General features: G+C 38.2%; 1 protein-coding gene across 1 annotated transcript; it reads right to left on the bottom strand.

Annotated features, from left to right (window-relative positions):
* Positions 1–23,454: 23,454 nt before the first annotated feature.
* On the bottom strand, positions 23,455–134,670 carry LOC133768088 (zinc finger protein 12-like). Its single transcript, XM_062202497.1, has 7 exons — positions 134,538–134,670; positions 89,625–89,732; positions 89,277–89,369; positions 85,550–85,610; positions 84,577–85,389; positions 82,227–82,296; positions 23,455–23,619 (listed from the first exon to the last, which is right to left on the bottom strand). The coding sequence occupies exons 1-7, from the start codon at positions 134,668–134,670 to the stop codon at positions 23,455–23,457; spliced, it is 1,443 nt and encodes a 480-aa protein (XP_062058481.1).
* Between the last annotated feature and the right edge of the window lie 9,509 nt (positions 134,671–144,179).

Raw genomic sequence — 144,179 nt, 5'->3', positions numbered from 1 at the left:
CAGGAGGCAGAAGCTTTATCCAGGTCTCCCATTTGGGTGACAGGGGCTCCAAGTATTGGGCCATCTTCCACTGCATTCCCAGGTGCATTATCATGGAGCTGGATTGGTAGTGGAAGAGCTGGACCCAAAGCAGAGCCCATATTGCACCCTGGTATCCCAGACAACAGCCTTCTCTGATATACATCACAATGTCCTCCAATAGTAGAAGAATCTAGTGATTTATTTTGAATACAGTGCTTCAAGGACCTGAATTTAATTGTCCTACACTTTTATTTCCATTAACAGTCTAACAGAAATAATTCTATTTTCCAAAGGCCTCTTTAAAATATAAGGGACCAAGCAACAGAGAAAAGCAATGCAACAAAACTTAATTATTTTCAATGACCAATAAGATGAGCAACTTTTGCTACACTGATGAAGACAAAGCAAAATAAATACACATCAAAAATTAAGAAATATCCCGGTTGCCCCTCTTCCAGGCCAGCTCTCTGCTGTGGCCCGGGAGTGCAGTGGAGGATGGCCCAAGTCCTTGGGCCCTGCACCCCATGAGAGACCAGGAGAAGCACCTGGCTCCTGCCATCAGATCAGCGCGGTGCGCCGGCCACAGCGTGCTACCGCAGCGGCCATTGGAGGGTGAACCAACGGCAAAAGGAAGACCTTTCTCTCTGTCTCTCTCTCACTGTCCACTCTGCCTGTCAAAAAAAAAATTAAGAAATGAGAAATTGCCTATTACACTAATCTTTACAGAAGTTTTAGGATTATATACAGCTCTATGAATCATCCTATGACAACAATTTTGATTAAATAGATACATTGCTAGAAAAATATAAACTATCACAATATTTCAAGAAACTAAAAATATTAGTTTCCTAAGACCATAAAAAAAGAATAGGTTGTATCAGTAATTTATAACATTACCCTGCAAAGTACAGACACAGTTTTCTTATTGAATTCTACCAAATATTTAAAGAAGTAATGCCATATATTGTAAATTCTTTCTAAAAACATATTTACCAACTTCTTCAAGACAAATATTACAGATACAAAAATTATGCATAAGTATAGAATATTATAATTAAATAATATATGTAATGTAGTATAATATATTATCACATACAATACATATAAAATATATAATATATAATACAATATATTATGTAACATATGTAATAAAGATATATAATAAATATGTTCTATGTTATAAAATATAATACTGTATAAAACCTGGAGCAGGTGTTGTGGTGCAGCAAGTTAAGCTCCCACTTGGAGTGTGTGGTTCAAGTCCAGACTACTCTATGCTTCTGATCCAGTTTCATTCTAATGCATCTAAGAGACATCAGATGATAGCCCAAATGCTTGGAATCCTGCCTCCCATATGGGAAATCCAGATGGGTTTTTGTCTCCTGGTTTGGCCTGGCCCAGCACCACCTGTTGCAGGCATTCGAGGAGTGAACGAAAGAGGTCTTTCCTACTTTCCTCAAACATTCTTTTTAAATAAATCTTGGAAAAAACTAGAGGACAATATTGCTCATGAATATAAAAAATGATCCTCAATAATATTGGCAAACTAAATTAAATCTCATGAATAGTATGCTTACAAAGGACTCCAAAAACACTGGGTCTTGATCTCTGCCATCTGTAACTGTTACATTACAGAAGAAAATAGATGTCTGCATGTGTGATTAAATGAAGGATTTTGAACTGGAGAGAGCATCTTGGATGAATCAGGGGCACTCTAAATGCCACCGCAGTTTCCTTATGGAAATAACCCAGAGACAGATTCAGTGAAGATGGAAGAGAAGGAGTTGTGAAGACAGAGCAGGAAGATTTATGGAGATTTTGGCCTGGAAGTTTGTAGTGATTTGACCAAGAACCCAGTAATGCAAACCACACCAGAAACCCAAGGAAAAGCTTGCTCCACTAGCATGCCTGGAGGAAGTGGGGCCCAGTTAGCACCTCGATTTTCACCTAGTGGTAGAGGCTTTGGACTTCTGGCCTCTAGAGATGGAAGAATACACATTATATTTTTATCCACCAAATTCTCTGTTCAAGCAGCAACAGGAAACAAATACAAGATATAAAAATAAATCATGGAGAATGGCTAAATAAGTTATCACAGGTACGCAAGGTTGTCTTAATTAAATCAATGAGTGCAACTAATTGTTTTACAAAGTCAAAATACAATCATATGAATAACTATAGAAAATGAATTTGACGTAATCTGATGTTCACCGCAAGACATGGGACTAAAGGAAACTCTCAAAATGATAAAGAGCACACATTAATACCTTGTTGGCAACATCATGCTTGGTGGCAGAAACAAGGTAATGATGTTTCCTCTTGCTGTCTCCTAAAATCGCACTGGAAGCTCCATGTAGTTTAATCAGGTAGAGATCATTGGATACAAAGTTACTGATGCCACCAGGGCTAGGCTGAAATGGCTGTGCATGGAGAAGGGAGAGGTAACCAGGGGTCTTTTGGCTGACTTAGTCCTCACCCAGTAGGTGCAGGGGACACAGAAAAGCTGCCCTAGTGGCAGACTAAAGTCCCCAAATTCCAAAGCTGACCATATAGAAGTCCAGATTCCCCTACAGCCAGTTCCAGTCGGTCTGTCCACTCCACCTACCCCTTTGTAGGACAACTGGCCCCACATAACTTATCAGGTCCGGTTTCCAGCGTTTTGGCTTCTTGCTCACACGGTGGCAGAGCCTGAAGCACCACAGGTCCCCCTCATCAGGTAGCGTGGATATGTTTGTGATGTCAAGATCTTGGGCCATTATGATTTGTAGTTATCCGGGCACCTGATTGGACAGTTTGAGAAGCCCTTCAGCACGGGTGCTGACACAAAGCCATAACCAATCAGCATCATTGTTGGCAGGGGATGCGATCACTTGTGATTATACCAAGTTAGCAGATTGGAAGGCATGGCTGGGACTCGGGTCTGGAGCCTCATAGTCCAGGGCCCTTACTCTCCTGGCAGCCACGTTTGCTGCTGCTTCCATGTTCCTGCAGGAGTTTACAGATCTGGAGCTTGTAATAACCTACCTCAGATGAGTTACAATTTATTGTCTTTGGGTTGATTCCTGGGCACTTGTGGGTTTTTTGTTTTGTTTTGTTTTTTTAATATATTCAGAACATTTTTCTGTTGGATCATTTCAAAAAATATATTGAATTGTGGAATGTTTAAAAATATTGAGTAATTTTATGATGCTTAAATCTTATGCATATAAAATTAATTGATAATAGATTGGATAATGGGGGAAATGTCACTATGTTCCTAAATCTGTATATGAAGTACATGGATCTTGTATAACTTTAATAAAATTTTAAAAATTAATTAAAAATATATTTTAGTAAAAAAAATATGAGAATAGGAGAGGGAAGAGACAGAAGGATGGGATTTCATGTGGAAGGAAGGATAGGGTGGGGAGCATCATTATGTGCCAAAATTTTTATTTATGGAATGCATAAGATTCGTGTAATTTAAATAAAATATTTCAAGGGAAAGAAAAAAAGAATGCAAAATCATAGTACTCTGAATAGCATGATGCTAGCGTGTAAAGAAACACATATATCATTGAAACATAATAAGTGATCCTAGTATATGATGCAATCTTTTATGTACAATTTCTATTGTTTCTATAAGGATATAACATACCTTTTGTTTTCTTTGTGCTTCATTATTTTTGTTGCAAATGGACAACTATGTTATTTTTTTGTACTTTGTTAGTTACCACACATCAGAGAAAACATGAGTGAAACTGACATTTTGAGATTTGATTATGTTTACATTCCTTATTTCCATTGTTGAGCAACAGTGATTTACTCATCATACTATTTGTTGAATTCTTTATTTAGTGGGGAGCTAAGCCTTTGATTATAAAATAAGCTGAAAGAATCTCACTGTAAGAGAAAAACTAAGAATGGAAGGGGCAGGTAGGAGCATGGGTGTGAGGGAAAGTCGGTGAGAAGTGTCAGTATTCTCCTAAATCTGAAATACATGGAATTGTTCACTTTATATAAATAAAAAAAAAACTGGGAGAGCTTTAAAAATATATTACATAATCGAATCATTTTTCATTAAACTCCCTTGTAAATATGTATTTCCTAGTCTTTTTTTTATTGTTTCTATTTGTTTCTTGAACTTAACAACCCAATGTAATTGATATCTTCTACCCAGTAATCTTGTTAATTCACTTTTTGGTTTGTATTTGTTTTTGGAATATATTGAATAATCTCTGTATACATAATTGTGTCACCCACATATACTGAGAGTTCTACTGCTTAAAAGTTGATTCTTATACCTTATATTTCTTTTTTGTTATTTAACTTCCCTGACTATAACTCCAGTACAATCTCAGAGATGATAGGAGGAGGCAGCCTTGTCTGGGATTGGAAGGAGATAGTGCTCTCTGATCCTGTGTTAAGAAGTTTGTTGTAGGTTTTTTAAGACAATCTTGATGTGAATAAGAAAATCTTGTTTGGATTATTTTTCCGACAGTTTATTATGGCGGGATGCTGAATTTTATTAAATAACTGTTTACACTTTATGTTAATTATGTTTGCAAAGCTGAATTTTATTAAATACCTGTTTACACTTTATGTTAATTATGTTTGCAAAGCCAGTGATCACACACACCAACACAAAGCCATAGCCAATCAGCATCATCTATAGCAGAGAAGGCGATCACTTGTCATTGTACCAAGTTAGCAGATTGAGAGGCATGACTAGGATTTAGGTCTGGAGCCTAGAAGTGCAGGGCCTTGTGTCTCTTGTCAGCCACGGTTGCTGCTGCTTTCGTGTTCCTGCAGGTGCCCCTTACTCTGGAGCTTAAAATAACCTACTTCAGATGAGTTACAATTTACCGACTATTGTTTGATTCCTGGGAATTTGTGGCCTTTTTTGTTTTTGTTATTGTTTTTGTTTTTCATTATACTCAGAACATTTTTCTGTTGGATCTTTTCAAAAATGTGTTGATTTTAAAAATGATTAAAATTATTACATAATTTTGCAACTCTTAATTATTATGTGTATAAAGTTAATTGACATTAGATAAGATAATAGAGGAAGTGTCACTATGTTTCTAAATCTGTATATGAAGGACATAAAACTTGAATAATTTAAACAAGATTTTGACAATTAATAAAAATGAAAGTAGATCTTGGTAGAAAATAAGAATGTGAACAGGAATGGGAGAAAAAAGAAGGGTGGCATTGCATATGGGAGTGAGTGTAGGGTGGGGAGAATCACCATGTTCCTATATTAGCCTTTATGAAATTCATAAAGTTTGTATACCTTAAATATATTTCTCTGGAAAAAAAACTATGTAAAACCATAGTACTCAAGATAGTATTATGCTAGCTTTAAAACAGACACATATGCCAATGAAGCGTAATAAGTGATCCCAGTATAATATCTGCAATGCTTCATGTACAATGTCTATTATTTTGTATGAATATAACATAAGTTCTGTTTTCTTTTTGTTCCTCTCATTATTATTGTGGAAAACAATGGCAACTATATTACTTTTTTGTACTCTGTTAGTTACCACAGATTAGGGAAAATGCATGAGTCAAATTGACCTTTTGAGATTTATTTATGTTTATATTCCTTGTCTCCAATGTTGAGGATCAGTGGATTTTTCTCCGTATGATTTGTTGAATTCTTTATTCAGTGGAGTTTAAGCTTATGATTATGAAATAATCTGAAAGTGGGTCATTTGTAAAATAAACAATAAGAAATAAAGGAGGTGGGACAGTAGTAGCATGGGCATGAGATTTGGTTCTGTTTGAAATATCAGTATTCTTAATTACTGAGTTCAACCAATAGCACACAATTATTCTTAGGTGTTTAAATTTTAACTGAAAAGTGATCCCTGTTAAATTTCAGAGTGGAAAAAGAGAGGGAGGAGATGAACAATTTGGAACATGCTCAATCGGACTGGCCGCAAATGGTGGAGTTAGAAATGTGCCAGGGGATTCCAACACAATCCCATCAAGATGGCATGTACCAATGCCATCGCACTAGTCCAAGTGATCAATTTCAGCTCACAATTGATAGCTCTGATAGGTCTAAGAGTCAAAGAGATCACACAAACAAGACAAGTATCTGCTAATACTAACTGATAGAATCAAAAAGGGAGAGAAAGATCCAACATGGGAAGCGGGATACACAGCAGACTCATAGAATGGCAGATGTCCTAAACAACACTCTGGCCTCAGAATCAGCCCTCAAGGCATTCGGATCTGGCGGAAGAACCCATGAGAGTATAGCAGGCATGGAAAGCCAAGATATCATGGGAAAAAAAAAGACCTAAATGAATGATCTCTGTGAGTGTGATCCCAGTGGAAAGAAGGAGGTACCCTTCTCCGAAGGAAGGAGAGAACTTCCACTTTGACTATGACCCTATCGGAATAAGATCAAAGTCAGCGAACTCTAAAGGCTTCCATAGCCCTGGCAACTCATGACTAGAGCCTAGGGAGATTACTGACGCCATGAACAGGAGTGTCAAATTGTTAAATCAGCAACAGGAGTCACTGTGTACTTACACCCCATGTGGGATCTGTCCCTAATGTGTCATCTAAAGCCAAGTGATGCTATAACTAGTACTGAAACAGTATTTTTATACTTTGCGTTTCTGTGTGGGCACAAACTGATGAGGTCTTTACTAATTATATACTGAAGTGATCTTCTGTATATAAAGAGAATTGGAAATGAAAAAAAAAAAAACAACCTGGTGTTAAAATGGAAATGGCATAGAAAATTAATTAATTTGAAAAAAAATTATGTAGGATCTCTGTCTTTAATGTGCTGTACATTGCTATTTAATGCTATAATTAGTAATCCAATGGTAGTTTTTTCACTTTATGTTGCTATATGGGTAAAATGTTGAAATCTTTACCTAATATATACTAAACTGATCTTCTGTATACAAAGAGAATTGAAAATGAATCTTTACATGAATGGAAGGGGAAAGGGAGCGGGAAAGGGGAGGGTTGCGGGCGGGAGGGAAGTTATGGGAGAGGGGAAGCCATTGTAACCCATAAGCTATACTTTGGAAATTTATATTCATTAAATAAAAGTTTAATAAAAAAAAGAAAAAATAATGTAAAAATTCATTTTTATAAATGTGTTAGAATTAAAAAAAGAAATATCAGTATTCTAAATCTGAATATACAAATACATGAAATTTATTCACTTTATATAAATACAAAGTAATAAAATTGGAAGGTCTTTTAAAACTATATTATATAATTGAACGATTTTCATTAATTGTTCTTGTAACTATGTGTTTCATATTCTATATTCTGCCCATCAGTATCTTCTATTTGTCCCTTTCTTGTACTTAGCAACCAAATCCAGTTGATTATCTTCTACCCAGCAATCTTTGTAAATTAATTTATCAGTTTGTATTTGTTTATAGATTATACCGAATAATCTCGGTATGTATAATTGTGTCATCCACATGCATTGAGAGTTCTACTGCTTAAAAATTGATTTCTTTCTTGTTATTTCACTTTGCTGACTACAGCTCCAGGACAATCTTGGAGATGATGAGAGGAGGCAGCCTTGTCTGGGCTTGGAAGGAGATAGGTTTCAATGATCCTGTGTTAAATATTTTGCTGTAGGTTTTTAAAGACAATCTTGATGAGTATATGGAAATCATTTTGATTATCTTTTCTGACAGTTGAATTTTTATGGCTGAATGCTGAGATTTATTAAATCCTTGTTTAAATTTATGCAAATTATTATGTAGTTCCTCTTTTTTTATCAATCTGGGTTATTTACATGATTTATGATAATGTTAAAAACCTCTGGACTTTTAGTGTATCTTCTTTTTTTTTTATTTGACAGAGTTACACAGTGAGAGTGACGGAGATTAAAGTCTTCCTTCCTTTGGTTCGCCCCCGAAATGGCCGCTAGGGCTGGAGTTATGCCAATCCAAAGCCAGGAGCCAGGTGCTACGCTGATCCAAAGCCAGGATCCAGGTGCTTCTTCTTGTTCTCCCATGCAAGTGCAGGGGCCCAAGCAATTGGTCCATCCTCCACTGCCTTCCTGGGCCACAGCAGAAAGCTAGATTGGATGAGGAGCAGTGGGGACTAGAACCCGGTGCCCATATGGGATGCCGGCGCCTCAGGAGGAGTATTAAACAAGTGAGCTATGCCATTGGCCCGAGTGTATCTTCTTTTTATTTGATCTATTAGTTATTCATATATGTTTTATCTCATATAAAATTATTTTGTTTATAATATCCTTATCTATATCTATATATATGTTTATGGAATATGCTCTTTAATTTCATTTTCTGGCTCTAATTTGTGTTATACTGATCTCCAAAAAGAAATTAAAAACATATTCACTGGTTATTTCTACTTAGAGTAAGCTTGAGGAGCTAAAAGTTTCAACTTGAGAGAATCCCAAAAGTCTGGATATGAAATGGTATTTGTGGCACTTCTTCTTTGGTTTGTTTAGCTTTACAAAAATTGGCTCAGCTTATTTAGTTTACATAGGAGTTTTCTAATTTTATGATGTATTTGTGGTTTTTGGAACTAATTTTCTAAATAAGATGGACTTTGATCTATGTAGTCAACTTTCTATTTCTAAGAATCCTATAAAATCCTCCTAGTAACTGGGAGAGTTCTATAAGCTCTGTAAAGGATGGTCTGTTTTGATTTCCAGAAATTGGTTTTTGTGTTTCTTTCTTTTGTCTATAATCACTTTTAATAAAGTCATACTAATGTTCTTAGAGTGTTTTTAAAACAAATTTTATCCTTGTTTGTTACTGTGGTATTTTTATACCACCAGAATTTCATTAATTTCTGCTATTATGTCTACCCTGCCTTTATTATATTATTCTAGCATTTACTTTTTTTACAGAAAGAATTTAAAATGACTATTTTCAATATCATTTTCCCTTTAAGAAGTAAATTCTATAGATACTATTTGTCTTCATTCTCTTTATTTCCTTATGCATTTCTAGCCTTGTATGTACACATCCTATCTGCCCCAGTATCACCTCACTCATATGCCTGCAGCCATTCCAATCTTCGTGTGTGTTCATTCCTGTTTTTGGAACCCATACATTCTCTCACATAACTATGACTCATGTTTTCCCTTATGTGTTATAATTTGTAAAATCGCTGTCATCTGTGATAACTTGCATAGTCTACTCCTTGTGCTTGCATCATGTGCCATCTTCATGAGCCTCCACCACCATGTCTACACCACATTTTTTCTTGAGTGTCTTCTTTTACTTGCACCCTTTATCAATGTTTATGTTGTCCTGCCCCTATGAATGTACTCATGAAATGCCCATATGTGTCTACATACCCTGGACTTAGTGATGTTGATGCTACCCTGGAGTGGCATATTATCAATCAATCATATTTCAAGTTTGTAGGTAACCCCAAGAGGTTGGACAGTTTTCCCCATGAAATAGGTCCAGGAGCACAAGACTGCTCTATATTCTTGTGGAAATCGGGATAAGGCCTGGACAAAGGTGAACTTATCACCAACAGGATGGAATACCAACCTCAGGAAGGAGGAAGAGGAAGCCAAGAACTGCCAACTGTGAGCATGACGCAGGGACTGTACCCCACTTTCTCTCATATCCCACTGGTCAGAATTTAATAATAGGGTTTTTAAACTTTTTCCAAAAAGTCTATTAAACAATGACCCTTGAAGATCTCCCAGGTGTGCATGCCTGTCTCCTCAGGAAAGCAGCTAAGACAACTCAGTGGTTTCAAAAAGTATACTCCCCAATACCTACTCCTGGCAGGAATGTGAAGAAATGAGTGAGGAGCAAGCTGTAAGAGTGAGGCAAGATGGACAGGAGCACAAAAAGTTTCATTATTATGAAGGCACATTCCCCAAATTTTGCTATCAGAACTTATCTTGAATCCATTCTCAAAATTTCACTTTGTGTCCATGGCTAGTTAAAATAGATTGGGAAATAGTCTCCTACAGGTAGCTCTGGTTCCAGCTCAAACATAAAATGTTTAATTACTGCATAAAATGGAAGAAAACGTACCTGGGGATAAGTATAAATGTCTCCTACAAGTGCTAAACTTGTTATATTGTCAATGAAAAACATTAAAATAATTGTAAAATGATTTAAGCATAAATAATTATATGGCCATAGTAAGACTTACGAATACCTACCCAGTACAGTGGAAGTAGTAATGATGAAAAGACTCAGTGTGAATAATGTGATGGAGGCCTCTTTCATCTTTGTTCGTGATTTGGATAGCTTACCCAAACTAGTCTCTGTATCACAGCCACCAAATTGTTGACTGGCTAAATCAATAATCAGTACCATTACACTGGTTTTTCCTGTACAAAATTGTATTCCTAGCAGTACTAAATTCTTCTGGAGCTCATTAATTCTTAAAAAAATGAGCATGGTACTTCCACAGCTCCATATAATCTTCTGTGATCTGACCCTAGTCTTTGCTATTAATTTTATCTACCACTATTTTCATTAACTTCAGCAGATATGACTGAGGAAACCAGCTCCAATTGTTGTGTTTTTTTATCTTATGTTAGTATCTTTGCTTGAATGCTTTTCTCTCTACCTAGCTACCTATGCACTCTCATTTTGTCAATAAGTACCAAATACATACTGATTGCTGACCATGTGCAAAGAGCTACTTTAAATGCTAGCAATCTAGCAGTTGACAAGAGACCTAGTGCATGTTGAGAGGTTCAGCATTGTGATGAGCAAAATGCCAACAGCCTTAAGTGAGCATCCATAATTCTCCCTGTCACCCAAGACAGAAAGTTATTCTATGTCCCTTGTTTTCTACTTTGTGATGTAATTATTTCTGCTCATTATTTACCTCCTAATGTAAATTCACTGTGAAGGCAGAAATCCAAAACTAAATCATTTTTTAAAATGCCAAACATATCTTTACAATGTACTCAATAGATTTTTGACCAAAGAAGGGAAGTGATTCTACTCTGTATTCTTGTCTCATTTTCTTTCTCCTCCATGTTGCCATCATTGCTATTATTCTGCAGTGTGAAATTTTAAGAAGCACCCTTCTGAATTCTAGAATCCAGACAAGATCTCTTTAAAACTCAGATAATGGTGTTCCTCAACACATCCCCTCAGGTAACTCCCATCTCTCTCAGGGTAAAAGGTCAAGTCCTTCCATTCCTGTAAAGCACTATGTGACTTGGCCACCTGAGATTCCCTATGCACATGCACTGGACCCTCCTCCCTCACTCCTTCAGTGTCTTGAAGAATGACACCCTTGGTGTTCCTTGTATGTAGCCATTGCAGGGCTGCTTCCGTGTTTCTAGTCTTCCAGTCCCCTCGGCCTGAAAAGCATCTCCTGCATATCAGGAACTCTGATGCTTCAAATTTTTGTTCATAAATTAACTTATTAGTGAATACTTTCCTAAATCCTATGTTGAAAATTTTAAACTTCTAATAAACCCTCTATCCCTGATCCAAATCCCCATCTCCCTTTCTTGTTTTATATTCTGATATTAATTTCACTAATCCTATGTTTTCTTCCACTAGAGAGTAAGCTTCGTGAAGGCAAGGAATTGTATTGTTTCACTCACTGCTGCCTCCACAACACAGGAAATATCCCTGACAGATAGTCTAGTTATTATCCTTTATATGAAAATAATTGATAAATATTTTATACTACAGGTAGACAATCACCTTTAAGTCACCAGTTGCAAAGAAAGTTCCATTGATATAGATATTTAATATAGGAGTGTGATTAATTTACAAATACTACATGATACAATTTTATGAGCTTAACATAAGATATACGTACTCATTCTGAAAAAGTAAAGGGATTTTGATTAGGAAAGCTTTCTCTTACCTATAATAATGAGAAAAAGTTAGTGTATTTTTCTCTGTGCATTATGATTTATGTTTTTAATTTTGTAATTTTATTTGTTTTCATTTATTAAACTTTTATTTAATGAATATAAATTTCCAAAGTACAGCTTATGGGTTACAATGACTTCGCCCCTCACATAACTTCCCTCCCGCCCACAACCCTCCCCTTTCCCGCTCCCTCTCCCCTTCCATTCACATCAAGATTCATTTTCAATTCTCTTTATATACAGAAGATCAGTTTAGTATATATTAGGTAACGATTTCAACAGTTTGCCCCATATAGCAACACAAAGTGAAAAAAACTACCATTGGAATACTAGTTATAGCATTAAATAAGAGTGTACAGCACATTAAAGACAGAGATCCTACATAATATTTTTTTTAATTAATTTTCCATGCCATTTCCAATTTAACACCAGGTTGTTTTTCTTCATTTCCAATTATCTTTATATACAGAAGATCGATTCAGTATATAATTAGTAAAGACCTCAACAGTTTGTACCCACACAGAAACACAAAGTATAAAAATACTGTTTCAGTACTAGTTATAGCATCACTTCACATTAGACAACACATTAAGGACAGATCCCACATGGGGTGCAAGTACACAGTGACTCCTGTTGCTAACTTAACAATTTGACACTCCTGTTCATGGTGTCAGTAATCTCTCTAGGCTCTAGTCATGAGTTGCCAGGGCTATGGAAGCCTTTAGAGTTCGCTGACTTTGATCTTATTCCGATAGGGTCATAGTCAAAGTGGAAGTTCTCTCCTCCCTTCAGAAAAAGGTACCTCCTTCTTTGATGGCCCCATTCTTTCCACTGGGATCACACTCACAGAGATCTTTCATTTAGGTCTTCTTCTTTTTTTTTTTCTTTTCCATGGTATCTTGGCTTTCCATGCCTACAATACTCTCATGGGCTCTTCAGCCAGATCCAAATGCCTTAAGGGCTGATTCTGAGGCCAGAGTGCTGTTTAGGACATCTGCCATTCTATGAGTCTGCTGTGTATCCCGCTTCCCATGTTTGATCTTTCTCTCCCTTTTTGATTCTATCAGTTAGTATTAGCAGACACTTGTCTTGTTTGTGTGATCCCTATGATTCTTTGACCTATCAGAGCCATCAATTGTGAGCTGGAATTGATCACTTGGACTGGTGAGATGGCATTGGTAGATGCCACCTTGATGGGATTGTGTTGGAATCCCCTGGCACATTTCTAACTCCACCATTTGGGGCAAGTCTGATTGAGCATGTCCCAAATTGTACATCTCCTCCCTCTCTTTTTCCACTCTGAAATTTAACAGGGATCACTTTTCAGTTAAAATTTAAACACCTAAGAATAATTGTGTGTTAATTACAGAGTTCAACCACTACTACTAGAACAACAACAACAACAACAACAAATACTAAAAAGGATAAAGTATTACATTGTACATCTAAAGTCAGGACAAGAGCTGATCAGGTCATTGTTTCTTATAGTGTCCATTTCACTTAACAGGTTTCCCCTTTGGTGCTCAGTTGTCACCGATCAGGGAAAACAAATGATATTTGTCTCTTTGGGACTGGCTTAATTCACTCAGCATGATGTTTTCCAGATTCCTCCATATTGTTGCAAATGACCAGGTTTCATTGTTTCTTACTGCTGTATAGTATTCTATGGAGTACATGTCCCATAATTTCTTTATCCAGTCTACTGTTGATGGGCATTTGGGTTGGTTCCAGGTCTTAGCTATTGTGAATTGAGCTGCAATAAACATTCATGTGCAGATGGATTTTTTACTAGCCAAATTAATTTCCTTTGGGTAAATTCCAAGGAGTGGGATGGCTGGGTTGTATGGTAGGGTTATGTTCAGGTTTCTGAGGAATCTCCAGACAGACTTACATAGTGGCTTAACCAATTTGCATTCCCACCAACAGTGGGTTAGTGTCCCTTTTTCCCCACATCCTCTCCAGCATCTATTGTTGGTAGATTTCTGAATGTGAGCCATTCTCACCGGGGTGAGATGGAACCTCATTGTGGTTTTGATTTGCATTTCTCTGATTGCTAGTGAGCTTGAACATTTTTTCATGTGTCTGTTGGCCATTTGGATTTCCTCTTTCGAAAAATGTCTATTGAGGTCCTTGGCCCATCTCTTCAGTGGGTTGTTTGTTTTGTTGTTGTGGATTTTCTTGATTTCTTTGTAGATTCTGGTTATCAACCCTTTATCTGTAGTATAGTTTGCAAATATTTTTTTCCCATTCTGTTGGTTGCCTCTTCACTTTCCTGACTGTTTCTTTTGAAGTACAGAAACTTCTCAATTTGATGCAATCCCAAATGTTAATTTTGGTTTTGACTGCCTGTGCTGCTGGAGTATTTTCCAAGAAGTCTTTGCCTGTGCCTATATCTTGCAGGGTTTCTCCAATGCTCTCTAATAATTTGATGGATATGATTCTTTATTTAGGGGACCCAAAGAACTCTACTAAGTGATGGCTGGAACTCATCGAAGAGTTTGGCAAAGTAGCAGGATATAAAATCATGCACAAAAATCAACAGCCTTTGTATACACAGGCAATGCCATGGCTGAGGAAGAACTGCTAAGATCAATCCCATTCACAATAGCTACAAAAACAATCAAATACCTTGGAATAAACTTAACCAAAGACGTTAAAGATCTCTACGATGAAAACTACAAAACCTTAAAGAAAGAAATAGAAGAGGATACCAAAAAATGGAGGAATCTTCCATGCTCATGGATTGGAAGAATCAATATCATCAAAATGTCTATTCTCCCAAAAGCAATTTATACATTCAATGCAATACCAATCAAGATACAAAAGACCTTCTTCTCAGATCTGGAAAAAATGATGCTGAAATTCATATGGAGACACAGAAGACCTCGAATAGCCAAAGCAATCTTGTACAACAAAAACAAAGCCGGAGGCATCACAATACCAGATTTCAGGACATACTACAGGGCAGTTGTTATCAAAACAGCATGGTACTGGTACAGAAACAGATGGATAGACCAATCGAACAGAATAGAAACACCAGAAATCAATCCAAACATCTACAGTCAAGTTATATTTGACCAAAGATCCAAATCTAATCCCTGGAATAAGGACAGCCTATTCAATAATGGTGCTGCGAAAATGGGATTTCCACGTGCAGAGACTTGAAGCAAGACCCATACCTTTCACCTTACACAAAAATTCACTGAACATGGATTAAAGACTTAAATCTACGACCTTTTATGTTGTAATTTTTTAAATTAAACTTTTATTTAATGAATATAAATTTCCAAAGTACAGCTTATGGGTTACAATGGCTTCCCCCTCCCAAAACTTCCCTCCCACCCACAACCCTCCCCTTTCCCACTCCCTCTCCCAATCACATCATGATTCATTTTCAATTCTCTTTTTATACAAAAGATCAGTTTAGTATATATTAGGTAACGATTTCAACAGTTTGCCCCCATATAGCAACACAAAGTGAAAGAAAAATACTGTTGGAGTACTAGTTATAGCATTAAATAAGAGTGTACAGCACATTAAAGACAGAGATCCTACATAATATTTTTTTAAAAATTAATTAATTTTCTATGCCATTTCCAATTTAACACCAGGTTTTTTTTTCATTTCCAATTATCTTTTATACAGATCGATTCAGAATATAATTAATAAAGATCTCATCAGTTTGTACCCACGCAGAAACAAAAAGTGTAAAAATACGGTTTCAGTACTAGTTATAGCATCACTGCACATTAGACGACACATTAAGGACAGTTCCCACATGGGATGTAAGTACACAGTGACTCCTGTTGCTGACTTAACAATTTGACACTCCTGTTCATGGCGTCAGTAATCTCCCTAGGCTCTAGTCATGAGTTGCCAGGGCTATGGAAGCCTTTAGAGTTCGCTGACTTTGATCTTATTCCGATAGGGTCATAGTCAAAGTGGAAGTTCTCTCCTCCCTTCAGAAAAAGGTACCTCCTTCTTTGATGGCCCCATTCTTTCCACTGGGATCTCACTCACAGAGATCTTTCATTTAGGTCTTCTTTTTTTTTTCTTTTCCATGGTATCTTGGCTTTCCATGCCTACAATACTCTCATGGGCTCTTCAGCCAGATCCGAATGCCTTAAGGGCTGATTCTGAGGCCAGAGTGTTGTTTAGGACATCTGCCATTCTATGAGTCTGCTGTGTATCCCACTTCCCATTTTGGATCTTTCTCTCCCTTACAACCCAGCCATCCCACTCCTTGGAATTTACCCAAAGGAAATTAATTTGGCTAATAAAAAAGCCATCTGCACATAATGTTTATTGCAGCTCAATTCACAATAGCTAAGACCTGGAACCAACCCAAATGCCCATCAACAGTAGACTGGATAAAGAAATTATGGGACATGTACTCCATAGAGCAGTCCACATGTACTCCACAGCAGTAAGGAAAAATGAAACCCGGTCATTTGCAACAAGATGGAGGAATCCTGAAAACATTTGCTGAGTGAATTAAGCCAGTCCCAAAGAGACAAATATCATTTGTTTTCCCTGATCGGTGACAACTGAGCACCAAAGGGGAAACCTGTTAAGTGAAATGGACACTATAAGAAACAATGACCTGATCAGCTCTTGTCCTGACTTTAGATGTACAATGTAATACTTTATCCTTTTTAGTATTTGTTGTTGTTGTTGTTGTTGTTCTAGTAGTAGTGGTTGAACTCTGTAATTAACACACAATTATTCTTAGGTGTTTAAATTTTAACTGAAAAGTGATCCCTGTTAAATTTCAGAGTGGAAAAAGAGAGGGAGGAGATGTACAATTTGGGACATGCTCAATCAGACTTGCCCCAAATGGTGGAGTTAGAAATGTGCCAGGGGATTCCAATACAATCCCATCAAGGTGGCATCTACCAATGCCATCTCACTAGTCCAAGTGATCAATTTCAGTTCACATTCGATGGCTCGGATAGGTCTAAGAATCAAAGGGATCACACAAACAAGACAAGTGTCTGCTAATATTTTGTAATTTTAAATCAACTTGATTTGAAAGTGAAGTGGCAATTATTTTTTTTCAAATACCCACAATGTTACATGACTGTTTGTAATTTAAATATTATGTAAAATATTTTCCTTTTTTGTTTAGGACTTCTTATTTAACTCAAATGACATATCAGTACTAAATACGTGTTAGTTAAATAATTTAATTGATAACTAATATCACATACTAATGTGGTACTATATGATAGGGAGAGTTGTGTCTATTACTTTTGACTTTTCCAACCAAGTCTATGAGAAGGCAGGGGGGCTATTTTTTGTTCATTTAGCATACAATCTCAATGTACTTTTGTTGTTGTTTAGAGACAGACACTTATTGAATTTCAAGGCAACACTAGAAAAATAGATCTTTAGATTTTTCTATCTCAGATATGTCCTATTTAAAATATTTTTTATTACCAGGATGCAGGTCAAAAAATTAGCAATACCATAAAACTCCCATCAGCCCCTTTCTAGTTACTATCCAAACATATCCTCAGGTTAACTTTGCTCTGTTTTGCCTGTGTTATAATTACATACACAGACTCATAACATATGTAATTATTTTGCCTCTATTTTATTTCATCAGAAAAATATTTGTGAAATTCACCCACACTGTTTCATAAAATTGTAGTTGGCCATTAATCTTTCATACTTATTCTTGTATGGTATTTTTCTGGGTGAATACACACTTCATTTCCTCATTTATTTCTTTATCGCTTCATAGGTACTGTAAGGCATGAAATTCTGCGACCAGGATAAGCACCTGGCTCCTGCCATCGGATCAGCGCGGTGCGCCGGCCGCAGTGCGCCTACCGCGGCGGCCATTGGAGGGTGAACCAACAGCAAAAGGAAGACCTTTCTCTCTGTCTCTCTCTCACTGTCCACTCTGCCTGTCAAAAAAAATAAAAAAAAATAAAATACTGCTCCTCTATCACATTGTTTTGGAAAATATATCTATGAATGACCGAGGATATGTAGCTTGAGGAGGAACTGCTGGGCACTAACTATGGATATATTTGCTCTTAGTAAGCATTCTGAAATTATTTTTTTCAGTTTTTTTAAAATTTAAATTCTTACTGGATCTAAATGAGAAGGATCTTAGCTCTATAATCTTACAATAAATAGTATTTTTTACATTGCATTTTGTATTTTCTAGTTTATATATAACATTATCTCGAGAATTTAACATTAATATTATTGTGATTAATGAATTTAGAACTTTTTATACATTTTCTGTTTATTTGTAGATGCTCTTTAGTGAAATGTCTTTTCCAGACTTTTAGATATTATTCTATTTTCAATGTAGGAGTCATTAGTTAAACACACACACACACACACACAAACCACACACAAATAGCACCCTAAGTTTTCTTTTCTTTCTCAATGGTGATTCCCACCCCTCTCTTTTCTTAGATTAACTTTGTGTGGAAATTATTATTTCAAAGATTTTATATGTATCTTTATAAATTATTGCTCCACCAGTTTCAATTGCTTTACAATGAAATAAGTAAACATTGGTACACAAGCCATTGAAAATAAATCAGAATGATCAGAGACAACACAGAACATGTTATGGTGAAATTAAGTGGTGGTTGAAGTAGAAAACCTGGACTAAAGAAAAAGAGACTCAATCTTATCATTCATAAAGGTCAGTATATTTATTGATTGATGTTCATATTTGTGAGCGCCTTGGCACCTATCAGTGAAAAGGGAGCATTATCTACTTCTTATTATCACAAAATAAAATGCTCATCAGTCCTTATAACAAACTAAAGCTTTCTATACATTTTATACCCTGTATTCTTGTAGTAAGTGTTCAAGTGGCCTTTAAACTATATATAAGGATGCTGCTACATTTTTATTTGTTACAAGAAATACAATTTCAAATTTCATTCTGAAAAGAATTCATGAGGAAAAAGTAAACAGTGTTGACATGTATCTTGGCAAATCAGATTTGCATGAGATTAAAGTGATAAAGTGCATGTATGTATGCTTTTGGTAGTCCAATTTGATTCAAGAATACAGTGCACAATAGCCACAGGAGTGTTAACTCTCAATCTTGGTTCATTGTGTCTTGAGAGAAAGCTGCTGTTCTTCTAAGTTAGCAGAGAGGAAGCATGTGATGATGTGAAAGCACAGGGCGAATGAACTGAGTCTAGTCAAGGGAAGACTTCCCTGAGGGAGTTATGATTGGCAAAATATAAAAGAGAGTCTGGGTGAGGAGGTAAGAGCATGCACAATAGCTGAGGTGAAACCCATCAGTCTTCCTAGGCAGTTAGTTTATTTTTGCCTTTTTTTCCCAAAACTTATCATGTAAATAATCCCATCTATTTTATTCATGATTAAATTATTTAAATTATATGTAGTTTAGACTACATATTTATACTCATATGTAGAAAATATATATCTAGTTTATGAAGAAAATGTGTGTGCGCATTTGTATAGGTTGACTTTTGTAGAATTATCATAGTAGGAAAATGTGTGGATTCCTTATAGTATGTTAAAATTTTACAAGTAATTGTAAATTCATTAGGCATTTCAAAAACTTCCTGTATTTCTGTCCCCTAAATATACCACAGTATACTTAGTCTTTTACCCACATTGTTTTCAGTTTTTAGCTGTTACACATAAATGTATAATGAATATCTGCATTAAGGTGTTATACTGGCCGGCGCCGTGGCTCAACAGGCTAATCCTCAGCCTTGCGGCGCCAGCACACCGGGTTCTAGTCCCAGTTGGGGCGCCAGATTCTATCCCGGTTGCCCCTCTTCCAGGCCAGCTCTCTGCTATGGCCCGGGAAGGCAGTGGAGGATGGTCCAAGTCCTTGGGCCCTGCACCTGCATGGGAGACCAGGAGAAGCACCTGGCTCCTGGCTTCGGATCAGCGCGATGCCGCTGGCCACAGCGCGCCGGCCGCAGCGGCCATTGGAGGGTGAACCAACGGCAAAAACGAAGACCTTTCTCTCTGTCTCTCTCTCTCTCTCACTATCCACTCTGCCTGTCAAAAAAAGTGTTATACTATCTTTAAATTATTTCCTTATAATGTAGATTTCAAGTAGAATTAATAAGTAAGTGATATCAAGATTCTTGACTCCAGTAAATGTTTGGTATATATGGCCATCTTCAGTGTTTCAATGTTCCTATTGGGGTTTTGACTACAGGGCCTGCTTCCTTTCTGCCTCCCTACCTATCCGGTATCAAGGCTGGAATCTCAGCACCTCTAAATCCCATTCAAACCACTTGTCAGAAATAACTAGAGACAACTATGGATGTGGGTCTCAAGATGCTAATTAGAATCATTTGGAAAGCTTAAAAATGTTGCTTCCTGGTCCCACCTGAACAATTTCTACTTAAATTTTCTAATTGTTCTTAGGTTTATTTATATAGACATAAATTCAAAATTGGTAATATTTGGGTAAATAGTATGATAGAACTATCTCCAAATACCATTTACAGATAGCTGTTCAGGTTTTTTTAAAAACATGTATTGAACAATGTTTCATACTCACTGCTTTGAAGATAATTTTAATATCATAGTTAATCAAGATAGAATATTTGAGGAGAATTTTTAACAAATATCAGTTCTAATTTTTATAGCTTGGTGATATGGTTTAGAATTAGAGATATTATAGCATTAAATCACAATGTACAGCACATTAAGGACAGAGATCCTCCATGATAATTTTTAAAAATTGATTAATTTTCTAGTACTCCAATAGTATTTTTCACTTTGTGTTATTATGTGGGGGCAAACTATTGAAATCTTTACCTAATATATACTAAACTGATCTTCTGTATATAAAGAGAATTGAAAATGAATCTTGATGTGAATGGAAGGGGAGAGGGAGCGGGAAAGGGGAGGGTTGCGGGTGGGAGGGAAGTTTGGGGGGGGGAGAGCCATTGTAATCCATAAGCTGTACTTTGGAAATTTATACTCATTAAATAAAAGTTTAAATTTTTTTTAAATTTAAAAAGAATTAGAAATATTATTTCCCTGTTAACTCATATGCAGAATATCCATTCTAAACTTTAACATCTTAGCTTAATCTTCCAAACTACCTTTTTAAAATTTTGTTAAAGATTTATTTATTTTATTTGAAAAGCAGCATTTCAGAGAGGCAGGGAGAGAGAGAGAGTGAGAGAGAGAGAGAGAGAGATCCTCCATCCATTGGTTCACTCCACAAATGGTCACAATATGTTCTATGTGTTATGAAAGACTGATTTATAAGCTGACGATTCAGAAATCATCAGTACTACTTCTAAAAGAAAGCAGGAGTGACATGGCTTAATGAGGATGTGACATATTTTGAGGGGCCATAGTCCTTTTGTAGACATGGAAAGGGGGTTAATGGACTGTGATCATCTGGGTATATAAGTGTATAGAATGGTTAATGCATAAATTTATCAATCAGACAGGTGGTGTCAGGAACCAAAATGGAGACATGTATAGCCCATGAAGTATGACAAGTAAAGCAGGATCCAATGATTTTTTTTTACAAAAATGTTAACAAATTTAATAAATGATTAGTAAAGGAAATTAAGGAAACAAAGGGAAAATAACACAAATGACTAGTTTCAGTAAGTAAAACAGAATCATTGTTTTATAGAGATACTAGGAGAAATGTTTGAAATTCTTAAAAGTAAAAATTTGACTACAAAGATCAAAATCCACCATATTTTGAAAATTAAATTTACAAAACACAAGCATAACATAAAACAGGAAAACCCCTATATAAACCCAGAAAGTTGAGTCACATTTTGAGAATTCCAAAGAACCAAGCAAGAAAAAAAAAACAGAATCAAAATTTCATGTCCAGGCTCACAGAATACTCTAAACTTTTAAGGAAGAAAAATAAATCTACATTTCCCAGACCTACACAAAGTAAAAAAGGAAGAGAACATTTTAAAATTTCTTTTGGGAAACCGGTATTACATGGATGTTGATGTAAGTATACCACAACAGGAAACAAAAATCAAGTTATTTAAAAGCATCCATTTAATAAGCCAAGCTATAGGTATCTTAAGCAAAATATTAATGTCATAAATCAAATTACATAAGAAAACATATCAATAGCAAGAAAGAGATAATTTAAAAATGTACTGATGGTTAAGGTTCTCAGACAAGTCATCCAGGTAGGTAAAAATTACAAGAAGAATATCTCATAATCATTTAGATTACACATTGTAAAACATTTAATATGATTCAGCATCTAGTAAAAAAATAACCTGCTAGCAGAACAAAAAATAAATAAATCCAGTGAATTTCTTACTCTGATCAAGTTTGAAATGAATGTATAAAAAACAATACAACAAATACATGACCATTGTATGCCCCCTAACCATACTAGGAGTAAGCCTAGACCTCAATACCGGCACTATCGTGCTTCAAATTTCCAGTACATGAGTAAGAGAGAGAAAACAGAAAGAGAAACTCTAAGGCACAGAGACTAATTTCTAAGTAACAAAATGTGAATATATTGGATGATGTTTATATGGAGAGATAATCCATGAAATCTAAAAATAAATACAGTTGATGATGAGAGTACTGGAAAGATCAATATATAAATAATACACAAAATACATAAAATAAACTAGATTACCAAGTGCAATGAGGAACTATTAGAAAACAATATTAAAGGGCAATAGGCATACTAGCAAGAAAACCTGCAAGAGAAATGGAAAAAAGGACTAAAATATGTGACAACTTTCTATATTCTTCAAATCAAAACAGAAACAGATGACTCAAAAGAAAAACGTGTCAATATATCATGAAAAAGAAAGGCTCAGAAGTTGAGAAACAGCCACTAAATTGTAACTGACCAGAAGTAGGCTGGTGCAACTGCCAGGAAGGATCCTCTCAGGAGCACAGACCCAGGAGGGAGAAGGGAGCCCAGAAGGAGGCAGGACCAGCAGGTGAAAATCCCTCCCGCAGCTGGGAGGTGGGAGCCCTGGAGGACACAGCTTGGAAACTGAACCTAGGATTCAACTCTGCTTTCCCACCTGTCTGCCCTGAAGGTACGGGTCTGCCCTACGGAGGATGCTGATTGGCTGCACTCTTTATGACATTGTATGTGCTCACAGCTATCCAAACTGTCCAATCACGGATGAGTGCGTGAACAATACACAATCATGCAGAATGTTGGCGCCAGAGTAGTCTTCCAGTTTCCACTGAGAGGTCCAGGGAGGAGGTTTTGTGGCTGGGAAACTCCAGAGGTAACCAGTGTCCACTGTTTTCTGCTCTTCCTTCACCGCAGGACACCTGGCAATGGTGAGTCTGGGGCACAGGGAGTGCGGGGAGGGGGAAGGCGAAGTTGGCAGAAGTTGATGGAAAAGCCTGGCAGGACTCAAAGAGCTCCCAGATGTTAGGCCTGGGCCCTGTCTCACTGCTGGTTCCTCATTTCCTTCACCCACTCTGGGCCTGGAATGGCACCTGAGAATCCAGGCTTCCTGTACGTCCTCATAGAGACTTGTCAGCCTGAGAGCCATCCTTAGGGAGCTGTGTGCAGAGGTCTCTGCTTCCCTGATTGTGCGGTTGGGAGAATCTGGCTGCTGGTGGGAGCATTCACCCAGGTGAGGAGCTGTTGTTTATTGGGTCGTTGGACCCTTTTTTCTTCCTAGGGTTGTTCTTAATCCCCCAGAGTTTTCTGATTCTGTCGCAAGCAGGGTCTCAGTGTGCAGACCTTGACTTCTCAGCATAGTTCTTTCTGGGGGTCTGACTCCATTTTCTGTTTCCAACAACAGTGTTAGCAACTAGGCAAGCAAACAACAAACCATTTTATTATGATCAAGGTTTTTGGTCCAGGTCTTAGGGGTCAGGAGGACTCTATAATTTGGTACTGGGATGTCATCTTTGTCCTTACACATTACCTTGTCCGGCTGTCATCTGTCTTTTAACTTTCAAAATAGAAAGCTTAGCTAGTCACAATTATGAGTGTTTTTTTTTTCATTTATTAAATTTCTATTTAATGAGTATAAATTTCCAAAGTACAGCTTATGGATTACAATGGCTCCCCCCCCCAAACTTCCCTCCCACCCGCAACCCTCCCCTTTCCCGCTCCCTCTCCCCTTCCATTCACATCAAGATTCATTTTCAATTCTCTTTATATACAGAAGATCAGTTTAGTATATATTAGGTAAAGATTTCAACAGTTTGCCCCCATATAGCAACACAAAGTGAAAAAAATACTGTTGGAGTACTAGTTATAGCATTAAATAAGAGTGTACAGCACATTAAAGACAGAGATCCTACATAATATTTTTTATTATTAAACTTTTATTTAATGAATATAAATTTCCAAAGTACAGCTTATGGGTTACAATGGCTTCCCCCCTCCTAAAACTTCCCTCCCACCCACAACCCTCCCCTTTCCCGCTCCCTCTTCCCTTCCAATCACATCAAGATTCATTTTCAATTCTCTTGATATACAGAAGATCAGTTTAGTATATATTAGGTAACGATTTCAACAGTTTGCCCCCATATAGCAACACAAAGTGAAAAAAAAAATACTGTTGGAGTACTAGTTATAGCATTAAATAAGAGTGTACAACACATTAAAGACAGAGATCCTACATAATATTTTTTTTAAAAATTAATTAATTTTCTATGCCGTTTCCAATTTAACACCAGGTTTTTTTTTTTCATTTCCAATTCTCTTTATATACAGAAGATCAATTCAGTATATAATTAGTAAAGATCTCATCAGTTTGTACCCACGCAGAAACACAAAGTATAAAAATACTGTTTCAGTACTAGTTATAGCATCACTACACATTAGACAACACATTAAGGACAGATCCCACATGGGATGTAAGTACACAGTGACTCCTGTTGCTGACTTAACAATTTGACACTCCTGTTCATGTCGTCAGTAATCTCCCTAGGCTCTAGTCATGAGTTGCCAGGGCTATGGAAGCCTTTAGAGTTCGCTGACTTTGATCTTATTCCGATAGGGTCATAGTCAAAGTGGAAGTTCTCTCCTCCCTTCAGAGAAAGGTACCTCCTTCTTTGATGGCCCCATTCTTTCCACTGGGATCTCACTCACAGAGATCTTTCATTTAGGTCTTCTTTTTTTTTTCTTTTCCATGGTATCTTGGCTTTCCATGCCTACAATGCTCTCATGGGCTCTTCAGCCAGATCCGAATGCCTTAAGGGCTGATTCTGAGGCCAGAGTGTTGTTTAGGACGTCTGCCATTCTATGAGTCTGCTGTGTATCCCGCTTCCCATGTTGGATCATTCTTTCCCTTTTTGATTCTATCAGTTAGTATTAGCAGACACTTGTCTTGTTTGTGTGATCCCTTTGACTCTTAGACCTATCAGAGCCATCAATTTACATAATATTTTTTTAAATTAATTTTCTATGCCATTTCCAATTTAACACCAGGTTTTTTTTTCATTTCCAATTATCTTTATATACAGAAGATCGATTCAGTATATAATTAGTAAAGATTTCATCAGTTTGTATCCACACAGAAACACAAAGTGTAAAAATACTGTGTCAGTACTAGTTATAGCATCACTTCACATTAGACAACACATTAAGGACAGATCCCACATGGGATAGTACACAATGACTCCTCTGTTCTATAACTTTCCCAATCCCAAAGATATAAAGTAAAACTTAGATTCCTAACTTATTTTTAATTTATATTTTATCATAGGCTAATTTTTCAAGATTATTGGAATATAACTGACAACATTTGTTCATATTCAAGACATGCAACCTGATATTTTGATACACGAGTGGACTTTCAAAAGTTTATGGAAAATTCATTTTATCTTTCAATCCAGTTTTTCATAAACCTTTTGGAGTCCTCATGTATAGATAGAGGTTGGCAACTCCAGGATGAATTCTGAATTCTTTTCCACAGGGTTTTTTCCCAACAATGGTAATTATTCTTGCACAATGTTGTGTGGAGGTCAGACTACATTGTTAGAAAGGATTTGGGCAGGTGATGGACTATTATACAAGCACCTTCCTAATATCTCAGGGTTTAGAGATCATGCCAAAATTACTCTTAAGCTGTGAGAAAAAAAAAAACTACCATTCCATGTTAGTTCCACAACTACCCCACTGAGCAAAAGACGTAATAGAAAAAAAGTTCTCTAATACTAACTGATAGAACCAAAAAGGGAGAGAACGATCCAACATGGGAAGTGGGAGACACAGCAGACTCATAGAATGGCAGATGTCCTAAATAACACTCTGGCCTCAGAATCAGCCCTCAAGGCATTTGGATCTGGCTCAAGAGCCCATGACAGTATTTTAGGCATGGAAAACCAAGACACTCTGTCAAAAAAAAAAAAGAAGACCTAAATGAAAGATCTCTGTGAGTGAGATCCCAGTGGAAAGAATGGGGCCATCAAAGAAGGAGGTACCTTTCTCTGAAGGGAGGAGAGAACTTCCATTTTGACTATGATCCTGTCGGAATAAGATCAAAGTCAGCAAACCCTAAAGGCTTCCATAGCCTTGGCAACTCTTAACCAGAGCCTAGGGAGATTACTGATGCCATAAACAAGAGTGTCAAATTGTTAAATCAACAACAGGAGTCATTGTGTACTTATGTCTCATGTGGGACCTGTCCTTAATGTGTTATCCAATGTGAAGTGATGCTATAACTAGTACTGAAACAGTATTTTTACACTTTGTGCTTCTGTGTGGGTGAAAACTGATGAAATCTTTACTTAGTATATACTGAATCGATCTTCTGTATATAAAGAGAATTGAAAATGAAAAAAAAAAACGGTGTTAAATTGGAAATTACATAGAAAATTAATCAATTCTTTAAAAAATCATGTAGGATCTCTGTCCTTAATGTGCTGTACATTGTGATTTAATGATATAACTAGTACTCCAACAGTATTGTTCACTTGGTGTTGCTATGTGAGAGCAAACTGTTGAAACCTTTACTTAATATATACTAAATTGATCTTCTGTATATAAAGACAATTGAAAATGAATCTTGATGTGAATGGAAGGGAGAGGAAGTGGGAGATGGGAGGGGTGCAGGTGGGAGGGATGTTATGGGGGGGGGAGACATTGTAATCCATAAACTGTATTTTGGAAATTATATTTACTAAATAAAAGTTTAAAAATAAAAAAAAGAAAACAAGTTCTTAGCTTTGATGAACTTGCAAAGTTAGCATGAGCTAATCATCTACAGTAAGAAATTTCATCTATTTAGCCTAGGATTTTTTAGGGAATCCTAGCGCTTATTGTACCAACATTCTTAAACAATAGTAACAGCCTGTGAAAGTACTGAAAGCCAACTCAGTATGAAACCTGTCTCCTGATGGGCTTTTAAACAACCCAGTGTTTATTGCAGGTATCTTTGCCTTTTATTACAATTCATATTTCTTTCTTTGTTGTTGTGGTAATAAAAATTACTCTCAGTACTGTTAAGAAAAGTTATATCCAATATACACCTGCTTTAGCTGAATGTATATCAGATTATATTATGCTATATTACACTTAAAACCATTTCTAGGCCGGCACCGCGGCTCACTAGGCTAATCCTCCGCCTTGCGGCACCGGCACACCGGATTCTAGTCCCGGTCGGGGCACCGATCCTGTCCCGGTTGCCCCTCTTCCAGGCCAGCTCTCTGCTGTGGCCAGGGAGTGCAGTGGAGGATGGCCCAAGTCCTTGGGCCCTGCACCCCATGGGAGACCAGGAGAAGCACCTGGCTCCTGCCATCGGATCAGCGCGGTGCGCCGGCTGCAGCGCGCTACTGCGGTGGCCATAGAGGGTGAACCAACGGCAAAAGGAAGACCTTTCTCTCTGTCTCTCTCTCTCACTGTCCACTCTGCCTGTCAAAAAAAATTTTATTATTTATGTATTTTTAAATCTGGTATACTGAGTACACACCTGAGTGAGAATAGGACACTAAATAAAAAATACAATTGTCAAATCTATATTATTTTCACTCTGGGAGGATCTGATGCATTTTATGCCAACCCATCTGTTAAATGATGACTTGTTGTTTCCCAATGTCACACAGTTGGTTTTAATTCTGTGTTGCAAAAAACTTGTCCCTAAGCCGTAACCTTAAATATCTGAGTGAATTGCTGCAACACGATTGATATTCTCACTTTTAAAATGTGTGTCAGTTGATATTCATTAATATTTGTCAAAATTATTGGTGGTTCTATTTTTTTTTTTTTTTTTGCCAAGCAGAGTTAGACAGTGAGAGAGAGAGAAACAGAGAGAAAGGTCTTCCTTCCGTTGGTTCACCCCGCAATGGCCACTATGGCCAGAGCTATGCTGATCCGAAGTCAGGAGCCAAGTGCTTCCTCCTTGTCTCCTATGCGGGTTTAGGGCCCAAACACTTGGACCATCCTCCACTGCCTCCCCGGGCCACAGCAGATAGCTGGACTGGAAGAGGAACTACCGGAACAGGATCTGGTGCCCCGACCAAGACTAGAACCCAGAGTGCTGACGCTGCAGGTGGAGGATTAGCCTAGTGAGCCGTGGCGTCAGCTGGTGGCTCTATTTTTAATGTTTTTGAGTCTCACATACTATTTCCCACAACAGGCTTCTTCATCTACTTTTTTACTTTACTTTTTTACTTTACCTTTTTCTCCATATCTTAACCAGCATTTTCTTTTTTCTTTTGAAAATAGCCATTTTATCAGGTTTGAGATATCTGCTTGTGATTTTAGTTCCATTTCCCTTTTGATGCTAAGCATGTTTGCATATGCCTGTTGAGCATTTCTATGTCTTCTTGTGAGAATTGTCTCTTCCAGTCTTTCAATAACTTTGTTCTCTTTCTACTGAGTTGAGTTCATGTTGTCCTTTTGTATTTTGCTTATAAAACAATTATTTCATTATGAAAATTCTAATGTTGAGTTTTAGGAGAATGCATAAAACAGAAAAAATAAATCTTGAAGTTTGTCTTGAGTTTTTTCCACATCAGTGTATGATTTTCTTTGGAAAACTTAGAGTCATGTAATTCAGTATCTACCAATATATTTGCATTGCCAACTTAGTAATTTTATTTTACCTTGGTTAATTTTATTTATGCTTTGTTTCATTCTTTGTTTCTCTTGTTCTGTATCATCTCCTGAACATTAGAGAATATATTTATTCTTCTGGTTTTAATAACAGATTTCTTATTTTAAATGTCCCCTATTTTATTTTCTAATATTATTTATGACTGAGTTTTCCTTGGATTGTTTATTGGTGTTATAGTTAATTCATTTTATTTTTTTATTTATTTTTAAATTTTTGAAAGAGAAACAGAGACAGCATGTGCCCCATCTGGTGTTTGTCAACACAAAAGACTAGCAATCAGGACTGGACTGGGCCAGACTAGGAGCCAAGGTCCCTCACGCATGACAGTGACTCAGTTACTTGGACCACCACATGTTGCCTCACAAGGAATGCATTATCAGGATGCTGGAGTCAGGAATGGAATCAGGAATCAAATCCAGGCACTCTAAAATGGGATATAAGGGTCAGAAGCAGCATCTTAACTGGTGTACCAAATGCCCACACCATACTATATTTATAATAGAAGTAAGTATTCTTGTTTTTTTAAAAAGATATGTAATTTTATTTTTGTTTTTTAATTTTATGTTTGCTATCTATACAGAATGTTTTCCTAATTGGCTGGGGATTCATGATAAAGCTTTGATTATGACTTTAAGAAATACATGCATTGCTTGAAGTTTATGTAATTTGAATTCCATGGATTAGGCTGAGTGGAATTCATTAGTTTATTATACAATGGAACTATTTTTAAAAATGCTCTATACAAATAAATAAAGACTTGCCTATTATTCTAGGTTATTAATTACATGTAACTTGTTTTCAGTCAAAATTACAAAGGCATATATATTAGTATTTGATAATGTATTTCATATATGATAAAAATTAGGCTGTTGTTCAGAAAGGCATATTTACAGTAGGCAGAGGAGTTGAGAATTTGAGATAGTGGTTAAGGCACCACTGAGAACACCCACATCCCATATCAGAATGTGCACGCTTGAGTCTCAGCTCCCCTTCTGATTCCAGCTTTCTGGTGATGTGCATTCTAGGAGGCAGCTGGTGATGACTCATATGCTTGGATTTCCTCCACGTGAATGGGAATACTGAGTGAATTCTGAGGTCCTGACTTTGGAATGGTCTAGCCCTGGCCATCATAGGATTTTGACAAGGTATAGCTCTTTCCTTCCCAAAATATAATAACAGGTTGATAGATGTATACATAGATAGATAGACAAATAGATAGAATTTTGAAAATATATGTATTGAAGGATCTCTGTGAATGAGACACCAGTGGAAAGCAAGGACCATCAAAGAAGGATGTGCTTTGAAGGAAGGAGAGAACTTCAACATTGCTTATGGCCTTGTCTAAATACTGACAGAGTTTGTGGTCAGAAAAGGCTTCCATATCCTTCGCAGCTCATGGCATGAACCTAGGGTGATCACTGATGTCATAAATAAAAGTGTTAATTGTTAAATTAAAAACAGAAGTCACTGTGCACTTACTCCTCATGTAAGACCTTCATCCTTAGTGCATTGTACTATGAAAATTAACTGTAAAAGGTGGTCTCAAACAGTACTTTCTACGTTTTCTGGGTGTGTGTGTGTGTGCACTTATCTGCAAACTGTTGAAAGCTTTACTTAGTATAAATGGTCTTCTGTATATAATGTTAATTAAAATGAGTCTTAATGAAGAATGGGTTGGGAGAGAGAGTAGAAGGTGAGACTGGAGTTGGGATTGGATGGTGGCATGGGAGGAAAAACCACTATATTCCTAAAGTTATACATATGAAAATTGCATTCATTAAATAAAAGCTTTAAAATAAAAAATAAAATACATTTATCTATGTTTTGGTATCTTCCTCTACTTACTTTCTATACCTAATTGTCCATAAATTATTTTTCTGTGTTTATCTGCAATATTTGAACATTTTAAAAATATAGCTTGTTGCTGAAAAGTGATGTATATCATTAAAGATTTATGGCTCTTCTGCTTTTGATAAAAAAAATAAAGATGCGAGAAACTGCTTTCAACAATAATCAGAAAACAGTGGTAAAGACATCAAAATACATTCTTTTGTTTGTCTTCATGTTGTGGTATCTGTGAAATTCCTATTTCAGAATAATCTAACAGGTTAAAATCTGTACTCAGACATATTTGAAGAGTCCAAAATTCTATGAATATCTATAGCATTTCATTTATTTTATTTTTTCTGGAAATATAATTTCATATTTAATGCCATCAAACTAAATTTATTTATTTATTTATTTATTTATTTGAAAGTCAGAGTTGAAAAGAGAGAGAAGGAGAGGCAGAGAGAGAGAGGTCTTCCATCTGTTGATTCACTCCCCAGTTGGCGGCAACAGCCAGAACTGTGCAGATCCAGGAGCCAGGAGCTTTTTTCATGTCTTTTCATGCGGATGCAGGGCCATCTTCTACTATTTTTCCAGGCCATAGTAGAGAGCTGATTTACAGGGAAGAAGCTGGGACTTGAACCGGTACCCATATGGGATGCCGGCACTGCAGGCAGCGTCTTTACCCACTATACCACAATGCCGGCCCCTAAAATTTTTAAAAACAGGATTCATTCTGTTATTTATTTTGTATCTGCTTCCTCAATAAGAACTGGCTTTATAATTACATCACATTGGCCTGGCACTTTGGTATAATTGGTTAAGATTCTGCCTGCTGCTCTGGCATCACATATGGATGCCATTTGTAATCCCAGTTGCTCCTCTTCCAATCCAGCTCTGCTAGGGTGAGGGAAAGTAGTAAAAGATGGCTGAAATGCTTGGGCCCGTTAACCTACTTGTGAGATCCAGAAGAAGCTCCTGGATCCTGATTTCTGATTGGCTCAACTCTAGCCATTGTGGCCATTTGGGGAGTGAACCAGTGGATGGAAGACCTTTCTCTCTTTCTTTCCACCCTCCCCCCTCCCCGCCGTAACTCTACCTCTCAAATAAATAAATAAAATCATTAAAAAATTGGTCATATTGAAGGGGTTGTGAGGGCATGCACTTGATAATGTTGAAACCATTTATTTATGAGAAGCACAGCAAACCTAAATAATAAGGTTGATCAAAAATTCTGAAGGCTTTAAAAATGAAGTGAGACATTTGCAGTTAACATTTGTTGTCCAAGAATAGAAACTTTAACACTTGTGTGAGGTAATTCAGTTACTATGTGGTAGTGACAAAAAATATATAAATTAAATCTCATGAATTCTATGCTTACAATGGACTCCAAAATGCCACACCCTAATCCCTGCTGTCTGTAAATGTTTCATTACAGAAGAAAATAGATGTCTGCATGTGTGACTAAATTAAAGATTTTAATCTGGAGAGAACATCTTGTATGACACAGGCGTACTCTTGCCACCAGAGTTCCCTTATGGAAAGATCCCAGAGATAGATTCACTAAGGATGGATGAGAAGGGGTTGTGAAGCCACAGAAGGAAGATTTATGGAGATCTTGGCCTGGAAGGTTGTAGTGATTTGACCAAGAGCCCAGTAATGCCAGCCACACCAGAAGCACAAGGAAATGGTTGCTCTACTAGCATCCCTGGAGGGAGGGGGATCTGTTAGCACCTCAATTTTCACCTAATGATACAGAGTTTGGACTTATGGACTCTAGAACTGTAAGAATACATTTTATATTTTTCCCCACCAAATACTCTGTTCAAGCAGAAACAGGAAACAAATAAAATATATTAAAAAATCATAGAGAATGACTAAATAAGTTATCACAGGATCACAAGGTTGCCTTAATACTCAGAAATCAATAAATGCAAATAATTACTTAACAAAATCAAAAGACTCACAATCACATGAATAAATACTGAAAATCCATATGACACAATCTGACATTCATCACAAAGACATGGGATTGAACGAAACTTTCTCAACATGATAAAGAGCACACATGAATATCTTGTTGGCCACACCATGCTTTTTGTGGTATGAACATTCTCAAGATGGGATGTTGGTATTATAAACAAGGCAATGAAGTCTCCTCTTCCCTTCTCTAACTAAAATTGCACTGGAGGCTCCATGCAGTTAAATCAGGTAGAGTTCATTGGACACAAAGCTGCTGAGGCCCCAGGGCTAGGCTGAAGTTGCTGTGCAAGGGGTATGGACAGGTCATGGGGAGTCCTTTGGCTGGCCTAGTCTTCACTCAGCAGGTGCAGGGACAGGGAAAAGCTGCCGGAGTGGCAGACTGAGGTTCCCAAATTCCAGAGCTGACCATGGAAAAGTCCAGATTCCCTACAGCCTGTTTCCGTCAGTCTGCCCACTCCACCTACCCCTTCATGGGACAACTGACCCCACATAACTCACCATGTCCAGCTTCCAAGTTATTTGGCTTCCTCTTCACACGGTGGCAGAGTCTGAACTACCACAGACCCCTCTCGTCTGTGTAGCATGGATACCACTGTGACGTAAAGATCTTGGGCATTATGATTTGTAGTTACCCAGGCACCTGATTGGACAGTTTGAGAAGCCCTTGAGCATGCATGCTGACACCAGGCCATAGCCAATCAGCATTATCAATAGCAGGCTATGCGATCACTTGAGATTGTACCAAGTCAGCAGATTGAGAGGCATGGCTGGAACTCAAGTCTAGAGCCTAGTAGTCCAGGGCCCTGGCTCTCCTGTTGGCCATGGTTGCTGCTGCTTTCATGTTCCTGCAGGGGTTCCTGGATCTGGAGTTTTAATAACTTACTTTATTTATTTTTTTTTACAGGCAGAATGGACAGTGAGAGAGAGCGAGAGACAGAGAGAAAGGTCTTCCTTTTCCGTTGGTTCACCCTCCAATGGCCGCCGTGGCCGGCGTGTTGCGGCCGGCGCACCGCACTGATCCAAAGCCAGGAGCCAGGTGCTTCTCCTGGTCTCCCATGGGGTGCAGGGCCCAAGCACTTGAGCCATCCTCCACTGCACTCCCGGGCCACAGCAGAGAGCTGGCCTGAAAGACGGGCAACCGGGACAGAATCCAGCACCCCGACTGGGACTAGAACCTGGCACCACTAGGCAGAGGATTAGCCTATTGAGCCGCGGCACCGACGGGTAATAACCTACTTTAGATGAGTTACAATTTACAGTCTGTTGGTTGATTCCTGGGAATTTGTGGGGTTTTGTTGTTGTTGTTGTTTGTTTTTGTTTTTCATTATTCTCAGAACATTTTTCTGTTGGATCTTTTAAAAAGTATGATGAATTGAGGAATTTTTAAAGATTGCATAATTTTATGACTCTTAAATCTTATGTGTATAGTTAAGTGACAATAGATAAGGTAGTGGGGGAAGTGTCATTATGTTCCCTAATACATACATATGTGTGTGTGTATATATATATTAGGCACATGAAACCTGTGTAACATAATAACATTTTTAAAATTAATAAGAAAATAGATCTTAGTAAAAAAATGAGAATGAGAATAGAAGGAGGAAAAACAAGTTTGGGATTGCATGTGGGAAAGAGGGTATGGTGGGAAGAATCACTATGTTCATAAATTTGTATTTATGAATTGCATAAAGTTGATGTAAATTAAAGTATTTATTGGGAAAAAAACACAATGCAAAATCATAGTATGCAGGACAGCATGATGCTAGCTTGAAAACAGACACATACGACAATGAAACATAGTAAGTGATACCAGTATAATATCTGCAATCGTTCATGTATAATTTCTATTATTTCCATATGAATATAACATACTTTCTGTTTTCTTTGTTTTCCTCTCATTACTTTTGTTGAAAATAGGGACAAATATTTTACGTTTTTTGTGCTCTGTTAGTTACCACAGATCAAAGGAAACGAATGAAATTGACATTTTGAGTTTGTTTATGTTTCATTCCCTTTTCCATTGTTGAGGAAAGTGGTTTATTCTTCATATTATTTGTTGACTTCTTTTGTTAGTGGAGGGTTAAGATTATGATTACAAAATAAGCTAAAATTTACTCATTGTAAGAGAAAAGTAAGAAAGGAAGGAGGAGGAAAGGTAGGAGTGTGAGTGTGAGGGAGGGTTGATGAGAAGTGTCAGTATTCTCCTAAATCTGAAAAGACAAAATACATGAAATTTGTTCACTTTATATAAAAAAAACTGGGACAGATTTTTAGACGATACTACATAATTGAACCATTTTCATTCATTTCTCTTGTAGTTATACTTTTCATAATCTATTTTTGTCCATTGACAGTTTCTATTTGCTTCTTGCTCATAATTAGCAATCTGATCCAGTAGATTATCTTCTACACAGTAATTTGCTAAATTCACTTATTGGTTTGTATTTGTTTCTGGAGTGTACTGAATAATCTATCTATATATAATTGTGTCATCCACATATACTGAGAGTTCTACTGCTTAAAGTTGATTCTTATACCTGATATTTCTTTTTTGTCATTTCACTTCTCTGAATACTGCTCCGGTACAATCTTGGAGATGAAGAGAAGAGGCAGCCTTGTCTGGAATTGGAAGGAGATAGTTTTCTATGATCCTGTGTTAAGTAGTTTGTTGTAGCTTTTAAAGACAATCTTATGAGTATAAGGACATCTCTTTTGGATTATTTTTCTGACAATTGATTTTTTTATGACTGGATGCTGAATTTTATTAAATAACTGTTTAAATTATGTAAATTATAATTTAGCTCCGAGGAGCGGCAAGATGGCGGAATAGGAAGGGAGCACATTGATAGTTCAGCAAGACACACAGGTTAATAAAAGTGGAGATACTGCAGGGTCAAGGAAGAGTAGGGGAAGAAACAGCAGCGGAAACTCTTCCGGAACTAGTGATTCACAGTGGACCTGCGTGGATAGCGTGGAAGCCCAAGTTCGGGACACCAGCGGCAGACTCAACACACCAGCGCTGGAACGCGAGGTGAGCCGAACCTCAATAGCCCAAGACACCAGCAGGCAAGCGGAAAGAGGAGACTAGAGGGAACGAGGCTTGAAACTCCGTGGGGAAAAGTTCACCAGGCTAACTAGAAGAGAGAGAGGAAGAAAAAAAAAAAGTGACCGATACGGACACAAGTTTCTCTCTCTCCGCTCACCCCTCCAAGGCGAGCAAGACAAAGAGCAGGCGCCATTTTGGACATACGTCATAAGCAGGGCGACCTCAGGTCTGCACCAGCCCTGAGCCTAGCAGAAAAACCTGACTCTGGGGGGGGGGGGTAAAATAACAGGAGATTAGCATCTAACTTGGCAACCCAGTGGGAGACTGCAGGAGAATTGGAGCCCACACTGAGGGCAGCACAGAATCCCTGTGTGGTCCTTGGGAAAGAGCTTCCGATCTCTGGCTCCTGTGGGTATATCATTCGCCTGCTAACTACCTCCAATTATGTTCAGCTGTGCGGAATTACTTCCCTTTTGAATAAAAAAAAAAAAGAAAGAGAGATTTACCACGCCTAACCTGGGAGTGTCATCTTTGACATACCCTCAACCCTGAGGAACCAAACACAGCTCTCAGTCCACACTTATCTCAAGCCTCTAAGGCTCCACTAAAAGCAGACAGTCCACTTAATATAGAGCCATAGTGTAACAAGAAAAAACACCACAGTGAAGAAACCAAATATCTCCAACATGCCATACAACAAACGCAAAAACCGAGGTAACAAGAACAAGGAAGACACTATGACGCCCCCAAATGAAAAAGACACCCCAATTCAAGATTATGAAGATGATGAGATAGAAGAAATCCAAGAAGCAGATCTCAAAAAATTGATAAGAACATTAAGAAGTTCTCAAAAACAAATTCTTGAACTACAGAAATCCTTCATGGACAAGACAGAAAATCTCTGTCGTGAAAGTGAAATATTAAGGAGGAATCAAAATGAAATGAAACAACTAGTAGAACATGAAACTGTGATAGTGACAAAAAACCACAATGAAATGAAGAACTCAATAGATCAAATGACAAACACATTAGAGAGCCTTAAAAACAGAATGGGCAAAGCAGAAGAGAGAATATCAGACTTAGAAGACAGAGAACAGGAAAGGAAAGAGGCAAACCAAAGAAAAGAAGAAGAAATTAGAAATCTAAAAAATATTGTCGGGAATCTACAGGATACTATTAAAAAACCTAATATTCGGGTTCTAGGAGTTCCTGAAGGCATGGAGAGGAAGAAAGGATTAGAAGGCATTTTCAGTGAGATACTAGCAGAAAATTTCCCAGGTTTGGAGAAGGACAGAGGCATCTTAGTACAGGAAGCTTATAGAACCCCTAATAAACATGACCAAAAGAGATCCTCACCACGACACATTGTAATCAAACTTACCACAGTGAAACATAAAGAAAAGATCCTAAAATGTGCAAGAGAGAAACGTCAGATTACTCTCAGAGGATCTCCAATTAGACTCACAGCAGACTTCTCATCAGAAACCCTACAAGCTAGAAGGGAATGGCGAGACATAGCCCAGGTACTAAGAGAGAAAAACTGCCAGCCCAGAATACTATATCCTGCAAAGCTCTCATTTGCGAATGAAGGTGAAATTAAGACTTTTCATAGCAAACAGAAACTGAAAGAATTCGTTGCCACTCATCCTGCCCTGCAAAAGATGCTTAAAGATGTGTTACACACAGAAACACAGAAACATGGTCACCAATATGAAAGAAGGTAAAGGAAGGAAACCTCACAGCAGAAGATCCCAGGAAGCTCAATTTCTCTTTGACATAGAATTAAACTCTGATGCTCTGTTAAAGCAAAGTGTTAAAGTAATCTAAAAACTAAAAGCAATTCAAATCAATTGGCAATCTACAAAAAGAGTTAAAGATTTTAAAAGCTATTATTAAAATTGCTATATTGGTCTATTATGCTATGTTATATGTGTGTACATATTGTATGTCCACATAGGAAATTTTATTAAGAGTTTTATTTTAAATGGCTTATAGATAAGATTGTCCATAAATTTAAGCTGCTAAAATCAATCAAAGATACATTTTAATTTGTGTGACCTGAATCTGTGTATCATATGGTTTAAACTTGTTGGTAGAAAGAAACTAAAAACATTTTATATGGTTGTGCTTCAGTTTACTGGTTAAACAAACTACACCATGTTAGATATTTAAGAAGTGTTTTCAAATACATGATTCTTAAAATTTATAGAAGGCATTGGACCTTCTGGTAAATGTTTTCTTAAGTTGTTATCTAATGGTCGAAATGGTTTGCTAAGTATTCATGTAATATTGCTATTGTTAGCAAGCGATCTAGGACTTGCTCCCTCATTTCTCTATTCTAAGCCCAACTTATTCTTTCATTTCTCTATTCTCTTCAAGGTAGGAAACTAATTCTAGTATGAAGGAATCTGTAGGACGCACAATTTAATCTTTAGACCTTATAAAAGAGATGGCTAACATTTTTCTGCAATAGCATAGCCAAAATAAGAACTTAAATAATAATCTCATAGCTAGATTCACTTCACCATCAGTGAAGTATACAGTAAGTAGAAAAAACCTCCCTTTCAGACCAAAGGGAAAGAAAGTTTTAAAGTGAGAATATAATTTTCCTCATGGGCATTGTCGACCTTAGAAAAACTACTACAGAACATGCCTGTGACTATAGACTTGTAGTTCAGGCCACCGAAGATTAGAGATGGGATACAGGCACTCCCTTGACTTGCATCCTCTGGTCTGCTTTAACACAAACCAGGAGGAAAAGAAAGCTCGGCATCAGAAGCCATGGGTGGCAGGCCTATTAATGGCTGATCTGTACAGTGATCTGCCCTCAAGGAGACCCAACAGGCCAGTCCACTGCAGTGGCTTTCAGTGTGGTAAGCCTGGGCTTCAGCAGAAGTCAGCTTGTGAAGAGCCCTGGCAGCTCTGCCAAGAGTTGGATCACTGGAAATGGACCTGCCCTGGAGTCGAAGGATGCCCAGGTCAGAGCCACAGATCTTATTGGCTCTAAGCTGAAAAGCCCTTCACTCAGCCCAACTTCCAAAGTGACCACTGCAGCTGAGGGGATGGTCAAGTAGGGTCAGCAACATTGCAGGCAGAACTGTAAATTTCCTGTTAGAGATGCCACCTGCCTTTACCTGGCCAGCTCTCCTCCCAGGCCAGCCAAGTAATGAAAGTCAACAGAGTGCCTTCCCCTAGGAGGTTCACACCTCCCTTAGGATATACCCCATGTGAAGAGATAGATAGGTCTGGGCCTCTTAACTTACAAGGCCTAAAGCCCACCAGATTATTATCAAGCCCCTTCTGTCAAGTTCTATTTGCCTCTCAGTCAGAAAACTTAATTGTAGCTTAGACAGCACCTTTCTTAGCTCCTCTAATAATGACTCTGTCCTTTGTTCTAGACCCTGTCTAGCGCACTTGGGCCTCATTCCTTTGTAATCATAACCTCTACTCTACCACCAATGGCTCTATTCCCAACCTGTGTGTACTGATGGTCCTCTTCCCCACTTAATGCTGTATAATTGTTCAAACCTGGTAAATGCCACTCTTAGGATCATTGGTTACTATCCTCACTCTGTCTTTTATGACCTTGTCTAAATATGATCAGAGTCGGCAAACTTGGAAGGCTTCCATAGCCTTGGCAACTCATGACAAGAGCCTAGGGTAGTTACTGGCGCCATAAACTAGAGTATCAATTTGTTGGGTCAACAACAAGAGCCACTGTGCACTTGCTCCTCATGTGGGATCTCTGTCCTTAATGTGCTGTGCATTTTGACTTAATGCTATAACTAGTACTCAAACAGTATGTTTCACTTTGTGTTTCTATGTGGGTGCAAACTGTTGAAATCTTTATACTAAATTGATCTTCCGTATATAAAGAGAATTGAAAATGAATCTTGATGTGAATGGAAAGGGAGAGGGAGCGGGAGACGGGAGGGTTGTGGGTGGGAGGGAAGTTATGGGAGGGGGAAGCCATTGTAATCCATAAGCTGTACACTGGGAATTTATATTCATTAAATAAAAGTTAAAAAAATAATAATAAAAAAAATAATTTAGTTCCTATATTGTTAACCTACCTGAATGATTTAAGTCATTTTTGAGAATATTAAATACACTTTCATTTTTAATGTATCTTTTTTAATTGATCTACGAGGTTTTCATATATGGTTTAATTCATATAAAGGTATTTTGTTTAGAACATCTGTAAACCTGTTTATGGAAAATACTCTTTAATTTCAACTTTATTTCATATCTTGGTCCAATTTGTAATATACTGACTTCCCAAAAGAAATTTAAAAGTATTCCCTATTTATTTCTACTTGGAGTGAGCTTGGGAAGATTAAAGACCTGAAAGAATTCCAAAAGTCTAGATGTGAAATTTTAATTGTGAAACTTCTTCATTGGTTTGTTTGGTTTTACAAAAATTGCCTCAAGTTACTTAGTTTACCTAGGAGTTTTCTAATTTTCAGATGTATCTGTATTTTGGAAAACTAGTTTTCAAAGTAAGGTGGACTTTGATCTATGAAGTCAAAGCTTTATTTCTAATAATCCTACAAAATTCTCTTACTATCTTGTGGAGTTCTGTATGTTCTGTAAGTTTCCTGAAATTGGTTACTTGTACTTCTTTCTCTTTTTTTAAATCACTTCTACTGATGAAATATTGATCTTCTTAATACATTCTTAAAATAAATTTTATCCTTATTTATTTGTTTCTGTACTATTTTTGTGACTACCAAAATTTCATTGATTTCTGCTATTCTGTTTTTCTGTCATTATTATATTATTAAACCATTTCTTTATTCTTCAGAAAAAGCTAAAATGACTGTTTTCAGTAATATAACATATTAACTTAAAGATGTAAATTCTCTAAATATTACTTATATTCATTCCCTTTATTTCCTAATGTATTTCTAAACCTTGTATGCACAGACCCTGTCTGCCCCAGTGTCTCCTCACTCATGTGCCTACAGACACTCCAGTCTTCATGTGTGTACATTCCTGAATCTGGAACTCATGTTCTCTCACATATCCATGACTCATGTTTTTCCTTATATGTTGTAAATTATAAAATCTCTTTCACCCATGTTAGCTTTCAAAGTCTACTCCTTGTGCCTGCATCATGTGCCATCTTCATGAGTCTCCACCATCCATTGTGCCTCCACCTCATTTTTCCTTGAGTGTCTTCTTTTTGCTTGCACCCTTTGTCAATGTTTATGCTGTCCCTACCTCTGAATGCGCTCATGATATTCCCTTAAGTATCTACATCCCCTTGCCAGAGTGATGTTGTTGCTATACTGGAATTTCTTAGTTGCCTGTGCTTCCATCTCATGACAACATTTGGGTACTACACTGCACTTTGTCTGAGGTTATATCCTTGAGATGTTTCCATACCTCTTACTGTAACTTATCTTCTTTATGTTTCTAAAGCCCCTCTGACTGCAGTCCAGGGTTTTGTATTGTGTTCTCAAGCCCAGTGCCTTCATACTGTGCATTTCATGTCTTCCATTGTTATGCCTCAAGGGTCTCCACCTACTGTGGCAATTTGAATATCTGTTTAACTACTGAAGGATGGCCTGGTTTCAAACAAGATTTAGAATTATGAAGAAAGATCTTGTATATTTTTATGTTCTTATTTAAAGATATATTTATTTGAATGTCACAGAGAGAGAGAGACAGAGAGATCCTCCATCAGCTGGTTTACTCCCCAGATAGCCACAATACCCAGGGCTGGGCCAGGCTGAACCCAAGAGCCAGGAGCTTCTTCCAGGTCTCTCGTGGGGGTTGTAGAGGCCTAATCACTGGAACCATCCCACACTCTTTTCCCCAAGCTATCACCAGGGAACTGAAACTCAAATTGGTACCCATATTGTATGTTAGCAATACAGGTGGCAGCTTTGCCACAATGACACAATTCTAGCCATCATTCTGGATTTTATGTGAACACACATTTTCATACCAGCTGATAAATATGTAGGAACACATATGCTGTATTATATGGTGATTCTAAGGCTGGCAAGAAGACTTGTAAAGTTTCTGTCCAACAATGTTTTCTCGTAAGTAATAAATGCAATTTCCTGCTTTTCTGTATTCTTGTAAAGCATTTATATTTTCACATGTTTATTTGTGAAAGATAATGTTATTAACACTTGTGTCTTGTGTAATTTAAATACATGTTTCCTAAAGCAACATGAATTCCTTTGTTATAAGTTCTTAACATTTCTGGTTCATTTGCCAAATGGCTGGTTTACTCCCCAAGTGACTGCAATGGCTGGTAGTGGTCCAGGCTGAAGTATGGAGCTCCATCCAGAGCTTTCCACTGGTGTCAGGTGACAAATAATTGGGCCATCTTCTGCTGATTTCCAAGACACATTTAAGCAGAGTGCTGAATTGTAAGAGCAGCATCTGAGACTTGAACCTGCCAAGTTTCAGTTGGTCTGCACACTACACCTACCCCTTTGTGGGATAACTGGGCTCCCATACTCACCATGTCTAGCTTCCAAGGTATTTAGCTTCCTCTTCACATGGTGGCAGAACCTGAACCACCACAGGCCCCGCTCATCAGCATAGCGTGAATCAGATAGTTATGTGAAGTTATTGGGCCATTGTGTTTTGTTGCTACCCAAGCACCTGATTGGACAGTTTGCAAAGCCAGTGAGCACGCATGCCAACACAAAGCCATAGCCAGTCAGCATCATCTGTAGCAGGGGAGGCGATCACTTGTCCTTGTACAAAGCAGATTGAGAGGCATGGCTAGGACTCAGGTATGGAGCCTAGTAGTCCAGGGCCCTTTGTTTCATAGTCTGTCTTTTGCCCATCTATATTTTCTATTTGTTTCCTGCTGGACTGGAAGAGGAGCAACAAGGACAGAACTGGCACCCCGACCAGGACTATAACCTGGGGTGCCGGCACCACAGGCGGAGGATTAGTCTATTGAGCCGTGTCGCCGGCCAACAATTTTTTTAAATGAACATGACATAGGTCCAGTAAAGTCTTCTGTGATCTGACCCTAGTCTTTGCTATTAATTTTATCTACCATTATTTTTATTAGCTTCAGCATATATGACTGAGGAAACCAGCTCCAATTGTTGTGTTTTTTTTCTTAAGTTAGTATCTTTGCTTGAATGCTTTTCTCTCAACCTAGTAACACATGCACTTTCATTCTGTAAGTACCAAATACATACTGACTGTTGACCATGTGCAAAGAGCTACTTTAAATGCTAGCAATCTAGCAGTTGACAAGAGACCTAGTGCTTGTTGAGTTTCAACATTGTGATGACCAATCGCCTTAAGTGAGCTCCCTTAATTCTCCCTTTCACCCAAGACAGTTATTCTATGTTCCTTGTTTCCTACTTTGTGATTTTCTTATTTCTGCTCATGTTTTTCCTCCTAATGTAAATTTGCTGTGAATGCAGAAATCCAAAGCTAAATCACTTTTCAAAAATTTCAAGCATATCTTTAAAATGTCCCCAATAGATTTTTGACCAAGGAAGGGAAGTGATTCTACTCTTTATTCTTATCTCTTTCTGTTCCATGTTGCCATCACTGGTATATTTCCGGAGTCTGAATTTTATTAAGCACTCTCCTGAATTCTAGAATCCAGATAAGTTCTCTTTAAAACTCAGAATATGGTGTTCCTCAGCTCAGCCCCTCAGGCAGCTCCTGTCTCTCTCAGAGCAAAAGGTCAAGTTCTTCCATTCCGGTGAAGCACTAAGGGACTTGGCCACCTCAGCTTCCTTATGCAAATACATTAAATCCTGCTGCCTCACTCATTCCAGGTCACTAACAATGACACCCTTGCTGTTCCTTTTATATAGCAGTTGCATGTTTGCTTCCATGATTTTCTGCTCTTCCAGTCCCCTCTGCCTGAAATGCATCTTCTCCTCCATATCAGGATCTCTGATGCCTCAAAGTTTTGTTCATAAATTAACTTGTTAGTGAATCAATTGCTGCACACTCTGTTGAAAATTTTAAACTCCTATTAAACCCTCTATCCCTGATCCAGATTCCCCATCTCTCCTCCCTGATTTATCTTTTATTCCTGATATTAATTTTACCAATCCTATGTTTTCTTCCACTAGAGAGTAAGTTCCTTAAAGGCAGATAATTGTACTGTTAAACTCACTGCTGCATCCACAGCTCAAGAAAATCTCTACCACATAGCCTGTATTATTATCCTTTATATAGTGAAATTAACTGATTCTTATTTTGTATCTCAGGTAGACAATCACCTTTAAATCACCAGTTGCAAAGAAAGTTCCAATGATACATTAAACATAGGAGTAAGAATAATTTACAAGTATTGTATGTAATAATTTATGAGCTTACCATAAATTATATGTGTTCATTCTATACAGGTAAAGTGGTTTTGCTTATGAAAGCTTTCTCCTGCCTAAGATTCTGAGAAAAAATGTTAGTATATTTTTTTCTAGCCCTGTTGTGATTTATATGTTTTATTTTTTTACTTTTAAATCATCTCAATTTTGAAATTGAAGTAGTAGCACTTATTTTTTTCTGAATGTCCAGATATGTCATGATCCTTTGTACAGTTAAACTGATTTATATCAAATATCTTCCTTTTTAGTTTAGGACTTCTTATTTAGCTAAAATAATGTATCAGAGCTAAATGTGTAATAGTTAAAATAGCTTAATTGATAAGTAATCTCAGATACCAATGCTATAATATATATTAGGTAAAGTCATGTCTATTGCTTTTGGCTTTTCAGACCAAGTCTGTGAAAAGGCAGGGTGTTGAGTCCCAGACCACCCAGATAGAAAGAACCAGTGAGACTCACCATAATACAAAGAACAAAGGGACTTTATTAGGGGTCCAGCATGCTGGGGCCTGACCTCCCATTCAGTGCACTGCTGGGAGACCAAGAACCCCTTTCTTTGTTCCCTGGGTTTTTATAGATCCCAGGCAAACAAGTATTATGTCCACATTCCTTCTTTCTTCATATGGCCATGCATTGACCCCCCCACACCCACTGGTTGCCCCCACCTGGCCCTGCTAGACCAAGGACTGCCCGGTGTCAGGTTTCATATTCTCATACCAGGCTCATCCTGGGCCTAGCCTGCCTGGGCCAGGTTTCCCCTTCTCTTGCTAGGTGCATCCTGGGCTTAGCCAGTTCCTTTGTCTTGTGTGACATGGTGTGGCTCTGGCCTCTCACACAGGGAAGGGTATTTTTTCCACTTAACATACAAATGTAAAAGCAATTTTCTTGTTTAGAGATACTTACTACATTTCAAAGCAATGCAAGGAAATATATTTATAGATTTTTCTGACTCAGATATGTCCTGTCTTGAAATTTTTTAGACTGTGATGGATGCATTCATATGGATACAGAATAAACATAGCTTGAGTGAACCATTTGATGAATGTACACAGACCACAATGATATAACTAGCGCATAGGTCAAAAAATATTACCAATACCACAAAATCTCCCACCAGTCCTTTTTTAAATTTTTTTTAAAAAAGTTTTATTTTGAAAGAGAGAACAAGAGGTCTTCCATCTGCTGCTTCACTCCCCGAATGGCCACAGCAGCCAGGATCCAGGAGCTCCATCCAGGTCTCCCACTTCCCATCAGTCCCTTTCTAGTCACTACCGAAACACAGCCCCAGGCTATTCTTGTCCTGGCTTCTATCACCAGATGAGTATTTCCTGTTTTGTAATTATATGCACAAACTCATAAAGTATGTAATTATTTTGCATTTGTTTTCTGTCATCAAAATTGTTTGTGAAATTTACCCACATTGTTGCATAAAATTATTACTTGCATGAATATTTCATATTCATTCTTGTATCTTGTTTGTGAGATAATATGCCACATTGCACATTCTCATTTTTCTCTTTATCTCTTTTTTTAATTAAACTTTTATTTAATGAATATAAATTTCCAAAGTACAGCTTATGGGTTACAATGGCTTCCCCCTCCCAAAACTTCCCTCCCACCCGCAACCCTCCCCTTTCCCGCTCCCTCTCCCCTTCCAATCACATCATGATTCATTTTCAATTCTCTTCATATACAGAAGATCAGTTTAGTATATATTAGGCAACGATTTCAACAGTTTGCCGCCATACAGCAACACATAGTGAAAAAAAAAAAAATACTGTTGGAGTACTAGTTATAGCATTAAATAAGAGTGTACAGCACATTAAAGACAGAGATCCTACATAATATATTTTTTTAAAAAATTAATTAATTTTCTATGCCATTTCCAATTTAACACCAGGGTTTTGTTTTTTTTTTTCATTTCCAATTATCTTTATATACAGACGATCGATGTGGTGCATGCAATTTTGGACTGTTAATAAGAGTGGTCCTCTATCACATTGTTTCGGAAAACATATCTATGTATGACCAAAGATATGGATCTGGCGGAAGAATTGCTGGGCCGTAAGTATGGACTTGTTTGGTTTTAATAAGTATCCTGAAGTTAGTTTTTCAAATTTTTCAATATTAAATTCTTAGTAGATCTAAATGAGATGACTCTTTGCTCTATAATTTCATAATAATTAGTATTTCCTTATGTATTATGTATGTTTTGATATTCTAGTTAACTTATAAAGTTATCTCTTTGAATAATTAATATTAATTTTATTGTGATTAATAAAGTTAGAAATGTTTAATACACTTTCTGACCATTTATAGATACTTTTTAGTGAAAGCTCTTTTGAAGACTTTTAGATAGTGTTCTATTTTCAATGTTAGAAGACATTTGTCGATTGAGGGCAAGATGGCGGAATAGTCAGGGAGCACACTATTAGTCCGGGGGGAGAGAAAGTTTAATATAAGTGGAGATACTGCAGGGTCAAGGAAGATTAGGGGATGAAACAGCAGAGGAAACTCTTCCAGAACTAGTGATTCACAGTGGACCTGCGTGGAGAGCGTGGGAGCCCAAGTTCGGGACACCAGCGGCAGACTCAACACACCAGCGCTGGAACGCGAGGTGAGCCGAACCTCCATAGCCCGAGACACCAGCGGGCAAGCGGAAAGAGGAGGCTAGAGGGAACGAGGCTTGAAACTCCGTGGGGGAAAAGTTAACCAGGCTAACTAGAAGAGAGATAGGAAAAAAATTTAAAAAGTGACCGATACAGACACAAGTTTCTCTCTCTCCGCTCACCTCTCAAAGGCGAGCAAGACAGAGCAGGCGCCATTTTGGACATACGTCATAAGCAGGGCGACCTCAGGTCTGCACCAGCCCTGAGCCTAGCAGAAAAACCTGACTCTGGGGGGAGGGGTGAAATAACAGGAGATTAGGATCTAACTTGGCAACCCAGTGGGAGACTGCAGGAGAATTGGAGCCCACACTGAGGGCAGCACAGAATCCCTGTGTGGTCCTTGGGAAAGAGCTTCCGATCTCTGGCTCCTGTGGGTATATCATTCGCCTGCTAACTACCTCCAATTACGTTCAGCTGTGCGGAATTACTTCCCTTTTAAATCAAAAAAAGAAAGAGAGATTTACCACACCTAACCTGGGAGTGTCATCTTTGACACACCCTCAACCCTGAGGAACCAAACACAGCTCTCAGTCCACACTCATCTCAAGCCTCTAAGGCTCCACTGAAAGCAGACAGTCCACTTAATATAGAGCCATAGTGTAACAAGAAAAAACCCCACAGTGAAGAAACCAAATATCTCCAACATGCCAAACAACAAACGCAAAAACCAAGCTAACAAGAACAAGGAAGACACTATGACGCCCCCAAATGAAAAAGACACCCAAATTCAAGATTATGAAGATGATGAGATAGAAGAAATGCAAGAAGCGGATCTCAAAAAATTGATAAGAACATTAAGAAGTTCTCAAAAACAAATTCTTGAACTACAGAAATCCTTCATGGACAAGATAGAAAATCTCTCTCGTGAAAATCAAAATGAAATGAAACAACTAGTGGAACAAGAAACTCTGATAGTGACGAGAAATCATAATGAAATTAAGAATTCAATAGATCAAATGACAAACACATTAGAGAGCCTTAAAAACAGAATGGGTGAAGCAGAAGAGAGAATATCAGACTTAGAAGACAGAGAACAGGAAAGGAAACAGGCAAACCAAAGAAAAGAAGAAGAAATTAGAAATCTAAAAAATATTGTCGGGAATCTACAGGATACTATTAAAAAAACCCAACATTCGGGTTCTAGGAGTTCCTGAAGGCATGGAGAGGAAGAAAGGATTAGAAGGCATTTTCAGTGAGATACTAGCAGAAAATTTCCCAGGTTTGGAGAAGGACAGAGGCATCTTAGTACAGGAAGCTTATAGGACCCCTAATAAACATGACCAAAAGAAATCCTCACCACGACATGTTGTAATCAAACTCACCACAGTGAAACATAAAGAAAAGATCCTAAAAGGTGCAAGAGAGAAACGTCAGATTACTCTTAGAGGATCTCCAATTAGACTCACAGCAGACTTCTCATCAGAAACCCTACAAGCTAGAAGGGAATGGCGAGACATAGCCCAGGTACTAAGAGAGAAAAACTGCCAGCCCAGAATACTATATCCTGCAAAGCTCTCATTTGTGAATGAAGGTGAAATGAAGACTTTTCATAGCAAACAGAAACTGAAAGAATTTGTTGCCACTCATCCTGCCCTGCAAAAGATGCTTAAAGATGTGTTACACACAGAAACACAGAAACATGGTCACCAATATGAAAGAAGGTAAAGGAAGGAAACCTCACAGCAAAAGATCCCAGGAAGCTCAATTTCTCTTTGACATAGAATTAAACTCTGATGCTCTGTCAAAGCAATGTGTTAAAGTAATCTATTATGTTCTCTTGATGTCTGTTAAATTCTAATTGTTCAAAAACAGCTGAATTTTTATTAAGAGCTATGGGTTATTTAAATATGTGCTTTTTTCAAAAATTTGAATAATCACCTTGTAACAATGATCAAGTTTGGTCTATGTTATGTCATGATTTTAAGGAATCTTATTTCAACCAGATATTTTGGATTTTGAGCCTTCTTGACATTCTTGACAGGCATTCAAAAAATCAAAGTTTCAAACAATCTGGTCTCTAAAATTTCCAGTAAATCCTGGACTTTGGTTTTTCCAGTTTGAGCCCAACTGAAAAAATCGAAGGACCTATGTCTCTCATCTTATAGAGACACCAACTAATCAGTCTATTTGGAGTATATTAGAAGGACTGTCAAGATGTGATGTGGTACCAGACTTTAAGTTTCTATAATGGAAAATGCTATTAATACAAATGTTTGAGAATTAAAAAGTCTAATGATCTTGTGTTACTAGACATGATAGTTATCTTAATGAGAAAGCCCCAGAGGCCTAAAGGGTTAAATACTTGTAAAATCCTACAGGTGCTTTCAAAAATACTGTGAAGTAAGCAAGTGCCTCTTGTTGGTTGATGAGTTTATAATTTTAAACATGGCGACTTAAAGTCTTTTGTCATCCACAGTTATATATGATGTGCTGCTCATAAAACTAAAGCGTTGTTGGTTCTGTGTTTAGCTGTCCTCCTATAGGTTCCTATGGACTTTTTCCAGCCACTCTTATTGTATTCAGTACTTTGGGATGGCTCTGTAAACAGATGAAGCCAATAATGTATTAACAGTACCAACTGAGAGAAAGTATGGTTAACTGAGGTTACTAAAAACAAAAAGCAATTCAAATCAATTGACAATCTACAAAAAGAGTTAAAGATTTTAAAAGCTATTATTAAAATTGCTATATTGGTCTATTATGCTATATTATATGTGTATACATATTGTATGTCCACATGGGGAAATTTTATTAAGAGTTTTCTTTTAAAAGACTTATAGATAAGATTGTCCATAAATTTAAGCTGCTAAAATCAATCAAAGATACATTTTAATTTGTGGGACCTGAATCTGTGTATCATATGTTTTAGACTTGTTGGTAGAAGGAAACTAAAAACATTTTAGACGGTTGTGCTTAAGTTTACTGGCTAAACAAACTACACCATGTTAGATATTTAAGAGGTGTTTTCAAATACATGATTCTTAAAATTTATAGAAGGCATTGGACCTTCTGGTAAATGTTTTCTTAAGTTGTTATCTAATGGTTGAAACGGTTTGCTAAGTATTCATGTGATATTGCTATTGTCAGCAAGCGATCTAGGACTTGCTCCCTCATTTCTCTATTCTAAGCCCAACTTATTCTTTCATTTCTCTATTCTCTTCAAGGTAGGAAACTAATTCTAGTATGAAGGAATCTGTAGGACGCACAATTTAATCTTTAGACCTTATAAAAGAGATGGCTAGCATTTTTCTGCAATAGCATAGCCAAAATAAGAACTCAAATAATAATCTCATAGCTAGATTCACTTCGCCATCAGCGAAGTATACAGTAAGTAGAAGAAACCTCCCTTTCAGACCAAAGGGAAAGAAAGTTTTAAAGTGAGAATATAACTTTCCTCATGGGCATTGTCTACCTTAGAAAAACTACTACAGAACATGCCTGTGACTATAGACTTGTAGTTCAGGCCACCGAAGATTAGAGATGGGACACGGGCACTCCCTTGACTTGCATCCTCTGGTCTGCTTTAACACAAACCAGGAGGAAAAGAAAGCTCGGCATCAGAAGCCATGGGTGGCAGGCCTATAAATGGCTGATCTGTACAGTGATCTGCCCTCAAGGAGACCCAACAGGCCAGTCCACTGCAGTGGCTTTCAATGTGGTAAGCCTGGGCTTCAGCAGAAGTCAGCTTGTGAAGAGCCCTGGCAGCTCTGCCAAGAGTTGGATCACTGGAAATGGACCTGCCCTGGAGTCGAAGGATGCCCAGGTCAGAGCCACAGATCTTATTGGCTCTAAGCTGAAAAGCCCTTCACTCAGCCCAACTTCCAAAGTGACCACTGCAGCTGAGGGGATGGTCAAGTAGGGTCAGCAACATTGCAGGCAGAACTGTAAATTTCTTGTTAGAGATGCCACCTGCCTTTACCTGGCCAGCTCTCCTCCCAGGCCAGCCAAGTAATGAAAGTCAACAGAGTGCCTTCCCCTAGGAGGTTCACACCTCCCTTAGGATATACCCCATGTGAAGAGATAGATAGGTCTGGGCCTCTTAACTTACAAGGCCTAAAGCCCACCAGATTATTATCAAGCCCCTTCTATCAGGTTCTATTTGCCTCTCAATCAGAAAACTTAATTGTAGCTTAGACAGCACCTTTCTTAGCTCCTCTAATAATGACTCTGTCCTTTGTTCTAGGCCTGTCTAGCACACTTGGGCCTCATTCCTTTGTAATCATAACCTCTACTCTACCACCAATGGCTCTACTCCCAACCTGTGTGTACTGATGGTCCTCTTCCCCACTTAATGCTGTATAATTGTTCAAACCTGGTAAATGCCACTCTTATGATCAATGGTTACTATCCTCACTCTGTCTTTTATGACCTTGTCTAAATATGATCAGAGTCGGCAAACTTGGAAGGCTTCCATAGCCTTGGCAACTCATGACGACAGCCTAGGATGGTTACTGGCGCCATAAACTAGAGTGTCAATTTGTTGGGTCAACAACAGGAGCCACTGTGCACTTGCTCCTCATGTGGGATCTCTGTCCTTAATGTGCTGTACATTGTGATTTAATGCTATAACTAGTACTCAAACAGTATGTTTCACTTTGTGTTTCTATGTGGGTGCAAACTGTTGAAATCTTTATACTAAATTGATCTTCTGTATATAAAGAGAATTGAAAATGAATCTTGATGCAAATGGAAGGGGAGAGGGAGCGGGAGAGGGGAGGGTTGTGGGTGGGAGGGAAGTTATGGGAGGGGGAAGCCATTGTAATCCATAAGCTGTACACTGGAAATTTATATTCATTAAATAAAAGTTAAAAAAATAAAAATAAAAAAAAAGAAGACATTTGTCAAATATATGTATGGCATGCTGAGGTTTCTTTACTTTCTCAATGCTAATTTCCATTCCTCTTTCTTAAAAACCATATATTTATGGAAAAATACTGTTCTGGAATACTTATGTATTTCTTTATAATCTAATATTCTACCCATTTCAACTGGCTTACAATGAAATACATAAACATAGGATGTACATAAGCCTTTAATAAAAATCAGAGTGATCCAAAGCAAAAAAAAAAAGTGAAATAAATTGTAGTTAAAATAGAAAGCATGGGCTAAAGAAAAGGAGAATCAATTTTGCCATTCATAAATGTCATAAATGAGGTGACTCTGCTTCATAATCCCACAATAATTAGTATTTTCTTTATGTTGCTTTTTATCTATTCTAGTTCATATGTTACTTCCTTAAGAATTTACTTCTAATTTTATTGTGATTAATGAAATTAGAGCCTTTTATACATTTTCTTGACTATTTGCTGTTTAGTGAAATTTTAGATAATATTCTCTTTTTAGTGATAAGAGCCATTTGTTGAATATATATGTGTAAATATTCTTATATACACATTCATATGGGTATGTATACATATAGCACTCTGAATTTCCTGTCCTTTCTCAATGGTGATTTCGAACCCTTTCTGTTTAAACATATACTTTGTGTGGAAAATACTATTTCACAATGTTTACATGTGTCTTTTATGCAGAAGCACTGACATACACTCTATTAGGAGCTTGCCTAGTGGGGGCAGGAGAAATCTACTTTTTGTAGATTATTTTTTGTCAAATATGAGGTTTACTTAGGGCTTAAAGAGAAGCACAGTTTGTAGTATTCAAAATGCACAATGAATTTTACTAGACAAGATATAGAATAAGAAAGAATATCCAGTTATATTTTGTATTCAATTATTTATTTGATTTTTCCCCAGATATTCTGTCAATGCATCTATCCAGTCTCCCCATCCATCTATCTAATCCCTCTATTTCTCCATTTTATTACTATGTCCAATGTTTCTATCTTTCCTCAGTCTATCCATTCATGTAGTCATGATTTCTCCCATTAGTTCCGTTGACCATGTCTATCCATCCATCCGTGCATCCATACATCATTCCATCAATTTATCCACCCATTTCCTACATCCCTTTACTTAAGAAATACTTTTCCACATATGCAATTGAGAATCATACAAGGATGGCACTACAAAGGACAAGAGGGGTATACAGAGTAAAGTAGATGCAAAATTCTAAATGCAAATGAAACGCTAGAAGACTCAAAATAGCACATCAGTTTATATCATAGTCATACTATTAACTCTACACCAAGTAAACAGTTAAACAAATAGTAACAGATAAAAGAAAACACTATTCAAGTCTGTAAGAAATCACCAAAGCTTAAAATGTCAATTTTATTCCTATGCTCTATGTTTTGGTACTCTATTAGTAACCACAGATCAGGAACAGCATGGTAATTTGTCTTTTTGGAACTGGTTTATTTCACAAAGTATGATGGTTTCCAGTTGTAAAAGACAGAATCCCATTTTTTTATGGTTCAGTAGTATTCCATAGTGTATATATACCGTAATTTCTTTATTCCATTATTCAGTGATAGATATCAGGTTTGATTCCATATCTTAGCTATTGTGAACTGAGCTGCAATAAGCATAGGTGTTCAGATATCTCCTTTGTATGTCGATTACAGTTCCATGGGAAAATTCCCAGGAGTGGGACTGCTGCATCATATGCATTCTGAAGTGACTCCATACTGTCCTCCACAATGGCTGGACTGGTTTTTCACACCAACAGTGGATTTGGGTGCCTTTTTCCCAATATTCTCGCCAGAATTTACTGTTGTTGTTTTTTTTTTTATTATTATTTCTGCGTGATAGCAATTTTAACTGGGCTTAGGTGAAAACTCATTCTGGTTTGATTTGCATTTCTCTGATGGTTAGTGATTCTGAGCATTTTTTTCATGTGCCTGTTGGCCATTTGAATTTCTTCTTTTGAAAAATGCTTGTTCAATTTCTCCCATTTATTAACTGGATGACCTGTTTTATTGTTTTTTACTTTCTTGAGCTCTTTATATATTTTGGATATTAATCCTTTATTGGTTGCAAAGTTTCCAAATAATTTCTCCCATTCTTTCAGTTGCCTCTTTATTTTCTTAGTATTCCTTTTGTAGTGCAGAAGCTCCTCAGCTTGATGTAATCCCATTTATCTAATTTGTTTTTTTTTTTTTTGACAGGCAGAATGGACAGTGAGAGAGAGAGAGAGAGAGAGAGAGAGAGAGAGAGAGAAAGGTCTTCCTTTTTGCTGCTGGTTCGCCCTCCAATGGCCGCAACAGCTGGCGCGCTGCGGCCAGCGCATCGCGCTGATCCAAAGCCAGGAGCCAGGTGCTTCTCCTGGTCTCCCATGGGGTGCAGGGCCCAAGCACTTGGGCCATCCTCCACTGCACTCCCGGGCCATAGCAGAGAGCTGACCTGGAAGAGGGGTAATCGGGACAGAATCCAGCACCCCGACCGGGACTAGAACCGGTGTGCAGGTGCTGCAAGGCAGAGGATTAGCCTATTGAGCCACAGTGCCGGCCTAATTTGGTTTTGAATGCCTAGTCTTCTGTCATCATTTGCATTGGAAGCGCTAATGTTTGCAGACTTTCCTCAATGTTCTCTTCTAGTAATTTGATAATATCACATCACAGATTTGGATCCTCAATCCATTTTGAGTTGATTTTTATAAAGTATAAGTGGGATTTTTTTAATATTTTTTATGCAGACATCCTATTTTTCCAACATTATTTGTTGAAGAGCCTGAGCTTTCACCATGGATTGATTTTAACTCCTTTCTAAAGATTAGTTGGTTGCAGATGTGTTAGTATATTTCTGGAGTTTCCATTCTGCCCCACATACCTACATATGTATTTTGTTCATTACCAGGCTATTTTGATGATAAATTCCCTGTAATATGTCTTTAAATTTGATATTGTGGTGTCCCCAGGTTTTTTTTTTGTTGTTGTTGTTGTTGTTCTGCAAAATTGCTTTAACTATTCAGGGTCTGTCATGTTTCCATATAATTTTTTAAATTTAATTTTATTTAAGAATCAAAGAACAAAAGCTATTTAAGGAGCCCAGAATTGTGGCTCAGTGGGTTAAGATTCTTCATGTGATGCCAGCATACCACACAAGCACCAATTCAAGTTCTTTCTGCTCCACTTCTGATCCAGATCCCTTCTCATGTGCCTGGGAGAGCAACAGGGGATGGCCAAAGTACTGGGTCACTGCCACATATATGGGAGACCTAGATGGAGTTCCAGCTTCTAGGATTCAATCTGATCCAGGCATGGTTATTGCAAAAATTTGGGGAGTGAACCAGTGGAATATCTCTCTCTCTCTCTCTCTCTCTCTCTCTCTCTCTCTCTCTCTCTCTCTCTCTCTCTCTCTTCTAAAGCTACTTTCCAAAAACATAAGATAAATAGTAATAAAAAAAAAAACTGTCCAAATTCAGCCAAAAAAATAGGTATAGCCGGCGCGTCACGGCTCACTAGGCTAATCCTCTGCCTGTGGCACCGGCACCCCAGGTTCTAGTCCTGGTTGGGGCGCTGGATTCTGCCCTGGTTGTTCCTCTTCCAGTCCAGCTCTCTGTTGTGGCCCGGGAAGGCAGTGGAGGATGGCCCAAGTGCTTGGGCCCTGCACCCTCATTGGAGACAAGGAGGAAGCACCTGGTTCCTGGCTTCGGATCAGTGCAGCACACTGGCCATAGCAGCCATTTGTGGGGTGAACCAGTGGAAGGAAGACCTTTCTGTCTCTCTCTCTCTCACTATCTAACTGCCTGTCAAAAAAAAAATAGTGTAATTATAAGATCAACCTTTAAGCTAATGCTGAATCTCTAATCTCAACCATGGGTGTTTTCATTGGCAAATAAGTTGTCACTGAATTAAATAAGACAATATCTTTTAAAAATCTAATGCACTGGGGCTGGCACTGTTGCACAGCTGGTTAAGACCCTGCCCTGAAGCGCCGGCATCCCATTTGGGCACCGGTTCTAGACCTGGCTGACCCTCTTCAGATCCAGCTCTCTGCTATGGCCTGGGAAAGCAGTAGAACATGGCCCAAGTCCTTGGGCCCTTGTACCCACATGAGGGATCTGGAAGAAGCTCTTGGCTCCTGGCTTCAGATCAGTGCAACTCCAGGTGTTGTGATCATCTAGGTAGTGAACCAGTGGATGGAAGACACCTCTCTCTGTGTCTCTACCTCTCTCAGTAACTCTGCATTTCAAATAAATAAAATAAACATTTTCCTTCAAATCCACTGATTATAACAGAAGTCACGGGGCTAGTGCCACACACAGTAGGTTAATCCTCCACCCTCAGTGACGGCATTCCATATGGTCACCAGTTCTAGTCCTGGCTGCTCCACTTCCAATACAGCTCTCTGCTGTGGCCTAGGAAAGCAGTAGAAGATGGCCCAAGTGCTTGGGCTCCTGCACCTGCATGGGAGATAAGGAAGAAGCACAGCTCAGGCAATTGTGGCTATTTGGAGAGTGAGCCAACGGATGGAAGACCTTTCTCTCTGTCTCTCCCTCTCACTGTCTGTAATTCTAGCTCTCAAATAAATAAATAAATCTTAAAAAAAAACAGTAGTCTCACACTCATTACCTTCCAAAGGCCTCATTTCTAAAATGTCAAAACTATTGAGGGAAAGGATAAACAAATATATGAGAATACTACAGAAAATGGTAGAAAAAGAAAACTGTATTATGTGTTTATTTTGGTGCAAAGAAATTTTAAACTACATGTGGTTTTTCATTTTATATATGTATACATATATATGTATATATAAACATATATACATATATAAAAGTGTGGAGCACAGAGACATTCATTCATTAACATGAGAGAAATATGTATTTGTGAGGTTCATAGCAAATGCCTTAGATTTGGTTTTCAAAATGAAAATCAAGAACAAGATTGGAGGAGAAGAGCTGAGAAAAATTTTATATTAACATGTAATTAAATATTCACAGATATGAGACAGCTTTCATTGGGCAAAATAAATAATCTCCATTGATTATTATAATGGCATTGCTAGTAGTTTCCTCTATGTGGTTACTTCTTTATGCATGGAAGCATAGGGTGTCTATTTTGGGAGAATTCAAGGAGTATTCCAAGATAAACTCTTTGTGTAACATGATGACAAAACTGTTTTGGGGAGACTGATTTGCAATTATTTTTATTAAACATCTATTTCTTATTGAGTCACAGTTACAGACAGATAGAGAGAGAGACTCAGAGATAGAGAGGTTTTCCATCTACTGGTTCATTCTCCAAATAGCTGCTATGACTGGAGCTGAGCCAATCTGAAGACAGGAGCCAGGATCTTCTTCTGAGTCTCTGAGTATGTGCAGGGCTTGTTTTATCACCCACTGCTTTCTCAACCATTAGCTGGAAGCGGGATGAAACATAGGGGAGCTAGTATTCAAACTGGCACCCATTTAGGATGCTGTTGCCACAGGCAGAGTCATGTCCTATCTGCTATAGTGCTGGCCCCTATAGTGGGCTTGGGGGCAGTGAAGAAGTAGCCAAGATTATTGGTATTTGAAGTAGTGTCATTGTAGTCAAGGCACCAGAATCCCTGTGGTATAATTTTGGCCAAGGTAGATGATGAAATTTTGATGCAATTATATTTTTGAAAGATATTGACTTATTTAAGCATATGTTAATTCAGTGACAATTTATTTGCCAATGAAAATACTCATAGCTGATATTAGAGTTCCAGCAGTAGCTTAAAGGTTGATCTTATAATTAATACTAGTCATTAAGGCTCATTGATGGGGTTATCGACCTGGTCACAATATATCTAGATGGAAATTATTGTATTAGCCAAAAATATTGGCCTATGGGCCACATCATTTGTCACCATTTCTTGATTACATGGCTTCCCTTTAAGGTTTGTGTTTCTGGATAACAACCCAATGCATGTATTCAGATCAATAGTATTAGGATAAAATTCAGAAGAATGGTGTGTAGTTGCATTGGATAGTTTTTTTATTATTTGTTTTATTTATTTGGAAAGTAGGTTTAAGGAGAGAAAGAAAGAGAGGGGGGGGGGGGGGAGAGATCATCCATCATTCACTGGTTCACTCCCCAAATACTTGGAATACACAAGGCTTGATCAGCTGGAATCCCAGAGGCTGAAACACCATCTAGGTCTCCCCTATGTGTGGTGTGTCCTTGTACTTTGGCCATCCCCCACTGCTCTCCCAGGCCCATGAGAAGGGATCTAGATCAGAAGTGGAGCATCAGGAACATGAATTGGTGTTCATATGGGTTGCAGGCACCACATGAAGAAACAACCCATTGAGCCACAATGCTGGGCCACTTAGATGGCTTTTGTTCTTTGATTTTGTTAGTGACCATTGCTTGTATTTTAACATGAGGTCTTGTTTACAGCGATGCAACACAGAACATGCCTGATCTCATATAATATCACGACTTGACAGAAAACAATGGAAGCCTATGTTTTGGCAGTGGAATTTGCCACAAGGTCCAAGTTGGGCTCCATCACTTATTTTTTCTTTCTTATTATTTTTATGAAAATAATGAGAGCAATTTTATGCATTCCATTGGTACAGTTCCAAGGAGACAATCAGACTTCCATTGATACCCTGCTCCCCCAGTACCATTCCATCTTTCACATGTCTTCATCAGGGTTTGCAAAGACATAGTTTTAATCCACTCTATATTCACAGGCTTAATTCACCACTTATGATATTCGACAAGTAAAATATAAAAAGACAACAGTTAGACAGGATTCTAAGTATGAGCAAAAAAATGACAATCATATACAAAGGTTAGACCTGTGCTAAGTAAAGAGTTCAAAAAAAGTATGGAGAAAAAGAAAAACTGTACCTCACCAGAAGAGACCAGGGAATGCAAACAATCATGGAATCTAAAGATATAATTTTCACTACAAAATATTATATTGTAGGTATTCTGCTAGTTAACACAGTTCAGAGCAAACAAAAGATTTGTCTTTGGGGGACTGGCTTATTTACATATAATGGCTATAAAATTCAGATTTCAGTCTTCATCATCATTCATCTTCATCATCATTATAGTACTCTATAATGTATATGTACAATATTTTTTTATCCAGTCATCCGTTGTTGGAATCTGTTTTGATTCCAAATCTTAAGTTTTGTGAATTAAGCTGCAGTGGACATGGAGGTACAAATAACACTTTCATGTATTATTTTCTTTGGATAAATTTCCAGGACTTGGATTGCTGAGTTATTTTTTATGCCTAAGTTCAGATTTCTGAGTTATTTCCACACTGTCTTGCAAAGTGGCCAACAAGTTATATTACCCCAAACAGTAGATTAGGGCACGTTTTTTACTGCATCCTTGTCACCATTTGTTTTTGTTGATTATTATCTGGGAGCCATTCTAACTGGGACAAAATGAAAACTCATTGTTATTTTGATTGTCATTTCAATAATGGGTAGCCATCCTGATAATTTTTTCAACTTTCTGCTGGCCATTGGAATTCTAACTCTGGAAAAATTTCTGTTCATGCCCTTTGTCCATTTCTTAACTAGATTGTTAATTTACTGTTGAGCTTCTTGGATCTCAAGAAATTCACCTGCATTTATAAATGAGAGGTTTTTGATACAGTGTTCTGGGTTGACAGTAGTGCTTTTTTTCTTTACTTTGACTATATCTCTCATTATCTTTCAGCCTTTAGGAATCCTGATGAGAGACCAGTGATTAGTGTAATTGGAGATACCCTGTAGGTAATGTAATACTTCTCTCATGTACATTTTAGAATCTTCATGACTTTTACTTGAAAGTTTGACTATACTGGGTCATTGTGAGGGACTTTTATGATCATATCTATTAGGATTTCTATGTGCTTCCTCTATTTGGTTGTCCCTTTTTCCAATTTAGGGAGATGATCTGTTATTATTTCACTGAATAGGTATTCTATTCCATTCTATCTTTCCACACCTTCAAGTACTCCTAAGGCATAGACATTTTGTCACTTGATAGTATCCCATAAATCCCAAATGGTATTTTCACTGTTTCTAATTCTGCCTTCTCTTATCATCTGGCAGATATATTTCCAAAGATTTGTCTTCCAACTTGAATATTCTTTCTTTTCCCTCACATATTATTTTGGTAAGGCTTTCTACTCTATTTTCTATTTGATATATTAAGTCTTTTCTAATAATTCAGTTTGATTTCTCTTCTACATATCTAGCTCGACAGAATTTTTCATCGGTGCCATGTTTGAATTTCTTTATTTTACATATTTGCTTCTCTGTGCTTCCCTTCTGGGCGATGGAAACAGAGTTCTGTGCTATGCCTTCTTACAGTTATGTGGGGACCCTGGCTCCTGTTTGTCTTCCAGGTTGAACTCAAAGTCAGTGTGTCAGTTGTTACTCAGAAAATATCACCAGTGACAGCTTCTGCCTCATGCACCTCTCAATTTGCTCTAAGAAGATGGTATCTCCCCTTTCCCCAGGCTGCAAGAGCCAGCAGTGGTGTCTCAACACATTGCTACAAACTTGTACCATCCACACCGCTCCACAGTGTCTCTCTTCTGCACATTTTCCACTACAAACTTCTCTGCAACTATACTCTAGGAATAAAGTCCTTCCATTTTTTTCCCATCAAAACTTTATTGAACAGTTAAACAAAATAGATAAACCTCTAGCTAGACTAACAAACAAAACATGAGACAAAACTCAAATAAGTTATATTGGAGTTGAAAAAGAAGACATTATAACTGAAAGAATAGAAACACAAAGGATCATAAGAAACACTTACTTAGAACTATATGCTAATAAACTGGAAAACCATGAAGAAATGGATGAATTCCTGGAAAAATATAACCTATCAATATTAAAACAGAAAAGTATAGGCAATCTAAACAGATTCATAAAAAGCAATGAAATTGAAGCATAAATCCAACATCTTTCTTCCTGAAAATGACTGGGACCTGAGGTTTTTACTACTGAATTCTACAAAACATTCAAAGAGGGGGTAAATCCAATACTTTTCAAATGATTTGAAAAATATTGAACAAGATTGAATTCTGTCAAACTCTTTATGTGTATCACTTTGATACCAAAACTGACCAAGGGCGTTGCACATATCTATCCATTATTCAATCATTTTTGTCAATTACGGTATATTAAACTTACTCATGGTATTCCCCATATTCCTACAGGTCAAGCCATAGTTAAATAGTCCTATCATATACTTAAAGCCCCTTTTCAAAAACAAATTAAAGAAAAGAGGGAAATATCCCCAGGGAGATTAATCAGACAATGGCCATTCTTTTATTTACTCTTAAACATTTAATCTACTTTCAAAATTCAATTCTGCCTCTCTAGATTATGAAACCCCAGCCCCAAAGCATTTCTTTCCAGCTTGTGAAGTACCACAGCTATTAGTTATTAAAAGGAACACCAATCTGAATTGAAAAGCCCTAAACCACTCATAATATGGGGAAGAGAGTTTGTTCCTATTTTATCCCCTTACAGGGCCTGTATAGGTTCCACCCCACTATGTCTGACCTGAAGACACCATGAGTTGCTACAAGTTACAGGATTCAATTCCTGCTTTATGGCTAAAGAAGAAGACTACGAACCAGTGCCACTGTTTCACCATCCTTCAAAGTATCAGAAAACAAAGCTACTTCATTGCAAGTGTCCCAAGATGAATCGACCACCTAGGGAGATATAAAGTCACTGCTTGTTGATCGCTTCTGCACTATGACTCCTGATTCAAGAAAACATTTTGTTTTGCTTGGTATCACATTGAATCTGTAAATTGCATTTAGGAGAATGAACATTTTGATGATATTGATTCTTTCAATCCATGAACACTGAAGATTTTTCTATTTTTTGTATCTTCTTCTACTTCTTTCTATAATGTTTTATCATTCTCACCATAAAAATATTTGACATCCTTGGTTAAGTTTATTCCAAGATATTTGACTTTTTTATAGCATTTTCTGTGTATGCAAAGGTTGATGACTTTTGTATATTGCCTTTATGTCCTGCTACTTTATCAAACTCTTCTATGAGTTCTAATAATCTATTAAGGGAGTCTTTCATTGGATCCACTATATAAAGAATCTTGTCGTCTGCAAGTAGGAATAGTCTGACTTGTTCCTTCCAAATTTGTATCCCTTTGATATCTTTTTCTTGCCTAATGGCTCTGGCTAAAACTTCCAGCACTATCTTGAATAGCAATGATGAGAGTGGTCACCTTTGTCTGGTACTATATCTTAGTGGAATAGCTCCCCCATTCAGTATGACACTGGCTATGGGTTTGTCATAAATTGCCTCATTGTGTTGAAGAATGTTCTTTCTATACCCAATTTGCTTAGAGTTTTCAAAATTAAAAGGTGTTTTATTTTATCAAATGCTTTCTCTGCATCCAATGAGACAATCATATGGTTTTGTTCAGCAGTTTGCTAATTTGGTGTATCACATTGATTGATTTGCAGATGTTGAACCATCCCTGCATACCAGGGTTAAATCCCACTTGGACTGGGTGGATGATCTTTCTGATGGTTTGTTGGACTTGATTGGCTAGAATTTTCTTGAGGATTTTTGTTTTTATCTTCATCAGGAAAATTTGTCTGCAATTCACTTTCTCTGTTGCATCTTTTCAGGTTTAAAAATTATGGTGATACTGACTTTGTATAAAGAATTTGGGAACATTCCTTCTATTTCAATTGTTTCGAATAAATTGAGAATTGGAGTTAGTTCTACTTTTTGTTAAATATTTATTTATTTATTTGAAATTCAGAGTTACACAGAGAGAGAAAGAGAGGCAGATAGACAGAAGATGTTCATCCACTGGTTTGCCCCCTCACTGGTCACAATGGCCAGAGCTGCGCTGATCCAAATCCAGGAACCAGGAGATTCCTTCAGGTCTCCCACACAGGTACAGGAGCCAAGTACTCATGCCATCCTCCACTGCTTTCCCAGACCACAGCAGAGAGCTGGATTTCTAATCTAAAAGAAATGATCCTGAAATGCATGAAGAGGCACAGGAGAACCCAAATAGCTAAAGCAATCTTATACAACAAAAACATGACTGAAGGAAGCACGATACAAATTTCAAGTCATACCACAAGGCAGTTATAATCAGAACAGCTGGTGTTGGTACAAAAACAGATGGGTAGTCCAACGGAACAAAATAGAAACACCAGAAATTAATCCAAATATCTATAACCAATCCAGAGACACAGGCAGCCAAAGCCTAAAATAACAACTGGGATTACATCAAATTGAGAAGTTTCTGTGCAGCAAAAGAAACAGTCAGGAAATTGAAGAGGCAATCAACAAAATGTGAGAAAATATTTGCAAACTATGCAACTAATAAAGGGTTAATCACCAGAATCTACAAAGAGATCAAGAGACTCTACAACAACAAAGCAAACAACTCACTTAAGAGATGGGCCAAAGACTTAGACATTTTTCAAAAGAGTAAATTCAAATGGCCAACAGACACATGAAAACTATTCAGGATCACTAGCCATCAGGGAAATGCAAATCACCACCACAATGAGGTTTCACATCACCACTTTAGAACGGCTTTCATACAGGTATCTAGAAACAAGAAGTGCTGGCAAGGATATGGGGGAAAGGGACCCTTATCCACTGTTCGTGGGAATGCAAAATGGTAAAGTCATTATGGAAGACAGTTTGGAGATACCTCAGAAATTTGATTATAATCCTAACACCTTACCCAGCCATCCTACTCATAATTTACCCAAGGGAAATTAAAGCAGCAAATAAAAGAGCTATCTGCACCTCCATGTTTATTACAGTTCAATTAACAATAGACAAGACATGGAATCAATCTAAATGCCCATCAACAGAAGAATAGATAAAGAAATTATGGGATATGTACTCTATGGAATACTACACAACAATAAAAAATGAATTAGGGGCATTTCGCTACAAAATGTATGAACCTGGAAATCATCATGCTGAGTGATATAAGCTAGTCCCAAAGGGAAAAAATATTATATGTTCTTCCTTGATCTGTGACAACTAACTGAGCACCTAAAAAGAAACCTGTACAAGTGAAACTGACACTATGAGAAGAAATGACTGGATCTGCCCTTGTCCTGACTGTCAAGGAACAAATTATTTTATTCTTTTTAGTATTTTTTCCTACTTAATACCATTGTTTGAACTCTGCTTATGGCCCTATCTAAAGACAGAGTTTGTGGACTCAAAAGTCTTCCACAGCCTTGGTAGCTCAGGGCATGATACTTGGGTGATCACTGACATCATAAATAAGAGTGTCAATTGTTAAATCAACAACAGGAGTCACTGTGAACTTGCTCCCCATGTGGTACTTCTGTCATTAAAGTTGTACTATGAGAATTAATGATAAAAATTGTCATCAAACAGTACATTATACTTTGTGTCTGTGAGGGTGCAAACTGTTGAAATCTTTACTTAGTATAGAGTTGACCTTCTGTATATAAAGATAATTAAAAATGAAACTGTGAAGAATGGAATCAGAGACAGAATAGGAGGTGGGACAGAATTGGGGGGTGGGAGGGAGCATATGGGAGGAAGAAACACTATTCCAAAAGCTGTACTTATGAAATTTATATTTATTAAAGAAAAGATTTCGAAAAAAAGCACATTATAGAGACTCCTGAGACTTTACTTACCACTGTTATTGTTCAAATTATATACAAATCTATTTTTATATTGTTAATCATTGTGTTATGTTTTCCCTACCCTGTTGGCTTTTATTGTTTAATGGCTTTACTCCTGAGGTCAAGATACCTATAGATAATGTTGTGTTGTTCTGTTTTTGGAATTGTCCTCACCAGTATTCCTAGAGGAGCTTTCCTGTATTTTATAAAAATCTGCTGATGCCAGTGCTACTGCCTTATCTAATATTAATTCAGAGTTAAATCAACTTCATGAAGGTTTTTCACAAAATTGTTCTGCTATTGATTATTTACTACTTAAACATCACATTGGCTGTCAACAGTTCCCAGGATTGTGCTGTTTGAACATCACAACTAATTCTAATTTAATTCAAAAGGAAATTGATAACATCAAAATGAACTTTCTAATTTAAATGTTAAATCTAAATGGTGGCAAATAAAGGTTTCCTTCCTTTACCTTCTTTCATATTGATGATTATGTTTTCTGTGTTTCTGTGTGTAACACATCTTTAAGCATCTTTTGCAGGGCAGGATGAGTGGCAACGAATTCTTTCAGTTTCTGTTTGCTATGAAAAGTCTTAATTTCACCTTCATTCACAAATGAGAGCTTTGCAGGATATAATATTCTGGGCTGGCAGTTTTTCTCTCTTAGTACCTGGGCTATGTCTTGCCATTCCCTTCAAGCTTGTAAGGTTTCTGATGAGAAGTCTGCTGTGAGTCTAATTGGAGATCCCCTGAGAGTAATCTGACGTTTCTCTCTTGCACATTTTAGAATCTTTTCTTTATGTTTCACTGTGGTGAGTTTGATTACAACGTGTCGTGGTGAGGATCTCTTTTGGTCATGTTTATTAGGGGTTCTATAAGCTTCCTGTACTAAGATGCCTCTTTCCTTCTCCAAACCTGGGAAATTTTCTGCTAGTATCTCACTGAAAATGCCTTCTAATCCTTTCTCCCTCTCCATGCTTTCAGGAACTCCTAGAACCCGAATGTTAGGTTTTTTAATAGTATCCCGTAGATTCCTGACAATATTTTTTAGATTTCTAATTCCTCTTCTTTTCTTTGGTTTGCCTGTTTCCTTTCCTGTTCTCTGTCTTCTAATTCTGATATTCTCTCTTCTGCTTCACCCATTCTGTTTTTAAGGCTTCTAATGTGTTTGTCATTTGATCTATTGAATACTTCATTTCATTATGATTTCTCATCACTATCACAGTTTCTTGTTCTACTAGTTGTTTCATTTCATTTTGATTCCTCCTTAATATTTCATTTTCACGGGAGAGATTTTCTATCTTGTCCATTAAGGATTTCTGTAGTTCAAGGACTACACAGGGAATCTCTGCTGCCCTCGGTGTGGGCTCCAATTCTCCTGCAGTCTCCCACTGGGTTGCCAAGTTAGATCCTAATCTCCTGTTATTTCACCCCTCCCTCCAGAGTCAGGTTTTTCTGCTAGGCTCAGTGCCGGTGCAGACCTGACGTTGCCCTGCTTATGACGTATGTCCAAAATGGTGCCTGCTCTTTGTCTTGCTCACTTTTGAGAGGTGAGCAGAGAGAAACTCGTGTCCATATCGGTCACTTTTTTTTCCTCTCTCTCTTCTAGTTAGCCTGGTGAACTTTTCCCCACGAAGTTTCAAGCCTCATTCCCTCTAGTCTACTCTTTCTGCTTTCCTGCTGTTGTCTCAGGCTATTGAGGTTCGGCTCACCTCGCGTTCCAGTGCTGGTGTGTTGAGTCTGCCGCTGGTGTCCCAAACTTGGGCTCCCACGCTCTCCACGCAGGTCCACTGTGAATCACTAGTTCCGGAAGAGTTTCCTCTGCTGTTTCTTCCCCTACTCTTCCTTGAACCTGCACTACCTCCACTTTTATTAAACTGTCTCTTCCCAGACTATCAGTGTGCTCCCTTCCTATTCTGCCATCTTGCCACTCTCCCCCGTGAAAGGTAAAAATTTTGAGCAATAAAATTATATAGCTAACTAAGAAGACATATTTTTGTTAAACATTTATTTGAATGGTAGAGTGACAACAGTGACAAAGAGTGAAAAAATATTCCACCTGTTTATTCATTGCAACTACATCTTAGTCTTAGTCTCCCATGCAAGTAGCAGAGGCCCAATGACTTGAACCATTTTCTTTTGCTTTCCCACTCAATTTACATTGGAGATGGAGCTGAAGCAAAGCAGCAGGGATTTGGATCATTGTTTCAATATGGGACGGTGGCATTGCAGTTGGTGTTTCAACTCACTGTACCATAATGCCAGTCCCAATTTAGAGATTTCTAAACATGTATTGAAATGTTCATTTGGCTATGGGATCATATAAAAAGAGGAATATACTGAAGGAGGAATTTATGTGAAAACAAGAACAGAAAGCTTTGGGTAATTTTCATCTTGCCCGTATTTAAAACATGAGAATGCATGCTCATGAAAGATCATCAATTCTGTGGTTGGATCATTCCTTATAAAATTATGATATGGTATAAAGAGAAAAATCATCACCTTTAGAGTTTGTGGACAGGGACAAGAGGAAATCAAGAAAGATCTAAGCTTTTTCAAACCTATAGAATGGAAACACAGATTCACTGGAGTGTGAATATGTGCACTTCTCCAATAACAAGGTTGAAAGATCCTAAAGGTGATTGGAGATTTTGACAGCCACCATATCACATTCAATGGGCATATTGTTTCTGAAAAAAATCTTAAGAGCAGGACTAGTATTGATAGTTTAATGGGTAAATACAAGCTGTGTGGAGTGAAGCCACACAAAATATTTGGGAGCAAAGATTCACTGTATAGTTATAAGAATAATACTGTCATTTCAGTGGTTCCAAAAAGTAGACTATAATGGAGGATTATTTTCCAGCTTAAAATTTGATGAAATTTGTTATGCTATATTTTGGGATTCATTGGGAACTATTACCTTTCCTATTTTTTAATTTGTAATGGGGATGTTTATCCTTTGCCTGCTCCACCATTGTAATTTGAGAGTAATAATCTGTCCATTTTCACATTCATACAGTGAGATAATAATTCTACTTTACTAGTATAATGGAATTAGATTTTAGATTTAGAGTCAATTATGAAAAGTAAAGTGTTTGTGGACTATTAAAATGAAAGGAATATAGTTTGCATGAAATAAAGACATAAATTTTGGGAAGCCAGACATAGGATGCTATGGACTCAACATTTTTTTAAAATTTTATTTAATAAATATAAATTTCCCAAGTACAACTTTTGGATTATAGCAGCTTTTTCCCCCCATAACCTCATTCCTACCCACAACTATCACAGCTCCCACTCCCTCTCCCATCCCATTCTTCATCAAGATTCATTTTCAATTATCTTTATATACAGAAGATCAACTTAGTTTATACCAAGTAAAGATTTCAACAGTTTGCACACACACAGAAACACAAAGTATAAAGTACTGTTTGAGTACTAGTTATACTGTTAATTTACATAGCACAACCCATTAAGGACAGAGATCCTACATGGGGAGTAAGTGCACAGTGACTCTTTTTGTTGATTTAACAATTGACACTCTTGTTTATGACGTCAGTAATCACCTTAGGCTCTTGTCATGAGCTGCCAAGGCTATGGAAGCCTCTTGAGTTCACCAACTCCTATCTTATTTAGAGAAGGCAAAAGTCAAAGTGGAAGTTCTCTCCTCCCTTCAGAGAAAGTTACCTCCTTCTTTGATGGCCCATTCTTTCCACTGAGATCTCACTCACAGAGATCTTTCATTGAGGTCATTTTTTTCTGCCACAGTATCTTGGCTTTCCATGCCTGAAATACTCTCATGGGCATTTTAGCCAGATCCGAATGCCTTAAGAACTGATTCTGAGGCCAGAGTGCTGTTTAGGACATCTGCCATTCTATATAGACTCAACATTTTTAACTTTGAAAAAATAATATTGAAACTTCAATACATAATTTGGCAGCACTTGGAATGGTAAATCATTTTCAGATTGCATCAGTAGGAAAAGGGCCTTATATTTTGATTACATAAGAGGTAGGCCCCACTCCCTACCTGCAGGCACTCAAGAAAGTCTAAATGAGGACATAGGAATTAGGTGGCCACTTGCAAGTGAGGAATAGGTCCTTTATCAGGAACCAAATCAGCCAGTTCCTTGACCCTAGATTTTTAAATAATATTTATTTATTTATAAGGTAGAGTTACAGAGATAGATAGATAGATAGATAGATAGATAGATAGAGCTCTTCCATTTGATGGTTCATTCCCCAGTTGGCCACAACACCTGGAGCTGCGCTGATCCAAAGCAAGAGGCCAGGAGCTTCTTCTGGGTCTCCCACTTGGGTGCAGGGGCCCAAAGACTTGGACCATCTCCTACTACTTTCTCAGGCCATAGAAGAGAGCTGGGTCAGAAGTGGACTAGCTAGGTCTTGAGCTGGCACACATATGGGATGCTGGAGCTTCAGGCGAGTGCTTTGGCCTGCTGCACCATAGCATTGGCTCCTTGACCCTACATTTCTTAGATTCCAGAACCATAAGAAATAAATTTCTGTCAGTCTGTATATTTCAGTCTTGAAATTTTCTATGGAAAGCAGGAAAATACTGAGAAAAGTGGGTTAAATAAAGAAATTACTTTATCATATTTCTATTGGTCAAACTTCTTAAGCTATGTAACCACTAAACCTATCACAATAACATGAGATAGCCATGTTATATGTTGCATACATTTACACCTGCACCTTCATATTATTATTTATCCCAGAAATTTCATGCTGATCTTCTCAAGTAACAATGTAAACCTGGGAAAGTTAGTTGGAATATGGTATGAAAGAATTATATTTTAGCTCTTCCTTCTTAATCTCAGTAAAGAATATTTTCTGAGGTCCTCAGTGACACTATGCCCTACTTTCTGAAAGTCTCTTCACATCCAGTACAATCAAATATTCCAAAATCTAACCTAAAACTAGTGTATTTTTACACTTTAGGCTTTGCCTTATGATACCGCAAGAAAAACTGCTGCCTGCTCTTCTGACACTCCATATGAGTACCAGTCCAAGAGACAGAGTCTCAACTTCCAAACCAGCTCCCTTTTAAAGCATTAAACAGATTAGTGGATGGTGGCCTATTTATGTGTGCCACTGCCAGCCATATAGGGGATACCAGAGAAATTCTAGGTGCTTGGCTTCAGTGGGACTGAGCACAGACATTGCAGCAGTGAATCAGTAGATGGAGAACTCTTTTTCTCTCTCTGTATCTATCATCATCTCTTTCTATAACTCTGCCTTTTAAATAAAATTTATTGAAATTTTCATTGTCATTTTTACTCAATGTGAAGGCTCAATTTTTGAGGAGTCAAACAAGACCAAAACCACGATGTTTTCCATGTTGAATCTTCATAGTAGATAACCATTCACAAAAATTTGCAGTCCCCTATATGAGGGGGGAGAAACTGTCAAAATTACCAATATTTCTTTTTTAATTTTGAAATCAAGATAAAGGGTCACATTGATGAAAGAGAGAGATCTCGCCACCACTTGTTCTAGTCTCATATGCTCAGAACTGCTAGTGCTGGGCCAATTTTAAGCTAAGATGCTAACTCAACCTTGTCTTACCTAGTGAATGACATCACATGATGCCCCCCCAATCTCAGGGTGTGCATTAGCAAGAAGGAAGCATGAGAAGTGGAATGGGATGAAACCAGGCACTCAGATATGTGTGTGGACATTGCAAGTTGTTGATTGACCCCTGATTGAAAGATTTGCCCTAAAATCTATCTTAAATCTTAAATCTGAATCCTTGATAAAGTACTTGTCCGTATCAGGCTGTTTTTCAGTCTTCTGGCCAACTTTGCTTCACGGTGTGGCCCTGCATAACTTATATTTTATCACTAGGTATTTTCAATAAAAAATTCATAAGATCTTTTTTATTCTCTGACCTCATCTGCATATGCTAGTCTCTCATAAATGTCACCATTATGTCAAAAAAGATATTGAGTTGGCTAACCAGATACAGAGAGAGAGTTTCAGTGGGGGTAGTTTATTCATGACATTTTGTAGTAGATTCTGTAAAACACTTTACACTTTTTTAATAGATTGTTTATAATATGTTGCATTTCTACTGTAAAAGATCATTCCATTTTTCACTCAGGATTAATGTGAATAGTATTATGATACTTCAGTGGTATGAGCACTGTTGCTCAGGAGTGACAAGTTATTCATATGCATAAGGGATATATGATATTTCCTTCTCTTCATGATGTTTATTTCTGTATGTTAATGACATGCTCGGTGACTATTAACTTACTGGAATTGATAAATAAATATGTACAGTATCCTTTTCTAATAAAACTGCTTATGGCTTTGTTTAAGTGTTTAACAGTTGGAACTGCTAAGTCCAATGATAAAACTTTATGACAGAATATGTAGTTTTTTTGATGATGAAGTTACAGTTCGTAATCATTGTGTAATTTATTGTTTTGTTAAATAAAATTAAATATGAAATATATTATGTGCCTTTATAATAACTATCATATGTTCTGTTAACATTTTATATTAATGTTTTATATTCACAAGTGACGATGAGTCTTCATATAGGTTTTTCTAATGTAGAGTCTGATTGGTTTTCTTCTAACTACACTGTACTTGTTTTCATAGTAGCAAAATGCTCTGTGCACTATACATTGCCTAAGTACTCATTCTATCAAATAACACTCTAGCTGTTAAGGCAACATGAACTGACATATTATTTATAAGTTTTATAGAATAATACACAAGATATTCACACCAGCATCATCGGTAACTAATATTCTAAGCTAGTTAATGCATCTTTGCATTGTGTTTTGGTTGGTCTTGTAGCTGGGTTTTTTCAACCCTAAGAAGACTAAAAATGCAAATGGTCATTAATTTTCCATTGGAGTTTATATTATAGACCTTTGTGTAAACTTGCTGCTTTGCAAGAGCACAAATCTCCAGGTTATTGGATCTCTAACATTCAGATGACATCTGGTTAGCTTACACTTGGATAATGTCCTGGGAAAATACTTTTGTAAAAGTGGCATTACAAGTGGTTTTTAAATTTTTTTCTATTGAAGTTTTCTATTGAAGTTCAATTATACATGTTGACTAAATTTATAAATAAGCTTCTTTATCTAACATAATCGCATCTTGTCTCCAACTGTAACTATTATATTTTTTTTCAAAGGCACCAATTGTGGTGACCATTTTGTCATAGCAGCTTAAGTCAGTGCTTGAGATATCTGAATCCTGTATGCTACTGTGTGCTTTGAGTTCTAGTGAGAACTCTGCATCTTTGATGAACCTTCATGCTAATGTGCCTGATAGGCAATGGATGATGGCCAAAGTGTTTGTATACCTATTACCCATGTGAGAGTCTTGGAAGTAATTCCTGGGCCCTGACTTTAGTGTGATATGTCTTAAATTTTGTGAGCATTTGAGAAGTGAAGTCATGGATTTAAAAATCTGTTTCCCTCCCTATTTATACCTTAATATGTCTTTTAAATAAAGACAGAAATCTTACAAAAATCAGAGGGTTTCATGTGGGTTTCAAATAAGAAAATCAAATCATATACGTGTCCACGAAAAAAAAAATTGAAAAAAAGGGACGGAGCCAAGATGGCGGATAGTGACGACGTGCGCCGTAGTTTGGGAAAATAAAGGTTCATAAAAGTGGAATTACTGTAGCCTCAGGAAAAGATTCAAGAAAAAAACTGCAGAGGAAACGCTTCCGGATCTAGTGGATGTGACACAGAGGACCTACAGGGAGCCCACCACGTGAAAACCCAACCACGGGAGGCGAGCCACAGCATCTCGCCAGCGTGGGAATGAACAGAAGGTAAGACAAAGACATCAGAAACCCGAGACATTTGGGGGGAAAGGCAGAGGCCTCTCTATTCACTCACTGAGCAAAACAAAGAGCAGGCGCCATTTTACATATGTAAAGCACCGCCAACGAGTTCACAAACTCAGTAACTTTGGAACTTTAATGAAACTTGAGAACACATTGAGGGCTGCATAAACTCTTTGTGTGGTCCCAGGGGTAGATCAAACAAATACTCACAGAGGCCAGATTTCAACTACCCTCAATTCCAATCAACTGTGCCAAACAACTTCCCAACTGAGTAAAAAAAAAAAGAGAGAGAGAGAGAGAGCAATCCAGCAAGCAGCAAGAGAGAGAACAATCTGGGTGAGTCGCTTTTTGCACAGCCTTAAACCTGAAGAATCAAGCAGAGCTCTCTGGCCACACCCATCACAGCCTCTAAGGATCCATCAAAGCAGACAGCCCACTTAGAGGCATAGTATAACGAGAAAAAAACACCACAGCAAAAAAAAAAAAAAAAACATAAATTATCTCCAACATGACAAACAACAAACATAGAGAACGAGGTAACAAGAGCAAGGAAGACACTATGATGCCCCCAAACGAAAAAGACATCCCAATCCAAGATTATGAAGATGAAGAGATAGAGGAAATGCAAGAAGCAGATCGCAAAATATTGATAAGAACATTAAGAAGTTCTCAAAAACAAATTCTTGAACTACAGAAATCCTTAATGGACAAGATAGAAAATCTCTCGCGTGAAAATGAAATATTAAGGAGGAATCAAAATGAAATGAAACAACTAGTAGAACAGGAAACTAAGATAGTGACAAAAAACCACAATGAAATGAAGAACTCAATAGATCAAATGACAAACACATTAGAGAGCCTTAAAAACAGAATGGGTGAAGCAGAAGAGAGAATATCGGAATTAGAAAACAGAGAACAGGAAAGGAAACAGTCACATCAAAGAAAAGAAGAAGAAATCAGAAATCTAAAAAATACTGTCAGGAATCTACAGGATACTATTAAAAAAAAACCAACATTCGGGTTCTAGGAGTTCCTGAAGGCATGGAGAGGGAGAAAGGATTAGAAGGCCTTTTTAGTGAGACACTAGCAGAAAATTTCCCAGGTTTGGAGAAGGACAGAGACATCCTAGTACAGGAAGCTCATAGAACCCCTAATAAACATGACCAAAAGAGATCCTCACCACGACACGTTGTAATCAAACTCACCACAGTGAAACACAAAGAAAAGATCCTAAAATGTGCAAGAGAGAAACGCCAGATTACTCTCAGAGGATCTCCAATTAGACTTACAGCTGACTTCTCATCAGAAACCCTACAAGCGAGGAGGGAATGGCAAGATATAGCCCAGGTACTAAGAGAGAAAAACTGCCAGCCCACAATATTATATCCTGCAAAGCTCTCATTTGTGAATGAAGGTGAAAGAAAGACCTTTCACAGCAAACAGAAATTGAAAGAATTTGTCGCCACTCGTCCAGCCCTGCAAAAGATGCTTAAAGATGTGTTACATACAGAAAAACAGAAACACGGTCATCAATATGAAAGAAGGTAAAGGAAGGAAACCTCACAGCAAAAGATCACAGGAGTCTCAAACCATATATTAGAAAAAATCTTTGGCAAATGACAGGGCAAAGTTACTCCTTCTTAATAGCCACATTGAATGTAGATGGCTTGAACTGTCCAGTTAAAAGATACCAATTGGCTGATTGGGTTAAGGAACAAAACCCATCTTTTTGCTGCTTACAAGAAACTCATCTTTCCAACAATGATGCATACAGACTGAAAGTGAAAGGCTGGAAAAATATATACCATGCCAACAGAAATGAAAAAAGAGCGGGCGTAGCCATCTTAATATCAGACAACATAAACTTTACCACAAAAACTGTCAGGAGAGAAAAAGAGGGTCACTATTTAATGATTAAGGGATCCATTCAACAGGAAGATATAACGATTATCAATGAATATGCACCTAATTACAGGACACCAGCTTATTTAAAAGACTTGTTAAGGGACTTAAAAGGAGACTTAGACCCCAATACAGTAGTTCTGGGGGACTTCAATACTCCACTCTCAGAGATAGACAGATCAACAGGACAGAAGATCAACAAGGAGACAGTAGATTTAAATGACACTATAGCCCAAATGGATCGAACAGATATCTACAGAACATTTCATCCGACATCTAAGGACTTTACATTCTCCTCAGCAGTACATGGAACCTTCTCTAGGATTGACCACATACTAGGCCATAAAGCAAGTCGCAGCAAATTCACAAGAATTAGAATCATACCATGCAGCTTCTCAGACCACAAAGGAATGAAATTGGAAATTAGCAACTCGGGAATCCCTAGAGCACGTTCAAACACATGGAGATTGAACAACATGCTCCTGAATGAACAATGGGTCATAGAAGAAATTAAAAGAGAAATCAAAAATTTTCTGGAAGTAAATGGGGATAAAAGCACAACATACCAAAACCTATGAGATACAACAAAAGCAGTGTTAAGAGGAAAATTTATATCAATAGGAGCCTACATCAAGAAATTGGAAAGCCACCAATAGATGAGCTTTCAAGTAATCTCAAGGACCTAGAAAATCTGCAGCAAACCAAACCCAAGCCCAGTAGGAGAAGAGAAATAATTAAAATCAAATACGAAATCAACAGGATTGAATCAAAAAAAACATTACAAAAAATCAGCCAAACAAGGAGCTGGTGTTTTGAAAAAATAAACAAAATTGACACCCCATTGGCCCAACTAACTAAAAAAAGAAGAGAAAAGACCCAAATCAATAGGATCAGAGATGAAATTGGAAACGTAACAACAGACACCACAGAAATAAAAAGAATCATCAGAAATTACTACAAGGACTTGTATGCCAGCAAACAGGGAAATCTATCAGAAATGGATAGATTCTTGGACACATACAACCTACCTAAATTGAGCCTGGAAGACATAGAAAACCTAAACAGACCCATAACTGACACAGAAATTGAAACAGTAATAAAGGCCCTCCCAACAAAGAGAAGCCCAGGACCAGATGGATTCACTGCTGAGTTCTACCAGACATTTAGAGAAGAACTAACTCCAATTCTTCTCAAACTATTCAAAACAATCGAAAAAGAGGAAATCCTCCAAATTCTTTCTATGAAGCCACCATCACCTTAATTCCTAAGCCGGAAAAAGATGCAGCATTGAAAGAGAATTACAGACCAATATCCCTGATGAACATAGATGCAAAAATCCTCAATAAAATTCTGGCCAATAGAATGCAACAACACATCAGAAAGATCATCCACCCAGACCAAGTGGGATTCATCCCCGGTATGCAGGGAAGGTTCAACATTCGCAAAACAATCAACGTGATACACCACATTAACAGACTGCAGAAGAAAAACCATATGATTCTCTCAATAGACGCAGAGAAAGCATTTGATAAAATACAACACCCTTTCATGATGAAACCCCTAAGCAAACTGGATATAGAAGGAACATTCCTCAATACAATCAAAGCAATATATGAAAAGCCCACGGCCAACATCCTATTGAATGGGGAAAAGTTGGAAGCATATCTGCTGAGATCTGGTACCAGACAGGGATGCCCACTCTCACCACTGCTATTCAATATAGTTCTGGAAGTCTTAGCCAGAGCTATTAGGCAAGAAAAAGAAATTAAAGGGATACAAATTGGGAAGGAAGAACTCAAAATATCCCTCTTTGCAGATGATATGATTCTTTATTTGGGGGACCCAAAGAACTCTACTAAGAGACTACTGGAACTCATCAAAGAGTTTGGCAAAGTAGCAGGATATAAAATCAATGCACAAAAATCAACAGCCTTTGTATACACAGGCAATGCCACGGCTGAGGAAGAACTTCTAAGATCAATGCCATTCACAATAGCTGCAAAAACAATCAAATACCTTGGAATAAACTTAACCAAAGACGTTAAAGATCTCTATGATGAAAACTACAAAACCTTACAGAAAGAAATAGAAGAGGATACCAAAAAATGGAGAAATCGTCCATGCTCATGGATTAGAAGAATAAACATCTTCAACATGTCTATTCTCCCAAAAGCAATTTATTCATTTAATGCAATACCAATCAAGATACCAAAGACATTCTTCTCAGATCTGGAAAAAATGATGCTGAAATTCATATGGAGACATAGAAGACCTCGAATAGCCAAAGCAATCTTGTACAATAAAAACAAAGCCAGAGGCATCACAATACCTGATTTCAGGACATACTACAGGGCAGTTGTTATCAAAACAGCATGGTACTGGTACATAAACAGACGGATAGACCAATGGAACTGAATAGAAACACCAGAAATCAATCCAAACATCTACAGCCAACTTATATTTGACCAAAGATCCAAATCTAATCCCTGGAATAAGGACAGTAATTCAATAAATGGTGCTGGGAAAATTGGATTTCCACATGCAGAAGCTTGAAGCAAGACCCATACCTTTCACCTTACACAAAAATTCACTCAACGTGGATTAAAGACTTAAATCTACGACCCAAAACCATCCTATTATTAGAGAGCATTGGAGAAACCCTGCAAGATATAGGCACAGGCAAAGACTTCTTGGAAAATACTCCAGCAGCACAGGCAGTCAAAACCAAAATTAACATTTGGGATTGCATCAAATTGAGAAGTTTCTGTACTGCAAAAGAAACAGTCAGGAAAGTGAAGAGGCAACCAACAGAATGGGAAAAAATATTTGCAAACTATACTACAGATAAAGGGTTGATAACCAGAATCTACAAAGAAATCAAGAAACTCCACAACACCAGAACAAACAACCCACTCAAGAGATGGGCCAAGGACCTCAATAGACATTTTTCGAAAGAGGAAATCCAAATGGCTAACAGACACATGAATAAATGTTCAAGCTCACTAGCAATCAGAGAAATGCAAATCAAAACCACAATGAGGTTCCATCTCACCCCGGTGAGAATGGCTCACATTCAGAAATCTACCAACAATAGATGCTAGAGAGGATGTGGGGAAAAAGGGACACCAACCCACTGTTGGTGGGAATGCAAACTGGTTAAGCCACTATGAAAGTCAGTCTGGAGATTCCTCAGAAACCTGAACATATCCTACCATACAACCCAGCCATCCCACTCCTTGGAATTTACCCAAAGGAAATTAATTTGGCAAATAAAAAAGCTGTCTGCAACTTAATGTTTATTGCAGCTCAATTCACAATAGCTAAGACCTTGACCCAACCCAAATGCCCATCAACAGTAGACTGGATAAAGAAATTATGGGACATGTACTCCATAGAATACTATACAGCAGTAAGAAAAAACGAAACCCAGTCATTTGCAACAGAATGGAGCAATCTGGAAAACATCATGCTGAGTAAATTAAGCCAGTCCCAAAGAGACAAATATCATTTGTTTTCCCTGATCGGCGACAACTGAGCATCAAAGGGGAAACATGTTAAGTGAAATGGACACTATAAGAAACAATGACCTGATCAGCTCTTGTCCTGACTCTAGATGTACAATGTAATACTTTATCCTTTTTAGTATTTGTTGTTGTTGTTGTTGTTGTTCTAGTACTAGTGGTTGAACTCTGTAATTAACACACAATTATTCTTAGGTGTTTAAATTTTAACTGAAAAGTGATCCCTGTTAAATTTCAGAGTGGAAAAAGAGAGGGAGGAGATGTACAATTTGGGACATGCTCAATCGGACTTGCCCCAAATGATGGAGTTAGAAATGTGCCAGGGGATTCCAATACAATCCCATCAAGGTGGCATGTACCAATGCCATCTCACTAGTCCAAGTGATCAATTTCAGTTCACAATTGATGGCTCTGATAGGTCAAAGAATCATAGGGATCACACAAACAAGACAAGTGTCTGCTAATACTAACTGATAGAATCAAAAAGGGAGAGAAAGATCCAACATGGGAAGTGGGATACACAGCAGACTCATAGAATGGCAGATGTCCTAAACAGCACTCTGGCCTCAGAATCAGCCCTGAAGGCATTTGGATCTGGCTGAAGAGCCCATGAGAGTATTGTCGGCATGGAAAGCCAAGATACCATGGAAAAGAAAAAGAAGAAGAAGACCTAAATGAAAGATCTCTGTGAGTGAGATCCCAGTGGAAAGAACGGCGCCATCAAAGAAGGAGGTACCTTTCTCTGAAGGGAGGAGAGAACTTCCACTTTGACTATGACCCTATCGGAATAAGATCAAAGTCAGCGAAATCTAAAGGCTTCCATAGCCCTGGCAACTCATGACTAGAGCCTAGGGAGATTACTGACGCCATGAACAGGAGTGTCAAATTGTTAAGTCAGCAACAGGAGTCACTGTGTACTTACATCCCATGTGGGAACTGTCCTTAATGTGTCATCTAATGTGCAGTGATGCTATAACTAGTACTGAAACAGTATTTTTACACTTTGTGTTTCTGTGTGGGTACAAACTGATGAGATCTTTACTAATTATATACTGAATCGATCTTCTGTATATAAAGATAATTGGAAATGAAAAAAAAACAACCTGGTGTTAAATTGGAAATGGCATAGAAAATTAATTTTTAAAAAAATATTATGTAGGATCTCTGTTTTAATGTGCTGTACACTCTTATTTAATGCTATAACTAGTACTCCAACGGTAGTTTTTTCACTTTGTGTTGCTATATGGGGGCAAACTGTTGAAATATTTACCTAATATATACTAAACTGATCTTCTGTATATAAAGAGAATTGAAAATGAATCATGATGTGATTGGAAGGGGAGAGGGAGCGGGAAAGGGGAGGGTTGCGGGTGGGAGGGAAGTTATGGGAGGGGGGGAAGCCCTTGTAACCCATAAGCTGTACTTTGGAAATTTATATTTATCACATAAAAGTTTAATAAATAATTGACAGAAATGCGAAGTACTGAAACGTTAAAAAGATAAAGCAAAGATATACAAAAATGTAAGATATTGTTATACAGGCTACCCACTTTAGCAATGTACCAAATAACTTTAAAATCAGTGATGTTTCTACAGATATATAGGAAACACTTCAAGTAACAAAATTTTAGATAAAATTTATATATATATATATATATATATATATATATATATATATGCCTAAATATAAACCAGAGTTCAAGTCTTGGCTCTATTGCTGTCCTGTTAAGGTGACTGCTGGGAAGAAGCAGGTGATGTCTCAAGTGGCTTGGTCTCTGCCACCCGTGTGAGGAACATGGAATAAATTTCTGGCTCTGAAATTTTCCTAGACCAACCTCACCTGTGGTGGATATCCACAGAGCAAATCATTAGCTGGGCAAAACCTCTCTCTCTCTCCTTCTCCTTCTTTTTATCTTTATCTTTCCCACCCTCCTTCTCCCTACCTCCCTCTCAGGTTTTCAACTAATTATTTATAGGGGTCAGCACATTGGCCTAGTGGGTAAAGCTGCCACCTCAAGTTCCAGTATCCCATATGGGCACCAGTTCAAGTCCTGGCTGCTCAGTTTCTGATCCAGATCTCTGCTTTGGCCTGGAAAAGCAGTAGAAGATGGCCTAAGTGCTTGGGCTCCTGTACCTTCATGAGAGACCTGAAAGAAGTCCAGTCTCCTGACTTCAGAATGTCACAGCTCCAGCTGTTGCTTTCTATCTCTCTCTCTGTAACTCTGACTTTCAAAAAATAAAAACAAGACCCTTAAAAATTATTCATATTTTTTAAATCTTCAAAACCAAAAGCAAAAGGATAATTAAGTAGAAAAATATGTGGAAAATAATTATCATGCTCTCAAATGTTCAATGGATTGAGAAATCACATAAGATGGAAACATTAGCGTATGATTAAAAATGAAATTACATTATAAAAAGATCATTGAACTAACAGGGATTGATGCATATTATCTATGCATCTAACTGGAGATCACTGGAAAGCAATCTGGTGTTTCTTTCATGCACACCCTTGTAGACTTAAATACCCACCTCCATTGGTGCTTCCTGCTCTAGCTGGGCTGCCAAAGTATAGTTTCTGCATCAAAATTCAGACCAGAAACATAGGATAAGATGTGTGAAGCCTGATGCATTATTTTAACACCCAGAAGTGTGTGTCATATCTTCCCAATACTCCAAAATACACCCTGTTCTCCTCTTATTTATGAGGTTTTCATCCCCAGAAACTGAGATGCAATAAAGGTTATGTAGTGGCATCACTCTCTTGTGAGCAAGTGACAGCTATGCCCAAATGCACACTACCCTCCTCCATCATTGGTTGTTTCTCTTTGAGATTTTGAACTTCTGCTGACTGAAAAAGATTCAATGGGAAATTATTCCTCTGCTGGAAGGAATTTCCATTATGGGACCTGGAATAGATATGCGGGGTAGATGATCCTATAACTCTCTCAAAGGGATGTACAGAGTCTTGGTTCTAGCAAGATGTTGGAGGCCAGTTTGAAGACTTTAACCCCCTCCCCCAATAACCTGACAATTTTCATATACAAAATTATCTATTTTTGTGATTGGGAGTTGCAGGGTTGAGGCACAGAATGGTGTCCAGGGGTTTCCAGGGCTGACTCATCCCAGTGGTGGGAAACAATGCAATGCTTTAGGTGTTCATGATGCATGAACTCAGTGGGAATCTTAGCAGTCATTGCAGCTGCTTCCCAAAATCCAGTGGTCATTATAATGTCCAGGGACCTGCTGTTAAACAACTCTCTTCTAAGGATGTACCTCATACAATACCCAAGGTGAGGGACCATGACCAGTGGCCACCCATGTTTGCTCAGATGTTGGTAAGCAATTGTCCACAAAGGTACTTCCATGTGCACATCCCTCAAGGCTTGTGCCTCAGAACAACAGCATAGGGCTGAGACGAGAGGTGTGGTAGGAATAGGGCAGGGACTATAGTGATGCAGTGTCAACAGAAATATCAAACACAAACTGAGCCATGTCTGGGGAACACAGAGTGCGTCATAGTGATCTGACATTGTTGATCCAGGGCCACCAAACAAAACCCCCATGAATGCCAGCATGTTCCATGAAGCAAGAGGTCAGAATCCAAATACTCTAGGGTGCTTACATATTCAAGAACAGGAGACAGGTTTCAAGCTCCCTCAGTTGTGCTAGTATGTTTGAGGAAGTGATGAATTCAGGAGCTTGTGATCCTCACCATGCTTACATGTTTGGGGATTTGAGTACATCTGGGATGCACAAAATAATGCCTTACTACAATGTAGCACAATCAGTGGTTGGAACTATGAGGCCTGGCACCAGAGGTGTGAGATGACAGGATCCCTTGTGGCAAGGGTAAAGAGGTCTTAATGATTTTTCCATGGTGTGTTTTTCTTCCCTTCATCTGGCACACATCATATCTACATGTGATTTACTCCTGGTAGTAGTTCCATATGGTGCTATGGTGCCTCACCTCTGTTAGAATTTAGTATTCAACTAATAATTGTGGTATAAACAAAATAAACATGACATTTTACAAGACATCACCAATGTCCACAGCAGATTTTAGCGTGATTTGACTTCTCCCCAACAATCTGAATAGTATCACTGGAGGATGGATCAATGGGCAATTAGAAGGAAAAAAATGGAGGTAGAAATTAGAATAGAAATAGAAATATCTAGCTGTGAGAGGTAATGGTAATAAAAAGAATCACCAATCAATGTATGGATGATTTTTTAGTTCTCTCTCATTTTTTTTTCAAACTCTCAGAACTATCATGGCATCTAGTGTACCTGTGGCTGGCATGCATAGGCTGAATTCTGGAAATTGTTAATGGCATTTGGTTATGAGGTGAAGGCTTAGATTTCTAATGGATGGGATGACTCTGTAGCAGTGTTGCATAGTTCTGGCTAGCACAATCCTGGGAGATGCATTGAAGGGCTGGGGCTTGAGCAATGTGGAGCTGCAATGCTAATGATGAGGGAAGTCCTGTTTGTGGTGCTACTAGCTAACTGCATATATCATGTCCAAAGAATTCATTGAAATAAAACAGGTAATAAACATGCCAAATGAATCCAATCAAGTCAGGATTTAGTTACAAAAAAAGTAAATCACTTCAATAAGGTGGAAAGAAAATTGTCCAAGGAACAAAAGTGAAAGTAAATACTGATGGGGCAAGAATTATAACCAAAAATAAAATTAAGCTCTTACTTGAAACACGTACTTGGAATCCCATATCAGAGTGCTGATGGGCTTCATGAGCCTGATCCCTGCAATGTACCTGGGAAAGATATCACATAATTGTTCTTATAACAATTGTGTCAGAGATACAGACGGAAATCAGGGCCCCTGGTTTTGGTCCGGTGGACACCTGGCTTTTGCAGCCATATGGGGAGTAAAACACTGGAGGGATGATATCTATGTGTATGTATTTTCAACTTCTTTTGCCTTTCAGAGACAAATTTTTTAAAAAGATTTGATTCTTTGAAAAGTAGATAGACCTACACACACACACACACTCAGAGAAAGAGAGAGAGAGAGAGCCAGAGAGAACCAGAGAGAGCCAGAGATAGAGAATAAATAGATTATATCTTCTGATTCACTCCCAAAATAATCACAATGGATAGAATTGCAATAGACCAAAGGCAAGAGTTTGGTACCCTACCCTTGTCTTTAGTGTGTGTGACAGGACCGGTGTTTGGTTCCACAAAATGCATTCTCAGGGATCTGGATCAGAAGTAGAACAGTGAGGAATTGAACAGGAGCTTACGTGGGATGCTCATAGCACAGGCAACATCTTCAACCAGATATGACACATTACTAGCTGCAAATTGTTTTAAAAAATAAACACAGACTAACCTCAGGGATACTTCTGTGGAACATATGTCACCTGAACACTGACAGTGTCTTCTCTACAACTGATACACAGATATAGTAATCAGCAAAATTAGAATGTGTACACAGAGGCAAATAAGTGATTGTCAAGACTACAGATGTCACAAGTGTCACTGCTCCATCTGGACAAAAGATCCATCATTCACAGTGAGTGTTTTGTGTTGTAGCCATCAAATGAGTTAATAGAAATGCCTGTGGTTACATCATTACCTGTTCTGTAGAACTGTGTGTGGGAAGAATCAAGGAAAGACAGAAAAATGGCAACATTAGTTAATAACATTGTAAATTATAAATATGGTATTTCAAACACAAGAGTGTTAAAGACTAAATGCTTATTTGTTATCAAAATTAAAATATGAAAGCAGAGCTCATTTGCATTTTCCACTCAACAATGGGAGACCAGGTGCAGCTTGCATGTCAAAGAGAAGTTAGGTTCTAAAGAAAACATATTATGATTCTGATATACAATGTTACTCCCTCATGTGAATTCCTTAGTACTTGCTGAGGTGTGACATTCAATAAAGGGTTTCTCCACATTCATTACACTTTTGCACTGTTTTCTACGTCTTGTTAATGCTTTCATAGGGATTTTCCTCCATAGGGATTTTCTCTTGTAGACAGTGATAGCTGGCCTATGATAATGAATTTTTCCATGTTTATATGCTTTTACATCTCTGAGTTCCTTAAAAGATGCTGAAGAGCAATAGCTGAGGATGAATTGTTCAATCATTGCACTGATAATTTGCTTTTCATTTTTGTGGATTCTTTGATGTCCACTGAAGTGCAACACTTGGAAAAAATATTTATTGCATACAAAAATTTATTTCATGTGTTAATTTTTTGATAATTCATGAGGCTTGAGTTATGTGAAAATGCATTTCACACTCACTACATTCATATGGATTCACCACTATGTGAATTCTCTGATGTCTAATTAGTGCTAGCTCTCTGGTGTGTAATGAATGCTGAACATTGCTAAAAGGCTTTTCCACACTTATTATATTCCTAAGGTTTCTCACTTGTGTGAGTTATCTGATGCTTTCTGAGATTGGACTTTGAGCTAAAGGCTTTTCCACACTCACTGCATTCATAAGGTTTCTCCCCCATGTGAACTCACTGATCTGCAATGAGAACTGACCTCCACCAAAAGGCTTTTCCACACTCGCTACATACATGAGGTTTTGGCCTTGTGTGAATTCTCCGGTGTGTAATCAGAGCTGACATTTGGGTAAAGGCTTTTCCACACTCACTACATACATGAGGTTTCTCCCCTGTGTGAATTCTCTGATGCACTATGAGGTGTGACTTACGGCCAAAGGCTTTTCCACATTCATTACATTCCTAAGGCTTCTCCCCTGTGTGAATTCTCTGATGCTTTATGAGGTCAGATTTACAGGAAAAAGCTTTTCCACAATCATTACATTCATGAGGTTTCTTCCCTGTGTGAATTCTCTGATGCACTATGAGCTGTGATTTATTTCCAAAGGCTTTTCCTCACTCATTACATTCAAAAGATTTCTCCCCTGTGTGAATTCTCTGATGCTTAATGAGGTTGGATTTTGAGCAAAAGGCTTTTCCACAATCATTGCGTTCATAAGGTTTCTCCCCTGTGTGAATTCTCTGCTGTGTTATGAGGTTGCATTTCCAGCAAAAAGCTTTTCCACACTTATTACATTCATAAAGTTTCTCCCTTGTGTGAATTTTCTTATGCTTAATCAGTTCAGAATTCCAGCAAAAGGTTTTTCCACATTCATTACCTTCATGAAGTTTCTTCCCTGTGTGAATTCTCTGATGCACTATGAGGTGTGACTTATGGTCAAAGGCTTTTCCACACTCATTGCATTCATAAGGTTTGTTCTGATTTGTTGTGAGGTGGGACTTCCTGCAACATGTTCTTTCATAGGCACTGCAATCATAAATTTTCTGTCCGGTGTGAATTTGCTGAATTCTAATGAGACCTAGATCCTTGGAAATTATTTTTCTACATTCATTGCACGCAAAGAAATTTTCCCCTCTGTGAATTCTGTGATGGATGGTAAGGACAGATTTACAACTGAAAGATTTACCACAGTGGATACATCCATAGTGATTTTTTGTTTTGTGCAGTAATTGACTTACTGTAAGATCTGATTTGTAAATGAGACATTCCTCACAGTTCAAATATTTGTAGAATTTCTCTGAGTATGTTGCTTGATGCTTACTGAAATAGGTATTTTTAAGAAAAGTTGTTTTTTTTTCGGCCCAAGTTGTTTTTCCAACCATGATGATGGACTTGTTGCAAGCATCGCTGTTACAAAGATTCTCACATGGAAAGAATTTCCTCTTCCTGTGAAAGGATTTCTCTTTCCCCCGGTATTCAACAACCTGCTGCACTGTGTGAATATTGTTATGCTGACTAAAATCCTCCCAGCATTGGGATGAGTCCACATGTACCTCAGGGTCAGCGTGTTTCTCCCTGGCTGGCATCTCATCAGGCTTCCTAAAGAGAAGTACATTCTGAAATAAATTATATTATTCAGATTTCTTTCCTGGACTATTTCTCTTTCTTATCATCAGTTTTATATATGGCCATAGATTAAATTTTTGTTAATTCAGCTATTTTATTATTTGATATACTACTTTTTGTGTTTATAGCTTACCTGAAGCTTATCTTTTGATTTTTATTTGTGGCTTCAAACAGTGTATACTTTCTGTGGACAACTGAAATGAGAAAAAAAGCAACAATACACACGAACAACATGTAAGAGTTTTTTGGGAATGCTCATGGAAGACAATGCAGTTTGTTTCTAGCCTATATGCATAAAATTTTAATATGACAGTAAAATATATACATTTATGACCATTAGATGATTTGTTTTCCCTTTAATACAGTAATATAATAAACTATAACAACAGTTCTTGCAATGTTAAATAATATTTTAACTTCCTGAATTTTTAATTTATCTGGAGCAGCAGAGGATGTGTTAGAGTTGGCCCAGCCACTGCTTAGCATGCCTGCATCCTGTAACAGTGCCAGTTTGACTCCTGGCTACTCTGCTTTCAATATAGCAAACTGCTGTTATAACCTGGGAGGCACCAGATGATGGTTCAGGTGCATGGGGACATGTGGCAATCATCCAAACATGAAAGATTAATATACAGTTCCAGATTTTTTTCTTCAGGGTGGCCTAAATCTAACTGTTGAAGGCATTTGAGAAGTTAACTTGTGTACAAAAGATATAACTCTTTCATTTCTCTATCTCTTACTGCCGCTCTGCCTTTCAATTAAATTATAACATGCAAGTATTTTAATAAGGAGGAAGAATGAGCAAAAAATGTTCTCTCTGGCGGCAGCAGTAAACTGAGGGCTCTCAACAGCCATTTATTTTCTCTATTCTTTTTCTTTTTTTTTTTTTATTAAACTTTTATTTAATGAATATAAATTTCCAAAGTATAGCTTGTGGGTTACAATGGCTTCCCCCCTCCCACAACCTCCCTCCCGCCCGCAACCCTCCCCCCTCCCGCTCCCCCTCCCCCTCCATTCATGTAAAGATTCATTTTCAATTCTCTTTGTATACAGAAGATCAATTTAGTATATATTAGGCAAAGGTTTCAACATTTTGCCCCCATAGCAACATCGAGTGAAAAAACTACCATTGGATTACTAATTATAACATTAAATAGCAATGTACAGCACATTAAAGACAGAGATCCCACATAATTTTTTTTTTCAAAATAATTAATTTTCTATGCCATTTCCATTTTAACACCAGGTTGTTTTTTGTTTTTTTTTTTTCATTTCCAATTCTCTTTATATACAGAAGATCACTTCAGTATATAATTAGCAAAGACCTCATCAGTCTGCGCCCACACAGAAACGCAAAGTATAAAAATACTGTTTCAGTACCAGTCATAGCATCACTTGGCTTTAGACGACACATTAGGGACAGATCCTGCATGGGGTGTAAGTACACAGTGACTCCTGTTGCTGACTTAACAATTTGAAAAAAAAAAAAAGACCTAAATGAATGATCTCTGTGAGTAAGATCCCAGTGGAAAGAACGGGGCCATCAAAGAAGGAGATACCCTTCTCCGAAGGGAGGAGAGAACCTCCACTTTGACTATGACCCTATCGGAATAAGACCAAAGTCAGCGAACTCTAAAGGCTTCCATAGCCCTGGCAACTCATGACTAGAGCCTAGGGAGATTACTGACGCCATGAACAGGAGTGTCAAATTGTTAAGTCTATTCTTTTTCTATAGATTTTTTTTCTGATTAAAATGTCATGTGTTATGCATCTCTGCTGATCTTTCAGCTTTGAAGCTGAAAATGACTTGCTGGATCATTTACTTGCAAGTGCTGAATATAACTATCCCCCAATCGGATCTATTGGCTAAGAGAATGTCATCTATCTATGATTGTTTCAGGTCCAGTTTTCCCAGGGGAATGCTCATAGACATCAGTGGAATTATTCATGTGAAACAAATCCTTTTACCTGTACTCTATTATGTCTGCTTTCTCCATATTTCTAAGGAAACCTGAGATCTTAATCTTTTCAGTATCATAAAAGAGAGAAATATCCCAATGCACCATCATGGGGATGCTCTCCATCCAAGTTCAGGGAAAATGGTTCTGCAACTCAGGTTGTGCACTGCTTCTTGAAAATTGTTTTCCACCTCATTCTGAGATTAACAGACCTTGTATTATTCTCCCATTTCCTGGTATATACACACAAATGTTGAAAATGTAAAGTGAAGGCTGTTGAGTTCTGTGTTGGAAGGTTAGTGGGCTTCTATTTTCACAGAAGTCGAAGTCTTAATTTTATATATATGTGTATATATATACATATAAAATCTCTTTAATGTTTTTTATTTATATTTAAAGAGATAGTGGGTGATTACATGGCACAATAATACAAACTGCTAGCCTTTAACACTGGCATTCCATAATGAAGTACTGGTTTAAAACTTTTCAAGCTCCTGGCTCATAAAACAGAAAACAGTGGAAGATGGCCCCATTACTTGGGCCACTTTCATTTCTGTAGGAACCTAGATGCAGTTCAAGGCTGCTGGCTTCACCTGGCATGATCCTGGGCATTGTGGACATTCATTGAACTAAACCAGGAAATGGAAGGTTACTTTTTCCTTCTGGCTCTGTCTTGTCATTCTTACAATCTTTTAAAAAGATATAGAAAATACACATTTCTAAGTACAAATACCTTCTCAACAAATGTAAGGAATTGAACATTATTCCATGGGTTTGTTTAGGCTTGGAAACCAAAATCATCTGATTCACTTATATTTACATATTTCCATATTATTATTACAGTTTCTGCTTAGCACCATGATTTCTGATGTCCCAAACAGGCTAGCTCTGAATCATCTTTTATAATTTACTTATTTATTTCACTGTTTCAGAGATACAGAAGAAGAGGCAAATAGAACACATTCACTGGATTATTTTTCAAAAACTTACAAAGACTATCATTTTATACATTTACTTTGTCACTTTAGAGAAGGAAAATGAAAGAAGAGACAACGAAGAGAGAGAGAGAAGCAAGAGAGCTCCTATTCACTGGTTTAGCCCTCATATTTATGTAATAGCATGGATGTTGAATAATCAAATAAAGGAGTGAGAAATTGAACTCAGCAAGCCAAAGAAAGCAGTGCCTGTGTTCCAGCCAATTAGTAAGCAATGAAAGACTTAATAAAATGATTGATGCATTTCTGAAGGAAGCCAGGATATGAATGTAGAGAGAAGGATAAATTAGTATGTGTGGGATTTACATAACCTAAGAAATGAGTTTATTGGAAGCTGAGAGTGTTCACTTCTTTTTAAATCTAAGAAAATATTGGGGCTAGTGTTGTGGCACACCAGGATAGTTAAACTACTATCTACAGCACTAGAATTCCATATGTGTGCTGATTCAAACCTAGCTGTTTCATTTTTAATCCATATCCCAGTCAGTCGGCCTGGAAATGAAGCAGAGGACCTCCTAGGTTCTTGCATCCTTGTACCCAAGTTGGAGTCCCAGATGAAGACCCTGGAAACTGGTTTGGCTTTGCCTAAAGCCATTTATTGAAGACAATTGCAGAGTGAACCAGCAGATCTAAAGTCTCTTTCTCTCTCTCTCTCTCTCTCTCTCTCTCTCTCTCTCTCTCTCCTTGTTGTTTTCCTTTCAAATAATTATTTTTTAAAATGATCTCTAAGAATTGAAAACAAGAACATACATATGACATTATTTCTTGGAAACTGTAGAATGCTTATGTCTGATGCTTTACATCAGCTGTCCTCAGGGTGGAGATTTGAAAAAAAAATGTGCTAAGAACCCAGACAACATATATTGAGCTCTCTGCCAGCCTCACTGCTAAGTATTTGCTGACTTACCGGAAAAACATTGCTTTAAGTGTTTTCCCAAAGTCCATGGTTCTGTTCCTTGTTCCAACTTGACAATCACATCAGGTTTGGAAATGCAGTAACCTGTTTGTGGGAAATAATGTGGGACTTTAGAAAATCATTAACTTGAGGTGAGGTCTTTAAGGAAAAACACATTGCCCCAGGAGATGTGTCACAAATGGGCTAATTTGAATTGTTTCCTGGAGGGTAGATACTAACATTCCTAATCACCTCAAATCCTAGACCTTCCAAATGTAAACACTATAAAGTGTTCTTCATTTGTCAAATCAACAAAATGAGCAAAAGTATTCCACGTGGGCTTAAAAGAGATTCACTTACCCACAGACAGCAGGTTGCTGTAGGTCTCAAGCATCACCTCCCTGAACAGGGTTTTCTGATCATTGTCCATGACCTGCCATTCCTCCTGGGTAAATTCCACAACCAGATCTTCAAATGACACAAACACCTATGACAGAACATTTCTCCTCAGCTCTTAGTCACTAAACAGGCTGAGAGTACATTCTTCTGTGTATGTTTTATTCACATCTAGATGGATTCAGCTTACTTTGTAATCTATATAGCAACTAAGCAGAAAATATCTATATAAAGCAAATGCCAAGCTGTGACAAATCAGGATGCTTCAGTGTATTTTTTTCTTTGGCATTTTTTTACTATACACCATTATCTTGTATTTCATATTTTCCAGGTCTTTATTATAATATAAAGAACATAATTAATATAGGCCATACACACAATTTTAAGAATATAATGATACTTCTATTATGTCCCCTCATTTTTACTCCCTTTTATTTCTTTTTATGAGATGGCATGTTTTCAATTTACATTACAGTCAAGACCTTAATTCTCATATTAAGTAAAGAGTTCATCAACAAGGAAAAGGAACATAGTTTTTCAGGAATATAGGCAAGGGATACATATATAAATCAAATGAAAGTATATCAATTTCACTCATATACAACTTAGAACAATCACAGATCATTCAAACTGTATTATTATTCAATTTTATCACTCATTTGAAAAGATATAAAACAAAGTGAAAAAACTCCACTTGTGGCAATACTGATGAGCATATGATTTTTTCTTTATTTTTGTTTTCAGATTTTTTATATCATATGTAAGAGAACATGTAGTATTTTTCTTCCTGTGTCCATCATGTTTCTCTCAACAACTTGTCCTCCAGTTGCATCATTTTATATAAATTATAGAATTTTCATTCCTTACCCTCAGAATAGTATTCCATTGCATGCATATACTACATATTTTATTGATTCATTTGATATCAGGCACTTTGGTTCATTATATATCTTGGGTATTGCGAACAGTACTGGTATAAGATCGGTTGTGAAGTTAACACTTAGATACAATGTGGTCATGTCTTTTGGGCATATACCTAGTAGTTGGATTCCTGGATCATACAGCAAGTCTATTTTTAATATTTTAAAAAGTATACATACTATTTTCCACAATGACTGCACTAATTTACAATCCCTTCAACAAGGTATAGGTGTTCCACTTTTCCAGCACTGGTCTTTGTCTTTTCCATAATATCCATTCTGACATGGTTGACTTGCTATCTCATTGTGATATCAATTTTAATTTTCCTCGTGGCTATTGATGAGTATTTTTCCATATATTTTCTGGTCTTCTCTATTTCTTGTTTTGAGAATTGTCTATCGAGTTCCTTTGATCTTTTCGAAACTGAATTGGTGATTTTTATGTTGTAGAGATCACATGGAGATGAGATGACAAAACTGACACCTTGAACAACAAAGAGACCTTTCTGTGTCACAACATTTGATCATTTTTATGTACATCATATAAAGTTAAACCCAATGTCAAAAAGTGTCAAAAGTATAATTAGACTTCATTCTCATCTTATTTAGTATGAAATGATATACTAGGGGATAGGATTCCATTAATATGAGACACTCTGATGAAAGCAATAGAGATTAAGTGATTTGTGGGGTGGTATCAAATGATATGACACAATTATAACTGCAGACCACACTTGGAGTGAGGTCAATGCAATATTTAAAGATGTTAAAATTCAATGTTTTCGGCCGGCGCCGTGGCTCAATAGGCTAATCCTCCGCCTTGCGGCGCCGGCACACCGGGTTCTAGTCCCGGTCGGGGCACCGATCCTGTCCCAGTTGTCCCTCTTCCAGGCCAGCTTGGGCCCTGCACCCCATGGGAGACCAGGAGAAGCACCTGGCTCCTGCCATCGGATCAGCGCAGTGCGCTGGCCGCAGCATGCCTACCGTGGCGGCCATTGGAGGGTGAACCAATGGCAAAAAGGAAGAACTTTCTCTCTGTGTCTCTCTCTCACTGTCCACTCTGCCTGTCAAAAAAAAAAAACTCAGTTTTCCAGACCTAGTAAAACTAGCAATCCAATTATTCCAAGAATGCAATGCTACAAATCACAAGCTACAAAATGAAAAGTTAATATTGCCTCAAGAAATGTTGCCCTTTTTCCAAATCTCTTGAGTTTTCTGTCTCCTTATTTAAGATTTATTAATTTAAAAGCCTTATTTAGGAGAAGAGAAGATGGCGGAATAGGAAGGGAGCACACTGATAGTCCGGGGGGAGAGACAGTTTAATAAAAGTGGAGATACTGCAGGGTCAAGGAAGAGTAGGGGAAGAAACAGCAGAGGAAACACTTCCGGAACTAGTGATTCACAGTGGACCTGCGTGGAGAGCGTGGGAGCCCAAGTTTGGGACACCAGCGGCAGACTCAACACACCAGCGCTGGAACGCGAGGTGAGCCGAACCTCAATAGCCCAAGACACCAGCAGGCAAGCGGGAAGAGGAGGCTAGAGGGAACGAGGCTTGAAACTCCGTGGGGAAAAATTCACCAGGCTAACTAGAAGAGAGAGAGAGGAAAAAAAGAAGTGACCGATACAGACACAAGTTTCCTTCTCTCCGCTCACCTCTAAAAGGCGAGCAAGACAGAGCAGGCACCATTTTGACATATGTCATAAGCAGGGTAACCTCAGGTCTGCACCGGCCCTGAGCCTAGCAGAAAAACCTCACTCTGGGGAGAGGGGTGAAATAATAGGAGATTAGGATCTCACTTGGCAACCCAGTGGGAGACTGCAGGAGAATTGGAGCCCACACTGAGGGCAGCAGAGATTCCCGGTGTGGTCCTTGGGAAAGAGCTTCCCATCTCTGGCTCCTGTGGGTATATCATTTGCCTGCTAACTACCTCCAATTACGTTCAGCTGTGCGGAATTACTTCCCTTTTGAATCAAAAAAGAAAGAAACAGAGATTTACCACGCCTAACCTGGGAGTGTCATCTTTGACATACCCTCAACCCTGAGGAACCAAACAGAGCTCTCAGGCCACACTCATCACAAGCCTCTAAGGCTCCACCAAAAGCAGACAGTCCACTTAATATAGAGCCATAGTGTAACAAGAAAAAACACCACAGTGAAGAAACCAAATATCTCCAACATGCCATACAACAAACGCAAAAACCAAGCTAACAAGAACAATGAAGACACTATGACGCCCCCAAATGAAAAAGACACCCCAATTCAAGATTATGAAGATGATGAGATCAAAGAAATGCAAGAAGCGGATCTCAAAAAATTGATAAGAACATTAAGAACTTCTCAGAAACAAATACTTGAACTACAGAAATTCTTAATGGACAGGATAGAAAATCTCTCTCGTGAAAGTGAAATATTAAGGAGGAATCAAAATGAAATGAAACAACTAGTGGAACAAGAAACTCTGATAGTGACGAGAAATCAGAAGAATTCAATAGATCAAATGACAAACACATTAGAGAGCCTTAAAAACAGAATGGGTGAAGCAGAAGAGAGAATATCAGACTTAGAAGACAGCAAACAGGAAAGGAAACAGGCAAACCAAAGAAAAGAAGAAGAAATTAGAAATCTAAAAAATATTGTCAGGAATCTACAGGATACTATTAAAAAACCCAACATTTGGGTTCTAGGAGTTCCTGACGGCATGGAGAGGGAGAAAGGATTAGAAGGCATTTTCAGTGAGATACTAGCAGAAAATTTCCCAGGTTTGGAGAAGGACAGAGACATCCTAGTACAGAAAGCTTATAAAACACCTAATAAATATGACTAAAAGAGATCCTCACCACGACATGTTGTAATCAAACTCACCACAGTGAAACATAAAGAAAAGATCCTAAAATGTGCAAGAGAAAAACGTCAGATTACTCTTAGAGGATCTCCAATTAGATTCACAGCAGACTTCTCATCAGAAACCCTACAAGCAAGGAGGAAATGGCGAGACATAGCCCAGGTACTAAGAGAGAAAAACTGCCAGCCCAGAATATTATATCCTGCAAAGCTCTCATTTGTGAATGAAGGTGAAATTAAGACTTTTCATAGCAAACAGAAACTGAAAGCATTCGTTGCCACTCATCCTGCCCTGCAAAAGATGCTTAAAGATGTGTTACACACAGAAACACAGAAACACGGTCACCAATATGAAAGAAGGTAAAGGAAGGAAACCTCACAGCAAAAGATCACAGGAAGCTCAATTTCTCTTTGACATAGAATTAAACTCTGATGCTCTGCCAATGCAATGTGTTAAAGTAATCGATTATGTTCTCTTGATGTCTGTTAAATTCTAATTGTTCAAAAACAGCTGAATTTTTATTAAGAGCTATGGGTTATTTAAATATGTGCTTATTTTCAAAGATTTGAATAATCACCTTATAACAATGATCAAATTTGGTCTATGTTATGTCATGATTTTAAGGAATCTTATTTCAACCAAATATTTTGGATTTTGAGCCTTCTTGGCATTCTTGACAGGCATTCAAACAATCAAAGTTTCAAGCAATCTGGTCTCTAAAATTTCCAGTAAATCCTGGACTTTGGTTTTTCCAGTTTGGGCCAAACTGAAAAAATCGAAGGACCCATGTCTCTCATCTTATAGAGACACCAACTAATCAGGCTATTTGGATTATATTAGAAGTACTGTCAAGATGTGACGTGGTACCAAACTTTAAGTTTCTATAATGGAAAATGCTATTAATACAAATGTTTGAGAATTAAAAAGTCTAATGATCTTGTGTTACTAGACATGATAGTTATCTTAATGAGAAAGCCCCAGAGGCCTAAAGGGTTAAATACTTGTAAAATCCTACAGGTGCTTTCAAAAATACTGTGAAGTAAGCAAGTGCCTCTTGTTGGTTGATGAGTTTATAATTTTAAACATGGCGACTTAAAAAATTTTGTCATCCACAGTTATATATGATTTGCTGCTCATAAAACTAAAGCGTTGTTGGTTCTGAGTTTAGCTGTCCTCCTATAGGTTCCTATGGACTTTTTCCAGCCACTTCTATTGTAGTCAGTACTTTGGGATGGCTCTGTAAACAGATGAAGCCAATAATGTATTAACAGTACCAACTGAGAGACAGTATGGTTAACTGAGGTTACTAAAAACAAAAAGCAATTCAAATCAATTGGCAATCTACAAAAAGAGTTAAAGATTTTAAAAGCTATTATTAAAATTGCTATATTGGTCTATCATGCTATGTTCTATGTGTGTACATATTGTATGTCCACATGGGGAAATTTTATTAAGAGTTTTATTTTAAATGGCTTATAGATAAGATTGTCCATAAATTTAAGCTGCTAAAATCAATCAAAGATACATTTTAATTCGTGTGACCTGAATCTGTGTATCATATGTTTTAAACTTGTTGGTAGAAAGAAACTAAAAACATTTTAGATGGTTGTGCTTAAGTTTACTGGCTAAACAAACTACACCATGTTAGATATTTAAGAGGTGTTTCCAAATACATGATTCTTAAAATTTATAGAAGGCATTGGACCTTCTGGTAAATGTTTTCTTAAGTTGTTATCTAATGGTTGAAACGGTTTGCTAAGTATTCATGTAATATTGCTATTGTCAGCAAGCGATCTAGGACTTGCTCCCTCATTTCTCTATTCTAAGCCCAACTTGATCTTTCATTTCTCTATTCTCTTCAAGGTAGAAAACTAATTCTATTATGAAGGAATCTGTAGGATGCGCAATTTAATCCTCAGAACTTATAAAAGAGATGACTAACATTTTTCTGTAATAGCATAGACAAAATAAGAACTTAAATAATAATCTCATAGCTAGATTCACTTTGCCATCTGTGAAGTATACAGTAAGTAGAAAAAACCTCCCTTTCAGACCAAAGGGAAAGAAAGTTTTAAAGTGAGAATATAACTTTCCTCATGGGCATTGTCTACCTTAGAAAAACTACTACAGAACATGCCTGTGACTATAGACTTGTAGTTCAGGCCACCGAAGATTAGAGATGGGACACGGGCAATCCCTTGACTTGCATCCTCTGGTCTGCTTTAACACAAACCAGGAGGAAAAGAAAGCTAGGCATCAGAAGCAATGGGTGGCAGGCCTATTAATGGCTGTTCTGTACAGTGATCTTCCCTCAAGGAGACCCAACAGGCCAGTCCACTGCAGTGGCTTTCAATGTGGTAAGCCTGGGCTTCAGCAGAAGTCAGCTTGTGAAGAGCCCTGGCAGCTCTGCCAAGAGTTGGATCACTGCAAATGGACCTGCCCTGGAGTCGAAGGATGCCCAGGTCAGAGCCACAGATCTTATTGGCTCTAAGCTGAAAAGCCCTACACTCAGCCCAACTTCCAAAGTGACCACTGCAGCTGAGGGGATGGTCAAGTAGGGTCAGCAACATTGCAGGCAGAACTGTAAATTTCTTGTTAGAGATGCCCCCTGCCTTTACCTGGCCAGCTCTCCTCCAAGGCCAGCCAAGTAATGAAAGTCAACAGAGTGCCTTCCCCTAGGAGGTTCACACCTCCCTTAGGATATACCCCATGTGAAGAGATAGATAGGTCTGTGCCTCTTAACTTACAAGGCCTAAAGCCCACCAGATTATTATCAAGCCCCTTCTGTCAGGTTCTATTTGCCTCTCAATCAGAAAACTTAATTGTAGCTTAGACAGCACCTTTCTTAGCTCCTCTAATAATGACTCTGTCCTTTGTTCTAGACCCTGTCTAGCACACTTGGGCCTCATTCCTTCGTAATCATAACCTCTACTCTACCACCAATGGCTCTACTCCCAACCTGTGTGTTCTGATGGTCCTCTTCCCCACTTCATGCTCTATAATATTTCAAACCTGGTAAATGGCACTCTTAGGATCATTGGTTACTATCCTCACTCTGTCTTTTATGACCTTGTCTAAATATGATCAGAGTCGGCAAACTTGGAAGGCTTCCATAGCCTTGGCAACTTATGATGACAGCCTAGGGTGGTTACTGGCGCCATACACTAGAGTGTCAATTTGTTGGGTCAACAACAGGAGTCACTGTGCACTTGCTCCTCATGTGGGATCTCTGTCCTTAATGTGCTGTGCATTGTGATTTAATGCTATAACTAGTACTCAAACAGTATGTTTCACTTTGTGTTTCTATGTGGGTGCAAACTGTTGAAATCTTTATACTAAATTGATCTTCTGTATATAAAGAGAATTGAAAATGAATCTTGATGCAAATGGAAGGGGAGAGGGAGCGGGAGAGGGGAGGGTTGCGGGTGGGAGGGAAGTTATGGGAGGGGGAAGCCATTGTAATCCATAAGCTGTACACTGGAAATTTATATTCATTAAATAAAAGTTAAAAAAAATAAAATAAAACAAAAACAAAGCCGGGGCATCACAATACCAGATTTCAAGACACGCTTCAAGGAAGTTATAATCAAAGTAGTCTAGTACTGGTAGAAAAAAAAAAAGATGGATAGACCAAATGAACAACAACAACAACACCAGAAATCATTCCAAGCATCTACAACCAACTTATTTTCGACCAAGGGGCATAAACACATCTCTGGAGCAAGGACATTCTCTTCAGCAAATGGTGCTGGGAAAACTGGATTTCCACATGAAAAAATATGAAGCAAGACTCCTACTTTACACTGTTCACAAAAATCCATTCAAAATAAATGAATACATAAATCTATGAACTGATAACATCACATTATTAGAGAACATTGAGGAAACTCTGCAAGACAATTGGCTCAGGCAAAGAATTTTTTAACTTTTATTTAATGAATATAAATTTCCAAAGTACAGCTTATGGATTACAATGGCTTCCCCTCCCATTACTTCCCTCCCACCCGCAACCCTCCCCTCTCCCGCTCCCTCTCCCCTTCCATTCACATCAAGATTCATTTTCAATTTTCAATTCCCTTTATATACAGAAGATCAGTTTAGTATATATTAAGTAAAGATTAGGGAGATTACTGATGCCATAAACAAGAGTGTCAAATTGTTAAATCAATAACAGGGGTCATTGTGTACTTATGTCTCATGTGGGATCTGTCCTTAATGTGTTGTCCGATGTGAAGTAATGCTATAACTAGTACTAAAACAGTATTTTTACACTTTGTGTTTCTGTGTGAGTGCAAACTGATGAAATCTTTACTTAGTATATACTGAATCGATCTTCTGTATATAAAGATAATTGAAAATGAAAAAAAACTTGGTGTTAAATTGGAAATTGCAGGGAAATTAATCAATTTTTAAAAAAATATCATGTAGGATCACTGTCATTAATGTGCTGTACATTGTTCTTTAAGGCAAAGAATTCTTGGAAAAGAAATTAGAGGCACTAGCAATCAAAGCCATAATTAACAAATGGGAATACATGAAATGGAGAAGCGTTGTACTGCAGAAAAAGCACTCAGGAAAGTGAAGAGGCAACTGATATAATGGGAGAAATTATTTGCAAATTATAAAACTAATAAAAAATTTATAACCAGAATATATAAAGAGATCAAGAAACTCCACAACAATAAAACAACCTAGTGAAGAAGTGGACCAAGGATTTAAATACAAATTTTTCAAAATAGGAAATCCAAATGTCCAAGAGACAAATGAAAAAATGTCCAGAATCACTACCCATCAGGGAAATGCAAATTAAAACCATAGTGAGGGGGGGCGGAGCCAAGATGGCGGATAGTGAGGATGTGCACCTTAGTTTGGGAAAATAAAGTTTCATAAAAGTGGAATTACTGTAGCCTCAGGAAAAGACTCAAGAAAAAAACTGCAGAGGAAACGCTTCCGGATCTTGTGGATGTGACACAGAGGACTTAACAGGGAGCCCACCGCGTGGAAAACCAACCGAGACAAGCCGAGCGACGGGAGAGGAGCCAGAGCCACAGAATCTCGCCAGCGCGGGAACCGAGGAGGGTAAGGCAAAGACCTCAGAAACCCGAGACACTGGGGGGTGGGGAACAGAGGCCTCTCCCTTCACTCACCAAGCAAAACAAAGAGCACCGCGATTTTACATATGTAAAGCGCAGCCAAACTCAGTAACTTTAGCGAAACTGGAGAACACATTGAGGGCTGCATAAACTCTGTGTGTGGTCCCAGGGGTAGATCAAACGAATACTCACAGAGGCCAGATTTCAACTACCCTCAACTCCACTCCCAACTGAGTCAAAAAAAAAAAAAAAGAGAAAGCGAGCCAGCAAGGAGCAAGGGAGTGAGCAATCTGGGACGCTCTTTGCACAGCCTTAAACCTGAAGAGTTTACCTGAAGCATAGCTCTCTGGCCACACCCATCACAGCCCCTAAGGCTCCAACAAAGCAGACAGCTCACTTAGAGGAATAGTATAACGAGAAAAAAAACACCACAGCAAAAAAAAAAAAAAAAAAAAAAAAAAAAACACCATAAATTATCTCCAACATGCCAAGCAACAAACATAGAAGCCGAGGTAACAAGAGCAAGGAAGACACTATGATGCCCCCAAGTGAACAAGGCACGCCAATGCAAGATTATGAAGATGAAGACATAGAGGGAATGCAAGAAGCAGATCTCAAAAAATTGATAAGAACATTAAGAAGTTCTCAAAAACAAATTCTTGAACTACAGAAATCCTTAATGGACAAGATAGAAAATCTCTCCCGTGAAAATGAAATATTAAGGAGGAATCAAAATGAAATGAAACAACTAGTAGAACAGGAAACTAAGATAGTGACAAAAAACCACAATGAAATGAAGAACTCAATAGATCAAATGACAAACACATTAGAGAGCCTTAAAAACAGAATGGGTGAAGCAGAAGAGAGAATATCGGAATTAGAAGACAGCGAACAGGAAAGGAAACAGTCACATCAAAGAAAAGAAGAAGAAATCAGAAATCTAAAAAATACTGTCAGGAATCTAGAGGATACTATTAAAAAACCCAACATTCGGGTTCTAGGAGTTCCTGAAGGCATGGAAAGGGAGAAAGGATTATAAGGACTTTTTAGTGAGATACTAGCAGAAAATTTCCCAGGTTTGGAGAAGGACAGAGACATCCTAGTACAGGAAGCTCATAGAACCCCTAATAAACATGATCAAAAGAGATCCTCACCACGACACGTCATAATCTAACTCACCACAGTGAAACACAAAGAAAAGATCCTAAAATGTGCAAGAGAGAAACGCCAGATTACTCTCAGAGGATCTCCAATTAGACTTACAGCTGACTTCTCATCAGAAACCCTACAAGCCAGGAGAGAATGGCGAGATATAGCCCAGGTGCTAAGAGAGAAAAACTGCCAGCCCACAATATTATATCCTGCAAAGCTCTCATTTGTGAATGAAGGTGAAATAAAGACCTTTCACAGCAAACAGAAATTGAAAGAATTTGTCGCCACTCGTCCAGCCCTGCAAAAGATGCTTAAAGATGTATTACATACAGAAAAACAGAAACACGGTCACCAATATGAAAGAAGGTAAAGGAAGGAAACCTCACAGCAAAAGATCACAGGAATCTCAAACCAGATATTAGAAAATATCTTTGGCAAATGACAGGGCAAAGTTACTCCTTCACAATAGTCACATTGAATGTTAATGGCTTGAACTGCCCAGTTAAAAGACACCGATTGGCTGATTGGGTTAAGGAACAAAACCCATCCTTTTGCTGCTTACAAGAAACATCATCTTTCCAACAATGATCCATACAGACTGAAAGTGAAAGGCTGGAAAAAGATATACCATGCCAACAGAAATGAAAAAAGAGCGGGCGTAGCCATCTTAATATCAGACAACATAAACTTTACCACAAAAACTGTCAGGAGAGACAAAGAAGAGCACTAGTTAATGATTAAGGGATCCATTCAACAGGAAGATATAACGATTATCAATGTATGTTCACCTAATCACAGGGCACCAGCTTATTTAAAAGACTTGTTAAGGGACTTAAAGGGAGACTTAGACCCCAATACAATAGTACTGGGGGACTTCAATACTCCACTCTCAGAGATAGACAGATCAACAGGACAGAAGATCAACAAGGAGACAGTAGATTTAAATGACACTATAGCCCAAATGGATCGAACAGATATCTACAGAACATTTCATCCTACATCTAAGGACTTTACATTCTTCTCAGCAGTACATGGAACCTTCTCTAGGATTGACCACATACTAGGCCATAAAGCAAGTCTCAGCAAATTCAAGAGAATTAGAATCATACCATGCAACTTCTCAGACCACAAAGGAATGAAATTGGAAATTAGCAACTCAGGAATCACCAGAGCACGTGCAAACACATGGAGATTGAACAACATGCTCCTGAATGAACAATGGGTCATAGAAGAAATTAAAAGAGAAATCAAAAATTTTATGGAAGTAAATGAGGATAACAGCACAACATACCAAAACCTATGGGATACAACAAAAGCAGTGTTAAGAGGAAAGTTTATATCAATAGGTGCCTACATCAAGAAATTGGAGAGGCACCAAATAGATGAGCTTTCAAGTCATCTCAAAGATCTAGAAAATCTGCAGCAAACCAAACCCAAACCCAGTAGAAGAAGGGAAATAATTAAAATCAAAGAATAAATCAACAGGATTGAATCCAAAAAAACATTACAAAAAATCAGCCAAACGGGGAGCTGGTTTTTTGAAAAAATAAACAAAATTGACACCCCATTGGCCCAACTAACTAAAAAAAGAAGAGAAAAGACCCAAATCAATAGGATCAGAGATGAAAAAGGAAACATAACAACAGACACCACAGAAATAAAAAGAATCATCAGAAATTACTACAAGGACTTGTATGCCAGCAAACAGGGAAATCTATCAGAAATGGACAGATTCTTGGACACATACAACCTACCTAAATTGAGTCAGGAAGACATAGAAAACCTAAACAGACCCATAACTGACGCAGAAATTGAAACAGTAATAAAGGCCCTCCCAACAAAGAAAAGCCCAGGACCAGATGGATTCACTGCTGAGTTCTCCCAGACATTTAGAGAAGAACTAACTCCAATTCTTCTCAAACTATTCAGAGCAATCGAAAAAGAGGGAATCCTCCCAAAATCTTTCTATGAAGCCAGCATCACCTTAATTCCTAAGCCGGAAAAGATGCACCATTGAAAGAGAATTACAGACCAATATCCCTGATGAACATAGACGCAAAAATCCTCAATAAAATTCTGGCCAATAGAATGCAACAACACATCAGAAAGATCATCCACCCAGACCAAGTGGGATTTATCCCTGGTATGCAAGGATGGTTCAACGTCCGCAAAACAATCAACGTAATACACTACATTAACAGACTGCAGGAGAAAAACCATATGATTCTCTCAATAGACGCAGAGAAAGCATTTGATAAAATACAACACCCTTTCATGATGAAAACTCTAAGCAAACTGGGTATGGAAGGAACATTCCTCAATACAATCAAAGCAATATATGAAAAACCCACGGCCAACATCCTATTGAATGGGGAAAAGTTGGAAGCATATCTGCTGAGATCTGGTACCAGACAGGGATGCCCACTCCCACCACTGCTATTCAATATAGTTCTGGAAGTCTTAGCCAGAGCTATTAGGCAAGAAAAAAAATTAAAGGGATACAAATTGGGAAGGAAGAACTCAAACTATCCCTCTTTGCAGATGATATGATTCTTTATTTAGGGGACCCAAAGAACACTACTAAGAGACTACTGGAACTCATCGAAGAGTTTGGCAAAGTAGCAGGATATAAAATCAATCCACAAAAATCAAGAGCCTTTGTATACACAGGCAATGCCACGGCTGAGGAAGAACTTCTAAGATCAATCCCATTCACAATAGCTACAAAAACAATCAAATACCTTGGAATAAACTTAACCAAGGACGTTAAAGATCTCTACGATGAAAACTACAAAACCTTACAGAAAGAAATAGAAGAGGAAACCAAAAAATGGAGAAATCTTCCATGCTCATGGATTGGAAGAATCATCATCATCAAAATGTCTGTTCTACCAAAAGCAATTTATACATTCAATGCAATACCAATCAAGATACCAAAGACATTCTTCTCGGATCTGGAAAAAATAATGCTGAAATTCATATGGAGACACAGAAGACCTCGAATAGCCAAAGCAATCTTGTACAACAAAAACAAAGCCGGAGGCATCATAATCCCAGATTTCAGGGCATACTACAGGGCAGTTGTCATCAAAACAGCATGGTACTGATACAGAAACAGATGGATAGACCAATCGAACAGAATAGAAACAACAGAAATCAATCCAAACATCTACAGTCAAGTTATATTTGAACAAAGATCCAAATCTAATTCCTGGAATAAGGACAGCCTATTCAATAAATGGTGCTGGGAAAATTGGATTTCCATGTGCAGAAGCTTGAAGCAAGACCCATACCTTTCACCTTACACAAAAATTCACTCAACGTGGATTAAAGACCTAAATCTACGACCCGAAACCATCAAATTATTAGAGAGCATTGGAGAAACCCTGCCAGACATAGGTACAGGCAAAGACTTCTTGGAAAAGACCCCAGGAGCACAGGCAGTCAAAACCAAAATTAACATTTGGGATTGCATCAAATTGAGAAGTTTCTGTACTGCAAAAGAAACAGTCAGGAAAGTGAAGAGGCAACCGACAGAATGGGAAAAAATATTTGCAAACTATACTACAGATAAAGGGTTGATAACCAGAATCTACAAAGAAATCAAGAAAATCCACAACAACAGAACAAACAACCCACTGAAGAGATGGGCCAAGGACCTCAATAGTCATTTTTCAAAAGAGGAAATCCAAATGGCCAACAGACACATGAAAAAATGTTCAAGATCACTAGCAATCAGGGAAATGCAAATCAAAACCACAATGAGGTTTCACCTCATCCCGGTGAGAATGGCTCACATCCAGAAATCTACCAACAACAGATGCTGGAGAGGATGTGGGGAAAAAGGGACACTAACCCACTGTTGGTGGGAATGCAAACTGATAAAGCCACTATGGAAGTCAGTCTGGAGATTCCTCAGAAACCTGAACATAACCCTACCATACAACCCAGCCATCCCATTCCTTGGAATTTACCCAAAGGAAATTAATTTGGCTAATAAAAAAGCCATCTGCACATTAATGTTTATTGCAGCTCAATTCACAATAGCTAAGACCTGGAACCAACCCAAATGCCCATCAACAGTAGACTGGATAAAGAAATTATGGGACATGTACTCCATAGAATACTATACAGCAGTAAGGAACAATGACACCCAGTCATTTGCAACAAGATGGAGGGTTCTGGAAAGCATCATGCTGAGTGAATTAAGCCAGTCCCAAAGAGAAAAATATCATTTGTTTTCCCTAATCGGTGACAACTGAGCACCAAAGGGGAAACCTGTTGAAGTGAAATGGACACTATAAGAAACAATGACCTGATCAGCTCTTGTCCTGACTCTAGATGTACAATGTAATACTTTATCCTTTTTAGTATTTGTTGTTGTTGTTGTTGTTCTAGTACTAGTGGTTGAACTCTGTAATTAACACACAATTAACTTAGGTGTTTAAATTTTAACTGAAAAGTGATCCCTGTTAAATTTCAGAGTGGAAAAAGAGAGGGAGGAGATGCACAGTTTGGGAGATGCACAATCAGTCTTGCCCCAAATGATGGAGTTAGTAATGTGCCAGGGGATTCCAATACAATCCCATCAAGGTGGCATGTACCAATGCCATCTCACTAGTCCAAGTGATCAATTTCAGTTCACATTCGATGGCTCTGGTAGGTCAAAGAAACAAAGGGATCACACAAACAAGACAAGTGTCTGCTAATACTAACTGATAGAATCAAAAAGGGAGAGAAAGATCCAGCATGGGAAGTGGGATACACAGCAGACTCATAGAATGGCAGATGTCCTAAACAACACTCTGGCCTCAGAATCAGCCCTTAAGGCATTCAGATCTGGCTGAAGAGCCCATGAGAGCATTGTAGGCATGGAAAGCCAAGATACCATGGAAAAGAAAAAAAGAAGAAGACCTAAATGAAAGATCTCTGTTAGTGAGATCCCAGTGGAAAGAACGGGGCCATCAAAGAAGGAGGTACCTTTCTCTGAAGGGAGGAGAGAACTTCCACTTTGACTATGACCCTATCGGAATAAGATCAAAGTCAGCGAACCCTAAAGGCTTCCATAGCCCTGGCAACTCATGACTAGAGCCTAGGGAGATTACTGACGCCATGAACAGGAGTGTCAAATTGTTAAGTCAGCAACAGGAGTCACTTTGTACTTACATCCCATGTGGGATCTGTCCTTAATGTGTTGTCTAATGTGCAGTGATGCTATAACTAGTACTGAAACAGTATTTTTACACTTTGTGTTTCTGCGTGGGTACAAACTGATGAGATCTTTACTAATTATATACTGAATCGATCTCCTGTATATAAAGATAATTGGAAATGAAAAAAAACAACCTGGTGTTAAATTGGAAATGGCATAGAAAATTAATTAATTTTTTAAAAAATATTATGTAGGATCTCTGCCTTTAATGTGCTGTACACTCTTATTTAATGCTATAACTAGTACTCCAACAGTATTTTTTTTCACTTTGTGTTGCTATATGGGTGCAAACTGTTGAAATCGTTACCTAATTTATACTAAACTGATCTTCTGTATATAAAGAGAATTGAAAATGAATCATGATGTGATTGGAAGGGGAGAGGGAGCGGAAAAGGGGAGGGTTGTGGGTGGGAGGGATGTTTTGGGAAGGGGAAGCCATTGTAGCCCATGAGCTGTACTTTGGAAATTTATATTCATTAAATAAAAGTTTAATAAAAAAAAAACCATAGTGAGGGGGCCAGCACTGTGGCACATTGGGTTAAAGCCCTGGCCTGTAGTGCAGGCATCCCATATGGGCACTGGTTCTACTCCTGGCTGCTCCTCTTCCAATCCAGCTCTCTGCTGTTGCCTGGGAAAGCAGTAGAATATAACCAAAGTCTTTGGGCCCCTGCACCCATGTGGGAGACTCTGAAGAAACTCCTGGCTCCTGGATTCGGATCGGCACAGCTCCAGCCATTGCAGCCATCTGGGAAGTGAACTAGCAGATGGAAGACCTCTCTCTCTGTCTCTACCTCTCTATATAACTCTGTCTTTCAAATAAATAAAACAAGTCAAATAAGTGTTTAAAAAAAACACAGTGAGGTTTCACGTCACCCCAGTTAGAACAACTTTCATACAGAAATCAACAAACAACAAATGCTGATGAGAATGTGAGACAAAAGGTGGGAAAGTAAACTGGTAAAACCACTATGAAAGACAGTTTGGAGATACCTCAGAAATCTGAATATAGACCTACCATATGACCCAACCATTTCACTCCTGGAATTTTACCCAATGAAAATAAAATCAGCTAATAAAAAATCTTATCTGCACCTCGATGTTCATTAAAGTTGCATTCACAATAGCTAAGACATGGAATTGACCTAAATGCCCTTCAACTAAAGACTGGATAAGGAAATTATAGGATATTTACTCTATTGAATACTACACAATGGTAAACTACAATGAAATCTAGTCATTTGCAACAAAATGTGTGAATCTGGAAAACATACTTAGTGAAATAATCCAGTCCCAAAGTAACAAATACCACATGTTCTCCCTAATCTGTGATAATTAATAGAGCACCTAAAAGGAAATCTGTAAAAGTGAAATTGACACTTTGAGAAGCAATGACTTGAACAGCCCTGGTTTTGACTGTTGAGGAACAGTTAATTTTTTTTCTCTAATTCATATTGTTTGTTGAACTCTTTTCTTAACATAAAGTTAATCATATGTGTATAAAATCGATTGCAAATAGATCTCATTAAACATAATATTGAGAATAACACAGGAAGGAGGAACATTATAACTGTGAAGCTCTATTGTTCTGCATACTTTCCTACAAATTACTTCTAAGGGTACAGTTTAAAATCTTAGCATGGGACCCCAAATCCCAATTAAGATGGCATTTTACCACACAGTTTATTTGTTAAAGTGACCATATTAAGTGTTAAAGTGATAATATAGATAGGATTATATGTTAAATGAATCAATTAAATAAGATCAAATATCCAGAAATAATAATAGAATTAAAAAGGAGGGAATATTCCAAAGTGGGAAGAAGTACACAGAGCAGAGACATAGAATGAGAATCACTTTATTTTTTTTAACTTTTATTTAATGAATATAAATTTCCAGTGTACAGTTTATGGATTACAATGGCTTCCTCCTCCCATAACTTCCCTCCCACCCACAACGCTCCCCTATCCTGCTCCCTCTCCCTTTCCATTCACATCAAGATTCATTTGCAATTCTCTTTATATACAGAAGATCAATTTAGTATAAAGGAGAATCACTTTAAATAACACTCTGTCCTCAGAATCAGCCCATAAGGCATTCTGGTCGGGCTGAAGGCCCATGAGAGTAATTCAGGCATGGAAAGCCAAGACGATGTGGTAAAAAAATGTTCTACATGAAGGATCTCTGTAAAAAAGACCCAAGTGGAATGAAGTGGCCATAAAAAAAGGATGCACTTTTCTCTGACAAGAGGAGATTACTTCCACCTTGCTTGTGGACTTGTCTAGATGCTGACACAGATTGTGAATACAAAAATCTTCCATAGCCTAGGCAACTCATTACAAGAGTTTTGGGTGATCACTGATATTATACATAAGAGTGTTATTTGTTATAACAACAGGAGTCACTGTGTACATACTCCCATGCGAGACTTCTGTCAACAATGCATTGTATTATAAGAATTAACTGTAAAAATAGCTCTCAGTTTGTGTGGGGTTTTTTTGTGTGTGTACAAATTGTTGAAATATGTAATTTGTGTAAGTTGGTCTTCTATGTATAAATTTAAATGAAAATGGAACCTAAAGGAGAATGGAACTCGGAATGGGCAAGGGAGGAGGAGTGGGGTGGGAGTAGAGGAGACAGGGTGGTAGAGTGGGAAGAATCACTATATTCCTAAAGCTGTACTGATGAAATTTGTACTCAATAAATAAAATGTTTCTTTGAGATAAAAAAAAGAAACAAGAAGAATGATTTGTATGTTTCCTAGATAATAAGCTTCGCTCTCAGGATGAAATACATGATGCAAAAGAATTCATCTTCAACCACACACTAACCAAGTGGAACTCTGGTGGTTAAATCTTAGGGTGATAAACTCATATTTGAAACATGTGTTAAAGGATAAACTCAAATGTGGGAACATGCTTTTATGATGATTACTATTTCCTTTACCTTTGTTTTAAGTTCTGATAATTATATTGTACTTCTAAGCACACATCTACTTGTTACAGATGCATGCATAGAATATGGAGAAAAGAAAAAATGATGTTATTCTACTTGAAGAACTTAAACGAGAAGCTAATATTCCTATGGCAACTTAATCCATCAAAAGTTATTTGCTGTTACCTAATATAATAATTAGTGTGCCATCCATGGGTCATATTCCAGAGTTAAGAAAACTACTATAGTATATATACTGGAATAATACGATTAGTCTTAAGGTGGGTGCATTTCAAATTCATTGCACAGACAAAAGTTCCAATCTCTGGGAATTAGTTCAAAACTCTTGAAATCCATCTGTCCACATATTCATCTGATGATCTAACAAATCCAGCTCAGCATCATGGACTTTGTGAGTCCTCATATCTTTTCCTAGACATTGATCATTCTGATTATCACACACCTCTGCCAATAGCAGTTGTTCCTACTGGGAATAAATATATGGATTCCATGGTGAACTCCAATATGAGAAAAACAGAAGTTAGAGTCATTAATTTGTATTAAATACAGAAGATTATATATAGTCCATGTGGTATAAAAAAGGGGAGTGATGATCAAAGAGTGAGTCTAGCTAATTAAGTCATCCTCAAGGATTATGAACTGAATTTAGTATTTTATTTTTAAATACTTACTTATTTGAAAGTCAGAGAAATGAATAGAAAGGAAAGACAGAAACAGAGACAGACAGATGAATTATGTTTTGGCTCTCTTCCTAAAAGGCTCAAGTAAACAAATCTGGATGAGGAAAAGAGCCAGAAGCAAGTAATCATATCTACATCTGCTCTATGGGCACATACCAAAGCATTGGGTGATGTTCCATTTCCTTCCCAGGTAGATTAATAGACTAGACACAAAGTGACACTACAATATGGGATGCCAACATTGCAAGCACTGGCCAAACCCATTGCAAAACAATGTCTGCTACAAACACTAGTCATTTCAGAGCCATCATGAAAAATATTTAGTCATATACCCCTGGTGTCTCATCAAGCTGTCGTGTATTAATTCATCTCATAATTTTATTGTTTAAAAAGACAAACAATATATTCCTGTATGCGTTAGATAGTATCATTATATATGAAAAAAGAAACCAAAAAGATACAAATTAGAAAGTGGGAATCCAGACTACTCCTATTTGCAGATGGCATGATTCTCTATATAGGGAAACCAAAATAATCCACTAAGAGACTACTGGAATTCATAAAAGAGTATGGTAATAATCTTATAGCTAGATTTACTTCACCATCAGCGAAGTAAACAGTAAGTAGAAAAAACCTCCCTTTCAGACAAAAGGGAAAGAAAGTTTTAAAGTGAGAATATAATTTTCCTCATGGGCATTGTCTACCTTAGAAAAACTACTACAGAACATGCCTGTGACTATAGACTTGTAGTTCAGGCCACCGAAGATTAGAGATGGGAAACGGGCACTCCCTTGACTTGCATCCTCTGGTCTGCTTTAACAAAATCCAGGAGGAAAAGAAAGCTAGGCATCAGAAGCAATGGGTGGCAGGCTTATTAATGGCTGATCTGTACAGTGATCTGCCCTCAAGGAGACCCAACAGGCCAGTCCACTGCAGTGGCTTTCAATGTGGTAAGCCTGGGCTTCAGCAGAAGTCAGCTTGTGAAGAGCCCTGGCAGCTCTGCTAAGAGTTGGATCACTGCAAATGGACCTGCCCTGGAGTCGAAGGATCCCAGGTCAGAGCCACAGATCTTATTGGCTCTAAGCTGAAAAGTCCTTCACTCAGCCCAGCCTCCAAAGTGACCACTGCAGCTGAGGGGACAGCCAAGTAGGGTCAGCAACATTGCAGGCAGAACTGTAAATTTCTTGTTAGAGATGCCCCCTGCCTTTACCTGGCCAGCTCTCCTCCAAGGCCAGCCAAGTAATGAAAGTCAACAGAGTGCCTTCCCCTAGGAGGTTCACACCTCCCTTAGGATATACCCCATGTGAAGAGATAGATAGGTCTGGGCCTCTTAACTTACAAGGCCTAAAGCCCACCAGATTATTATCAAGCCCCTTCTGTCAGGTTCTATTTGCCTCTCAATCAGAAAACTTAATTGTAGCTTAGACAGCACCTTTCTTAGCTCCTCTAATAATGACTCTGTCCTTTGTTCTAGACCCTGTCTAGCACACTTTTTTGGGCCTCATTCCTTCGTAATCATAACCTCTACTCTACTACCAATGGCTCCACTCCCAACCTGTGTGTTCTGATGGTCCTCTTCCCCACTTAATGCTGGTTAATGCCACTCTTAGGATCATTGGTTACTATCCTCACTCTGTCTTTTATGACCTTGTCTAAATATGATCAGAGTCGGCAAACTTGGAAGGCTTCCATAGCCTTGGCAACTCATGATGACAGCCTAGGGTGGTTACTGGCGCCATACACTAGAGTGTCAATTTGTTGGGTCAACAACAGGAGTCACTGTGCACTTGCTCCTCATGTGGGATCTCTGTCCTTAATGTGCTGTGCATTGTGATTTAATGCTATAACTAGTACTCAAACAGTATGTTTCACTTTGTGTTTCTATGTGGGTGCAAACTGTTGAAATCTTTATACTAAATTGATCTTCTGTATATAAAGAGAATTGCAAATGAATCTTGATGTGAATGGAAGGGGAGAGGGAGCGGGAGAGGGGAGGGTTGTGGGTGGGAGGGAAGTTATGGGAGAGGGAAGCCATTGTAATCCATAAGCTGTACATTGGAAATTTATATTCATTAAATAAAAGTTAAAAAAAGAGTATGGTAATATAGTAGAATATAATATTAACAAACAAAATGCAATAGCCTTTCTATATACAATGTCATGGCTCAGAAGAATTCTTAAGATCAATCCCGTTCACAAAAGCTACAAAAGCACATAAATAGCTTGAGTAAATTTAACCAAGGATGTCAAAGAACCTACAATGAAAATAACAAAACATAAACAAAATAAATAAAAAAGGATACAATAAAATGGAAGCAATTTCTATGTTCATGGATAGGAAGAATCAATATAATCAAAATGCCCACAATACTGAAAGCAGTTTATAGATTTGGTGTTATCCCAATCAAAATACCTATGACAATTTTCTAAAATCTAAATAAAATGATGCTAAAAATTGTATGGAAACACAAGAGACCCTGAACATATAAGCAATCTTACATAACAAAAACAAAGCTGGATGCTTTACAATACCAAATCCCAAGACATACTACAAGGCAGTTATAATAAAAAAAAAGTCTAAAAAAAAAGTCTAGGAGTTACATAGGAAAAGATATGTAGACCAACGTCACAAAATAGAAACTACAGAAATGTGGTCATTTGCAACAAAATGGAGGAATCTGGAAAACATCATGCTGAGTGAATTAAGCCAGTCCTAAAGGGACAAATGTTATATGTTCTCCCTGATCAGCGACAACTAACTGAGTACCAAAGGAGAAACCTGTTGAAGTGAAATGGACACTATGAGAAACAGTGACTTGATCAGCCCTTGTCCTGACTGTTGATGTACAATTAAATACTTTATCCCTTTTAGTATTTTTTGTTCTACTTAATACTATTTGCTGAACTCTATAATCAACACACAATTATTCTTAGGTGTTTAAATTTAACTGAAAAGTGACCCCTGTTAAATATAAGAGTGGGAATAAGAGAGGGAGGAGATGTACAATTTGGGACATGCTCAATTGGACTTGCCCCAAATGGTGGAGTTAGAAAAGTGCCAGGGGATTCCAATACAATCCCATCAAGGTGGCATGTACCAATGCCATCTTGCTAGTCCAAGTGATCAATTTCAGTTCATAACTGATCATACTGATAGGTCAAAGAGTCAAAGGGATCACACAAACAAAGCTAGTGTCTGCGAATACTAACTGATAGAATAAAAAGGGGAGAGAATGATCCAACATGGGAAGCAGGATACACAGCAGACTCATAGAATGGCAGATGTCCTAAACAGCACTCTGACCTCAGAATCAGCCTTTAAGGCATTCGGAGCTGGCTGAAGAGCCCACGAGAATATTTTAGGCATGTAAAACACCTCTACAAAAACAAATATAAAATCATTATAAAAGAAACTTAGATTAAAAAAACCTCTCATGTTTATAGATTGAAGTAATTCCTAATATTTCCATACTACCCAATTAAATTTGCAGATACCACATGATTTCCACCAAAATCAATGGAATTCTCCATATATCTAGAAAAACAAACCTAAGTTTATTTTCTTCATATGGATTAAAAAGCCCCACATATACAAAGAAATCGAGAAATAGAACAAGTCTGGTGTCACAACACATTAATTCAATACAGACTACAGAAGTATGGTATACCCTGGCATAAAAACTGATGCATAAACCAATGTAATAGGATGGAGGCTTCCAAAGAAACACATATATTTACACACAATGTATCTTTGAGGAAGGTAACAAAAATACACTGGGAAAGGAACAGTCTATTCGATAAATTGTCCAAAGGAATTGGGATATCCATATGACATGACTAAACTTAGATTATTACTCCTCTTTCCTTATACCAAATCAACTGGAAGTCAGTCATGGATGTAAATGTAAGAAATGCAATTGAAAAAAATATATAGAGAAAATGATAAAACATTGACAAAAGCAATGACTTTTTGATGTTATCCCCCAAAGAACAAGCAATAAAAAAAACTAGAGAAACTTTATATCAAACTAAGAAGATAATTCACAACAAAGGAAATGATCATCAGAGTGAAGATAAAACCATCCTTTTAACTCCCTTTAACTTAAAGCCAGCATCACCTTAATTCCATAACCAGAAAAATGTACAAAGCAACCAATATCCTTGATAAACACAAATCCTCCAAAAAAGGTAGCTAACTGAATATAACAACACATCATAAATACCATTCACCTAAACCAAGTGGGAATGCACTAGATAAAATGCATCCTTAATTAAAAGAAAAAAAACTTAAGCAAACTGGGAACAGAAGGAACATTCATCAACACATTCAAGGTAGTTTGTGACAAACCCACAGCCACCATCATATTGAGTGGGTAAATGTTGGAAGCATTTCCACTAAGATTTAGCCAGACAATAACACCCATTCCCTTAATTTCTATTCAATATAGTTCCAGAAGTTTTACTGAGAGGCACCAGGCAAGCAAAAAAAAAAATCAAATGAAACAAATCAGAAAGGAGGAAGTCAAATGATGACAGTTGGCAGAAGACATGTTCTTGTAAGTAGGGAAGCCAAAAGATACCACTTAGAGACTATTGAACTCAAGAGAGTTGGGTAAAGTTGCAGAATATAAAAATCAATACACGAAAATGAATAGCATTTGTAAAAAAGACAATGCTATGGCTGAGAAAGAACATGTAAGATCAGTTCAATTCACAACAGTCAAAAATAAACATCTTAGAATAAACTTAATTGAAGAGGTAAACTAACTCTACAATGAAAATTACGAAACATTTTAAAAGAGAAGAACACATGAAAATGGAAATATCTGCCATGTAGATGGACACGGTATTTCAATTTTTAAGAAATCTGAAATAGTTCTATCATCCCACTCCTGCAAATTTACACAAATGAAATGAAATGCACCTCATGTTTATTGCAGTTCTATTCAAAATAGCTAAGATATTTATACTTACCTGGCAGGGGAGACACCATGATCAAAATAGCTAAGATATGACATCAATCTAGAGATCTATCAGATGAATAATGGTTAAATTAAAGGTGGCACATATATACTATGCAAAACTACTCAGCTGTATAAATGAATGAGATCCTTTTACAACAAAATGTATGCATCTGGAAGCCATTATACTCAGTGAAATAAGCCAGTGCTCAAAAGACAAATATCACATGTATTCTCTGATTTGTGGTATTTATATACAGAGCACAAAAATGCAATTTATATGACTGAAATTCTCATGTTGAGATTTGATTATTGTTTACAAGCTTTGTCTATATTCTTTAGGAGCAGTGGTTTTCCTACTTGATACAGTTCAATTCTTTATTTGCTGCAGACTTAAGCTTGTGATTATAAAATAAATGGAAATTATTCCATTAGAGATATTAAAAGAAAAAATAAGAAATGAAGGAGGATGGAGGGTTGGAGCATGGGCAAAAGGGAGGTTAGGGTGGGAATTATCATACTCTTAAGTATGCATATATGAAATATGAAATCTGTAACCTTATATGAATAAAAATTATTTTTAAAACATAGACTGGGATAAAATATTATCCAATTCTGCATTTTATAAAGAACTGAAATACAGAATATATAGAGAACTGCTGAAAGTATGCACAAATATATCTAAAAATTGGGAAAAGACTTGAACAGGAATGTCTCCAAAGAAGAAAAACCCATGGTCAACAAAAGTGGGAAAAATGCAATATAATTATTAGATAGGAAAATGCAAATCAAAATATGGTAGTTTTCCCCTCACTCCATAAAACAAATGCTGATGTGATATAAAGCAAAGAAAACCTTCATAAGTCAGTGGTTCCAGGACTGTGTTGTAGCCAGTAAAGATGCCACCTGCAGTGTCAACATCCCATATATGGGCACTTCTTTGAGTCCCAACTGTTCAACTTCTGATCCTGCTCTCTGCTGTGGCTTGGGAAAGCAATGTAAGATGGCCCAAGTCTTTATGCCTCTACACCCACATGGGAGACCCTGGGGAAGCTTTTGGCTCCTGGCTTCATATTAGCCAAGCTACAGCCATTGCAGCCACTTGGGAAGTGAACCAGTAGATGGATGACATCTGTCTCACTTGCTCGCTCTCACTCACTTGCTCTCTCTCTGCCTCTCTGTAACTCTTTCTAATAAATAAATAAATATTAAAAAATAAGTTATTGATGAGAATGCAAGTTAGTCTTGCATTATAGAGACTAGCATGGCCATTCCTCAAATACTGAAAAGTGATAAACTGTCCAACCATTTTGTGTGTCTCAGAAGTGAAAGAAATCAGCATACCAAAGAGATTCTTGCCTTCCATGTTGACTATAGCACTATTCACAATACTCAAGGTATGTAACCAACCTAGGTATCTGTCAATGGGTTAAGGTATATGTCATTCCCTGATCAAAAAGGAATGCAATATTATTACCTTTAAAATGGTTTGAACTGGAGACACTTAAGTGAAAATAAGACTGGCATAAGAAAGAAATCTCACATGTTCTCTCTGATTTATAGCAATCTGACTTGGAAATATGGAATGGTCAGGTCCTCAATGAGGCACATAAATATGATGTGAAGGCATCTCAAGTGGTAACTTAACACACTGCACAAAGCCCCACCCCTTTATACTGTTTTATTCATTCTCAGTACTGTTGTCAAATTACAGACACAGTGTTCAACCTTGGATCCATGTATTTCAGTTTAAAATCAGGCAGGGGTTAAGTGCTTATGTAGTGATTAAGAAAATTTTATTCCATAATGGAGGACCTTGGTTCATTTCCTGGTTCTGATCCTGACTCCAGCTTCCAATTTAAGCAGACCCTGGGAAGTCACGGTGATGGCTCAAGACATGGGTTTGTCAACCCACATGGAAACCTGAAGTGAGTTACCAGCTCTCAGATTTAGATGTGATCCCTCCCTAAAAGTTGTGGGCATTTAGGAAGTGAACATGTAAATATGAGCTCTTTCTCTCATTCACTGTCTCTTGCTTTCTTTTAAGTAAATAAGAAAAGAATTCATCAGACAGAAAGAGCAACATAGGTTTGAATGTCATCCAAGTAAGGAAAAGTCTGAAAGCAAATGAAAATACAGCAAAATATTTATATTCTTTATACCCATGTGATCTAATGGTTTAGTGTTTATTAAAATGTTAATAGCAATTTCTGATATTTAAAAATGTTAGAAACTATATAAAAGATACAAGTCAAGTTTTGAGGTTATTCTTTTATAAGATATCTGAGCTTCCAAAGAAATAGTGTTATTTGAAATTGGGTACAGATTATTTGAACATATTTATTCTCAAGTCCAGTGAAATTACCAAAACAAAAATTTATAAGACATATATTCATGATACCTTAAGAGTGGAGTTAAATGGGATCCTGTATTATGCTCAATGAAAAAAAAAGATAAGCTCTTGGGCATTTAGCATAATATTTAAGTGGCTTTTTGGGGTGTCTTCATGCCACATTGGAGTGCTGAAGTTGTGCTCTGGCTAAACTCTTGATTTCAGCTCCCTGCTAGTAGTCATTATGGAAGGGAGCAGAACATATCTCAAGGTCTCTGCTAACTGAATATTGGACAAAGACTGAGTTCCTAACTCCTGTAATTGGCTAGGCCCTGTTGCACTCCTGAAGGAATTTGAGGACTAAAGCAGCAGATACTAAATCAGTCTTTCATTCTACCTTTCATAAATAAAACAAATGAATAAAATGAAAAAAGAAAATGAGAAGAAAAAATAAAAAAGCAAAAATAAGAACTGCTATGGGTGTTTGGTGCAGCATAGCCACATGTTATATCAAAATATCAGCTTTGGGGCAGAGCCAAGATGGCGGATAGTGAGGACATGCACCGTAGTTGGGGAAAATAAAGTTTCATAAAAGTGGAATAACTGTAGCCTCAGGAAAAGACTCAAGAAAAAAACTGCAGAGGAAACGCTTCCGGATCTAGTGGATGTGACTCAGAGGACCTACAGGGAGCCCCCCACGTGGAAACCCAACCGCGGGAGCCAAGCCGCAGAATCTCGCCAGCAAGGGAATGAACGGAAGGTAAGACAAAGACATCAGAAACCCAAGACATTGGGGGGGAAAGGAAGCAACCTCTCTCCTCACTCGCCGAGCAAAACAAAGAGCAGGCGCCATTTTACATATGTAAAGCGCCACCAACAAGTACACAAACTCAGTAAGTTTGGAACTTTGGTGAAAACTGAGAACACGTTGAGGGCTGCATAAACTCTTTGTGTGGTGCCAGGGGTAGATCAAACAAAAACTCACAGAGGCCAGATTTCAACTACCCTCAATTCCAATCACCTGTGCTGAATTACCTCCCAACTGAGTCAAAAAGAGAGAGAGAGAGAGAGAGAGCGATCCAGCAAGGAGCAAGGGAGAGAACAATCCGGGTGAGTCGTTTTTTGCACAGCCTTAAACCTGAAGAACCAAGCATAGCTCTCTGGCCACACCCATCACAGCCTCTAAGGATCCATCAAAGCAGACAGCCCACTTAGAGGCATAGTATAACGAGAAAAAAACACCACAGCCAAAAAAAAAAAAAACATAAATTATCTCCAACATGCCAAACAACAAATGTAGAGAACGAGGTAACAAGAGCAAGGAAGACACTATGATGCCCCCAAATGAAAAAGACACACCAATCCAAGATTATGAAGATGAAGAGATAGAGGAAATGCAAGAAGCAGATCTCAAAAAATTGATAAGAACATTAAGAAGTTCTCAAAAACAAATTCTTGAACTACAGAAATCCTTAATGGACAAGATAGAAAATCTCTCTCGTGAAAATGAAATATTAAGGAGGAATCAAAATGAAATGAAACAACTAGTAGAACAGGAAACTAAGATAGTGACAAAAAACCACAATGAAATGAAGAACTCAATAGATCAAATGACAAACACATTAGAGAGCCTTAAAAACAGAATGGGTGAAGCAGAAGAGAGAATATCGGAATTAGAAGACAGAGAACAGGAAAGGAGACAGTCAAATCAAAGAAAAGAAGAAGAAATCAGAAATCTAAAAAATACTGTCAGGAATCTACAGGATACTATTAAAAAAAAACCAACATTTGGGTTCTAGGAGTTCCTGAAGGCATGGAAAGGGAGAAAGGATTAGAAGGCCTTTTTAGTGAGATACTAGCAGAAAATTTCCCAGGTTTGGAGAAGGACAGAGGCATCCTAGTACAGGAAGCTCATAGAACCCCTAATAAACATGATCAAAAGAGATCCTCACCACGACACGTTGTAATCAAACTCACCACAGTGAAACATAAAGAAAAGATCCTAAAATGTGCAAGAGAGAAATGTCAGATTACTCTTAGAGTATCTCCAATTAGATTCACAGCAGACTTCTCATCAGAAACCCTACAAGCTAGAAGGGAATGGCAAGACATAGCCCAGATACTAAGAGAGAAAAACTGCCAGCCCAGAATATTATATCCTGCAAAGCTCTCATTTGTGAATGAAGGTGAAATTAAGACTTTTCATAGCAAACAGAAACTGAAAGAATTTGTTGCCACTCATCCTGCCCTGCAAAAGATGCTTAAAGATGTGTTACACACAGAAACACAGAAACACGGTCACCAATATGAAAGAAGGTAAAGGAAGGAAACCTCACAGCAAAAGATCACAGGAAGCTCAATTTCTCTTTGACATAGAATTAAACTCTGATGCTCTGCCAATGCAATGTGTTAAAGTAATCGATTATGTTCTCTTGATGTCTGTTAAATTCTAATTGTTCAAAAACAGCTGAATTTTTATTAAGAGCTATGGGTTATTTAAATATGTGCTTATTTTCAAAGATTTGAATAATCACCTTGTAACAATGATCAAGTTTGGTCTATGTTATGTCATGATTTTAAGGAATCTTATTTCAACCAGGTATTTTGGATTTTGAGCCTTCTTGGCATTCTTGACAGGCATTCAAACAATCAAAGTTTCAAGCAATCTGGTCTCTAAAATTTCCAGTAAATCCTGGACTTTGGTTTTTCCAGTTTGGGCCAAACTGAAAAAATCGAAGGACCCATGTCTCTCATCTTATAGAGACACCAACTAATCAGTCTATTTGTTTTATATTAGAAGTACTGTCAAGATGTGACGTGGTACCAAACTTTAAGTTTCTATAATGGAAAATGCTATTAATACAAATGTTTGAGAATTAAAAAGTCTAATGATCTTGTGTTACTAGACATGATAGTTATCTTAATGAGAAAGCCCCAGAGGCCTAAAGGGTTAAATACTTGTAAAATCCTACAGGTGCTTTCAAAAATACTGTGAAGTAAGCAAGTGCCTCTTGTTGGTTGATGAGTTTATAATTTTAAACATGGCGACTTAAAAAATTTTGTCATCCACAGTTATATATGATTTGCTGCTCATAAAACTAAAGCGTTGTTGGTTCTGAGTTTAGCTGTCCTCCTATAGGTTCCTATGGACTTTTTCCAGCCACTTCTATTGTAGTCAGTACTTTGGGATGGCTCTGTAAACAGATGAAGCCAATAATGTATTAACAGTACCAACTGAGAGACAGTATGGTTAACTGAGGTTACTAAAAACAAAAAGCAATTCAAATCAATTGGCAATCTACAAAAAGAGTTAAAGATTTTAAAAGCTATTATTAAAATTGCTATATTGGTCTATCATGCTATGTTCTATGTGTGTACATATTGTATGTCCACATGGGGAAATTTTATTAAGAGTTTTATTTTAAATGGCTAATAGATAAGATTGTCCATAAATTTAAGCTGCTAAAATCAATCAAAGATACATTTTAATTCGTGTGACCTGAATCTGTGTATCATATGTTTTAAACTTGTTGGTAGAAAGAAACTAAAAACATTTTAGATGGTTGTGCTTAAGTTTACTGGCTAAACAAACTACACCATGTTAGATATTTAAGAGGTGTTTCCAAATACATGATTCTTAAAATTTATAGAAGGCATTGGACCTTCTGGTAAATGTTTTCTTAAGTTATTATCTAATGGTTGAAACTGTTTGCTAAGTATTCATGTGATATTGCTATTGTCAGCAAGCGATCTAGGACTTGCTCCCTCATTTCTCTATTCTAAGCCCAACTTGATCTTTCATTTCTCTATTCTCTTCAAGGTAGGAAACTAATTCTATTATGAAGGAATCTGTAGGACGCACAATTTAATCTTTAGACCTTATAAAAGAGATGGCTAACATTTTCCTATAATACCATAGCCAAAATAATAATCTCATAGCTAGATTCACTTCGCCATCAGCGAAGTAAACAGTAACTAGAAAAAACCTCCCTTTCAGACCAAAGGGAAAGAAAGTTTTTAAGTGAGAATATAATTTTCCTCATGGGCATTGTCTACCTTAGAAAAACTACTACAGAACATGCCTGTGACTATAGACTTGTAGTTCAGGCCACCGAAGATTAGAGATGGGACACGGGCACTCCCTTGACTTGCATCCTCTGGTCTGCTTTAACACCAACCAGCAGGAAAAGAAAACTAGGCATCAGAAGCAATGGGTGGCAGGCCTATTAATGGCTGATCTGTACAGTGATCTGCCCTCAAGGAGACCCAACAGGCCAGTCCACTGCAGTGGCTTTCAATGTGGTAAGCCTGGGCTTCAGCAGAAGTCAACCTGTGAAGAGCCCTGGCAGCTCTGCCAAGAGTTGGATCACTGGAAATGGACCTGCCCTGGAGTCGAAGGATGCCCAGGTCAGAGCCACAGATCTTATTGGCTCTAAGCTGAAAAGCCCTTCACTCAGCCCAACTTCCAAAGTGACCACTGCAGCTGAGGGGATGGTCAAGTAGGGTCAGCAACATTGCAGGCAGAACTGTAAATTTCCTGTTAGAGATGCCACCTGCCTTTACCTGGCCAGCTCTCCTCCCAGGCCAGCCAAGTAATGAAAGTCAACAGAGTGCCTTCCCCTAGGAGGTTCACACCTCCCTTAGGATATACCCCATGTGAAGAGATAGATAGGTCTGGGCCTCTTAACTTACAAGGCCTAAAGCCCACCAGATTATTATCAAGCCCCTTCTATCAGGTTCTATTTGCCTCTCAATCAGAAAACTTAATTGTAGCTTAGACAGCACCTTTCTTAGCTCCTCTAATAATGACTCTGTCCTTTGTTCTAGACCCTGTCTAGCGCACTTTTTTGGGCCTCATTCCTTCGCAATCATAACCTCTACTCTACCACCAATGGCTCTACTCCCAACCTGTGTGTACTGATGGTCCTCTTCCCCACTTAATGCTGTATAATTGTTCTAACCTGGTAAATGCCACTCTTAGGATCATTCGTTACTATCCTCACTCTGTCTTTTATGACCTTGTCTAAATATGATCGGAGTCGGCAAACTTGGAAGGCTTCCATAGCCTTGGCAACTCATGATGACAGCCTAGGGTGGTTACTGGCGACATAAACTAGAGTGTCAATTTGTTGGGTCAACAACAGGAGTCACTGTGCACTTGCTCCTCATGTGGGATCTCTGTCCTTAATGTGCTGTACATTGTGATTTAATGCTATAACTAGTACTCAAACAGTGTGTTTCACTTTGTGTTTCTATGTGGATGCAAACTGTTGAAATCTTTATACTAAATTGATCTTCTGTATATAAAGAGAATTGAAAATGAATCTTGATGTGAATGGAAGGGGAGAGGGAGCGGGAGAGGGGAGGGTTGCGGGTGGGAGGGAAGTTATGGGAGGGGGAAGCCATTGTAATCCATAAACTGTACACTGGGAATTTATATTCATTAAATAAAAGTTTAAAAAAATAAAATAAAATGGTCACATAACATAACAGAGTCCCTGTGTTTGAATCCTAGTTCCAGCTGTTGATTCCAGCCTAGACCACATTAGTCAATAGGTGGTAACTCAAGTAGTTGGGTTTCTGCTAACTACATGTGAGAACTGGATTTAGTTCATAGCTCTCACCTCTGGCTGTTGCAGGTATTTGGGGGGTGAACAAGTGGGTGGGAATTTTTTCTATCTCTGTTTCTCTAAATAAGTAAATAATATACAAAGGAAAATAAAACAGCAAATTTTGGAAAAAAATTACTGGACACAACATCAATAAATAAAATTCACAGAATTATTTTGTACCACCAAAAATAGGAAATAATATTAAACTACAAAAAGCAGATATGAAGCAAATATTTATAAGAAAAATGAACCAAAAGAGGTCTAATCTATGCAATACCTGTATACAGATATCAATCAAAACAATATTTTTTAAAAAATTCAAAGGATCTAACAGAAAAATCAGTTGAGAATATTGAAAAAAATAATGAAAATACAGACCATAAGCCAATCAATGTCCAGGGGATTGAAACTCACCTGCAGCAGGTTACTGCACGTTCTAGATCACAACTGTAGCAGGAACTCAGACGCCTGGGCATAGGGGGACTCCAGGAGGTATGGCCAACAGGAAGGTGAGCGCCTCTGCCCCCAGCTTCAGGGAAGCTCAGGGTCAAGCAGAAGGATTCGGCTTCAAACCTGAACTCAAACCTCACCCCCAACTCCCCATTCACCCTTCAGAATCCCAAGTGGTCCTCCTATGACAGAGGGTTCTGATTGGCTGAGTCATTTGTTACATCATGTGTACTCAGTGGAGGTGCAAATTGTCCGATCATCAGGCACACTGGTCGCAACAATAGTTAACTCCACAGGATTACCACTTGGGGAGCAGCCATTGTTGCTGATGGGCTCAGCTGACAGGCAGAGAGAGGCGGAGAGTGAGTGAGGCCCTGCTTTCTGTTGGCTTCCTTCACTTCAGAACCTGGCAAAAAGGATGACGGAACCACTTGGAAGTTGGAAACCAGCGAATGTGTGGGGCTGGTTGTCTGGTGGGCATGATTGTGTAGCTGGTGGGAATTGTTGGAAATGACTGTAGTGGGCCCCAGGCCTCCCAATTGTCCACTCTAGAATTTACAGACTCAAGCTCCCTGAAGGGGTAACCCCTCACTGGATCCCCTCCAGTACACGGGGTGTGGGCTTGGCTGGCACTCAGGACTGCAGTCATCCCAACCCATCCCTACGAGCAGTGAATTTGGCTCAGTCTGAGCCCACTCTGGGTAGCTCCACACCCACAGCCAGTGTTTCCCCCATTGTGCAGTGAATACGGGAGAGTCCTTAAGGAGAACTGGACTGTATGTGTGGGGCTCACACAGGAGAAGCTGTAGCCTATGGTGCCCTTGATCATCTCCCTAGCAGTTACCTGAATCCCCTGAGTGTTCTGTCTTGGGTCCTAACAGCACAGCTCTTCCTAAGGGATGAATATTTTGTCTCTGCCTAATAGCACAGTGCTACAGTGTGATTTTTGAAAGAAAATTTGATTTTAGCTCCACCTTATGGTCCACAGTTGAGAGGCAATAAGTTCTAGCAGGTAGAGCCCTGAAGCTGTGTAGGACACAACATGGTCTATGAAAAGGCATGTGGGAGACACCAAGCCCCTTGGACTTTTACAGCTTCCCCTCTGGAGAGAAAACAGTAGTAGGCAATCTCAGCCATTCTTGAGGGAGACATCTAATGGCCTGTTAAAGGAGCCCCTTTTCATTTCTGATAATGGGGATTAAATTTTCACAAGCAATTCAGAGGGGATGAAGAAGTTGTCTTCCTTAAGCTGGTTTGCTATATATTTTGTATAATCTTATTTTTTAAAGATTTATTTATTTGAATGGCAGGGATACAGAAAGGCAGAAGTACAGAGAGAGAGAGAGAGAGATTTTCCATCCGCTGGCTCACTCCCAAAATTGCTGCAATGGCAGAGCTTGTTCCATCTGAAGCCAGGATCCAGGAGCTTCTTCCGGGTCTCCCACATGGGTTAGGGGGCCCAAAGACTTGGGCCATCTTTCACTGCTTTTCCAGGCCATAGCAGAGAGCTGGATCGGAAGAGGAGCATCCAAAACTTGAACTGGTGCCCATGTGGGATGCCGACACTGCAGGTGGTGGCTTTATCCTTTACACCACAATGCTGGCCCTTCTTTTGTAGAATCTTGCTGCCATTTGGTTCCTTATAACTCAAGAGCTTGGGAATTAGTTCCATGATTTGTGCATAAGTGTTTCATTTTCTTGAATTACAACTGAATAGGTAGGATGATAATGTCTAGAAAAAGGAAAGGGAATCATTGAAGTTCTTGTTTTTGATTAAGTTGAAATGGGAATAGAAACACTCGTGGACTGACAACCAAGTGAACTGATGAGCCCTGTTAGTGCAAATGACTTCCCGATCTCATCCACCTCTGAGCTCAGAGGTGACCAAATCCTGGTTTTGTTTTTGTTTTTTGATGTGCTTTATACCTTACCATTTCTACCAAAGGGGAATTTTGCTTGTCTTTTCCTCTTTTTCAGTTTTGAAAAAGTTGATAAGAACTAGTGATACTATGCTGGAAAGAATTTTTTTTCCCTTTTTTGTACATATGCTCTTATCTGAGGTGTGCTGTAGCCAGCTGCTCACCCATTCCACTGCTTAGGGGCCTTAGCTTCTTTATTTTTTTAATTTTTTTAAGATTTTTTATTTATTTTAAAAAAAGAATTACAGAGAGGCAAAGGCAGAGAAAGAGAAATGTTCCATTCATTGGTTCAATTCCAAAAGGGCTGCAGTGTCCAGAGCTGGGCCTGTCCAAAGCCAGGAGCCAGAGGCTTCTCCCAGGTCAGGCCCAAGGACTTGGGCCATTTCTACTGCTTTCCCAGGCTGTAGCAGAGCTGAATAAAAGTGGAGCAGCCAGTACCCATATGGGATGACAGCACTACAAGTGGCAGCTTTACCCACTATGCCACAGTTCCGGCCCTTCTTTTTTTGTTAAGATTTATTTATTTATTTGAAAAGTAGAATTAGAGAGAGCGAGAGAGAGAGAGAGAGAGGAAGGTTTTCTGTCCACTGGTTCACTCCCCAAATGGCTGGAATGGCTAGAGCATGACCAACCTGAATCCAGGAGCCAGAATCTTCTTCAGGGTCTCCCATATGGTTGCAAGGGTGCAGGCACTTTGACCATCCTCCACTGCCTTTCTAGGTGTATTAGCAGAGAGGTGGATCAGAAATGGAGCAGCTGGGACTTGAAGTGGTGGCCTTATGGGATTCTAGCACCACAGATAGAAGATCTATCTGCTATGCCACAAAGCCAGCCCAGACTTGGCTTCTTTCAAGTTTATTTCTTGAAGATGTTGACAATGTCATTCTTGTTCAGGACACAATGCATGGTATTTTTTATGTAATGGGAAAAAGTGGATTATAGTTTGTGGATAAATTTAAAGTTAGTAGGAATCAACTGACATTTTGTACAGGTATATTTACTTCCTCGTGGAGTGATCTAACTTATTTACCTTTTTCATCTAGTATAAAATAGCATCTCTGTATGACTGTATATTGGTAACTACTCATTACCACTAGCTTTGTATTTATACTGTGCTATTTATTTATGTTGAATATTAGTAGTGTGCATTTTTCCTTGTAAGTCTGTAAATTTTTCCCTCATGTAATTTGATGCTCTGTTTAGGGGCATACATATTAAGGATTTTTATGTCTTTCAGAAAAAAAACCGCATTTATCATGTAATCTCAGTAACCATTTTAATTTTCTCTGATCTAGTGCCTGATTAGTCTAAAATGAATGTAGCAATCTATTTCATTGAGCTAGTGTTACAATGTTTTCTACAAGTCTTTATATTTACCTATTTGATTCTTTTTATCTTTTAAGATACTTATTGTATATTTAAAATTAGCATAATTGAATATATTTGTCATTAAAGATGGTGTTTGAAAATATAAGCAGAATGTGGAATGGCTAAGCTAATTCCTGTGTGTTTTACGTCATACACTTATTTTTTATAAGTGTATTTAATATTAATCTCTCAATAACTTTTCCATAGTAGAATACAGTATCATTAAATAGTGTCAATATGTTGTACATTAGTCACTTTAATTCATTCACCCTATGTAAATGAAATGTGTTATCCTTTGACACACATGATCTTAAATGCATCGACTCCATGTTTATGTTTAAAATGTATTTTTGGAGGCAACAATATGTTACGTCTTGTTTTTCATTTTCTATGTCAGTCTGTATCTTTTAATTGGTTATTTTTGTCTTACAGTGCCAATATTCATTTGTATGTTATGGATAGCAATATGTTATCACTAAATATGTTGCAAGTACCTTCTAGTTTAGATTTTCATCTTCATTCTCTTTATAGTAAATTAGGAAGAATACATGCTAATAATATGGATCCAGAATACAGAATAATATTATTATAATTGTATTTATCCATTTTTTCTCAAATTATGCTTTGTATATCTTAAATATTTTCTTAAGGAGGTAAAGATTTTTTCTACAATTTCTTTTAATAATATGAAAGTTTTACTTTTTACATTCTAATTTTGTAATCTTTTTTGTAATTGTTTATTGGTATGGCATGTAGAGGGGAATTTTATGAGGAAAAATCAGGAATATGTTTAGGTGACAGGTTTTAAAGGATTGGTAGAACTATGCCAACTGTCTATGTAAGGAAAGGGTGTCTCTGGAAGGGAAAACAGCAGAAGTGGTGTTGTCCTGTTTTTTTAAGTGGAAAATATATATATATACTGTGCAAAGCATAGATATTTATTTTCTATGTCCTGGACTCATTGACTAGAGAGACAGTCTAGGCAATGTCAGAAGCAATTTTTTCTGATGAACAATAACATTATATAAAGACAGCAGAACAGGAATATTGGAATGGGACCCACTTCTGTACAGGGACAAGGCAGATTAAGTAGCAGCAAAGGGGCCAAGAGTAGGAGAGGAGTCAGTTTAGTTCCAATCCAGAAGACATTCTCTGGCCGATTTGAGACTCTGGAAGGTCTAAGTATTATCCTTCCCACTCATCCATGTTTAAAATGCTGTCCAGCTTCTGAAACATAAAGGCTGCAATGGATGCACATTTTGCATACACAAAATTTTTGTACAGGTTATTATAGTCGCTCTATTTCTATCAGTAGTGTTTTTATTATAACTCAGATAATCATTATGTAAGGATCAACAACAGAAGGATGGCTGAATCCAGTGATTTTCAGCTAATGACAACAAGTATTGTGCTTTAGAACATAGTTTGTCAGTGTGAACCATGGATTATTGAGAAACAACCCTGCCCATTTCATCACATATTGTTTCTCGTTGATTTCACACTGTAACAGTAGATTTGCATGGTTCCAGCAGAGATTGTGTGTGCTGCCATGCCTGAGATATTTTCTTTCTGGCTTTCCATAGAAAGTTCCCCAGCTTATGATTTAAAACTTAAGGCAAATGGAACAAACTCTGGTCCTACCTCCTGCTGGGCTCTGTCCTGCCTGCCTGGTCTGTGTTCCTAAGAAGATTCTCCCTGGAGATTGCAGTATCCTGCTTCAAGTCAGTTGCCATTTCATGGCTGTTTATTGGCTTCTGAGTCTTTCTTTTTCATCATACATGTAATATATTTTTCAGTTGAGTCATTTGTGTTATTTTAAAAATATTGATTTGCAGAATTTGATTTGAAGAATGGTTAAAGATATCACATAATTTAATCCTGCAGATTTTTTTCTAATCTGCCTCTTGTCTTTTAATATTATTTTCTATTTTTCAGTTTCTTTCTAGTGGATTTTACATTTTTACATATGTATATATTTTATGTCACCTTTTTCAAACATGCTCTATATTATACATGTATATATTTTACTGTTATGCTAGCAGTTACTATTTTTTTACTAGATGCTGATCTTTATTAAGTGCTTCTCAACATGTAATCTAACTGAGCCTGTGATTGTCTTGAGTTTTTTTTTTTAACCTCTCTTGCCTTTTTTTTATCATGTGTTACCTGCTATTGATATGTTTTCTTGTGTGATTTTGTTTGTAAGATTGTGCTGGTTCAGCATTCAGCAAGCCCCATCTAAGCCCTTAGTGGCACTAAACTTCAGCCACCTAGAGCTGGACCTCTGGGCTTGGGCACCCTGGGTATAGATAGGGTCAACCTGGCCTGTAAGCCTGGGCGGGGGGCGGCAGATGGTCCTTGCTCATTCTCTGCCCTTGTGCAAGCAGTCAAGGACCCTCCATCCCAAGCGTGGTGTTCCTTCAGAACAAACATGCTGGAAGCTACACAGTCACCCCTACTCTGATGCCCAAATGGGAAACCCCTTCCTGGCTCCTGATGTTCCCTGACCTGCACTGAACCCTGCAGCTTGGCCGCATTTAACTGCCACTACTGTCACTGTGGACTTGTTATTCTGAGTCCATGTCTGACCTCAGTTCAGAGAACAAGAGTGCACATTCTTAAGGTGTGCTTGTTCCTTGCATGTGCAGAAGATGGCTGTGCATCCTGGCAGATCCTGTGCCTCTGCCTGCTGGGGTTTGGATGATGTCACTGAAGGCCTAGAAGAACTGCTCCTCACTGGAAGTTTCCCTGGGTCCAAGGCTAACCTTACAGCCTCTCTCTTTGGCTGTGGGAGCCAAAGACAACTGAAGACCCAATTCCCTTGCCTTATTGGCTTTAGTTCCCTTGGAACACAAGATGGCCAAAGCAACTCTGAGCATCCTATATTCACACAAATCTAGATTCACATAAATCCTAGATTCACACAAATCTCTTAGGGCAAGAAAAGGTGATTTTCCTTCCTTGAGACCCTTTTTTAAGACAAAGGAGAGGGGCTGGCACTGTGGTACAGAAAGTTAAGCCTCTGCCTGCCATGTCAGCATCCTATATGGTGATAGTTTAAGTCCTGGTTACTCCATGTCTGATCCAGCTCCCTGCTAATGAGCCTGGGAAAACATCAGAAGATGGCTCAACTACATGACCCTCTGCATTTGCATGGGAGACCCAGAGGAAGCTCTTGACTCCTAGTTTCAATCATTGTGGGTATCTGGGGAATGAACAAGCAGAAGGAAGATATCTTTCTCTGTATCATTCTCGGTCTATGTCTCTGCCTTTCCAATGAATAAAATAAATTTAAAAAGACAAAGGAGGAGTGAGTGTTTGCCACAGGGACTAAGGCACCCATTAGGAAACCACATCCACATCAGAGTGCCTGGTTTGGGGTCCTGCCTCTTCTACTGTGCTAGCTCCTGGCACATGCACACCTGGGAGGCAGCAGATGATGTCCTGAGTACTTGAGACCTCCCAACCCATATGTGAGACTCAGATGGAGTCCTGGGCTTCTGACTTTAGCCAGGCCCTGCCCCGGCTGTTGTGGACTTTTGGGGGTAAACCAGCAGTTGGGAATTGTCTCTCCTCCCATCTCTCTCTCTCTCTCTCTCTCTCTCTCTCTCTCTCTCTCTCTCTCTCTCTCTGTGTGTGTGTGTGTGTGTGTTGCTCTTTCAAATAAATGAAAATTAATTTTTAAGAAAAATGGCAAGGCTGCTCAGAAGCCCCCACACCTCTTTGGTTGGATTTGCATTCTCTTCCCCTAAGCAAGCTTCAAGCAAGGGACTGCCACTGCCATAACTGTGTCAGATAGGTCAGGTGTCCCCTCTCTCCACAGCATGGATGGAGCCCAGAGTCCACCTGGAGCTCATGGTTTCTAACTCCTGAGCAGAGCTGAAGTTTTGCAAGAAAGGTGGAAGCAGTGTTGCTGAGGGCAGACAGCAAACAGTGGCTCAAATTTAAATTGAAAATCACTAGAGTGAAATCAAGAGTCTGGTTCCTCGGTCACATTTCAGTGCTCAGCGGCCTCTGTGACTTGTGAGCTGGACAGGGAACAATGCCCTCCCACATCTGGAATCCTGGCACCACCTTCTCCCCCGCAAGGCTTAGCCCCTTCCCTGCCTCCTTCACCCCCTCAGGTGCAGACCCCACCCTTCATTAGGAGAAGCTGATGTCCACTCAGTTTCCTTGATGAGGGCCTTGCATGGGAGGAAAAGCTGACTTCCTTAGCCCATGGAGCATGGAGGACAGGAGGAAGGGGAGCAGTCCTCAAATGTTTCCTGGTGGCCATGTGAACACAGGGTTCAGAAAGTGACGGGAGCTGCAGAGGCATCCCCAGTGCTACCAGAACATCACACGTGGATGGGGCCCAGCCACTAGGTCAGTGTGGTATTGGGGTGGCTGTGCCTTGCTCTCCAGCAGCATTTCCTTTGGTCCTCACATGAGGGACTATGTCATGCACTACTTTCCTAGTAAGGACAAGGTCTTGCTAGCTTAGGTCTACCTCCCAGCACAACCACAGCTTGAGGGGCAGTCAGGCCTGTGGTACGAGCAATTCAGCCACAGCTTTACTCCCAGAGCTGCTAGTTGTGTTGCACATGAGCTGGGCTTGCTGCGTACCCAGACATGTAGCCAGGGACCCTGCAGCCAGAGACCGAATCAGAGCCACCTGGACCAGGCTGTTCCCAGACCTTGAAACTCCAATCACATCTCTGCTCCCTCTTGTGCAGCAGTCAGTTTAGGTCCTGGAGGTGGTAGGGACCTCATTGGCTTCTGTTATCCACAGCCTCTGAACAAAGCTGCTCCTGGACTGTGGGTCTCTTTCCTTGGGGTGGGAGGGAGAGGGGAAGACAAACGCAGTACTGTCCTCTGTAGTTCACAGTATGGACACCAGGTGGAGATGTGAACACCGCAGGAAGGTGCAGGCTCCTGAGGGACCTCTCCAGCCCTGCTGCTGTCTCCAGAACCACACGCAGGAGGCAGGTGGTCCAGGGTCACAGGTGCAGGCAGCTGCTTGCCATGACCCAGGCTGAGCTGTCAGCTGCTCCCACCCCATGCTGGGTCTGGGAAAAGGCTGGGCTCACCCCACCCCACTCAGAGTCTTCCAGACACCTGCTGCCCTTTCTGAAGTGCTGGGGGCCTGGGATTTGCTGAACCCAGAACCCATTGCTCCATCCCACCCAAGTCTGGCGGGCTTTGGCAGGTGCAAGGCAGCACCTGTAGGGGCAGGTCCCATTGGTTTTGGGGGAGGAATTCCTCTGTGAGATAATACCAAGTGACTTGTGGAGGTGTCAGCAAGAGGAAAATCTTAGAGATATCACAAAGCATGAGAAAAATCAAGGATAATGGCACAGCATGTCTTACTAATTAACTGCTTGTCACTCCTTTCCCACATTATCTGATTTGTAATGTGATTAACAATAAAGAGAACAGAATGATAAACGTAATATTAGAAGGTCCAATGATGGATGGAATGAACACTCTAGAAATTGATAGGAAGGAGACCTGATTTACAAAAAGTGGCAATAGAGGTAGAGAAGAAAAACAGCGATGTGTGGAATACAGAGGGAGATATCATTTACAGAGAGAGAGGATGGCCAATAGTGTCCATTGGATTGAATAGCCAAGAATTCTTTAGTAAGCTTGATATGCAGCTATCCCATAGCATGCAATGGTATGTTGGGGAGGGCTTGGTTGCAACATGATGGTGACTCATAGGCATGAGAGTTATGTGGGTATAGAGATGTCCTGTGTAGGTAACTCATTTTTTACATAATGATAAAGGGTATTAATTCACCAAGAGTTCATAATTATTCCAAACATTTATGTACCTAATAATAGAGCTTCAAATTACATGGAATAAGAAATAAACCTAATAGAGCTATAAGAAGAAATAGTGAAATCATGATCGTAGTTGGAGATTTCATCATTCCACTCTCAAACGGGTTAAAAACTGGACTAGATGTACAATGTAATACTTTATCCTTTTTAGTATTTGTTGTTGTTGTTGTTGTTGTTCTAGTACTAGTGGTTGAACTCTGTAATTAACACACAATTATTCTTAGGTGTTTAAATTTTAACTGAAAAGTGATCCCTGTTAAATTTCAGAGTGGAAAAAGAGAGGGAGGAGATGTACAATTTGGGACATGCTCAATCGGACTTGCCCCAAATGGTGGAGTTAGAAATGTGCCAGGGGATTCCAACACAATCCCATCAAGGTGGCATGTACCAATGCCATCTTGCTAGTCCAAGTGATCAATTTCAGCTCACAATTTATGGCTCTGATAGGTCTAAGAATCAAAGGGATCACACAAACAAGACAAGTGTCTGCTAATAATAACTGATAGAATCAAAAAGGGAGAGAAGGATCCAACATGGGAAGCGGGATACACAGCAGACTCATAGAATGGCAGATGTCCTAAACAGCACTCTGGCCTCAGAATCAACCCTTAAGGCATTCGGATCTGGCTGAAGAGCCCATGAGAGTATTTTAGGCATGGAAAGCCAAGATACCATGGGGAAAAAAAAAGACCTAAATGAAAGATCTCTGTGAGTGAGTCCCAGTGGAAAGAACAGGGCCATCAAAGAAGGAGGTACCTTTCTCTGAAGGGAGGAGAGAACTTCCACTTTGACTATGACCCTATCGGAATAAGATCAAAGTCAGTGACCTCTAAAGGCTTCCATAGCCCTGGCAACTCATGACTAGAGCCTAGGGAGATTACTGACACCATGAACAGGAGTGTCAAATTGTTAAGTCAGCAACAGGAGTCACTGTGTACTTACACCCCATGTGGGATCTGTCCTTAATGTGTTGTCTAAGTGATGCTATAACTAGTACTGAAACAGTATTTTTATACTTTGTGTTTCTGTGTGGGTACAAACTGATGAGGTCTTTACTAATTATATACTGAATTGATCTTCTGTATATAAAGATAATTGGAAATGAAAAAAAAAACCTGGTGTAAAATTGGAAATGGCATAGAAAATTAATTAATTTTTAAAAAATATTATGTAGGATCTCTGTCTTTAATGTGCTGTACACTGTTATTTAATGCTATAACTAGTACTCCAACAGTAGTTTTTTCACTTTGTGTTGCTATATGGGGCAAACTGTTGAAATCTTTACCTAATATGTACTAAACTGATCTTCTGTATATAAAGAGAATTGAAAATGAATCATGATGTGATTGGAAGGGGAGAGGGAGTGGGAAAGGGGAGGGTTGCGGGCGGGAGGGAAGTTATGGGAGAGGGGAAGCCATTGTAACCCATAAGCTGTACTTTGGAAATTTATATTCATTAAATAAAAGTTTAATAAAAAAAAACTGGACAGAGTAGAAAAGTGAGTATGGAAGACTTGAATAACCCTATTAACAATTTTACCTAATTGATACTTACAGGACACTCCACCCAATCAACAGTAATTCTATTTCTTCCTAAAAATTAGACAGGAACAAAAGCAAATCTAATTATATAGTAGACAGAGGGTACTGAGAGAAGGCATAATACAACCAACCATAAGGACAGCACTAAATACAATCATATCAGTTAATAATCCATCTGGCTATAAAGAACAGAATCTGGACACAACAGTGATTTAAATATATAAGATGAAATTTTTTCTTTTTTCAAATTTGTATTTACATGAGGGGAACAAATTTCATACATTTCATAAAAATACAGTTTCCTCTCCCCCCTCACTCCTACTCTCCTTCCTCCTTTCTTTTCTGACACTTTTACAATGATATACTTTCAGTTTACTTTATAATCCTCCACTAAATAAAGAATTCAATAAATATAATTCAACAAAAAGAATTCAAAGATTCAACCAAACAATTCAACAAAGTAGAATTCTTAAAGAGCACAGACAAGGACTATAAATAATCAAATCTCAGAATGACAATTTTGCTCATGTGAATCGCTTCTTTTGTAGTCTGTATATTAGTTGTATATAGGGAAACATGATGTTTGTGTTTTGGGTACTGGTATACTTCACATAGCATAATGGTCTCCTAATGAATCCATTGAGTTGCAGAAGACAGGATTTCATTATTTTTATGGCTGAGTAGTATTCCATCAGCATACATGCAGCAGTTTATGTAGTCATCAGTTGATGGACATCTGGGTTAACTCTGTATCTTAGATTTATGAGGTTATCTGCTAAAAACATAGGGGTACAGATAACTATTTCATATGTTGACTTCATTACTTTTGGGTACATTCTCAGGAGTGGAAAGGCTGGGTCATATGGTAGATTTGTTTCAGACTTCTGAAAATAAAGGTTGCACAAGTTTACATTACCACCAACAATTAGGTACATTTTTCCCATATTCTAGTCAGTTTTTACACTTAAAATAAGAAATTTTTATTATGCTAATGAAAAAAAAATTTAATTTTAATTTCTCCAAAACACTAAACAGCTCACAGTGTAGTAATTTAGCACACAGCATAAATTGATATATGCACTCAATAATCCCCCCAAATGGCTGATTGTAGTCTCACTTTGGGAATCTGTAAAAACTTACACTTTTCTTAAATGACCTTCACTAAAGTTATCCACAAACAAAAAAAGGAAAACTCTTAGTGAGCTGTGGCCCTGGGGTTCCCAAGAGGGTGGAGCTCAGTGTGTACTGTGCCTGACAGGAACACACGTCCAGTTCCCTTTTCCTTTGCACGGTTGAACTGCAGGGACTGCACGGTAGGGCCTGACTCTCCCACCACAGGAGCAGTTGGTCAGGGCCAGGGGTATCCATGCTGACCATCTGCTCCTACCCTCCATGAGACAGAAATGCAGACTCACGTCTGGGACCCGCTCCACTGAGGTCAATGCAGGAGTCTGGACCAGCTCGATGACTCTCCCCTCTCCCCAGTCTGAGCCATTCCAGGACTGTGCTGAAGTCCCTTTTGTGTAAACCACTGCTGGATCAGGTCTCCGGAGCCTGCTTACAACTAGAGTCCACCCTCACTGGAGCAGGGTGCAGCCATGTGGAGCAATGCCCTGCCTGGCCTATGAAACAAAAATAACCTGGGTCACTTTGCAAAAGTAAATCAGTGTAAAAGAGATCAAAATTCTTAGGATCAGGGGAATTCTGAACGGGAACCACCTGATTTGCCTTAGCACCACGCTATGTATGTCCAGAGGTCTCAAGCTCTTTCTATTTAGGGCCACGTGACTGGAGTTCGCAGCTGGAAGTGATGATCCCAAAAGTAAGTTTAACATCGCAGCTCTCCGTGAGGTGTCTCTGTTCAAAAACTGCATCCCAAGTGGAAGGAAAGGGTGTAAAGACAGCAAATTGCTGTGGATTAAAACAATTCCACCCAATGCAGAAATGGTTATGCCCTATCCTGCACTCAGCAAGGCTTAATTAAAGTCCAATGGGGCTTACGCTACAAATACTCACTTCTGCAGGGTGACCAGACACGGTACTGGGAACAGCGGCCATTTAGGGCAGGAGCTGAAGATACTGGAACAGCTCCACGTGATGTCGTTCCAACCTCCTCAGCTGTGGCTGCTGTGTACACAGGGATGGTCATCGTTCAAGCCCTGAGGCGGTTGCTCCAGATCTTAATGTCTTTCCAGCACAACTGAAAACACACTCAGAAATCTCCTTCTGCATCAGCAGGCTTTCTGTGGGTTTACCCTGGACTTCACTTGGTCTGATAGCACAAACCAAAGCATGGACTGATTAGGGACTGTGCTGTTTGCATTCAGATTTAACGTGAAAGAAATAATCCTAAAATGGCTTTTAAAATGACCTATTTTTATTGTTCTGCTTGTACTTTATCTACGGCTTATTGGATTTGCTAATTCAAAAGGTGACAGAGTAGGAACCTTCATGTTATCTTTAGACCATCTGAGGTACTTTTTGAACTTGTGAGACTTTCTTAGGTGCTCTTATAAGCAGCCCAGGACATTATCAGAAGGTGTGCAGTGCTGCACCCAGTGGGCAAGAGGTGCACCAGGGATCCAGCTCAGATCCTCAATCCTCAGCCAAAGATTCCTGACCATTTCAGATGGCATTGCAATCTTGACTCTCAGGGCTGTCCTTTGGAGCTGTCCTCTGTGGCTGTCAGTGGCCCTGGGCCATCTTGCAAGCCAGTCCCACCCCCAGAGTTTCCTTTGAAGTGAGTTGAAATGTCACCGTGGTTTTGATTTGCAATTCCCTGATGCTTAGTGACCTTAAGCATCTTTTCAAGTATCTGTTGACCATTTGTATTTCATCCTTTGAAACATACCTGTTCACATCTTAGCTCATTCCTTAACTAGATTATTTGGTTTGTGGTTGAGTTTCTTGGGCTCCTTATGTATCTGTTATCAAATGTATAGTTTGAAAATTTTCTCTCATTCTGTTTGCTGAGTACTTTTGTTGAGTACTTTCTTTGCTGTGCAGGAGTTTCTTAGCTTGACATAATCCCACTTGACTATTTTTTTAAAGATTTATTTTATTCATTTGAGGTACAGAGTTACAGCGAAAGGTAGAGACAGAGGGAGGGATCTTCCATCTGGTTCACTCCACAGATGGCCGCAATGGCCAGAGCTATGCCAACCAGAGGCTTCTTCCGGGTCTCCTGTGAAGGTGCAGGGACCCAAGGACTTGGGCCATCTTCTACTGCTATCCCAGGCCATAGCAGAGAGATGGATCAGAAGAGGAGCAACCAGGACTAGAATCGGTGCCCATATGCTGTGCCAGCACTTCAACCCACTGCAGCACAGTGCTGGCCCCATCTATTTTTGCCTTTATTGCCTATGTCTCTAGGGTCTTGTCCAAGAAGTCTTTGCCTGTGTGAATGTTTTTCAGTGTTCCCCTAAGTTTTCTTCTGGTAACTTGATGGTTTCAGATCCTGATTCACTGTGAGTTGGTTTTTGTATAGGGCATAAGGTAGGGGTCTTGTTTTATATTTCTGCATGCAGATGTTCAATTTTCCCAACACCCAGAGATTTCTTTCTCCAGGGAGTGAATTTTGTTCAGTTGTTAATGATTACTTGGTTGTAGATACATGGATTAATTTCTGGGAACTCTAATCCATTCCATTTGTCCATATGTCTATTTTTGTGATATAGCCAAGCTATTTTGATTATACTTGTCCTGTAATGTGTCTGAAAATGTGGTATTGTAATGCCTTCAGCTTCATTTTTTATTGTTTGGGATTGCTTTAGCTATTCAGAGTCTCTTATCTCCATAATAATTTAGGTTCATTTGTTTCAAATCTAAGAATATGATTTGGGTATTTTGATTGTGATCACATTGCACCTGTAAATTGCTTTGGACAGTATTGACATTGGATGATTTTAATTGTCCTATCCATGAACATGGATGATTTTTTCCAGTTTTTGTGTCTTCTACTGCTTTCCTTAATGTTTTGTAGAAATCTTTCACATTCTTGGTGAAATTTATCCCAAGGTATTTAATTTTTTTTAGCTATTGTGAATGGGACTTATCTTACAAGTTTTTTCCCAACCATGGCATTGTTTGTGTATACAAATGCTATTGATTTTTATGTGCCAACTTTATATCCTGCAAATTTTCCAAACTCTCTTAGTGGAGTCTTTGGTTCCCTAATGTGTAGAACCATATCATCTGCAAACAAGGACAACTTGACTTTCTCCTTTACCATTTGGATCCCTTTGATTTCTTTATCCTGTCTAATGCCTCTGGCCAAAACTTCCGGTACTATATTGAATAGTAATTATGAAAGTGGGGATCCTTGTCTGGTTCTGGATCTTACAGTGGAAATGATTCCAGCTTTTTCCCACTGAGTATGATTTTTTTTTGGGTTTGTCATAATTTTCCTTGATTGTGCTGAGGTGTGGGTAATTCTTTTAAGAGTGTTGGGTGTTTGGGTGATGTGAGTCAGTGTATTGTTTAAGGTGAAATGAGAGAATGGATTAGCCATTCCCATCATCTCAGTTCTACACAGGCTCTATTCCTTTCAGTGACTTGATTGACAAAGCATTGTGTTGAATTTTTTTGATTAATGGATTTACCTTATGGGAAGAAGTGATTTTCCATAAATCTTATAAACTCTTCTGCTGTTCTATGACAGTTTCATTTGAGATCTTCAGTGGTTTTAACAAGAGAAAAAAGTCAAACATATATAATTTAGTCATACAGAAGCATTCTAAATAAAATTTGCCCATGGAAAAAATCCTGCTATGTTTAGGACCAGTAGATAATTTTTTTTCATAAAGGGTTTGTTGCAGCAGTGTACATCTGAGAATTGGGGTGGACAGAAATGTTTGGTGTTTTGTCAGTTTCATGAGTTAACTTGACTGGCTCCATCCCAGTTATTCAGTAAAACATTGATGTAGATGTTGCTGTGGAGGTCTTCTGCAGATATGATTAAGGCCATAGCAAGTTGACTACATAATGGAGATTATCCCAGATAATTTTCATGGTCCTAAAGCAGTGAAGAGGCCCTAAGACTAAACAGTCTTGCCTCAAGAACTAGGCACTCCACTGGTGGCAGCAGTTCTTGCATGACCTGACTGTTCCAGTCTCCCTTCTTGATAACCCATCCTGTGGATACAGTCAGAATTGTCATCCACACGCCAACAGTTGATAACAGTTTTCAGCTAGACAGTCTTTTAATTTTCTGAATCTTGGCAGTCTGTGCCATAAAATAATGCCTACTCTATTTGTGAAAACTCTTCTGGTCAAGTTGATTACTTCTCCAAATACTTTTTTATTAGCAGCTGCCATCATCTTGCTTATTTAGAGAGTGGTACTCCTAGAGCTCTGTGCTCTAGGCGATAACTGTTAACATCTAGAACCTATGGAGTCTTGAGTGATTTGCCATGCCTGAGCAGTTCATGGAGCCATGCCCTAGATGACAAACATGGGGGTGGTCCTGGGTCTCATGGGCAGGCCTATTCTAGGTCTGAGGTTCATTCCTTCCTTGAATTAGCCTCCAATTCTTGTAGCTGAGTGAATGGTCCTGATCTTTGTCCTGATCCATACCTTCTTGTGTCTTTAATCAGTTTATTGTCATTCTTTAACATTTTCCAGTTGACATCCCAATGGGTAGAAACCAATGCTTCCAAGGGCCACACTGCTCCAATAGAAGATCCATCCATTGGCTTGGTCTTTATAAAGTGATAGAATTCCATGGAAGGTTGTTGATCTGACATTTCATGCCCCAGGTTTTTTAAAACAAAGAACAAGAACACTGACTCCAGTAACCCATTTCTCCTCGAAATCTCAAATATTGACACATCAACATGTGCTCTTATACCTGGCTTAGAGAGATATCAGTATGGATAACTCACAGAAACATCTGCGGACTTGGAGCTGTAGGCTGTACACTGCTATGCCAGGAACTCCACTACCATGGGGTCACCACACTAGTCTCAAGTTTTTGATTGCAGAATTTTCCATTTGATTTTCATTACCTTGTTTTCTAGTTCACTGTTTTAAAAATTATCTGTGTAAGTACTTGATTGAAAGACCTTGGCACCTACACAAATGATGGATTATATTTTAAAATAATCATTCAGTCATTTACCAATCAAATATTATATGTCAATTTATTCCCTAGAACAATGTGAGGTGCTAGGGATGCAGCCATGAGTGTATTCTAAACTCTCAATTGGAACATAATAATTTATAAAAACAACACCCACATATGGTTATTTGGCACATCTCTTTAACATTTTGGAGTTTTCCATTTGTTGTTGGGAGCAGCCAGCTCCACTTTGAACATCTTTGTGGCAGGCCTCAGAATACAGCTACTTTCACCATCTCTGGATATATATGGGAACATCTGTAAAAGCACTGCTCTTAGAGAAGTTGTGGATATGATATGTTCTTTCTAAAATTCAAATTTATTCTTGTTTTATTAGAATTGTGCATGCCAGCCATCAAGGAAATTAAAATAAAAGCCACAATGGAGTTTCACTTCATCCCAATTAGAAAGGTTCTCATACAGAAATCAAAACAATAAAAGCTAGTGAGGATGTGAGGGAAAATGTACCCTAATACAGTGTTGGTAGGAACGCAAACTAGTACACCATTGTGGAAGACAGTGTAGAGATTCCTTGGAAAGCTGAAAACAGATGTATTATAGGACCTAGCTATCCCACACTTGGGAATTTACCCAAATGAAATGAAATCTGCTTATAAAACAGTTATCTTTACCAAAGTTAAATGTAGATCAGTTCACAATAGCTAAGATATGGAATCAACCCAGATCCCCATCAAGCAATGACTGGATAAAGCAAATGTGGTAAAAATACACAATGTGGAACACTATTTAGCCATGAAAAAGAATGAAATCCTACCTTTTGCAAAGAAATGCATGCAAGTGGAAACCATTGTAATTAGTGAAATAAGCCAGTCCAACAAAGACAAAGATTTCCCTGATCTTTGGTAATTAATAAAGAACAAAATAGTAATGTACATGAGCAAAATTGACATTTTGAGAATTGATGATTGTTTACAGCACTTGTCTCTATTATTGAGGAACAATGATTTTTTTCTAATTATTTGTTGAATTCTTTACTTAGCAGAGGACTGCATCATTGTAAAAATTAAAAGAAAAATAAGAAAGGAAGGAGGTAGCATGAGAGTGTAGGCAAGAGGGAGATTAGAATGGGAAGCATCACTAAGCTCCAAATCCGTATATGTGCAATACATGAAATTTATGTACCTTATGTAAGTTTTAAAGTATAAATTAAAATTTAAAACCACATCATATCCCATAAATACATATAATTACCCTTAATAAAATAAAACTTTTTTTAAAAATTCAATACAATACAAATAAAACTTAAATTATACATGTAAATATACTTTTATATTGTAGTCACACCTCTCAATTAAATATCAATTGAAGTTCAGGTAGTGGAAGTTGCTGACTATTCTTGACAGTCTCATTATCAATGTCTGCTAATAATGGAATTTCTAGCACTTTGTATCTTTACTACCTAAAGTATAGTGTTTAGGTTATTGTGAATCTAGTTATTTCTGCCCTTGCTTAAATTTGAGGGAAGAAATGGGGCCGATCTCCATTAGAATTACAACCACGAAACAAACATCATCTTCTCCTTTACAAAACTTTAGGATAAGTTAGACTAAAAAATATTCTGAGATTTCAAGACAAGATGATCAAATGAAAACAAAACAAAGCAAACTAAACCTACTATCACTTAACCACTGTGACCAAATCCAAGATAATTTTCTATAAAAGAAATATGAAGTATGAAGTATTCTTTTTTAAAAAATATTTATTTATTAGAAGGTCAGAGTTACACAGAGAGAGAAGAAGAGGCAGAGAGAGAGAGGGGTCTTCCATCTGCTGGCTCACTCCCCATTTGGTCGCAATGGCCTGAGCTGTACTGATCCGAAGCCAGGAGCCAGGAGTTTCCTCCAGGTCTCTCCCACATAGATGCAGGGGCCCAAGGACTTGGGCCATCTGCTACTGCTTTCCCAGGCCATAGGAAAGAGTTTTACTGTAAGTGGAGCAGCTGGGATTAAAACCAGCACCCATATGGGATGCTAGCACTGCAAGCAGCAGCTTTATCCACTATGCCACAGTGCCAGCCCTCCAAGTATTCTAAAGTTAAAAAAAAAATAATCCAAAATAAAACACTCCTGGTCCAAAGCATTTTAGATAGGGGATACTCAGCTGGTACAAGAAATTCTTGATCTTTATGAAAAAGAGATGTATAATATTTTCTCAGCACCTGGATGACAAGCTGTAAGTAATCTATAAGTATAATATTCAATAAGAAAAAATAACTGAGGGCGGAGCCAAGATGGCGGATAGTGAGTACGTGCACCGTAGTTGGGGAAAATAAAGTTTCATAAAAGTGGAATTACTGTAGCCTCAGGAAAAGACTCAAGAAAAAAACTGCAGAGGAAACGCTTCCAGATCTAGTGGATGTGACACAGAGGACCTACAGGGAGCCCACCGCGTGGAAACCCAACCACGGGAGCCGAGCCGCAGAATCTCGCCAGCGCAGGAACGAACGGGAGGTAAGACAAAGACATTAGAAACCCGAGACATTGGGGGGGGAAGGCAGAAACCTATCTCTTGACTCACGGAGCAAAACAAAGAGCAGGTGCCATTTTACATATGTAAAGCGCAGCCAACTAGTACACAAACTCAATAACCTTGGAACTTTGGTGAAACTTGAGAACACATTGAGGGCTGCATAAACTCTTTGTGTGGTCCCAGGGGTAGATCAAACGAATACACACAGAGGCCAGATTTCAACTACCCTCAATTCCAATCACCTGTGCCGAATTACTTACCAACTGAGTCAAAAGAGAGAGAAGAGAGAGAGAGAGCGCAATCTAGCCAGGAGCAAGGGACAGAACAATCTGGGTGAGTCGCTTTTTGCACAGCAATAAACCTGAAGATTCAAGCATAGCTCTCTGGCCACACCCATCACAGCCTCTAAGGATCCATCAAAGCAGACAGCCCACTTAGAGGCAAAAAAAAAAAAAACACCACAGCCAAAAAAAAAAAACATAAATTATCTCCAACATGCCAAACAACAAATGTAGAAACCGAGGTAACAGGAGAAAGGAAGACACTATGATGCCCCCAAATGAACAAGACACCCCAATCCAAGATTATGAAGATGAAGAGATACAGGAAATGCAAGAAGCGGATCTCAAAAAATTGATAAGAACATTAAGAAGTTCTCAAAAACAAATTCTTGAACTACAGAAATCCTTCATGGACAAGATAGAAAATCTCTCTCGTGAAAATGAAATATTAAGGAGGAATCAAAATGAAATGAAACAACTAGTAGAACATGAAACTGTGATAGTGACAAAAAACCACAATGAAATGAAGAACTCAATAGATCAAATGACAAACACATTAGAGAGCCTTAAAAACAGAATGGGTGAAGCAAAAGAGAGAATATTGCACTTAGAAGACAGAGAACAGGAAAGGAAACAGTCAAACCAAAGAAAAGAAGAACAAATTAGAAATCTAAAAAATATTGTCGGGAATCTACAGGATACAATTTAAAAACCGAACATTCGGGTTCTAGGAGTTCCTGAAGGCATGGAAAGGGAGAAAGGATTAGAAGGCCTTTTTAGTGAGATACAAGCAGAAAATTTCCCAGGTTTGGAGAAGGACAGAGACATCTTAGTACAGGAAGCTCATAGAACCCCTAATAAACATGATCAAAGAGATCCTCACCACGACACGTCATAATCAAACTCACAACAGTGAAACACAAAGAAAAGATCCTAAAATGTGCAAGAGAGAAATGCCAGATTACTCTCAGAGGATCTCCAATTAGACTCACAGCTGACTTCTCATCAGAAACCCTACAAGCCAGGAGAGAATGGCGAGATATAGCCCAGGTACTAAGAGAGAAAAACTGCCAGCCCACAATATTATATCCTGCAAAGCTCTCATTTGTGAATGAAGGTGAAAGAAAGACCTTTCACAGCAAACAGAAATTGAAAGAATTTGATGCCACTCGTCCAGCCCTGCAAAAGATGCTTAAAGATGTGTTACATACAGAAACACAGAAACACGGTAGGAAAGAAGATAAAGGAAGGAAACCTCACAGCAAAAGATCACAGGAGTCTCAAACCATATATTAGAAAACATCTTTGGCAAATGACAGGGCAAAGTTACTCCTTCTCAATAGGCACATTGAATGTTAATGGCCTGAACTATCCAGTTAACAGACACCGATTGCCTGATTGGGTTAAGGAACAAAACCCATCTTTTTGCTGCTTACAAGAAATTCATCTTTCCAACAAAGATGCATACAGAATGATGGTGAAAGGCTGGAAAAAGATATACCATGCCAACAGAAATGAAAAAAGAGCGGGCGTAGCCATCTTAATATCAGACAACATAAAGTTTACCACAAAAATTGTCAGGAGAGACAAAGAGGGGCACTAGTTAATGATTAAGGGATCCATTCAACAGGAAGATATAACGATTATCATTGTATATGCACCTAATTACAGGACACCAGCTTATTTAAAAGACTTGTTAAGGGACTTAAAAGGAGACTTAGACCCCAATACAATAGTACTGGGGGATTTCAATACTCCACTCTCAGAGATAGACAGATCAACAGGACAGAAGATCAACAAGGAGACAGTAGATTTAAATGACACTATAGCCCAAATGGATCGAACAGATATCTACAGAACATTTCATCCTACATCTAAGGACTTTACATTCTTCTCAGCAGTACATGGAACCTTCTCTAGGATTGACCACATACTAGGCCATAAAGCAAGTCTCAGCAAATTCAAAAGAATTAGAATCATACCATGCAACTTCTCAGACCACAAAGGAATGAAATTGGAAATTAGCAACTCGGAATCCCTAGAGCACGTTCAAACACATGGAGATTGAACAACATGCTCCTGAATGAACAATGGGTCATAGAAGAAATTAAAAGAGAAATCAAAAATTTTCTGGAAGTAAATGAGGATAAAAGCACAACATTCCAAAACCTATGGGATACAATAAAAGCAGTGTTAAGAGGAAAGTTTATATCAATAGGTGCCTACATCAAGAAATTGGATAGCCACCAAATAGATGAGCTTTCAATTCATCTCACGGATCTAGAAAATCTGCAGCAAACCAAACCCAAACCCAGTAGGAGAAGAGAAATAATTAAAATCAAAGACAAAATCAACAAATTGAATCCAAAAAAAATTACAAAAAATCAGCCAAACAAGGAGCTGGTTTTTTGAAAAAATAAACAAAATCGACACCCCATTGGCCCAACTAACTAAAAAAAGAAGAGAAAAGACACAAATCAATAGGATCAGAGATGAAAAGGGAAACGTAACAACAGACACCACAGAAATAAAAAGAATCATCAGAAATTACTACAAGGACTTGTATGCCATCAAATAGGATAATCTATCAGAAATGGACAGATTCTTGAACACATACAACCTACCTAAATTGAATCAGAAAGACATAGAAAACCTAAACAGACCCATAACTGACACAGAAATTAAAAAGTAATAAAGGCCCTCCCAACAAAGAAAAGCCCAGGACCAGATGGATTCACTGCTGAGTTCTACCAGACATTTAGAGAAGAA

Source organism: Lepus europaeus, chromosome 10 (assembly GCF_033115175.1).
Source record: "Lepus europaeus isolate LE1 chromosome 10, mLepTim1.pri, whole genome shotgun sequence".
NCBI lineage: Eukaryota > Metazoa > Chordata > Mammalia > Lagomorpha > Leporidae > Lepus > Lepus europaeus.
Note: the sequence above shows the minus strand (reverse complement) of the source record. Positions and strands in the feature narration are given on the sequence as shown.

Bases quoted from the DNA above. Each gene is read 5' to 3' on its own strand.
- LOC133768088 (XM_062202497.1), bottom strand. From the start codon at position 134,670: ATGACCATCCCTGTGTACACAGCAGCCACAGCTGAGGAGGTTGGAACG. The intron at 85,390-85,549 runs GTAAGCTATAAA...ACTTCTCTTTAG, and splicing joins AATCAAAAGATAAGCTTCAG to GAAGCCTGATGAGATGCCAG. The intron at 23,620-82,226 runs GTAAGAGCTTAA...TTGCTTGCCTAG, and splicing joins ATTCCAAGTACGTGTTTCAA to TTGCTAACACTGTTGTTGGA.